Source organism: Cucumis sativus, chromosome 4 (assembly GCF_000004075.3).
Source record: "Cucumis sativus cultivar 9930 chromosome 4, Cucumber_9930_V3, whole genome shotgun sequence".
Taxonomy (NCBI): domain Eukaryota; kingdom Viridiplantae; phylum Streptophyta; class Magnoliopsida; order Cucurbitales; family Cucurbitaceae; genus Cucumis; species Cucumis sativus.
This window is the reverse complement of record NC_026658.2, coordinates 16,536,996-16,681,174: the sequence shown is the minus strand read 5'-3', so window position 1 is coordinate 16,681,174 and position 144,179 is coordinate 16,536,996. Positions and strand designations below refer to the sequence as shown.

The window sequence follows — 144,179 nt, the reverse complement described above, 5'->3', positions numbered from 1 at the left end:
CTCTCAACATTATTATTAGAGACATAAGCACATAGTACCTCTACACTATCCCCTGAGAGCAGATCAATTAATGACCCAGAGACAAACTGATCTTCCACCTCACGAGAAGTAAAAATGATGTGACTCCGCTTCCCACATAACCCATACACGTCCAATCCCACTACTACTGTAGTTACTCGTGAAACCCCATGAATCTCTGAACCTACTAGAGATAGAACCAAAACTTTCTTCTCGAACTCTAGTTTCCAAAAGACAATAGAAACCCATAGAAGACATGTCCAGAAAATCATGCGCTGCTCTACACTTTACAGGGCTATTTAGACCTTGCACATTCTAGGAACACCAACTAATCATGAGAAATAATAGGAGCCTTCGCTCTCGCAGGATTACCATCTTAGGGCGTACCTCTAAGAATCCTAACAGTATCATCCACCTGTAAGGAGGGAGGGGAATCATCCACTGTAGATAAAGCCCTCTTGTCTCCCTCACCCAACTCCATAATGCTGCCAAAACAGTTAAGCATACTCACATCCACATTTTTACTCTTATCTCGAATAAAAACCAACTCTCATTTCTTCCTAATGACAAGAGAAAAATCATCCCGATTACACACCTCCTTTACCTTAATAGGCCTAGTGGGGGAGCTATTAATCTCACCTTCCTCCACTTGTTTAAATGACTCCAACACTACATCTCCAAAAGCCACACCTGTCAGTTTCTCCTCTTTGTTAGAAACCACCTTGCTCACATCCTCCTCTCGAAGAACCTTGTTTTCCACAATCTTTGGACACTTACCACTAGAATGCCCTAAAGACTGACACAAATTGCAATTACGAGGCTTCCATTCATAATTTATAGTCACAACAAAATTCTCTCCCCTAAGGCTAACTGTAACTTCAGCAGGCATAGGAGAGTTCACATTTATTTCAACATATACTCGAGCATATGACAATCTTTGTCTTTCCTTAGTAGCACTATCAACAACAGCTAATCCAACATCTGTCCATAACTCCATTGAGATCCTACCTAGTTTGATCCATACAGGAACATAATAAAAAATAAAAGCTTCAAGGACAATACCTAGAGTCCATTTATGGAGGAGCATAGGTTTGCCACCAAGGTTCCACAATCCACGTGATAGAATCCACTCAACAGATTTTGAATGTTTGAATTGGAAACATATAATTTCGTTCTCAAGGATCGTAATCATGGGCATTTCAATTTTACCCCAGATTTTCTCTATAAGGCGATATATGACTGAAAAAATGGGGGGTTTTCAGAAAGTTACAAAAATATTACAAGATTGCCATTGAAAATATGAAGAAAAAAAAAATGAAATAGTGCAGGTGAGGTTCGTGTGGGGAGGAGGCACCCTCGACTAGGAGCTGACATGTGGCGACTGCGAATAAGACGCAGATTGAGACCTGTGTGCGGATTCAAATAATTCTAATTTAATATGCATTGGGGGAGTAACGAAGACACAATGAGGAGGATGCACTGATAGGCTTAAAACGACGGCGTTTTGCAATAGATTTTGAATGTCTGAATTGGAAACATATAATTTCGTTCTCAAGGATCATAATCATGGGCATTTCAATTTTACCCCAGATTTTCTATATAAGGCAATATATGACTGAAAAAATGGGAGGTTTTCAGAAAGTTACAAAAATATTACAAGATTGCCATTGAAAATATGAAGAAAAAAAAAAATGAAATAGGGCAGCTGAGGTTCGTGTGGGGAGGAGGCACCCTTGACCAGGAGCTGACATGTGGCGACTGCGAATAAGACGTAGATTGAGACACGTGTGCGGATTCAAATAATTCTAATTTAATCTACATTGGGGGAGTAACGAAGACACAATGAGGAGGATGCACGGATAGGCTTAAAACGACGACGTTTTGCAATGTAAAATCCAAAAATTTAATGCTACTTTTTGGGTTCGAGCTCATGACTTGAGGGTAGTTCGCGCGTGAAGGCTTATTCAAATCTTTTGAATATTTACCAACTTTCCCCTATGCTTCAAATTGATCATGCTTCTTATTTCAACTCCCGTTTTAGTTGATTTTCATTTCGTTGGGTTCACAATGGAGTTTTCTTTCATATTAGCACAAAATATCAAAATAATAAATATATGTATGTATGGATTGAGAATAAGCTAAAAACAAATGGGTCAATAATTGCTCCAATACTGTACTTGATCATCCTAAGGTGGTTTTCATCGAACTTTTCGTTCAAAGTTGTTATTACCAGACTTATTATTAGAGATGATTGTTAGAGTTAGTTGTATGATTCTGTCACCAAAGTGAGGTAGTCTCGTAGTCATCGCAAATAAAGTTATTAAAAATATTTGATGGAGAAAAAGTTAAAGAACATTTAAAATTATAGGTTAAGCTTTGGAATATTACACTAATACCTTTATTTATTTATTTTTTTTTTACTTAAATAGGTCATAGTAGATGAAACCATCGGTTTCTAGAAAAGTAGTTGATACCATCGTTAGAAAAAGTAGTTGTTTCTTCACATTAATCCATTTAGTGACTTTTTGTTGTTTCATCTATTTATTTGAGTTCGACAACTAAAAAAATAAAAATTGAACAATTAACCTTTTGGAATAAACTGGAAAAAAAGAGGGGAAAAAAAACAGTGCTAAGGAACGAATGAGATTAATTAACATCTAACCAAATTAAACTGAATCGTTCATGAATATTAAAATTATTAGTATACAAAAGTAAATGCAATTAAAATCATTTTTTTTCCAAAAGTAGGATAACATTGCCAAGCTTGCATCCAAACAAACTCTTACACAGTCGTGAGAGTGATTCTAAAATAGTTAAAATCACTTTTGATATTTAAAAAATATTTCTAGTCAATAAAATTCAATTTTATTTATACAAAAAAAGAACACCACTACAAGTAAAATGAAACGTTGAGTTGATTTTAAGAGATTAAAAATATATTTCAAAAAAGTTTTAAACATGAAAAAGATGGTTCTAATCCTTTTAAAATCATTACCAAACATGTACTAACCTCATGATAACTACATAACTCTTTTCTTTTCTTAGCACTGAAATTATACGGTTAGAATCACTAATAACACTTATATGAATTGAAGAATGAAACAAGAAATCATAATTAAAGCAAATAAAGAACTTGAGGAGATGCTTGAAAATTGAAAATTGAAAAGTTATTTGGACAATTTAAAAATCATCAAATTAAATGTTAAAGAAATTATGCATTTATTTTGTGTTTGTTTTCATTTATTAAAGTAGTTGGAAATGCATAGAGTTAAATGTTGTAACCTTTCATTTAATATACTAATTAGTATAAATACGGTTGCAATTCCCACATTTACAAAAAAGAATTTGGATGAATGAAATCTGAAAATTCTAGAATGTAGATTTTGTTCTTAGGATAGAATGCATGAAGATTTGAAGCATTTAAGTGAGGATTGATTTGTCTTGCTTGTGGAGTGCTTTGTAGATCGAGAGTTGATAAGAGTTTCTAACCATGTCTGATCCTTGGTTTGTTAGATTATCTAAACAACTTGAATCTAATCTATCTTAGAGGTTGAAATCAAAATGGTTTTGGTTCTGTTGGGGTTGTGTTCTTTGAGTGTTGTTGCATGGTTCTTAGATCCAATATCCACTGGTTTCACATAATTTGGTATCAAAGAATAGGTTGCATCTTTGTGACCTATTCTAAGATTGATTCTATCTTTCTTTCTTGCAAACTTTTAATTTTAGTTTTTATTTTCGTCTTATTATTTCTTGTCTTTAAATTAATCGTTCTTATCTTACTTAACTCTTATTACGTTTTATATATAGAAAAGATAAAGTTGCGAAGAAAAGTAAATAATAATAATAATAATAAAAAAGTGGAGAAGAAAAAGTAAAGAAAAAGGTGAGAAAAAAAATTATTGTTGCAATTGTTAAAAAAGAATTTGTGATTAATCTTTATTAATAATCAAAATTTGCATGATAATGTTACTACATTAACTCTTTTCATTTCATGTTTCTTCTTCTAATCGCTATGTTAACTATTTTTATGCTTCTTCTAATCGCCAAAGTCAATTGTATGATCATTTGAATGTCTTTTTACCATTTTATCATTAAGTGTTCAAGATTTTCAAATCTATAACTTTCAAACTTTCTACTTGTATTTTATTTTCCTTCGTCTTGCAAATGAATGAATTTCACATAGTGCCTTTTAACTAACTTTTAGATCAACAGAAGAAGGTAGTTTGTCAAATTCATTTCTTATATGGGGTTTAGGGTTTTGAAAAAAAGCAAAACAACATGGGCACGTGCCCTTCTCCCAAAAAAAATTGCATTCGGCTGGTGAAGATCGTGGGTGTGCAACGGTGCAATCGGTGGAGTCCCAAATAGTTTCCAGTCAAAATTGTAACGGTTCTGATCCCTTAAGTCTTCTCCGATCACTATTTCATTTTTAGCGTTCATGGATTTCGAAGCTTCTTGGTTTGATTTTGGATTCAAATCACCGTGAAGCTACCTCCGGTATTGGATCTCTTTGATCATCGTTTGGCAGATGAAGCTCGTTGAGGAATTATCATCGATGGGAATATCTAACCATCAATTGGGCGTGCCTTCATCACCATTCGTTCGCCGGTTCTGCCAAAACTTTTAGCTACCGTCAATCGCCGGATTTTAGTGACTTTGTGGTTGTTGGGGTTTTGTTGTACTTTTTCTTAATGATCCATTGGAGTTGAAATAATATTAATTTTTAAATCTTTTGGAAGAGACCAAAGAGGATAGAAGACGGTGAGGGAGAATACAAGATAAGTGGTTGATGTTTGATACAATACAATGTATTTGGATGTAATTACACAATGTGTCCTAAAAATCAAGAGGATGTATTGTTGTTGTAATTTAAAAGAATAATTAAATAATAAAAAAAATTATATTCACGACTGTATCTATATATAAACTATAATTAAAAACTAAAAAGATATTACACTTTACATTTTTTCTTTATGAGCTTGACAAAATTTCAGAGAGGTGAATGTGCATGAACAATTGATCAGAAGTATAATCGTGTTGAGAATAAAATTTCTTGAGAAGTATAGCTCAAACGTGCGAAGAAGAAAAACCCTTGAAGAAGCTCACTTTTGCGCCAAGCGAAAAAGAATTTGTAATCGTTTGACGAAGAAGATGTTTGTAATCGGTTTGATGAAGAAGATGGTCGGCAAGAAGAAAATTCTTTGATTTGGACCGAATGTATGAAGACTTTGAAGGTTTTGAGGATGACGAAAATTGAAGCTCCAATCTTTTCTACAACTGATCGAAGACTTTGAAGATTTGGTGGAATCTACGAAAGTGGAAGATAGTGAAGTTGGATTCTTTTCGGCTTTGAATACCTAAACATGCACAATTTCAACAAGGATGTGTTATTTTAATTACAGGGTATTTGAGTTTTAGGTGAACAATTGTATTTAGGACCGTTTTCGAATTGAGTAGGGGCATTTGAGACATTATTCAATTTATTTATTTTTCAGATTTTTCAGTTTTGTTAATCTAACAATTTAAAAATAAATTTGCTATTTTTTCCAAAGTAAACCTCTTAATTTGTCATTCTTCTCGTCAACCATCAAAGAAATCTGATTTAACAAATGTTGATGGGGAGAAAGTTTTTGGGCCTTATGGGGTGAAGTCTAAAACTGGGCTTTCTAGGCTGGCTATAGGACAAACAAGAATCTCCTTTGCTTAAGTGGAAATTGTGGAAGTTTAGAGTGAGCAAAAATCTTCATGGGACTCCCTTTTTTTGTTCTTCTAGTAGCAATTCACTCCATTATACTCCGTCTACAACTATTGGGAATAAAATTGTTGTCGTTCTTTCCGAGGAGGTTATTAATCATAGAGTTTGGATGTGGGAAAATCTTTCAGTGGGGCAACTAATTGATGCTAAATTACCCTATGCAATCGTTTATCGACTTATAGAGAAAATTTGGGGTAAAATGAAATGCCCACGATTACGATTCTTGAAAATGATCTCATTTATTTCCAATTTAGACGTCCAAAATTTGTTGAATGAATCCTATCCCAAGGACCATGGCATCTTGGTGGAAAACCTATGCTCCTCCGTCAATGGACTCCAAGTATTGTTCCTGAATCCTTTGTTTTCGATTATATTCTTGTATGGATCAAACTTGGTAGAGTTCGTATGGAGTTGTGGACAGAATCATATTTGGTTGTTATTGCTAGTGCCATAGGAAAACCTCTTTCTTTAGATCTAGCTACTAAGGAAAGACGAAGACTTTCATATGCGTGAGTATGTGTTAAATTAAATGTGGACTCACTTATGCCTGTTGAAATAATAATTAATCTTAGGGGAATGTATTACATTGTGACTATGAATTATGAGTGGAAGCCCCAAAAATGTAATTTGTGCTGAGCTTTCAGGCACTCTGGCGGTAAATGTCCTAGGATTGTGGAGAATAAGGTACATCGAGAGGATGATGTGAGTAAGGTGGTATCTAACAAAGAGGATGATATGACTAATGTGGCTTTTGGAGATGTGGTGTTGGAGTCATTTAAAAAGGTGAGATTAGCAGTTCCCCGATTAGACTTATTATTCATGAGGAAAAGAAGGTGGGTAAACGGGATGAATTTACTCTTGTCACTTGAAAGAAAAGGGAGTTGGTTTCTGTTCGAGATAGAGGTAAAAGAATGGAGGTGACTATGCCTAACTCTTTTGGCAGTCTTATGGAGTTGCGTGAGGGAGACAAGTGGGCCTTATCTATAGTGGAAGGTTTCCCCTCTACCCTTACAAGTGGACGATACTACTATGGTTCTCAAGGGTCTGCCCCCAAATGGTAATTCTGTGGGAGTGAATACTTCTGATACTTCTCATGATTAGTTGGTGTTTATGGATCGTGTGAGGTTTAAATAGCCTGACACTACAAGAAATTAAAATTTTCTCGTTGAAAAACAATGCGTCAAGAAAAGGAACGTCCACAGCAGGGGTTTCTTTCGACGTAGGAAGTATGACGTTGGAGGAGGTTCTTTCTGTCGATGCACCATAATGCACGTCGGACAAATATGGCCAATCACGATGTAGATAATGAGGACGTCGTGACTGCCTTAGAAATTGTCGACGTCTATAGTGTCGTGTCAGGCGAGGCCAAAGAATTAATTGTACCATTGGCTTTCATCCGACGTGACATAAAAAACATCGAGAAAAAGGATGACCATTTTTTACGCCATTGTAATGCGTCGAGAATGGCTCGACTGTCCCGATGTTCTTCGGGCTACATCAGGAGTTTCCCTTTTATTAAGCTCAATTCATTATGTAATTTACAAAATTGAAAGTGAAAGGAAAATGAGAGAGAAAGAGGCCGAGAAGAAGAAGAGATTTGTTGTCGTCGATCCCCGCTTCTCTTCTCCATTCTGTCGTCATCGTCTTCTATCACAGTCGTCGTATTTCGGTAAGTACTTTTGTTTTATATTAGTTTAGATGTAATTTATTTTTATTTAGATTAGAAAATATGTTTTAGGAATAAGATATTGAATTTGGTTTTTGATTACTCTGGTATTTTATTTGAATTGGAATTTTTTTTTTTTTTTGGGGGGGGCTGGAATTCACAATTAAAAAGGGGTGAATTGAAATTTTTTAAGAGGGTTGGATTGGAGTTTTTAAGGGGAGTTGAATGAATTAAAAATTAAAGAGGGGGTGATGAAATGTTTTGTATGCTTAATGATTTACAAGCTCCGATTGAACACGAACGGAAAATAGATGAAGGTTTGGAGAATGAGATGCCTTTCAATATTGGGGTAGATTAGAAGAAGAAACAACAAACATATTTCAGGACTTATTGAATGAAGTTCGTAGTGAGTTATACCCCAGTTGTTCTGAATACTATTCCATGAAGTTTTTGGTTAAGATGATGCATGTAAAGATTTTAAACGGTTGGTGTAACAAGTCCTTTGATATGATTTTAGACTTAATAAAAAGTGTGTTTTCAATGTGTGGTACCAATGTCCCTAGTTCATTCTATGAAGCCAAACGAAAATTGTGTTACTTGAGACTGGGATATGAAACTATTCATGGTTGTAAGTACGACTGTGTCCTGTACCGGAAGGAGTTTGAGGATTTGCAGTTTTGTCCAACTTGTGGTCAGTCTCAGTTCAAGGTTAGTCTTAATAACAGAGGAAGAAAACTACACATAAGGTATTGTGCCACTTTCCTTTGATACCGAGATTACAATGCTTATTTATTTCACAAGAAGGATCCTCTGACATGAGATGACACCATGACAAACGTGTTGAAACAAATGATGTGTTGAGAAATCTAGCTGATGCAGATGGATGGAAACATTTTGATTCTGAATTCCTTGATTTCGTTGCAGATGAATGAAACGTTCGTTTGGGGTTAGCTTCAGATGGTTTTAATTCGTTTGATCATATAAGTACCTCATACAGTATGTGGTCTTTCATGGGACATCGACGTTATCATCCTGAGAACCATGTTTGGCGAAGAAGTAGGTTGCACGATGGCAAGGTAGAGTGTAGGGTTGCTCTAGTGGTAATGACTGGGTACGAAGCAATAAAACAAGTAGATCAATTGGAATTTCCAGTTTTGAGTAAACATCCTGCATTAAAGGAGAAGAAAAGAAAGAGAGCTCTTAATTGGATTAAGTGAAGCATTTTCTTCGATCTTCCTTACTGGTTGAGATTATTATTACGTCACAATCTAGACATGCAGCCTCTGTCCCTGTTTATAAATTATATATATTGCTTACCTGTGGAATCCTATTTTTAAAGCATTTGAAAGTTCAACCCTTCTAAACAGTAGAGTAACAAGAATCAAAGGAATTTGAAAAAGGGAAGAGAAGTTAATGGAGATGCATATTGAAAAGAACATTTGCAACAACTTGGTTGGTACGTTGTTGAATATTGAAGGAAAAACTAAGGACACCACTAATGCACGATTGGACTTACAAGATTTGAAAATTAGAAAGGCTTTACACCTCATAGAAGTTGGTTACAGACTGGTGAAGCCACATGCGAGTTACACATTAACTAACAACGAGCAAGTTGAGTTTTGCAAGTTCCTGAAATTAGTGAAGTTTTTCGATGGATTCGTTTATAATATTTCACTGTGCATGAAAACGAAGGGAAAATTTAAGGTCTTAAAACACACGACTGTCATTTTTTGTTACATCAACATACATATTGGTGCTTGAGCTTTCTTATCGAAAAATGTGTACACCTAAGCAACTTGAATCTAACCTATCTTAGGGGTTGAAATCAAATATGTTTTGAAGCGGTTGAAATTGTGTTTTTTTAGGCTTGTTGTTTAACATGATTCTTAGATCCAATGTCCAAGGGTTTCATATCAAACACCCAAAGATAAAAATATCTATAAATATGTCGACATATTGGTAAATCGAAGGGTTCAATATCAATATTAAATAAATATCCATTGATATCTTCAACATTCTCTTAGAATTGCTCGTAAAGCATAAAAAAAAGTCATTTATTTACTCCAATACGGACATGTCAAACAATAACATTTATAACTTAGTTTGAAAGTAAAAACAACATAATTATTAGTCTAAATAAATTTTATAATTTCGTGACCATGAATATTCGTCAATATCAATATTTTATCCATATATCTATGAATATGTGCATAAAATTCATATTTCTGTATCAACGTTAATATTTTAATCCAAGGTAACACTGCCCAAACTTAGCTTGACCCAGCTCACTAAAACACAAAATTTCTCAGAAAATCTAAAGACTATTAATCAAAAGAATAAAGAATGCAACATTATTAGGCGAAAACCAACTCTATTATAAACTCTATAGCAAGGAACCAAATAGCAAAAGGTTCACCAACCAAAGGACAAGTTTTCACATTCACATTACCAGATATCCCCAGTACACATATTGAAAATAGCACCATCATATTCACCAAAGTTACAGAGTCACCATGCCTTTCTTAACTTCTCAAAGAGTAGAAATTAGATAAGAGACAGCAGATCATAAGCAGCACAAGGTCTTAAGGAAGCCTAAGAGCTTGAGAGTGGTGTCGGATGTGATCTTCCATGAAGGTAGCAATGAAAAAGTAAGAGTGATTGTAACCTGGTTGCAGCCTCAAGAGGAGAGGAGCATTCACAGCTCTGCATGCCTCTTCAAACTTGTGTGGCAGCAACTGTCCATGTAAGAATTCATCATCTTCTCCCTGTTTGTGTTTAACAGAAAAAAGAGTAAAATCAGCGTTTCATAAGTCTGTTGATGAGGAGGGTAAAGTAGGGAAAACTAGTAAAACTTCATCATGTCGTTCAATGAGCACAGAAGACTTTTTCACCAGGTTTGTTAGCTTGCTAGTGACTGTAACGTGGAGGTGGTAACTTGAAATAGTATGGGAGTGTAAGGTGTTCGAGTCTCAGTTTCCTTTTCAGGTCACAACCACCCCAATTTCCTTTTAAAGTTTAGTTGGATATCAACACCAAGGGTAATTTTGAAATGTTTATGAAAAGTATTGGGTGCTATTACAATTTTAAAGAGAATAGAGACATTTTTTAAATGAAGAACAAAGTTCAAGAGTACTTTTGTAATTTAGCGTACAATTTTTATGATGAAACTAGCAAATTGAAAGAATAAACATTTAAACAAAGCCATTAAGAGTTCAGAGACCCTAAATGAAATTCAGAAAATTAAAATAAAAAAATTGTTAAAAATGTATTAAGAATTCAAGAACAAAATAATTAAAATTTCAGAACAAGATGTTTTGATTTAAACACAGGAAGCTTCAAACGACAGGTCTTTAGTTTTCTATGCCGCCAATGGCACTGAAGTAAAGAAATAATTTGCAATGTGAAAGTTGGACGAACAAAAAAGCATTTACCTGATCGATTAGAATTGTAGCTGATAGATCGTGAAACTTTGAGATTAGATGAGTAGCATCGTATTCCTACAGTTATTCAATTTCAATAATTAAGAAATTTTGCATTCTTTTACATTAAATTGTGAAAATTTGCTATACATCTCATGAAAACTCACCTCCCAGTCAGCTTTGTTGCTACCCAGATAATTTGTGAATGCCTTCTGGCCCCAGGGACAGTTTACAGGATTTGCAATGGGTGAAAAGGCAGACACTGACTGAAAAGTTAAGCATAAAATACTTGTGGATAAAAAGTAACTAAATAAAAGATAACAGAAACAACAATTTAGTTATCAGATTGAAGCAACAAATAGTAAACTTATCCCTATTCTTTTTTTTCTCGGAGTGTTTGGGGTTAAAAAACTTTAATTGTAATTGTAATGGTAATGGTAATTTACATTATTCTGAATCTTAAACAGAAAATTGAACGAGAATCAAGATTCTCTTTATTGAAAGTAAAGACAAAGAGCAAATAAAACGGACTGATTTACGTGAAAACCTTATACAAAAAAAAAAAGGAACCACATAAGAGTGTTTTCTTATTATTGTTAGAATTAGTGGGCTTAGCCCATATGGTGTTCATGGAAAGATTTACCCTAAATCTTTTTCCCTTTTTAATCTCAAACTGTATTCTATTTATATTCTCCCTATTATATTCTCCCTATTGTATCTATTGTAAATTCATCAGAAAATAATAACAAAAATATCATGGTATTTCTTCCGATACTCGGATTTCCACGTAAGCCGGTGTTTCATGTTTTATTTCTTTCAGTATGGTATAACAGTAAGGCAACAACGAAACCCTAGAAAACAGTTTAGTCTCCTAGACCGAACAAGAAGCCATTGCCACTGCCGTGTGTGACGGTTGCAATCTTTCAAACGTGGGACGGACAATTGTGCAGCACTTGCTCAATCCAACGAGCAGGTCAGCTGTTTGAAAAACTGAAAATTCACGGGCAGAATCACTGTACGATGTAGCCTCCCTTTACGTTTCGAGAGAATGGTTTTATAAAACGTGAGAGAGAAGGAAAAGCTTGGTAAACATCATTTGAAGAAAACACTGAAGAATATCAATTGCAAAGAAATCTTAGATTGCAAAAAATACGATAAGGGTTGGTCGAGAATTCAACTATTGGGTCTCCCTCCCATATAGTATATTTTGAAAAAAATTAGATTTGACAAGCTTGCATATGAAAAGTGTGAAATGTCATTTACAAGGTCAGCGACATCAAAAGGAAAAGATAAGGTGCTCTGAGAATGTTTGGGCATACAGCCATAGGCAAATAATACCCTGAACAAGCATGATCATGACATTCTCTCCCACTTAAACAGTTCATGCCTTTGTCGACTAGCGAAGCTTGAACTCTTCGATCTTCTGCGTCCAGGCTTCTAGGTATTCGGCACCAACTGGTTTCTTCCACAAGAAGGTTCTACCAATCTACTCGTGGATTCTTCTCGTGGGTCTTCTGCCCTTTCTTTGCAAGATTGGCAGGAATTTCTTCAACATCTTTATCTTCTTTCTGACTTAGATCGATGCTTGGTCGAACGATGACATTGCATTGCATGTCGTTAGGATCTTGATGGCAGAGCTTTAGGTTGCTCACATGAATTAGTAGATGGATTTTCATCCATGTTGGCAACACCACTATGTAAGATGTATTCCCTACCCTTTTAAGGGCTTCTACTTGTCCCTCGTATTTTCAGACGAGGCACTGGTCTTCGCGCTCTCGAGTCGAATTTGTTCTGGTCGCAGCTTAATGAAGACCTGATCTCCCACTCGAAATTCTAGGGGACAGCGCTACTTATCTGCCCACTTCTTCATCCACTTTGAGGCTTTCCCTAAGTAAGCTTGAACTCTATTGTCTGTTTCCATTCTTTTGTAAAGTTGTGAGCTAGAGGATTCTTCCCTACGTAGGGATGATCAACAAGGTACGACAATAACGCGATTTTTCTTGTTTCCTCCAAATGAGGAATTTTGGTGATGTCTCACATCTTGAGAGTCGTTGGATAGATCAAACACAATCGTTCAGCCGCTACGTATGTAGACGTGTGGTCTTGAACCTTTATTCATACAACTTGGTCTTCGCCCACAGTTTCAGCTAAGTAAGGATTTCAACATTCTCGGAAAAAAATTATGAACGGAGTTCTTTCTTTAAAATTGTCCTAAGTGTCTATTGTGCAACACCCTTCCTAAATATCGACATTTGAGATCTCCACCATAAATTTGCAACCTCAGCTAGATGCATAGTCGCCAATGTCACTTTGCCTTCTTCTATGACTGTGTTCGTAGCCTTGAAGTATTGTTTGAGATTAAAGATGAAGTTCTCCGAGGCTTTTGCATCCCCTTGCCCTACAGAAAGGCTTGGATTTGAGGATCTTTACTTTGCTGACTTAATTCGCTCCTCCAGTTGGACATTGGTTTGCCATCGGAACTTCCACTAGGTAGACCCTCTGCTCTTCAAGCTCTACCAGTTGATCTACATAGGAATTGTCCATATGTTTCGCGGTGGTCATGTTCGCGTCTTAACCGTCAATAAGCCAATTAGGATCTGATACCACTTGTCACAATCGCAATATTTCAAACGCAAGATGGACGATCATGCGGCACTTGCTCAAAATTAGCAAGTTGGTCAGTCGTATGAAAATAAAAAATTCATGGGCAAAATCACTATCATCTCCCTTCATGTTTCAAGAGAAAAGGGTTTTATAAAACGTGAAAGAGAAGGAAAATCTTGATAAACATTATTTAAAGAAAACATTAAAGACGATCAATTGCAAAGAAAGCATTAAAGACGGTCAATTGCAAAGGAAGCTTAGATGGAAAAGAGTATGACAAGGCATATGCTACCATTGTCCAGTCTTCCTTTGATAAAGTGTCTATCAATCTCCACATGTTTGGTTATGTCATGTTGAACCAGGTTATTAGCGATGCTAATAGCAGCCTTGTTATAACAAAATAATTTCATAGGTACCTCATAGTCCTGACAAATATCAGATAACACCTTTTGTAGCCAAATCTCCTCACATATTCCCAAACTCATAGCCCTGTACATAGCTTCAACACTGCTTCTGGCCACAACCTCTTGCTTTTTACTCCTCCAATATACGAGATTGCCAACACGAAAGTACAGTACCCAGAGGTGGATTTTTCACTAACAATAAACCCTACTCAGTTTGAATCAATATAGATCTCAATACACCGTCTGTTAGTTTCCTGAACATCAACCCTATACCAAGAGTAGTTTTCAAATACCTCAAAATTCTGTTTTGCCTCCATGTATTCCTCGTAAGGAACCTGCATGAACTGACTAACTGTACTAACAACATAGGAGATTATTTGGTCTAGTGTGAGATAAGTAGATCAACTTCTCCACCGGGTGCTGATATTTTTTTTATCAACTAGAACTTTATCAATTGAATTTCCCAGTTTAGCATTGAACTCGATAGACGTATCAGCAAGTTGGCATCCCATCATACCTGTTTCAATCAACAAATCAAGAGAGTACTTTATTTGAGATACAAAGTTGCTTTGTAATCCAACTCGCAAGTAATCTTGCTTATATATAACAAATTATACGAAATGTTGGCACATGCAACACAATTTGTAGAGGTAGCCCTTCAAAGGGAAACATTTGCCCCTTTCCAGCAATGGGGGCAAAAGAACCATTTGCAATTCTAATTTTCTCGTTACTGACACAAGGAACATAAGAAACAAAACTCTTAAAAGAACCTATCAAATGATTTTTAGCACCAAAATCTAGAATCTCGGGATTCTTCCCATCAACACTGATAAGACTAATGGACTGAGCCATACCTGACTGGGCTAGCTCCTAGTGTGGTTGAACTAGAATCGTTCTAGGTTCCAACGAGACCAGATGGTTCAAAAGTTCCAGCAGACACATTAGTAGATGATAATTGGAACGAAGTTACTGGATTCTCATAATACATAGGCAAATTGGTCGGAATGCAAGGACTAGATGTGTTTGTAGGAGCTCCAAACATTGCCTCAAATGTTGCAAGTTGCTACCGAAACATAGCCAACTATTGTTGGGTGGTGTCTTGCACCTTCAATTTGGATTGGGTCGAAGACTCACAAACTTCAAATCCTGACTGGGTATGGAGATCGCCAACACCACAACAATTGGAAAGGGTTTCCGGTATGGGGTGGAGATGAGGAAGAAGGTGGCTTGGCTGCAAATTTATCAAGGTTCGGGGCGACTATTGGTGCTGCGGCGCACGAGCAGCAATTTGTTGCGGCTGGCTGTAAACACCACTTGTTGGCACGTGCAGCTATAGGGGAGCACTCACCGATGTAGTCTGAATACTATTTGGTGGCACGTGGATGGCATGCCGTTGCAGATTTGACGACGCATGGACCTCAGATGACTGCAGTTGGAGGAAGGTTTCAAACGACGGCATGGCTGAAAAAGGGCATTTTCCAATGTGGTTTGAAGGCAGCAAAATTGGTTCTCCATGGCGGCGACGATCCTCGCGTCCACAACGACGACGATCCTTGCGTCCACGACGACTTAGATATTGGCTACAGTTCTACGAGCAGAAGCCTCCTCTGTTCGGGTTCCAAGAACTGTAGTGTCGTCTAGCATTTCATCATTATCCTACTTTGATACCATATTGAACGTAACGACATAGAGCCAACACACTGATTTACGTGGAAACCCTAGTAGAGGGAGAAAAACCATGGGAGAGAGTTTTCTTATTATTTTCTAATGCAACAAAATAATACAAGAGGGGAAGATTAATAAGCAATAAGAGCCTTAGTTAAAAAAAAAGGAAAGAACAATTAGGGTTACATAAAATACAAAAGAACCCTTGGGCTTTCAACACAACAAGCCCACTAATTTTAACAAGATTACATCAACAAATACCTTATATTTGTCCAAGTTTTTCAGGTAGATCGTTAGAGCACCATGCCCACCCATGGAGTGACCAAATATAGATGCCCGCAGTGTATCAAGCTGTGGAAAGTTCTCACTCAGAAGTTTAGGTAGTTCCTTGACAACATAATCATACATACGCCAATGTTTCCATTTCTCTTGTGTAGCATTGAGATAAAATCCAGCACCTATTTAAGAAACAAGAAAAAGAGAAGGCAAAAATTAAACTAAATTCATAATTTTGTACGTGGGAACAAGAATGCATTTTATTTTGAGAAACTAAACTGCCATATAGAACAAGATGTAAAATACATCGAAGGTAGGATTCAGAATATGACTATACATACACAATACAATTAACTCCATAAACGAGAAAAATTTAGTAACAGTAAGGGCTTGGTCTTCAATGTACATTGGTTCAATTTGAAGAGCAACAAAATAATATCAAAGTTATGTTGTTTAACTACAATATGACAGTCAGAAGTAACATACCGACACCAAAATCCCAACTGTCTGACTCTCCTTCAACATTCAGGCCTCCTACCAAAAGAATGAGCCAAAAATATATAAATAAGATCCAGGTCACATTTCATCAATAGAAAGTACTCGCTTCCATATTGAAAACTGTTAGAAATAAGATAAGTTTCATATCAACATATCAAGCTGTAAAGATTCTACAGATGATCAAACAAACTTACACATAAAGGGAAAATACAATCAATCAAATTGCACAAAGAAGAATATAAGCAAAGAAATAAGATTGAACAATCTGGACCCTTCTGCTTCCTTCGCATGCAAGGATGAATGCAGCCTACCCTTTTCCAGAAAAATATCTTCCCCCCTCCTCTCTCTCCTTCCTCTTCTTTTATTCTAACTAACTACTGGTCCCCATTGAATGGTCTCCAGTATTTTCTCTCTCTCTCTCGAGCTTCCACGTGTGTCTCTACTTTTATCTTTATTTCTTCTGCTATATTTAAAGAGTATAGGGGGCCTAACATTACTCTCTGCCTCTAAAGCCACCTTTTCCTGAAGGTGGAAACTAGAGAATTGCTGCCTAAAATCTTGGCAATCTTCCCAGGTAGCTTCGTAAGGCGGCAACCCGTTCCAACTAATCAATACTTCCCATTCTTTTGTAGTTGGATTCTTCCAATAACCAAAGATTTCCTCCGGTTGAGTAAGCCACTCATAGTTTTCAGTGAGGTAAGGAACCAGTTGGTGCACCTGTGTTTGATTTCCTAGAGCCTTTTTTAATTGAGAAACATGAAACACAGGATGTATAGAGGCTGAGCTTGGAAGCTCCACCTTGAAAGCTACAGTTCCAATCTTCTCTAGAACTTTGTAAGCCCAAAATATTTAGGTGAGAATTTCCCATTTCTCTTCCTCCTTAATGACAGTTGCCTATAAGGTCGAATTTTTCAGGAAAACCAGATCATCTGGTTGAAATTCCACTTCCCTTCTCTTAAGATCAACATATTTCTTCATTCTCTCCTGGGCAAGGCACAGGATGTTCCTTCAATGCATTCAACGCAACATCTCTCAACTTTAACTGTTGGTCCAATGTCGAATTAGGAGTTTTCATATCATCATATTGGATCAGCAGTGGTGGCAGCCTTCCATACACTGCTTGAAATGGTGTGACGCCAATCAAGCTATGATATGTTGTGTTATACCATTATTCTGTCCAATGCAACCAATTACCCCAATCCTTCGGTTTCTCCCTGCAAAAGCATCTCAAATATGCTTCCACACTCTTATTGACCACTTCTGTTTGGTCATCAAATTGTGGGTGATAAGCAGAACTCCTGTGTAATTTAGTACCTGCCAGCTTGAACATTTCCTTCCAGAAATGGTTGATAAAAATCTTAGCTCTATCTGACACAATTGACTGTGGATATCCGTGCAATCTGACTACTTCTTTAACAAATATTTCGGCTACCAAACTGGCTGTATATGGGTGTATTATAGCTATGAAATGTGCATACTTGCTCAAACAATCTACCATCACAAAAATCACTCTTTTTCAGCTGATTTTGGTAAGCCTTCTATGAAACCATAGAAATATCCAACCAGAATGAATTAGGGATCTCTAGTGGCAGCAGCAACCCCGTAGGTGATAATGCTAAAGTCTTATTGCGCTGGCAACTAGACATTCATCACAGTACTTCTTAATGTCTCTTTTCATTCACTTCCAATAGATCTCCCCTATCATTCTTTTATACGTTCTTAGGAACCCTGAACGTCCACCAAAAACTGAATCATGATAGGTATGCATAATAGTATACAATAAAGTTGAGGCCTTTGAAATTACTAACCTCCCTTTATACTTCAATACCCCTTGCTGTATTGAAAATTTTGGAACTTCAACATTCTGCTCCTCTATCTCCTGCAAGTGCTGATCCTTTTCTATTTCCTCTTGAATCACCACCAAATCTAGTAGAGTCAGGGCTGTGACTGATTTAAGTGCACTGTAGGAGGCATTCTAGACAAAGCATCAGCTGCCTTGTTTTCCAAACTGGTCACCACCTCAAAAGAATAGCCCAAAAGTTTGGCTATCCATTCCTAATATTGGGGCTGGATTACCCTTTGACAAAAATTTGAGTGACCTTCGGTCTGAAACTTCTTTCCCAACAAATATGGTCGTCATCTTTGTGCTGCAAATACCACGGCTATCAACTCTCTCTCATAGACAGGTCGTGCCCTATCCCTCATACACAGTGTTATGCTGAAATAGGCAACCGGCCTCTTGGTTTGTGTTAACACTGCTCCTACCCCAAAACCTGAGGCATCAGTTTCTATCTCAAACGGAAGATTAAAATCAGGCATGGCTAACACTCGGTCAAGTCATCATTGCTATCTTCAATTTCACAAATGCAACACTTGCTCCCTCAAACCAACAGTAAGCTCCTGCCTTCAAAAGTTGAGTCAGGGGCCTGCAATACTACCATAGTTCTATATAAATCTCCGATAATAACTAGTGACTCCCAAGTGTCACAATCGTAGCCTCTCAAACTCAAGACGAACGATTGTGCGACACTTGTTTGAACTCGATGAACAAGTCGGCCGATCAAAATACGAAAGTCACGGACAATCTTAGCGTATGATGTAACTTTCCTTCACGTTCTTGAGAAAATTGTTTATAAAACACGAGAAAGAAAGAAATATATTGAAATTGACATTACAATATGCAATGAAGATTGTCAGTTGCAAGGAAAAAGGGTTTGCTTGCAAAGAGTGCGACGCTGTTGGGCGGGGATTCAACTACTATGTCTCCCCTATAGTACATTTTGAACATTTTCAGCTCTGGTGGGCTTGCAGATGAAAATGCCGAAACGTCAGACCCAAACTTTATGACTTAGAAAGGAAAGCAACTAGCTAAACTAAATACAAGACGTAAAGCTAAGATAATTCAGGGGTATTTGGGCATATGGCCATAGGCAAACAACGTCCTGGACAAGTATGACCATGACACCAGGAATCCCCGAACCTCACGAACATTAGGGGGGACTGCCCATTCTCTAATCGTCTTTATTTTATCAGAATCAACTTCGATTCCTTTCTCTGATATAAAATGCCCCAAGTAGCTGATTCTGGCTTTAGCAAAACTACATTTATCTAAGTTGGCATACAACAACTCATTCTCACGTAGAATTTCTAATACCACCTCCAAGTGCTGCACATGCTCTTCCAATCCTCTACTATACACCAGAATATCGTTGAAGAATTCTAACACAAAACGTCTCACATAAGGCTTAAAAATCTGGTTCATCAGTGCTTGGAACGTTGAGGGGGCATTGCTCAACCTAAACGGAGCTAAGTTGGCATACAACAACTCATTCTCATGTAGGATTTCTAATACCACCTCCAAGTGCTGCACATGCTCTTCCAATCCTCTACTATACACCAGAATGTCGTTGAAGAATTCTAACACAAAACGCCTCATGTAAGGCTTAAAAATCTGGTTCATCAGTGCTTGGAACGTTGAAGGGGCATTGCTCAGCGCAAACGGCATTACCATAAACTCATAGTGCCCCTCATGCATGCGAAATGTCGTCTTCTCTACATCTCTAAGGTGCATTTTGATCTGATGATATCCAGCCTTCAAATCAATTTTGGAGGACATGTTGGCACTGTTCAGCTCATCGAACAGTTCTTCTATGACCGGAATTAAGAACTTGTCCAGTATGGTGACATTGTTCAAGAATCTATAATCTCCACAAAACCTCCTGATACCATCTTTTTTCTTCACTAATAGCACCGAACTAGAGTATGGACTGGTACTAGGTCTAATGATACCTGATTTCAGCATTTTATCTACTAAGCTTTCCATCTCTTCTTTCTGGTGATGTGCATAACGATATGGCCTGACATTCACTTGATCTGCCCCTTTTTTCAAATAGATATGATGTTCAATTTCTCTTTGGGGAGGTAGTTCTTCCGGCCAGTCGAAAACATCGTTGAATTTATCCAACAAGGGAGGAATAGTATTATCAACGGTTGCTATCACTTCCTCATCATACATTTCTTCGACCATTAACTTCGCTTCCATAGCTCAGCATTCTACTAAATATCCCTGATCTTCAACCCCCCATGTCTTCATCATAGTCTTCCAACTAACTCTAGTTTTAGTTAAACTAGGATCTCCTTTAATCATTACCTTCCTTCCTTCATATTGGAATGTCATCGCTAAATTCCTCCAATCAACTTCAGTGACTCCTAAGGAGTGCAGCCACTGCATTCCTAAAATTACATCCACTTCTCCTAACTCCAAGGGCAAGAAACTGTCTATGCTTCTCTACTCTCCCACCAGTACCTCAACCTTACCACAAATTCCTTTGCCTTTCACTGCAGCTCCTGACCCGAAAATCACTCCACAATTGAAGGTTTCTTTCATTGGCAAGTTAAGGGATGTGACAGATTCTCGGCAATGAAGTTATGAGTAGCTCCACAATCAATGAGCACTACTACTTCCGTTCCTTTTATCTTGCCTTTCACCTTCATAGTTCCTGGGTTAGATAACCCCACCACTGAGTTAAAGGACAACTCAATGTTCAAGTTCTCAACATTCCCTATTTCAATGGCCTTATATTCTGCTACTGCATCAAAGTATTCCTCTTCGATGATCTCCAATTCTTCTCCATTCTCTCTTACTACCAGCATCTGTAATTCCTTTTGTTCTTTCACCTTGCATCTGTGTCCCGCATGATATTTCTCTTCACACCGAAAGCACAGTCCCCTTTCTCTTCGAGATTGGAATTCAGCATTTGAAAGAAATTTAGTAGGACCTTCCTTTCAAGTATCCCCCACAATTACTCTCTTCAAGGTAATCATTCTCATCGGCCAACTTCCCCCTGTTTGCACTTTGCTGGTCGTCACTATTGAAGATGGCTTCAATGTTAGAATTGAAATTTGATTTCCCTCCATAAGCACTACTCAGCCCACATTCTCTTCTAACCAACTCTCTGTTTTCAATCTTTAATGCCAGCTTCATCATTTGAGCCAAACCAACAGACTCCAGAGTCTCAACTTCTGATTTCAGCCATGGGCTTAGCCCATTCATAAACGTTTCTTCCAATACCACAGTTTGAAGGAATGCTACCGGTGCCATCTTATCGAATTGGTTTCGATACTCCTCCATTGTAGTCTCCTGCTTGATCGTTAAGAATCGGCCTACTAGTGTTCCATCTCGAATTGACCGAAATCGAATCAACAATCTTTGTTTCAAGTCCTCCCAATTCTTGAATCGTTCCAGTTTATCATTCGATTGATACCAATCCAAGGTCGGCCCATCAAAACTCACCACCACCACCGTTAATTTCTCATAATTTGTAAGCTCGTGAATCTTAAAAAAATGATCTGCCAAGAATCGAGATCAATCTTGTTGAAGACCAACATCCCCACCTTCTTAAACTTACTGCGGTCCGTCGGCTTCTCATTGTCGTTCTTTCTATCCTTCTTCGGCTTCTCAGATGTTCCCAATTCGACATTTCGATACTTTCCGTTTGACTAACAGAACCTTCTGTTTGCTTTCCTGCCAACGTATCATCGCGATGCCTTCAATATACTTCAAAATCACTTGCTATTGTTGATACTGTTTATCAATCTACATATTAATCTCCTTGATACTTTTCGATATCAACGACATGTTTTCCTCCATTATCGGCAACCTATGAAGTTCTTGTTCTACCATATCCATTTGTTCCTCTACTTTCTTCGTCATCTTCGTTCGTCTGCCCATGATTTAATTGCTCTAATACCAATTGTAAAGATACAACAGATGTGTCTTATAATAGTGAATTTCCTCAATAGATTACAATATAAAGTTCACTAATCCAACAGTACTTGGATCTCAGATGATCAGACAAACTTACACGTAAAGGGAAAATACAATCAACGTAAAACCAAATTGCACAAAGAACAATATAAGCAAAGAACTAAGATCGAACAATAAAACCTAGACCCTTCTACTTCCTTCCCACCCAAGGATGAATGCAGCCTACCCTTTTCCAGAAAAATATCCTCCCCCCAACTCTCCTTCCTCTTCTTTTATTCTAACTATCTACTGGTGCCCACTGAATGGTCCCCAGTATTCTCTCTCTCTCGAGCTTCCACATGTGTCTTTTTATCTTTGTTTCTTCTGCTATATTTAAAGAGTATAGGGGGCATAACACAAGCACAGTAAAACTTAAACACAATTGCCGAACCAATGAATTCAAGTTAAAAGGGGAACAGAAGGATTTCTGCAGGAAAGCTAACTTCACTTTGTAATGCCAAGTTTCAAATATCACTCCTCATAAAATACCTATAAAGAAGATAAATGCATTGTGATATAACATATGCTTTGAAATTGATGAAAAGGAAAAAAAATGAAGGTTCCATCTTATGAATGTAGTGAGACATCCCGTGCACTTCAAACAAAAGATTTTCCTTTATCCCATAAATTATGGCAGTTATTTACCATGGCAGATCGTTTCATGGCCTTCCAACCAGTAGTTCATTGAAGTTAAAGCTATTTTACATTCACAATAGAAGAACTCAAACCATATAACCCTCCTCGGTCAACTAGATATCATCAAAACACATATCTTAGAATGCAAAATTTGTTAATTTATAATATATTAGAACTTAAAAGAATTATTAGCAAAATCCAAGTGAGTTCAAAGTTGTTGAGTTGAGAAAACACAAGGATAAGAAATTCCCTTCTTAACATCATCAATACTTGAAATGAGTTCCAAAGTTGTTCTTACTTGGAGATGTATCAGGTGCAATTAGAGCAACACCTTCACTGGAAGCAGTGCGTTGTGCCCCCGCTTTGATTATAAAATTTTCATCCGAACACGTAAGGCCAGAGAGCCAGTAGAGTACCTGGACAATAAAAAAAATCGAACTCCAACCCTCAATCATTAGGATTCCAATATATTTCCAACTATTCGACATTCACTCCGCAAAAACTCACATTCAACGGCAGTAAAATGAAATGAAATCACACAAACACATACAAACAAGAAAACCCCAAGATGAAACAGAAAACAAATTGTTCCAGAAATCGAAGACCAGAAACATTCAAAAAATTACTTAAGGATTCAAGTTTCAAATTGTAATCGAGATGGATATCAACGAAATTGAATTGAAAGAGAAAATGAGAGAAGATACTGGAAATTTATTGGACGGGAGAGAAGATGGAGGGAAGTAAATGTAGAAGGTCATGGAGCAGCCAAGAGTTGGGCTGTAATGGCGGTATCTCCGGTTGTATCCTCCGAACATCTTGGAGCAGGTGATTTCGGTTGGCTTGATGTCCATTTTCAGAGTGTTGGAAGAAAAATCTTGGGGATGGAATCAAGAGATGGTTGATAATGGGAGATTGTCGTTAGAGCGAGGCTTGAGTTGGGAAAGGAAGAGCAATAGAGTGACGCTTGTTAGAGGATCACAGAAATATCAGAAGGATTTGGATGAGGTAATTACCAAAAATAGGATAATTTTGAAGCATCTTAAAAAGAATGGATTTTTTTTTTTTTTTTTTTTGTCTTTTCAAAAATAGAACAACATATTTATGCACAACAAAATCAGTCCACACACCCACTGTAGAAAATTCTCATAGTTAGTTTAGTTTGGAGATGGAATAATTCACCATTCATTGATCAAAATTAAACGATTTTTTAATAAAATTTTGGGTTGCAAAGTTTCACCAATTTTTTTTCAAAATCGATTATATTTTATACACGATCGTTTAAATTTGACTTCGATCGTTTAGATTTAGTACGTGATCGTTTAAATTTTGGCAGTCAAATCTAAACGATTTTTTAAAAGACTTCTTGTAGATGATTCTTTAAATTTGGTTATTTTTTACAAAACGATCATTTATATTTAATCGTTTAAATTTTTTAACAGATAAATTTAAACAATTTTTTTAAGATGGTAGACGTTCTTTTAAATTTTGTTATTTTTTAGACGATCGTTTAAATTTGACTATAAACAATTATTTAGATTCGGATATCAAATATCTCAACAATTTTTTTTTCACGATATTTTATATTTATCATACAATCTAAACGACCACATAAAAATAAAAGAAAAATTGCAAAAGAACAAAAGAAGATTGATGGAAAGAAGATAAAAAATTGTAGGGGAAGAAAAATGATGAAAAGAAAAAGTGTTGTAGATAAAGAAGAAAGAGTAGAGAATGATGTCTAAAAAATAAGGAAGAGGAGGAGGAAGAATGGGAATTGAAAAATATGGAATTCTAAAAAAAATAATCAGTTTTAATTGGGTTTTTCTTAAATTGTTGTATGGATAGTAAATATTTTATCGTTTTGTTCTCTTTATGAAAATTAACCATTTTTTTAATAATGTATTTTTAAAAATAACAACAAAAATAGGGTAATTTGGGAAAGAAATAACGTATAATTGTGGATTGGGTATACAAGTATATGGGTAGAAAGGATTGGGTTTACAAGTATATGGGTAGAAATGTGACTGGAATCGTGGACTCGATCCATGACTTGTAACTGGAGTTGTTTATCGTTGTTCACGTGAGCGTTAGATTGCCATGTTTGTGTGACATGCATGTGTACTGGACACACAACTTCTTCCTTCTCCTTCAATTTTCTGCCTTCCATTTGTGTTCTGTCTTCCTTCAATCTTCATGAAAACTTTCCATCCTTTGTACAAATTTAGCAATCCTTCCAACCTTCATGAATAATAAGCAACCAAGAGCCTCCCTCAGAGTCGGTTTTCACGAAAAAAAAGTCTCCCTCCCGTCCTGTTTTGCCTTCTGATATTATCGTCAAAAGGTATGTTTGTTGTTTTACTATTTAACTAAGTTGTAACTCCGTATACGATTTTGTTGTAAAAATAATTTAATGATTTTAGTAAAAATTAAGTTAATTTTCATAAATATAACAAAATACCAAAATATTTACAGTCCGTATAACAAAATCAAAAAGTCCATGAAGTCGACCATTGTTTTTAATATTCCAAGTTTTTCCTTCCTTTCCATCTTCTTTCTTCTCTTCTTTCTTTTATAATTTTTATTTTATATTTTTTTGAAATCATGATCTTTGTTTTCAATCAATCATAAATCTTGTGTTATTTGGTTCAAGATCGTGCATCAAATATAAAAAATCTTAGTACACGGTTTTGAACAAAAATCGACTTTTATATTTTTTTGAAATCATGATCTTTTTTTCAATCAAACATAAATCTTGTATTGTTTTTTTTTTCAAAAGGTTACTTGGTTCAAAAACGTGTATCAAATATAAACGATCGTATAGCCAAATATGTCAAATCTAAAATACCAAAATCGTGTACCAAATATATTACGTGTACGAGTGGCCAATTAATCGCGTGTTGACCGAAACATTTTTGGTATTTTTCATTGTGGGTCTATAGACTTTTTTTCGTTTTTGAATTGTTCTGTACAATGTAAATATTTTGTCGGTTTGTTATATTTTTTAAAAATCCACTAAAATTTATTTGATTTTGTAGTAAAAGTTATTTGAATTTAGGTTTGTTGTTTGATTTTAGGGTTAAAAATTATTTTATTTTGTTGTAAAAATTATTTTAATTTAGGTTTGTTATTTGATTTTAGTTATATTATTTGATTTTAGGTATGATATTTGATTTTAGGAAAATGATTTGATTTATGGAGATTTTTTATTTTAGGTATGTTATTTGAATTTTAATTTTAGGGGAATTGTTTGATTTAGGGAGTTACTTGAATTTTGATTTTAGGGAAATAAAATTTTTGGGAGTTTAAAGTGTTTTTTTTTATAAATATAACAAAGTGGCAAAATATTTACATTGTATTTTAAAAACGAAAAAAGCTCATAAACCTACAATAAAAAATACCAAAAATGTTCATGTGATTAATCAGTGAGCAAACCATTGTCTAGATTTGAGTATTCTTTCCACTACTGAAAATTAATTCAAAGAAAATCAAATTCTATACATGTGAAATAAGCATGACACTAAAGGATAAATTAACGTGCATGCGGAAGCGAATCAAATTAAAACAACTTAAATTTCATGAATTTTGAACATTGAAAAGCACGTAAGTTTTTTGGAAAAAACATAAATTCAAGAACAATTACTTTTGTAGCTCAAAATTCTTCCCATAGTTGGATGAAAATGGACACATTCAAGTTGAGACCACCACAAGGAACTTCTTTGCTATCTCGAGATCAACTTATAACTTAGATTGTGACTTCGAATTTGTAATAAATTTAGTGAGATTTTGAGTGGAAGAGCACTTATGAACAATCGATCTTTGGCAAAATTCATCAAGTTTCATCATTTTTTAACACAATCAAATTGTGGAGTTATTCAAGTCACATGCAAACCTTTCACACTTAACAATCACTAAGCAGTAGATTTGGTGGACGAATTGGTTGATGAGAAACACACCAAGCACGTATAGCCTATTCACCATACTTGGGATTATCCACTAACACAAAGTCGAAATCAACTTTTTACTTTTGGCATTAACAATCAAAGTTCTCTCTTTTCCCTTGATATATTAATTTAAATTTAATTCAAATAATCAATTTAAAATTGAATGGTTTAATTAATTAAAGTCCACTTAAGTTCAATTAATTCCATTGACCTAATTCAAATTTCAAATTTGTTGATTACTATGTTCTAAATTTAATTCTAGAACGAGCTAGTAAAGAGACGTAATAAACCTATACATCATGTACTCCAACGATCTAAGATTAACTAGTTAAACTATTTTAGCCAAGCAAATCAATATTTGTTAACATTTGGACTGTCCACTCTAGACCGTACTATCCTCATTGTAGACATAATTATGTCTAACTTAATATAATCATGATTAGTAAATCAACTATTCACAGGTTGTTCATATTCTCTGCTAGGTCGATTTACCCTTTTACTCTTGAGAATACATCTTATTCCTTAAGTCTCAATAGATTCTCTAATGAACAATTGATTTGTATACCATTAGACCAAATTTATCTCGTGTCAATGAGAGGGTCTCACCCATTGTTCAAGACCTGGAGTGAGTACTTAAGGGAACAACCCTATTTACTAACCCTAAAAACAATCATGAGTGAATTTCATATTGCATTCTATGTTCTCAGTTATGCGCCCAGTCTTACCCTTAGAATGAGAGGTCTATTGGGCCAGTGCTGATGAAGCTGCACTCACTTATGCAAATCTAAGGTTAATCCTATGTGAACATGAGTTCGTAGCTAGCTCAAGATTAAGGTTGAGTTACCTAGGTCATCAAAAGTCGAAATAGTTAGTTTGAAACAGTAAACAATGTTATAGTGTAAAAGTCACTATTTCATGGTTCGATCTTATGAGTTTGAAACAGTAAACGATGTTATAGTGTAAAAGTCACTATTTCATGGTTCGATCTTATGCAAACTCTTTAGATAAGACGCCCCTACTCACGTCACCATATGAACAATTTAAGATCATATCATTTGTACTAAATATAATGCAGGCCACATGCATAATATATCCCTAGAATAAGGCGTCTAACCTTATTTCTACACTATAGATCATTTAGACTATTACTCGAACTTGATCCACATTTATATCTCTATATAAAGTTTAAATACTCATACTATAGTCAAGGAACTTTGTTTCACTACAAGAAATTTCGGATCTCTCGACACAACAAATCGTCCGAAAATATATCAAAATACGTAGAGAAAGGATCTCCTAACGAACAAACGAGCGTCAAGAGTCAGATCAGGTGAAATGCATCGAGAAAGGATCTCCCGACGCCGTGAAATGAAGTGCCAGGAGATCATAGAACTTTCAACGTTGTCTGACGTCGGTAGTTCACCGTTTGTAGCGTCGGGCATTTATATATAACTCCCGACGCCATATGTACATCATCGAGAGTTTGATTATTTTTTTAAAAAAAAAATACCTTTATTTTATTTTAATTTTTGTAATCTAAAATTTTGAACCCATTTATATAATATGAACATTTTTCATGAATGTACATATTTCAAGTGTTTAGAAGAATAATTTTTTTACACTTCAAAATAACCCTAATCTAAGCCCTTGGAAAATGAGTGCGAATAAAATAAGTTCTAAATTACTTGATACTATTTGTAAGAATCATAATTTTTTAGCAGAATTAACCCAAACCTATAACACAAGCTTCCAAATAGATCATAAACTATAAACAAATAACATCAATGTACATAAACGGCTTCACTTCAAAGTGTGCAAGAAGTATCCACAAAGTTTCTAACTGACATTTTATGTCTTCTAGATGTAAAATATGCATACCAAGATGAAATCGCAGAAAATATATTGGGGGAGAGAGACTACTTAAGAAAATCCTGAATAATTTATTTTTTCTTCCCCTGCCAACACACCAATAAAAACTAGCCTATCAGTGTCAAAGTATTTCAGTATTTTCGTATCAAGTAGAGACAGGGGTCCAAAACATTAGGGTAAGGCAGAGAAGTTTTCCACCATGACCTTTTTGTACTATCAGCAGAAATATTTTCTTGTGCACTACCCTCTTCGTTGCCATCCCCTGCTTCCATCATGGGAAGTAATTAAAGAGCCAGTACCCATCAGAAGAGAACAGTAAGAGATACATTGCACATAAAGCATAGAAACTTATGGCATGTAAAGCCTAATTTCTAGAAGTATCAACTATCATGTATTAAAATATTCTACATGAATTATTTTTAGGAGATGCTTAAAGTATATCGACTTAGAATATATGAGAAAAAAAGGTGTAATTATAAAGAATAATCCAGAAAGACATTTGTGGTCACTAGATAATGAATGCGTTGACAAAATGAGATAGTAGTAAATATGCATAGCTTAGAAACAGTGTGAGAACTGTTATATTTAGCATCTCAACAAAAACATAAATAGTTCATGAAATGGACTTCGAAAGTGTGTATTAAAAAGTGAGAATCTTAATTGAACAGTAGATTGTACAATTAAATCCTTGAGTTCAAAAAATATGTATATAAAAGGGAGTAGACTGACTTGAGTTATCTTCAGCAAAAATAGTCCTTGGATACCGGAGCCCACTTGTAAAACACCTGACTTCTTATATCACCTTTCTTCTCTGCCTTTCAAATCCAAGTTTGAATCCTTCAATCGAAAGTTCAAATTAAAGAACAAAATAAGGATAAAAATAAGAACTCGGGAAACTAGTGGTTATTATTTAGATTCGGAAAAAAATACCCACATGCCCAATTCTATTACGTTAAAATAGATACATAGTTTACCAAAATATGTGCAATTTTTTTTTTTGTAAAAACAGACTATCTTGACTTCTTTTAACAATCAAGAATTATTATTTTTAGCTGTTTTAAAAACGTCGTTGAAGTCAAGAATAAGAATTATTATTCTTGACTGTTTTAAAAACGTCATTGAAATCAGTGTCAAGAAAGTCAAAGTTTATGACAGTTAATAAACATCAAGAATAATAAACATTGATAGTTTATAAACGTCAAGTATGTTGATGTTAACAACATTTGAAAAACGTCAAGTATGTACTTGTTTATGACATTTGAAAAATGTCAAGTATGTACTTGTTTATGACATTTGAAAAACGTCCAGAATATACTTGTTTATGACATTTGAAAAACGTCCAGAATATACTTGTTTATGACATTTGAAAAACGTCCAGAATATACTTGTTTATGACATTTGAAAAACGTCCAGAATATACTTGTTTATGACATTTGAAAAACGTCCGGAATATACTTGTTTATGACATTTAAAAATCGTTCATAATATACTTGTTTATTATACTTGTTTATGACATTTGAAAAACGTCCAGCCTGTCTCACAATTTCTTTTTAAAATTGTAATTTAGTTATATTTTGTTTATGTATTGCTCCTCTAATCTTATAATATGGTCCAATAATCTAATAAATAGATGATGACAATTTCAAATCTTTAAAATATATTAACATTTCACCATAAATATATCAACATTTTGAAAACATCCATACTTTCATATACAAAACATTACTTTCATCAACCACTTCTTGTCCTGAAATAACTATATTTATCCTTAAAAAATATCTTCTCATTAAGAAAACATCCAATCTCCAAGGAAAAATTGCCAAAATACTACAAAAAAAAAAAAAAAAAGCTAAAAAAGGCATATGGGCTGGGTTGGCGCGCACGCATGGGCGGCAGCCTTGGCGCGCACTTGCAAGGGCCTTGGGCCGCATCCTAACCACGTGTGTGCATAACTATGTGCTTTGTTGTTGCATGCTTGGTGGCCGCGAGCGCATGGCATGCCTTGTACGTTGCTCACCATGCACATCACATGCCTCTTGGCACCCCAACCTCCTTTGTGTGCAGCACCACCCTGGTGCTCGGTCCGCCTTGTTCAATGCCTAAAAATTGGATTTTTCACCAGAATCTTACTTTCAACTTTGGAGGCTAATAACTCACAATATAGAACTCAAATAATAAAACTTCATTCTACAAACTTGTTTAGAATGGTCTTAAGTATCTTACCTTCAAATTTTATTTAAGAATCCTTTACTAAGTGTCGATTTTGTAGCTAAAAAGTTGAGAGTTCGCGAAAGAAGTAATGTGATAAGACCTTGGGAAGTTGTTAAGTGGTTGAAGTTATTCGCAAAATGGTATTAGGTGAGAAGAAAGGTTTGACGAGAAGATGTCAAATCTGATTTGACAAGGGTTAACGGGTAAGATTAAGGTTTCAAGCATGACTAAAATAAATAAAAATTTTACAAGTATAAGGTTGAAGTAGGAGCTGGCAATCAGATAAAGAACTAAGGATAACTAATCTATATTAAAAGTGTAGTATAAATAGAGGATTTGGGTAACTAAGTAGGAGATGATGGAAGTTATGTTGAAATGCTGAAGTGCTGCCACTTGGTCTCCATGAGAAAACTTTGTGAGAAGAGGAGAGTTGAAGAGTGAGTGTTTTTCTTTCAAAGTTTTGTGAGTGTTTTCTCTCAAATGAATTTATGTTATAAACTTTATTATGATTTATCTTTACTGATTTGAAAGAAGAATTCAAATGAGAAATGTTTCAAAAGAGATTTCTATGAAAAGTTTATATGTTATCGAGCATAATTTATAATGTTAAAGTTTGATTTGATGATTATGATTTCATTACTTTAAATGGTTTTCAAATCATAGTTGTTTTCTTGAGATGATGCTAACTTTTATGTGCATATAAAGAGTTAAAGGCCACCGTGATTGTATGGGACTACGTGGTGATGAAGTTAGCTTATGTGTTGAAAGTGCCGTATAATGCTTAGCGATCTGAGCAACAAGGACGAATCATGATACTCTTGGATGCTGATGATTCAGTAGTCTAAACAGAAAGTTACATGCGTTGAAGAGAAATGCATAAGTTGAGATTTTATCGCGTGAAGGTAATCGACGCAATAAGAATAGCTGGAGAGAAGGAAGCATGCATTGAATGCCAAGAGCTAGGTTTTTAGCATGGTATTGTGAGAAGAAGTATCAACACCTGAGAAAGTGAGGCAAGGAAGTACATGTCTTGTCAGGATGGCTTAACAACTTGTTGTGGGAAAGTAAACGACGGTGACTTTTCAGGAAGAGAAAAGGATAGTCAAGCAATTTTAGAGTTTGGCTTCCCAAGGAAATAAGTTGTGCGTCTCAAGGGAAAGTCAAATCGCCGTTGACAATTAGTCTACATGCATAGTTTGGGTTGGATACATGGCACGACCAGTTAGTAAGGTGACACATGTAAAGCGTTGAAATGACCCTTGGAAGTGAGAGGCTAGATAAATAGGACTGAAAGCTAAAATAAAAAAAGAAGAAGTTTTGTCTGGAGGTGTTATATTTTTAGATGAAAGTGAAAAAAGAAAGTTATGAAAGTTGAACAGTCAGTTGAAGATGAGAGGAGAAATTTGAAAGTACACTACAAGAAATTTTAGTTACGATAGCATAAGAAAATGTTATCGTAGACTTTCGATAGCTTTTTTGAAATACTGTTATAGCCATTTTATTGAAAGAAGTAGTAAAATCAACCTAAAAGAAAGAGAGCCTAAAATACAGTTACTTATAAACGAGAGCTAATGAGTAATAAACTACCGTTGGATCATTGACCTAACTGCTCAAACACACAACATTCAGTCACAATAGGTGTAGATACATCCACAACACCCAACTAACAAACAGTACAAATAATTCAATGATAAAAAATCATTTTACACCATTGAAGAAATTTTGTTCTTCATAGTACTACTGATTACCATCTAGAACCACCTTAGAATCAAATCTAAGAAAACATCAAAAGAAGAAAAAACATTGTTGGGTTCACCTTCACACACATAAGGAGGTCGTTCTGGTCATTGTCATTGCTTTATGTCATTACTTACCGATGGTTGGTGTTTGCCTTAATTAGAAGAAGAAAATCAAAGGGTGGGTGTGGCTGTTTCATGCACGAGAGAGATGGAAAACAAAAAGCAAAAAGTCTGCCTTAGAAGAAGAAAATTGTGTTTCACGCAGGAGCTAGTTATTCAGACTGAAAAGAGTAGATTAAAGAACCAAAAAGACTAAAGAAACTGAAGGCGCAATTCAAAAGAACCAAAAAGAGTAGACTAAACCTACTAAAGAGTGAAATGAAGAGAAAAGGAAGAAAAAAAGGTAAAGTTAGAAGAAGATAAGCTTAAAAGAAAGTTACCTATCTGGTGCAGCGATTCAACAACTAGTTCGGCAACCAGGGAGTTGTTCGATGAAAAGCACAGTGAGTCGATGACGATGTTTGGATGGTAGCGGCGTCAGGGGAGAGGTTTGCAAGAAGAAGGAAATTGGAGGAGGGGTCTATGAGAAGAGGGAAATGAGGGGAATTTGGGCATTTGGTAAAAAGGGGCACTTTGAAAATAGAGGGAAAAACATAACACGCAAAACCTAAAAAATAAAAAAATTTCGCGTGTTTACTATTATTATCTTCCACCTTTTTTTTTTACTTCTATTTTTTATAACATAATCCTAAAGATGTTATGGTTAGATGCTATTAAAAGATACATTTGTTGTTGTGAAGGGTGACTTCATTACTTTACACGAATCTTCTTGCTAATTTGTTGCGCCATGAAACCAACTCAAACTTGACATGTAGGCTAAAATGCGAGTGACAATTGGACATTCCCTTGAGATGCCAAGGTGATATCCTTGGAAAGCCACAAACATTTATTTCTCCTAATAGGGTCATCTAGTGTTGTCACCAAGGCACCTAAAACTTCCATAGGTATAAGTGCTTCTTCTCGCATTCTTGTATCAAACGACTAACTCTTGACATCCAATATAGGCCTCATCTTGCCACTCATCCTTGTTTCGTCACTTACATCTGCACGATATAGTTTAGGCAGGTATTTCTCTTTCTGTTGCTTTTTCCCTCCTTTGTGCTCTTCCTCGTGGGATGCACTACACCGTTATCTGAATGATTTCTCTGCAATGATTTTCCTCAACCGAATTTTCTTTCTTCGGGCCAGATCATTACGCATACTCCTTTCGCAAATCATATTATATGGTCAAAATTTTCTTTGTTCAGCATCACTGTCACATGGTTTTCGTTGCATTGGTGGTACGCAATCAGAGCTTTACACTCTATCTCTCTCTCCCAAATTGCATTTTACCACTATTTATTTCTATGGTTTATTTTAACTATGATCTCTTCCTACAAACTATTATTATTTTCCTAGTTGGTGGATTACCATTTGTGAATTTATCACTATCTATTTTGTCTATCTTGGATAGACAATATAAAGTTCTATCTTCTTGCATTCAAGCTTCTTCCTCTTATTTTTCTTCTTTTATTCCAACTTCTTTCTCTTCTTCTATTTCTACTTCTTCATCTTCTTGAACTTCAACAACTTCTTCTAATTATATGCTCTATTTACAAGAATATAATGGAAAGTAATAATTTTTAAAACTTGTATACTAGTAAGGGATAAGGAAGTGATAGAGGACTATCATCTTTTATCTCGAATAGACAGTTATATGCCAATATCTCTGTCTGGTAAATAGGCAGCAGTAGTGGTCTATCTCTATATGTCTTAGATAGATAGAAATAGAGGATCGGATTATCACCATCTATCACAAATAAAAAAAAAAAAGATAAATAGACTACTATCTATAACAAATAGATAGTGATAGATAGATAGTTTAAAAGAGATTATATTCCAAACCTCAACCAACAACTGTGTTTTGGGTGTTTCTAAATTTGTGGTTTCAATTGTTTCCAAATCATCTTTAATTTCATCTATTGACTGCAAGCATATAATGGAAATTAAGACCAAATATACATAGATAGCTTAGATAGAGAAAAATATATCTTTAGTTTGGACAATTAGAATCACAAAAATTATGTGGGCTAGGATATTTTTGGTATTTCACCCTGACTTGAACTTTTTGGTGGGCTTTTTTCTTTTCAAAATTATTATATGATGTAAATGTTTTTTTTTCTATATTTAAAAAAGACCATTTTTTCTATTACTAACTTCGTTTTTTAAATTTATAATAACACAAAAACTCTTAATATTTACTTTGAAAATTAATTCTCATATAAAAATAGTTTGCAAGTTTCAAACTTTTAGAGAATATTACCAAATTATATACACACTAGGTGGGGAGGGAATAAATCATCTATAATTCTGAAATAGAACGATATTTATTAGGGGCATTTTTTAAAATAGCAAAATAAATTAAAATATTTATAAGCTACAACAAAATTTAATTTTGCATACACAAACGTGCAAATGATATATTGACACCATACGTTCACAATCTAAGGTGCAGAGTTAGGCCATTAATTAATTACTTTCCTTTTATCGTATTCCAATAACTTCAAAAATGGAAGGTTATATATTATTTATGAATACTATTTCCTTTTAAAAAAGATTAATCAAAACATAAATATGTTCATTCTTAAACAACACTTCAACAATGTCTATAAATATAAACTATAGGAGAGCGCATACCGTGTAGATCAAATAAACAAAAGAAGAAAAAGAAAACTCAAGCAAAATGGGAACAATAATATACAAAGAAAAAATGCATTTGGTAGTGGTTCTCTTACTTCTGTTGGTGGCTATGGCTGTGGTTCAGCCGTGCACGGCGGTTCCACTACCACTCCCAAAGTGGCGTATTCATGTGGTAAATGGGTTGGAGAGTGAAACCCTCTTGGTGCATTGTAAATCTAAAGATGATGATATGGGAATTCACAACTTGGTTAGCAAAGGAGAGGAATTTCAATGGAGTTTTAAGGTCAACTTTTTTGGAACAACGTTGTTTTGGTGCTATCTGCAAAAGCCAAATTTCAGCGTCTCGTTTGAATCTTTTTGGGTTGAAAAATCTCACCCTTGGCTCAATTCTAGGTGCTTTCACAATGATTGCATTTGGATTGCAAAAGATGATGCAATTTACTTAAGAAACAATCTTGATAATGTGTATGAACGAATACATGAATGGAACAAAATTTCTTGAGTGCTTTGTGAGATTACAAAACTATTAAAATTTTAATTTTTAATAAATAATACACATTAACATGCCTTTAATTTGTTGTCTTTTGTATACCTTCTAGTTATTACGGAATGGTATAAATGTGTGTATTGATTGAAAGTTTACGTTTATGTTTTGAATTTCTAACTTATCTACAACTTTACCTTATACTTTATGTTATAAAGAAAGAAAGAAACAAAGAAATGAAAGAAAGTCTCACTATATGTTTAGGCATAATTCTCATTGACGGTTTCAGTGTAAGCCATTTTCTTCAAGATGTCACGAAACATAAAACTAATATATAAGCTAAGCATGCCTAACTATGGTATTTTTGTGATTTCCAATCGAAAAGGAAGATACGGTGCATCTTGTTAGTATATATATTTTAACTTTCGTTTCTTTTATATATATGTTTTAACATACATTCGTGTCCCTAGGATCTCTCATTTGAATGTGATATTGCTTCATTCATATGTCCTTTCAAACTTGGGACATTACAAACCAAAAAGAACAAATTTTTATTCCTTTGTTTTTCACATTTTAAGTGGAGGATCATCACATGTCACACGTCACACGTCAGAAAAAACACGTTCAATTTTACATGTATTAAAGTGTACCCTTAGATTTTTAACTTTACTTAGCTTACCCAACATCAATTTTCAAACTTCAATTTCTTTTTGTGAAAGGGGGACACAACCAGAATATAGAAATAGAGAAAATATAATATTAAAATAGTATAACATATAAAATAAATAAGTAAATAAGGAAATTAAGAAAAACAAGAAAATAATTAAGTAATTAGAAATCTCAAATTTCTCCGCTTTCTCCTACTTTCTTGGAATTCTTTTGGATCTCTCTCCAAAATTATCCATACTTACAAACCCAACAAATGTCACTATTTATAGGCAATTTGGCAAGCATGAGATAGGTTACATGGCCACTAAGGGTGAGTCTCTTATAAACACATAGCATGAGTGTTGGATGGTTAATAGGAAGACGTGTGGCTATATTAATATTTTTATAATACTCCCCATTATATGCTCATTACATATATGAAATATGCCTCGTTAAAACCTTACTAGGAAATACTCAATGGAAAAAAATCCTAGTAAAAGAAAAAGAGTACATATTTCATATATACTTATAAAATTTACTCCCCTCATGGTAACATCACTTGAGATCTTTGAGTCGCTGCATTATAATGTTGTGCATCAATTTTTTCAAGGTTGCGATAGGTAGTGATCTTGTAAATAAGTCTGCCAAGTTATCCTTTGAACAAATTTGTTGTACTGTGATGTCTCTATTTTCTACAAGATCATGAGTATAGAAAAGTTTAAGTGAAATGTGTTTTGTTCTATCACTTTTAATATAACCTCTTTTTATTTGAACTATACAGACCGTGTTGTCTTATTATAATGTTGTTGGAGGGAGCTTACTAGAAGACAAAAACATCTTTTCCGAATGTGTTGACTCATCGATCTTAACCATATACATTCGGCTAGCCTAATGAATTACAAGAATTTCGACATGATTTGAGGAGGTGGTTGTTTATGGTATACTTTATTGATGCCAAGATATAGCGGTTTCTCCACATGTTAATAGATAATCTGTCTGAGATCTACTTTTGTGTGGATCAGTTAAATATCCAGAATCTGCAAAACCAACTAGGTTAAAATTTGATTTATTTGAATAAAAGAATCTCATATCAATTGTTCCTCGAAGATAACGAAGTATATGTTTAATTCCATTCCAATGCCTTTTTGTTGGAGATGAACTACATCTAGCAAATAGATTTATTGAAAAATGCAATATCGGGTCTAGTATTGTTAGCAAGATACATAAGTGCACCAATTGCTCTAAGATATGATACTTTTGGACCAACGAGTTTTTCATTATCATTTCGAGATCGAAATATATCTTTTTTCACATCTAGTGAACGGACTTGCATTGCAATGTTCAATAGATGTGCTTTGTCTATATAAAATATTTTTAAACTTTTTCTGTATAAGTTGATTGGTGAACAAATATCCCATTTGTCAGATGCTCAATTTGTAAACCAAGAAAAAACTTGTTTTTTCTGAGATCTTTCATCTCAAATTCTTTCTTAAGATATTCTATTACCTTTGAAAGCTTTTTAGGAGTTCCAATTATATTTAAATCATTAACATATACAATTATAATAGCAAATCTTGACTGTGATTTCTTTATAAAAACACACGGGTATATTAGATTATTTTGATATCATTCTCTCAGCAAATATTCACACAGGCGATTGTACCACATTCGTCTTGATTGTTTCAATCCATATAATGATCTCTGTAATTTTATTGGACATAGTTCCCGGGAACTTGATTTATATGTTTCAAGTATCTTAAATCCTTATGGGTTTTTATATAAATATCATTATCACGAGATCCATATAAATTTGATGTGACTACATCCATAAGATGCATTTACAAATTTTAAGACACAGCCAAGCTAATTAAAATCTTAATGTGATTGTATCCACCACTGAAGAATATGTCTCTTCATAATCAACTTCAGGTCTTTGTGAAAAACCTTGTGCAACTAGTCTTACTTTATATCTTGTGATCTCATTATTTTTATCTCTTTTTCTAACAAACACCCATTTATATCTCAAAGTTTTGACACCTTCTGGTGTTTGGACCACTAGTCCAAAAACCTCAATTTTGGAAAGTGAATTTAATTCTACCTCAAATGCTTCTTTTCACAATAACCAATGTTTTCTTTGTCAACATCTTCAACAGATTTTGGTTCATAATCCTCGCTTTTGGATATACTACCAAGAGCAACATTATATGCAAAAATGTTGTCAACAACTGCATTAGTTCAATTCCATCTTTTTTCTGTCATGACATAGTTTATTGAGATCTCATTATTATTCTCGGTTGTTTTTATCTTCTTCGATATATTTGTCAAAAGTTAATTTTTGTATTTCTTCTCGAACATCCAGATCTTTAATTGAGTTATTGACTCGATTCCTTTTCTGAGGATTTTTATCTTTGAAACCAACTGGTCTACCATACTTTTGACGTGTTCCACATTCATTAATGACAACATGTGTAAAGTTATCAATCTTTGATGGAACATTTGCAGCTACTATATGTGATTTAGTTACTTTCTTTGCATCTACAAATGCATCTAATAACTGATTTGCTATATTTTACAAATTAATTATTTTTTGAACTTTAAGTTCACATTGATTTGTATGAGGATCTAAATGAGACAATAATGATAAATTTCATGTAATTTCTTATTCCAACTTCTTAATTCCTCCCCCTAATGTTGGAAAATTTGTCTCATTAAAATGACAATTAACAAACCATGCAGTAATCAAATCACTCTTCAGGAGTTCAAGATATATTTATAATTGATGGGGAATCAAATCCAACATATATTCCTAGCCTCCTTTGAGGACCCATCTTAGTACGTTGTGGTGGAGCAATTGAAACATATACTGCACATCAAAAAAAAAAATTCTCAAATGAAAAATATTTGGCTCATGGCCATATACTAATAATAATGGCGAGTACTTGTGATAAGTTGTTGGTCTAATACACACAAGTGACTCAACATGCAAAATAGCATGTCCTCATACAGATGTAGGGAGTTTAGCTCTCATAAGCAAGGGTCTAACAATTAATTGCAAATGTTTTATAAATAATTATGCTAAACCATTTTGTGTATAAACATGAGTTATACAATGTTCAACACTAATCCCAATAGACATACAATAATGATCAAATGTTTGTGTAATGCCCGGGATTAGGAGGGAGACATGAATGAACCGATATCACATCTGAATGAAAGGGATCTTGAGGACATGAAAGTAATGTTAAGAAAAACTTAAAATAATTAAAAGTTAATACCTATACTAACAAGGTGCACCTTATTTTTCAATGGCTAGATCATAGTAACTTCAAAGTTAAGCGTGCTTAGCTTAGGGTAATTCTATGTTGGGTGACTTGCTAAGAATTTTCCTAGGATGCATGTGAGTGAGGACAAAGCATGCTGAAAGGACTCGTGTTGGTTTGTGAGAAAAATTTTCACTCTAATAAGCCTTTAAGGATAGTAAGGATGATGCTGTGGGGAATGTCGGAGATCCGAATTCCAAATCTTGGTCTGAATCATGGACCTGGGGCGTTACAGTTTGATTCTTAATTGCATAATAAGAAAATTGTGCTCTTAACTTAATTATTGATTCCCACTTTAGTTGGTGATGGTCTATTATTAATTTCCCTTAAGAGCAAGCATAGCATGATAATTCATTAGATTGAGGGTTCTTTAATGGATGTCCATGTGAATTTTCAATAATTATTTTCATCATTATGGATCCTGGAGGACCCAATCGATTGTGCCAAATTAAATGTCTTCATTTATAAACTTTAGGTTCATTGTTGCATATGTTTCAATTACTTTTGTATGAGTATAATATAATCTAGAAGATAAAGCAGACAACTTTTCTAATATACATCTTTCATTTTAGACAGTAGATATAATATATAAATGTTCTATCTCATTCTTTTTATGGGTCACAATGTGATAACCATTGCAACATATATCTTTAAAACTCAATAGATTTCTCTTTGATTGACTAGAGCACATTGAACTATCAATTGTGAATTTTGTTCCTCTAGGCAAAATAATATTTGCTTTTCCAAACCTTTAAATCAGGTTTGCAAAACTTGATATTGTATTGACGTTTGCTTCCAGCATTGTCGATTTGGAAAAATATTTTGTACTTGTTAGTATTGTGTGTGTCGTTGCACTATCTGTCAGACATATAACTTCATTGCTCATTTTTAAGTTATTCAACATAAGAAAATTATCCATGCTTATTCATTAAACAAAATAATTACAATCAGAAAAAAACTTAGAATATATATATAAATGAGAGATAAAAGAACAACATTAATTATTAATTCATAAATAAAGCAATTGCTATTTTATCAAATATGATAATCTTTTCAGAAGATTCAAAACTTTATTGCATCCAAATTTGTCATACTTGATGGGCCAAATATATTATAAGTTTAATATGTAAAATCTGCTTCCACATTTTGCTTTTTTTTCGTGTGGAGTTTTTCTTTTTATGATCATCATTTCATGTGGTTCTTTTGAGATTTGGATGATTATATCGACCAACCACTAAAAGTAATTACTTCTTATAACAATCGTCAAATTCACAACATTACCTTCAGAGAATGTGATTGTTCCAATTGGTCAAGATTAACTATTTTCATCCACCGCAACTTAAAATTTACAACAATCACTTCAGGAAAATGTTGTTTCTTTAGACGACTGATGTTTATTATTTTTCAATCAATAACTCGTTATATCATTCAACCACAAGAAGAAATTAAGATAATATTCTTCAAAATATTTCTCTCGATATTGCTACTGCATGAGCATATCTGAAATATAAGAGAATTGCTTTCTGATGATCATATTCTTAATGACATTTCAATGTATCAAACTTTTACTATTAGAATCAAATAATAGAAATTTAATATATATCAAATATGCAGAATAATATTTATTTTATTAATTATAACGAGTAGGGAAAAGTCGACATATCATTAGGATGATCGAAGAAAAGACCTACCTTTGGTAGAGGAGACGATCGGAGCTTGTGTTGAACGTGTTGTGAAAACAAGACAACTAAAATACAAAAATCGAGAAAATATAATATTAAAATAATAAAATAAAATAAAATAAATAATATAAATAAATAATAAAATTAAGTAAAACAAGAAAATAGTTAAGTAATTAGAAATCCCAAATTTATCCACTTTCTCCCACTCTCTTGGAAATCTTTTGGATTTCTCTCCAATATTGTTCATACTTACTTACACACCCACCAAATGTCACTATTTATACACAATTGGGTGAGTTACATGGCCACTAAGGGTGAGTCTCTTATAGACACATGACATGAGTGTTGGATGGTTAATATGAAAACATGTAGCTGTATGGTCACTAAACACACTAATAAGCATCTATATTATTATATTAATATTTATAATAAATTTTACTTTTCTATTTTGTTTGTCCACGTTTTCGGAAAGTTTCAACCATTTCAAAGGTGGTAAGTTTGTCTTTGTTTATAGGTTTGAATTACATAATATCAAATTTGATGTTTGTGTAAGAAATATCCATAAACCATTAAAAGTTTAAAAAATGTCCTTGAACATTAAAAAGTAGTTCAAAAATACTTTTATCTATAGTTATAGATGGAAACCGTTAAAACTTTGTTTCAATAATATCCATGAACTATTGAAAAGTTTCAAAAGTACCATTGAACTTAAAAAAGTTAAGAAAATACTCTCATTGATCCAAAATTTACACCAATTTTCTCACCAACTAAAATCAAAATCATATTTTTAAGTTAAGACCATCGTTTTAAATTTATTTGATTATTAACACACAATGACAGATCACCAACCCAACCAATTCCAATAGTCATTATTGTAATTAACATATAGTTAATTGTCAAATAAAAAATGTTTAGAACTATTAACAACTCACTAATAGTATGATATAATATCTATCAGTGTGAGACTTTTTTATTTGACTAGTTATGGTTACTTTTTTATTTGACTAGTTATTGTTTTAGTATATTTTCACTATAAGAAATTTGAGTTATCCCGACGTAGAGTTTGGCGTCAGGATAAAAGACGTCGTAAAAAGAAGCTTTCCTCGACACAATAAAAATGGTATCAGCAATGACCATATATGCCTATGTCGACTTGAAGACGTTGAGACAACATAAGCCTTCCTTGACACTATGCACGAAGACATTGGGAAAACGTTTTATTTAAATAATAATATAACTTGTTCGACAATTTTCCAGCTACGGCCGACATGGAAGTGTATGAAGTCAGCGAGAGGGAAAATTATTATTAAATTTTAGATCGATCGCAATGTGTAATCATATCATATACCAATAATGCTACATCTCAATCATGAAAGGGTTACCCTCAAATGGTCATACAGAATATACAGCATACACATGCAACTTTAAAATTGGTAATATAGGGGAAATCTCCGATTGAGAGTCAACTCCTTCCAATAAACTTAGTCCTAAACATGAACGAAATTAAACTTAATAATTTTTTCAACTGTTCAATTTGGCAACCAACTCATCCAAACTTACCCCACAATTTAAAGTTGATCTAAATACAACCTTTAATGAAAATTTGCACAGCTCAATTCCTCAAACCACACCTTAACCTTCAAACAACATAATTCAACTCATTCCAATTTTTAACTTATTTAAGACCCAAAACAATAATTATTTGGGCGTACCAAACCCAACAAGAACTAAGCAAAACTCACCAAAGGCTCAAATATGTTGCAGATGGCTAAAACTGAAAGTGGCTCGGCTAGCAAGGGCTTCGGCAAAGGAAACTTCTTAATAATAGTTTGTTGCCATAAGTGTGTCCTTTGTGCTTGAAGGACAATGAACAACTAATGCATCTAATCTTTATATGTCTCTTCTCATCTAAATGCTGGTTTAGCACCGTTAATATGCTCAAAACAGTTTGGATTTTTTATTGTTCTATACGTGCCATATTTCAATTATTGAGAGGACCTTATTTATAAAATAAAATAAAATAAAAAACCTTTTCTAATATGGGTTAATTTGATAAATTTTCTTTGGTGTCAAATGTTTAGAAGCATTCTTGGTAGCAGTACTTTTAATTGACATTCAAATGGAGAAGAAACAGTGCGGCTAAGAAGTCCTTGGATTAACATATCAAGGCAATAGCGCAAAATTGATTCATTGGCTCTCTTCAAATTAGGTGATGACAACATAATTCTATTTTGGAAGCACCGGTAGATGCACAATATTACTTTGGAGTGTAAATTTCCAAGACTAGTTAGGATTGCACTTAATCCAAATGGATGGGTTTCAGATCATTGAGACCTTCTACTAGCTCTTGGTTCATTTATTTCAAAAAATTGCTTAATGATGAGGAAAATAATAGACTTTCAGTCCTTGTTATTTCAGATCTCCTTCTAACAGTCACACTTCTTTTGGGATGGAAGATTTTGGTCCCTTGAAATCAAATCATTGGTTAAGCATCTTTTGACATCTTCTCCTTTAGAAAGTTCTTTGTACAAAAGGGTTTGACAATCTAATAGTCCAAGAAGGGTTCGTTTTGTTAATTTGAAATTTGAGGTACTAATACATTACCACCTGTTTACTTTCCTTTTTCAACAAAGATTAAGAACTTTTCTATTGATGTAGTGAGAAGATACAAGAAATGTTAAAGTGAAACAGTCTCTTCAAAGGGAGTGCGCGAAAGAAAAGCTTTCCTATTCATGCCAATATGCTAGGAGGGTAACAAATTAGACAAAGAGTACCATTCCGAGGCTTTGAAATAGCTAAATGAAAAAACTCTATCGAAACTCCTTTGTTTCCTCTAAAACCAGATTTTTGTTATAGGTTTGAGGCTGTTAACCTGACCCATAGCTAATGAGCACCCGCAGAGATACGGCCCGTATAGCAACTCAATAATATTTCTACTTCCACCTGGTATTAAAACATATTTTCTTTTAATATATTTTGTAGAAAATCAAGCTATTCAATTCATCTGTAAATTGGAAACTAAATCAATAATTCTGCGAAGATTGTTTCCTTCCATATTTTTTAATTTTTCCATCCCATGTAGATTTTTGGATTGATTGCTTAATTCTAGCAGAAATGGTTGAAAATCCTCTCGTATAAATTTGAGTCTTTCTCGTGGAAACGAAAAACATTTCTCATTCATATTTTAATGATAAAGTAGCCTTGAATATCTTCAAATCCAAGCCTTGCCACTAGAATCCTAGCTTCCTTTGTAGGAACTCTAGCTATGTTGCCTTGCTTTCTTTCAAAAACTAATCACTGTCACTCATCTCCACGAAAAAACCCTTGGCATCGTGCATCCTTCGTAGCCATCACTCTTTCACTGAAAATCCTTAGAAGCCATTGTACCTCATAAATCACAACACACTGCTGCTCTTGCACTCTGTTGCCACCATCAAACACAATTTTCATCGCTTGGTTTTTTGAGCTTGTTTTGCCTTTTTTGATTGGCCATTTTGTTCTCTCTTTTACACCCCAGTTTGCATCCTACAACAATTTTATTCTTGTCTCTATCAAAGAAAAGTTTGTCTCTTGTAAAAGAAACAGTAATCGGTTACAATGATGTAAAGCAGCGGGACAACAACAAAAAAAAAAAAGATGGTTGGTTTGTCAGCCATGAAGTTTCAACATTTAAAATACCCCACATCTAAATTAGGGTCCATCTGCAAAAAACGGCATTGAGGTATACCCTTATATGAGACAATACTACTTTCTTAGCAAGCTTTGAAGGAATGATGGAGAGTGCTGCAAATTCCCGACTTTTGAAAGAAATCTCAAATTGTATTCCAAGATACGAACAAACCTTTTTATTTCAACACCAACTAGAACTCAGTGTTGAGTTTGATTTGGTTACTTCTTTTGCTTTCTGTATAATTCTCTTGTACCGTAAGCATGAGTCTCTTATTATTATTAATAAATAGGTTGTTCTCTTATGATTTGGGACGGGCGTGGAGTTGGATTCTTTTGATGATTGATCTTTTGACCCTAGTTTATTTTTGGTGAATATGATGTGGGTGCTATGAGAGTGTCAACCTAGTTGAGATGTCTAAGTGTGTCTATTGATCTTTAGCTGGTTTTTGTAATTTATAACTTAAAGGCTTGAATTAGGATTATGGTCTTCATAAGTTTGTTGTCACCCCAATAAGCTTAAAGCGAGTGTTTGATACTGAAAGTTAACGGAAACGATAGTTAGTATTACAATGCTATGCGGGAGGATAAAATGACCTACCTTTGTTGTGATCAGTTTGATGCCTATTGAGCTGTACACGAATCCCTACACCAAATATGTGAAAGCTAATGTCCTTGAGTCTAAGTGAGACATGTCTCCTTTTCTTGGGTACATTGTGTTTGGTTCTCAGGTTTCTTAGTAGAAGTATTACTCCTTCAAATGCCTTGATACCACGACCACTATAAGGGGAAACATAATAGGAGGGCATCATAAGACTAGTCTAGGCCTATATAATTTTTTTTCGTATTATTATGGCCATTGGCTGACTTTTGTAAGTTATAATTTAAAGGCTTAAGTTAGGATTATGGTGTTCATAAGTTTGTTGTCACCCTGATATGCTTAAAAGGAGAGTTTGATTCTTATATTTCACGAAAATGATAGTTGGTATCACGATACTAAGCGAGAGGGTAAACAGAACTACCTCTGTTGTGATTAGTTAGGGCACTTGTTGAGTGAGTGCTCTATACATGAATCTTTACACTAGTTGTGTGAAAGTAATTGCCCTTGAGTCTAATGAGGACATTTTTCTTTTCTTCGGTACATTCTGTTTAGTTCTCATGTTTCTTAGTAGAAGTATTACTTCCTTGAATGTCTTGATACCATGACAACTATAAAGATAAGATAATAGGAATTGAGAAATGAAAGTTTGAAAAAGATTCTTACATCTTTGTCTATTAGAAAAAAAACCGATTTCTTGCAGTAGAATCATTGTTCCCTGCCATTCTCAAAACAACCTGAATAGCCATGTTAAGAACACCGAGCTCTGCACTGAAGTTGAAAGAGGAGAAAAAACAGCATGCTGAAACAAATGAAGGTTAAACCAAAAGGATTGAACTAGTTTATAAAGTTTTCATTTCTCTTATATTCACGTAATAGTAATAGTAATAGTAATAGTAATTCCTCTTTCAAACAACCACTTTTGTTTCAACAAAGAGGACAAGGCTTATGATCCCTAACTTGCTATTTGGAGAAAATGTTAAAGTTAACAGCTGACAATACCTTCCAGCCCCTACCACTACTATCTTTTGGTTAATAAAATCACTCAATGGCCGCCCTTGAGCTCTCACATTTCCCAATAGTCCAGCGAGAGCAACACCAGCAGTTCGCCTGTGTGAATACACCTAAATAGTTAGCAGTATTGCTATTTGATCTCAAGGCGGGATATCATCAAATTAGAATGTGGAAAAAGGATGTGGAGAAAACAGCTTTTAGAACTCACGATGGACATTATGAGTTTCTTGTCATGCCTTTTAGGCTCACCAATGCACCATCAACATTTCAAGCTTTGATGAATAGTATCTTTAAACCTTACCTACGCAGGTTTGTCTTAGTCTTTTTTGATGATATTTTAATTTACAGCAGAAGTTTGGATGAAAATCTTCAACATTTAGAATGGGTGTTAGAGGTGCTGCGACAGAATAAATTATATGCTAATATGCACAAGTGTGGGTTTGCCAAAATGAAAGTGGAGTATCTTGGCCATATAATTTCGGGCAAGGGTGTAGAGGTTGATCCCGAGAAAATTAGATCTATCAAAGAATGGCCGTGCCCACTAATGTCCGTGAAGTTCGTGGATTTCTTGGGTTGACAGAATATTATCGAAGATTTATAATGAATTATGGAAGTGTGGTTGCGCCTTTAACTCAATTATTGAAGAAAGGAGCTTATGAATGGACTGTTGCAGCTGCTGAAACTTTTGAGAATTTAAAGATGGCTACGATGACTCTCCCAATCTTAGCACTGCCAGATTTTTCCTTACCATTTGAAATAGAGACCGATGCTTCTGGATACGGGGTAGATGCTGTCTTAATTCAAAATCATCGGCCAATTGCTTATTTTAGCCTGACATTAGCTATGAGGGGTCGTGTTAAACCAGTTTATGAACGGGAATTTATGGCTGTAGTTTTGGCTGTGCAACGCTATAGACCTTATCTTTTGGGCAGGAGGTTTGTAGTGAAAACTGATCAACGATCATTGAAACTTTTATTGGAACAAAGGGTTATCCAACCTCAACATCAGAGGTGGATTGCTAGGCTTCTTGGCTACAATTTTGATGTCGTGTATAAACCGGGACTAGAAAACAAAGCAGCAGATGCCTTGTCTCGTGTTCCCCAACTTAATCAACTTACTGTTGAGATCAGTTAAATTGGCAGTCCCCAACACTGAAGTTGACCCTAAATTAGTCCCAAAAATTAATGGGATGGATCTGAATGTCTTGTTCAATGATGAAGATATTCTCCCTATTAAAATTCCCCTGGATTTGCCTAAAGATTTAGTGTCTATAGTCGGTGATTGTGGAATCATTATGGCTTAAATTAGATGTGCAACTGTCTTTTCCTCCTCCCAGTCATTATGAAGAACGACTCCTCTAAACGTGAAGCACTTAAAAAATTCATCAACTATTGTAGTCCTAATGTAGTCACGATTCAAGAATCTAAGAAGGATACCTTGAACTCAATGCTAAGTTTGACTGCTCCCTTCGGAGTGACAAGTCTCGTTTTTCCCCTAGTGTGGAACGGGGAGGATTCCTCCTCTTTTCAAAGCCCTCTTCAAACTCAATGCTATGTCTAAATCTCAACAATTTTTTTCAAGATTTTTTGGTACACAATCGTTTAAATTTGATTACCCAAATCTAAACGATTTTTTTAAGATTATTTGGTACACGATCGCTTAGATTTGACTATGTTTTCGACGATTGTTTAGATTTGGTAGACATCCTGAACAACCAACGGTTAGAAAAAAAAATTAAAAGAAATAAATATTTTATATCCGGTACACTATCTTGAACCAAATAACCGTTTAAAAAATAAAATGAAAATGACAAAAGAAGAAAAAAATGGCAGAAGACGAGAAGAAGACTATGAAAAGGAATGACAAATCTAAAATACTTTTAAAAAGTGGTCAGCATAATAGACTTTTTCATTTTGTTACTCGAGCTGTAAATATTTTGACTGTTTGTTATTTTATGAAAATTAACCTAAAAAAATTTATTCAACTTTATTTAATCTTGTTAATTAGGATGTTCATTTCATAAATTTAGTTTCAATCTTGCTTTTCCACTATTTTTTTGTTTGCATGCATATACACGGTACACTAAATAAAAATTGATGAAAGAGCTTCCACTTAGTGTCATCTTCTTTAATTTATGGCTAAGATGTTTTTTTCTAAAAAGTGTATAGGTCTTAGTTTTTAATTTCCATTTTAGCTTATGTTCTTAAACTCATGGACATCTATAGGCTAATGCTTATGTTTTTTTAGCTCGGGTCATGTCAGGGCAAATTTGGCCCCGGATTATTCACTATAACTTCTTCTGTTTTTCAGCTCGCTACATCTTAGGGTCACGAAGCTCAGTAACTTAAATGCTTATGTTTTAAGTCTGAGGACTCTCATGCCAAATTTGACCCAAGAAGTATTCAATAAACTTCAAATTCAGAGTACAAGTAAGAGCGGCAAGGGGGAAGTTTGAGCAACAAGGAAGAGATTCGTGCATGTTCATGGAGAACCCTTTTTGAACATGCAAGGAATGGTTCCGGAGGCAAGGGGTGGAAACCCAGTCATTCAGGGAAACCAAAGAGGGAGAAGGAGAAGGGTTTCAGAGGCAAAGCGTTGAAATGAACCTGTTAACGAAACCCACAACGAACAACGATTACGGTTTCGGAGGCAAGTTCTGAAAACTCAGCCTTCCACGAAACCATTGACAGAGGAGGAGAAGCCAATCAAAGGTTAGGACTTGAAAATGGACCATTCAATAAAACCAACGACAAAGATCTGAGACTCGGAGGGAAAAAAAGGACAGAAAGAGAGAAAGAACATGAGGAGAGAGAATTAAGAAGGATTACACAGAGGAGAAGAATTACGCCGAAAACCACAAACGATTGAAAAGGGGAGTGAGCCAGATAACGGGAAGGGTTGAGAGGAAATACGAGAAGGGTTATGAAAGGGTTGAAAGGAAATACAGAGATTGTGGAAACCCTCCAAACAAGGAGTGGGCAGCCCACTCCATTCCTAGCAAATGTGAGGACCAAAAAAACCTCCTTAGAATCCAATTTGATTTATTCCATGCACTTCAGTTCCAACTACTTGCTTTTGTAAACTCATTTTGATGTAAATTTCAACACCCGATCTTCAAGTTCATATGACGAGAATGAGAATCTTTTGTTCATATCCATAGACACCTTCAATTTTTATTTTTCAAAACTAAAAACATATTTGATAAACAATTTCAACAAATATGTTTTTGGTAGGTCATTTGAATTCTCTATTTCATAAGCAATCTAAAGTCTAATCCAACCTGTGTAAATTTTGGAAACAACATTCATAAAAAAGACTTTACGTTATAGTCTTTGGTTCTATAAACTAAATTGTTTTTTATCAAATTAAAACATGTACTATATACAGAAATTTTAACATGAAACAATTTAATCTAATCTTTTTATATTCAACTACAACTTTAACTTATAATATGATATAATATCACTTGTGACAGTGATGTATACTTCTGATGTTTAGGTAGGAATGTACTTAGGAAACAGTGAGTTAGTTTGGATGTTCGTTGGAGCTTAGAGGAAGGTTTTCTTTTTATCAATTTAAGACAGATGAGGTATTAATATAGTAATGGAAAAGGCTAAAGAAGAGCACCACCACAGTTCAAGTCTAGAAAAATGCAATGTCACCACAGGAGATTAATTCAAAACATAAGGTCCATATCTTTTCTCTTTCTATTTTTCTTCTTCTACCTTAGATTGTGACCATCTTCCCTCCCTCTTCTTCACAATGCTTCTTGTCGCTGCTCGCCATTCACCTAACCTTCAACCAACATCATTAAACAAATTAACAAAGATAGAGAAGGTTAGGGTAAAATAACTTGAGAAGACCATTCAGAAATACTTCTCATACCGAAGAAATTGAACCTTAAAAGCAAAAATAGAGACCAAAACTCAAATGATCAAATTAAGCACACTTTACAAGACTCAATCATAAATTGTTAACTAATCTCATAAAAGCGAAGGTGGATTTTTACAAATCAGTATACATAACACATTAAAATCTATTTAATATTACAATGCAACCAAAGCTTTCTCTATTCAACTAAACTGACACAACCTATTATTCTACCATCAAATTTCCTGCATTGGAGCTCATCATATGAGCTGCCTTTCATCTTCATCATCAAATCATCAGTTTGATCAATGTCAAAGCAAACTTCAGAAAAGAAAAAAAAAATAACAAAAAAACAATTTTTTTTAAAAAAATGAGGTCTTCAGTTAGACCACACATGTACTAGACCATTCTTGTTGCCAGTGTATATCTCATTACGCTCTTCATCATAGAAAAGTGCAGTAATATCTTCCAAAGCCTCCGCAACCGTGTTTCTCATCTGTGAAGAGTTGCACACCTTTCTCGAGCTGCCAGCACTGCTGCTGCTGCTGCTGCTGCTGCTGCTGCTGCTGCTGCTGTCGTTGACCTTGGGGTTTCCGTTGCTTGCATTAATCTTGGCTAGACACTTGCCAGTCAAGATATTGCTGATGTTGATCGAACCAGCTGCATTTAAATGTAAATATCAAGTCAAGAGATGATCGATCAAAGTGGTGGAATACACCCAATTTCTATTTCAATGCTTAATATATTCAGACACAAAACAGAAAAAATCCGTTCTCCATATTCCTGATCCGATAAAGGCCACCAAAAACTGAAGTTCAAAGAGAGAACATCCCTTGAAATAACAGGGACAGATGCTATAAGTGTAACCTTTGGTGAGGACTGGTAACAAACATAGGGAAAGAAACAGTAAAAGGATTTTTTTTTCCTCTTACAAGGAACGAAGCTCCCAGAAGAAAATTAACAACCCATCCCTGACAAGGAACCATACATGAGGAAAATTTCGTTCATCTCCATAGCAAAGGATTTTCACAAGATCCTAAACGGATCTCCGATACTACTATTAGAGACCCACTTGATGGATAAAGAACCAAGGATGCATGCCACAATGTGAGGCAGAGAAGCCTGGGCTTCCAAGGGAAATGTCATAGCCATGCAATTTTACAAGGCCTCATTCCTAAGAAGCACAGATACAAATATGAGACATGGATACAACACGGTACACGACAATGCACCATATTTTAAAAATCTAGGGCACGAGACGGCAAGGACACTCATCGCACAGGGGATCCTAAATAATGACAAGTAGTAGAATGTAATCTACTTAAACCTAATTGGATAAGAGAAAAAGAAACTTTCCAAAAGACACCATATCTCTTAAATTCATAACATTTCTAATCCACAATTCCATTATCACCATACCAGAAAACTGACTGCCCTAACAGAAATTCGTACAGATTTATTCTCAGCGAAGTGACTTGGGAAAAGCACTAAAGCATTCAAGAAAATAACCAGAATAATCATAAGTGTTCTTTTATGAGAGACCGCCAATTGTAAAAATATATTTTAGGAGTAAAATGAAACATTTGCACCTTACAGACGAAAAGTCATTTGAAAGAGCACTGTTACCTCGCACAAGAAAGAACGAAAGAGTATGCATATGGAATTTTCAGTGTTAGGAGTAAAATGAAACAATTGCACTTCACAGAAGATAGGTGTGAAAAACTCTCGCTCAAGTTCAGTGGACCATCAAAGTTTTAGAACAGGTGTGAAATGTAGCTTACAAACTATGAATTACCTACAAACACTTCCATACATGACGTTTTTGATGTGTCTTAGTTGAAGAAGGTTTGTGGTCCAACCAAATTTCTTAATGTCACAACCACCCCTACTTTTGAAAAGGATCCCGAGTAGCAGGCGGGGAGCCTAAAGATGTACTTGAGATGCAATGGAATTCATATACCACTTTAGAAGAGTGGTTGATTCATTGGGAGGGTAACTGCCTTTGGATGCCACTTAGGAGTCAGCTGAGTTTATTTAAAGGCAGTTCCATATTTCCACCAGAAGAGGTAAAAAGGGAAGTGGCTAGGAAAAATGGTAACGCTTAGTTGGCAACAAAGTCGTGTGAAATTGGTTTTGAGGGATGGGTAGGGGTAGAGTAATCAGTCTAAGTTTGCGAATAGGATTAGGAATCGGCTGCTAGGGAAGAAGGGGAGGTTTCAACCCTTGATGTAGCAGACTATCCACTTACTTCCACTAGGCTTTCTCAAGTAAGGAAGACGTAGCGTTAATGCGCTCGAGAATGAGATCTACAGGCGAGGCGCTTATTTCTCTTTATTTACTTAAGCATGTTCCCCAACCTTTTTGAGAAGACAGAGATTTGACTCTTTCATCATTCTACCCATAGAAGAAAAAGAAGAATATGACCGACGGAATAAGCAAGAAGAAAGTTCACCCTCGGATAATATTGGGGGGGGGGGGGGGGGGGGACGAGTGTATGAGAGGGAGAGTCATCTCCCAAGAAAATTGACTAGTTACCTACAATGAGTGAATGATCGTTATTTTCCTTTGCAGACACAACACATTGTACATCGAAGAACTCTCGATATCACAATGTTTTCTTAAATGTTTGGCTCTATTGTCTGTGTGTTTGGACTTTTGCTGGGTATAATTTAGGTAGGAACATTAGCTTGTACACCTAACATTTTCACTACTATTTTGACATCCATACATGACAAGACACAAATATCTAAAAAAACAATTTCAAGTTAGCCAATAGCAACAAGTTTACAGCTCTTCAGAAAACCACGTAAGTATTTATCGATCGATTCTGGAATCGGAGATCTATTCTTGATGTAGAGAGTAGGCTTAAGAATTACCATTTCCTACCATCCAATGATCATCAGAATCAGCCTTGCAGTAAGATATAATGAGATCCTGATCACTAGTGATGTAAATGTTGTTGGTATTGCAGTCTGGATGCCATAAAAGGTGATCCTCAAAAGAGGTTACAAGCTCCCCACGAAAGTTCCAGACAGCAACAGTTCGGTCTCTAAATGTCAAGAACAATTGGTTTTCATACAGAAAGATAAATGCTGATGGGGTCATAAATTCAGTTCTGCTAACTTCCATCAATTCAGCATTGCGAACCTATAAAAAGTGACAACATTTCTACTATTAAAATTACTTCACAAATCGGGACGAGAAGTTTTTCATAAAGTTACACTTACACATAAGAATCTTTACTTACATCAAGTATTTGAAGATTTTCATTTTCTTGCTTCACAAGAAGTTTTTCATTAAATTGTTCTATGAAGTCGACTTTCTTGTTCCGATGAAGCAGATGGTTGAAAGCTTTGAGAACTGTACCATCTTCTATAGACAGAATCTTAAGAGGAACATGGCTACTGGCTCTATTGAAGATCAACAACATGATTCCAGGGCTACAACAATAAAAGGTAGAACATCGTTTAATCAACACATAAAGACAATCTCCAACTAACAAACAGCCCAAAGATTTCCGGAAAATTTAAAATTCAACAGTCCAAGGCTTCTTCAATCAAATTAATTATGCAACAAAATCAACCAAAATTGTTTTGACAATCAGCTGCCACAACCCAATTCATATGAGGAAGGGAGAGAGGGAAAAGGAAAAACTTAATTGGTCTTTTTTTATTCCAAGAACAATTTATCGTGATTACTTTCTACCAGCTATGTATCCACTAAGTTCATATACAATTCTGCAAAGAGTTGCATACCGTAACAAACCATGCCAAAAAGTTCTATGAATCATTTTCTTCTGCAGTTAACATACACTGTGCCTCCCCCACAAGTTCTAGAAAACACAAAGTTCTTTAGCCCACAATGTGAATAGCTGGATGGTTATCCCTTTTACACAATTCACACTAAGAATACCAGAACATTTTGACTTATGTAGAAAGATGGTCTTAAGAATAAAATTATCTTGGGGGGGGGGGGGGGGGGGGGGGAAGACAGACATCAATGCTAAAAAAATGAAGGAGAACATTGCTATTTTGGCACTGAATTCATCGAAGTTTCAAAAGAAAAGGAACCTGCATAAGATCTAATAAATAGTACAATGCAAAGGTATGTGCATAGTACAACATTATAACAAGAAGCCTACAATAGCATTAATCTTAATCTTTATATTTCACATGGAACGGGAGACAAACAAGAGGAGCGATGAGTAGTGGACTTGGCATAGGTAGCACCTTAATGACACTTCAACAACATGGAGTGGCCTTTTCTTTTCTCACCATGTTGATCATAGATATAAGACATTCAGGGTTCTTTAGGAAAATTTATTTTAATAGTTCCAAGTTACACCCAAAGACTCTAAGCTCCATTCTCCCAAACTAAGCTTATGTCAGTCCCTCCAACAATGACTTTCAAAAGATCGATCTCCTCGTCCTTTTAAAGTCTTAACGGAAATGCCAAAAGAGAATACCAAAATGAAGCAAGCAAAAGAATCCACTTTCTTTCATACTTTCAGAAAACCTAGTTTGATGGTCACTGATGCTACTTTTTAAAACCCATCAATGCTGTAGTTAGCTGGCCCATTACAAAATTGATTAGGCTCACCAATTGATGGTCAACTTTCTAGTTGCTACCTTGCTTTATCTCCAACCTTCCATCTTCTTTCAAAAGTGACAACTCTATTTAATCACCTCTTCTCAAGTTCCTAACTCATCACGCTTCTACTCATCTTCTTCCAACCCACTTTTCTTATCTGCCTTATTATTTCAATCACCTATGTGAACACGACTGCTTATCATCAAACTCTGGAATCATGTACATTTTTGTTGATTTCTAATTCAAAAGAGCATTTCAAATCATACAGCTTTTGTTCCATTTAAACTCACGACACATATGGTCGATCATACAATTCTGAATCCTTACATTCTATTTTAAATTCACGATACATCGCCAATCATACTACTCTGGTAACCTTGATCCCAAAATTGTCATCAGAGCATATCGTACTACTCTGATAACCTTGGCCACATATTTTTGGTCCTCCAAGTGTGTTTAAACAAATCTATGTCCAACATGGACACTCAACCTAAATTAGAGTGTTTTCCTATTCACCACCTAAAAACAACATAGTTGGAATCCCTTCTTGTAGAGGGAAGCTCCCCCCTTTTTATGGGCTCTGTCACCACTCACCATTTGTCTTGCACCGCCATCATCCGTTCTCTGTCGCGCCACTATTCGCCTTTTGTTGCACCTCTTTTCATCTCATTGAGTGTCCAACTATGTATCATTAGTTTTACATAAACAACAATGGTGATAAAGTCCACACCACAAAGAAGAATCTCCTCTAGGTTTGGCCACACAAACTGCTTATCCAGCACGTTTCTCTCCCAATGAAAAATATTCAAAAGAAAGAGTTCTTAAGAAGCGATTTGGCATGCTACCTACACATCAGCCACCTCCCAAATACTGAAATCAACGCATTCTCAGTTCACAACTACATGTCAGTTCTCAAGTGTTGTTTGCCAAACCCCCATCAATAGTTAGATCGTGAGTTGGTTAAACTTTGATAGATAGTTTGCCTTTTCTCTCTATTGCATTGCTTGTAATTGAGCTGTAAAGTACAATTCACTGTTGAACCTTTCTTTAAGTTTTTCAATGGCTTTGTGTTTGTATTGAACTTTATTTTACTGAAAGCAAATTTTATTTTACTGAAAGCAAATTTATCTACTTTGAAGATCTGGTTTTAATGCAAAAAAAAAAAAAAAAACGTTGTTTTCACTTTTAAAAAACCCCTAAAAAGCACATACATAGAATGTACACATGAAATGACCCATTGAAACACATAATGGTGCCCTCTTAAATTCAGAAGAAGAAGAAGAAGAACTTACACAACAAAGGTAAGTTGATAATATAAGTTTTATCATATGCATCCACAAGGAGTTGCATAATATAGGTGATACATTATCTTCTGAAAAATAAGACAAATCAATCAAGAGAGTTGCCTTATTAAATCTAGATATAAATCTCCACATTCTAATATATGTTCAATTTTCTATCATTCTCACTTGTAATAAGCATGAAGAGTCATCCGAAGACAAATTTGTTCATTGAATTTTCTTTTTACATAGCACCAAAGAATAGAAAAGTAGATAGAATTACCTGATCTTGATTTCTTGAACATGCTTATCTGATATAGAGTAAAGCATGGTATAGTTTTTCAGGTCAAACACCTTGTATATACTGGTAACAAAAGAGTGGGAAAATGAAAAAAGTTACAGACAGTGATAGAATGAAACAAAAAACAATAAAAGGGAAGCAAGTTACCTATCTTGTGCAGAGTAGGTTAAAACTTTACCATTAACATCATCAAACTCAACAAATCCAGGCCACTTCAACGATTCAGACTCAAAAAGTGCAAAACCTGCATCAGGTTTGCCCCTTCGAATGTATCTAATAAATTTCGGGAGGAAATATCAGTTAGAGATAAATATAAGCATTGAATCAAAGAAATCGAACAGTCTAAACATAAGCAATGGAATTTTACGCACTCGATCCTTGTAGATCTGCATTTCAAAGAACTGAAGTTATCAGAAGCATAAACTGAAACTGTGATAAGTGAATCATTGTTCTTATTGTAAAACAAACTGCGAATGACCTCATCAGGACTGACATTCAAGAAGCATATTCTTTCATTTGTCTCTGCACAAAATAACCAACAATGTCATTTCGGAATTTTCATTTAAGAAAAATATTTTCTTCACATGCATTATAGAAAAATGATTTGGAAATAAATACTGCAATTACCCCTGCTAAAAGCTGCACAAACACCAGAATGTGCTAGAGCAAAAACAATATCACGTGCAGCAACAATTTCAATTACTTTCGTCCTCTTCATCAGAAAAGGTAAAACAGGTGAACAATGCCCCTTTGGATCATGAGTATCATATTCCTCCTGATACATTTAAATAATTAGATAGAAAGCGCAGATATTTTACAAAGAAAACAACATTCAATTGATTCCAAGCATAAAGAACTCAACGTCAATTACTTGGAAAGTGCACATCAGCCCTCAAACTAACATTCTATAAATACAATCTCAACACCGCTTGGGAAGGTATCGTATCAGTCCTATGTTATACACAAATCTCAAACAGCATAAGCTTTTTTTCCTTTGAAGAAAAATATATATTTATCATGGATCAAAAGGAAGAGGAAAATGTGAGGATAAGTATATTAGTATGGTATTGGTAAGAGGTATATGAGAAATTAAATAGATAGTTAGGAATTTTAGTTATAAATAGAAGGAGAGTCTGGCCCTCTGGTTTGGAGAAAGGTGTGAAGAATTTTGTGGGATTTCCTAATTTGGGAATTTTGGAGAATCCAGCCCTTTGGCAAGGCTGGTGATTATCTTTACTTTTCTATGATATTATAGCACATTTCAATATAATTCCATATTTGACTGTTCTTGAGTTTATTTCTGGTTCTTGAGTAACTTCTTGTTAGGAGGTTTTTTAACAGAAAACTACCCAAAAAAAAGTCTTCAACCAAGTAAAACAAGACCTAATGGGTCATTACAAAAAGGTTCTCCAATTGAAGCCCTTAAAGAGTCGTTGAACTCAATGATGACATTACTCGAAAACCTCTCAAGCCCCCTAAAAATTCCTTCATCCTCTCCCCATAGGTCCAAAAGAATAACATACCCCCTGGCGCTCCAAAATATTTCATTATCACAAGGGATATTCAAAATAAGGAGGATGAAACATCCCCACACACCAAAGCGTTACAATAAGAAGGCACAACCAAATCCCAAAATAATTGTGCACTTTTGATTATGAAAACCTACACCCCATTGGACCAAATGATCTTAGCTTGACCCTTCAAAGAAGTTCCAAAGATGGGTTGGAGTAGGGATCCAAATCTCTGCAAGGCTAAAACCTCAAAAAGCATAAGGTTAGTTATGGTTTAAGACAGATCCTTCCTGCTGTTACATATTTTCCACACAATTTTACCATCAATCAGTTGCCAAAACCCAAGGTCTTGTTAATGCTGTGAATTATAGCCAGTCACTTCCAGTGCTTGACCTGAAGCAAGTATGATATATGATAACTTACAGACTCTGTCGGCATTCCAACAATAACAAAGACAAACTCATAGAAATCCTCCCCAAATCAAGATATATAGTCCAACTTCTACATGAAGTAGGAATTCTTGGTGCGGAATAAGTAAAATTAGTAAACAAAATGGCCAACTGAAATGTATTTAGTAGTTAATAATGCAAACGCAATTCCCTTAAGGTGACTGCCTATGTTTCCCCAGCAACAAATTATATGACCAAAAATCAGATTCACATTCAGTTCTGTTGGTCATTTTGTTAACTATTTTACTCATTCACCACCAAGAATTCCTAATTCACATAGAATTTGATAACAAAAACGCAATTCCGTTAAGGTGAGGACCTATATTTCCCCAGCCACAAATAATATGGCCAGGAAAAAACTAGATTCACATTCAGTTCATCTGTAATAGAAGATTCCTTAAAAAGAAGAACAAAGAAAGCATTAGCAACATATAAACTCCAGGAAATTTCATATTTTTTCTATTTAATCTTTTAGGGTTTGTTGTTAAAACTATGAAGATCAAGAAACAAAACTAAGAATTCCTTTAATAGGTTCCATTGTTGTATGAGGAAGCGCACTAGGTAGACACCTTATGACCAGAGATGACCTAAGTAACATTGAGACATCCTAGAAGCAGTCGAATAAGTACGTAAAGTGACATTTTGCCTAATATACAGAAATGGAAATGGAGAAACAAGCCTCGGCCAAACGCTCATCAGTCGAGATGAATAAAGACAAAGAACGAGACATCCCACGATGAACACTATAAGATGAACTAGGGTTTAGAGAGGGGAAAAAACACCATCGAGTAGCCAAACGAAACGAATCAGCAATGGAAGAAACAAGTATGTAACGGAGGAAAAAACAGTCAAAAATCACAAAATACAAAATTAAAAACAACGAACCATTAAACGCATGTTGCGAAATCTCTCTTGAGCATTACTCATACTAAAAGCACGATCGCGCTTCGAACAAATCTCCCGTCTCTGCAGCTTCTTAACACTATTAACAAACCCATCAACCCGAGGTCGTTTCTTAGCCAAAATACGCCGACCAGAACAAGGCCGAGGACTAGCAGAAATCCTCCTCCCCTCCATGAGTAGTACTTTCCCCCAAACAAACAAGAAGCCCTCCTACTTCTCTTCGTTCCAAGCAGGAACGGATTTCACATAACCCTCGAAAGAAATCCCCAATTACCGAAAGAAATTGGGGAAAACAGAAGGTTTAAACCCCAGGAAGGAACTCAATTGGAAAGAAAAGTTTGAAAAGGTGAGGCGATTGAGGAGAAATAGAAGAGGGGGAAATTGTGAAATTTAGAAACCCTAGAGCAGAGAAAAACTTACCGGGAAGTAAAAGAAAAAGAGAGATGAAGCGGGGGGGAGTGGTTCCGGTGAGAGGCCCCCGGCGCCGGGAGTGGGAGAGTGTCAGTGGAGTCCAAGTGAAGTCAGATGGGATTGAACAACAAGCATTGTTCTAAGAAGAGATAAGAATGAGCAGAAAAAGATGAGAAGAAGAAGAAGAAGAAGAAGAAGGGGGAAACAAAAATTACGAAGAACACAATTTAAAATTCTAAATTAATATAAAAACATTATACATGTTTGTCCACGTGACCTCCACGTGACCTTCCATTTTCCTTCTTTGATTCGTAAATTGCCATTTGGTTTGTCCCTATAAATTCATCTTCCTATTTTCAACTTCTTCTATTCATTTCAATTTAAAAGGTTTGGTTCTTCATTTTTATTGCTAGCAAATAGATTCCGTATACTAACACTGTATACATACTCGTTTAGTCGAAAAAATGGAAAAAAACATAACTTTTTGGCACTTTGATAGTATGAAAAAGTACGACAGAGCGTGGAGATTTCAGTAAATCCACTTTGAATAAAATAATAATACAATTTTTTTGTTTTTCAAAATTTTCATTTAACAATCTCCACTCTCAAATAATTTACTAACAAGTTCAAATTCAAAATTTAAAATATTATACTTTCTTATTTGAAAATACATAGTATAACTGAGGTTCATAATTTTTAAAATCAGAATTAAAAAAATAAAGAAAACGAAAATTTTATCATTTTTAATTGAATTTTTTTTCTTCCTAATTTAGTTTTGAAAAAATTCAAACCAAACAAGACTTCTATAAGAATTTTTTCTAAAAATAATATAAAATTTGAAACATATATCAAAAATATGGTGGATGCAAAACTATTTTCAAAAATAGGTGATTTGAGGTGAAATCGTGTATGGGGTACACGACTTCCAAGCAGTGGACTCCACATATTCTATTTTTTTCTTATTTTTATATTTATATTACACTGGACCCCACATTTTTTAATTTTCTCATTATTTATATACGTGGGTCCCACACACTTCACTTTTTCTCATTATTTATATATACATACTCACATATAATTAATATATATATTATACATTCAAATTCTAAAAATATCTTTCTTTATTAAATTAATTTATTTTTTTATTTTTTTCTTTATATATATTTAAATACCACAATCTTCGATCTTCAATTCTTCTTATTAAAATTCATTTTTCTAATTTAATTTAATTCTTTCTTAATCAAAATTATACATATATTTTTTTTCCAATTTTCAATTTTTTTAAAAAAATCTCATATATTAACAAAACATGTTATTAAAAATATATTAAACAAATTAAAAGAGTAATAATAATAATTGAGATAAGTTAAAATTACTAAAAAAAATAATAATAATAACACTTGAAGCCACACACATTGATAATTGAATAAAAAGAAATTCATGTTTATGGTAAAAGGAAAAAAACAAGAATTAGTTCGATTACAAATTAAATTTAAAAATTTAACGGATAATTTTGAATTGCAAATTTATTGTTATTATTATTTTTAGAGTACGTTTCAACTTCTTTCAATTACTATTATTATTTTTATTTGTTTAATGTATTTTTTAATAACATATTTGGTTAATATACGTGTTTTTTTAAACAGAAAATTAGAAAAAGATATATATTTTTTGGTTAAGAAATAATTAAATTAAATTAGAAAAGATGAATTAATAAGAAAATTTGAAGATTGAGATATTAAATATATATATATATAAATTATTATTATTATTTCTATTTTTATTTGTTTAATATATTTTTAATAACATATTTGTTAATATATGAGTTTTTTTAAAAAATTAAAAATTGGAAAAGAAGATATGTGTAATTTTGATTAAGAAAAATTTAAATTCAAGTAGAAAATGAATTTAATAAAAAAAATTGAAGATTGAAGATTGTGATATTTATAAAGAAAAAATAAAAAATTAATTAATTTAATAAAGAAATATATTTTTAGAATTCGAATGTATAATATATATATTATATTATATGTGAGTATGTATATATAAATAATGAGAAAAAGTGAATTGTGTGGGATCCACGTATATAAATAATTAAAAAATTAAAAAATGTGGGGCCCAGTGTAGTATAAATATAAAAATAAGGAAAAAATAGAATATGTAGGGTCTACTGCATGGAAGTCGTGTACCCGTACACGACTTCACCTCAAATCACCTATTTTTTAAAATAGTTTTACATCCACCCTATTTTTTATATATGTTTCAAATTTTACATTATTTAAAAAAAAATCATTGGAGATAGCATGTTTTCAAAAACTTTATTTTGTTTTTAAATTTAAAACTTTATATGAAAATAAACGTGTTTTTGAATTTTTTTTTTCTTCTTCTTTTGTTTTGGAAAACAACTCTTGCATTCTACAGTTTATTTGGTGTATTTTCTTTTCTTTCTATTTAGATTTGGAATTCTTATATCTATTTTCTTATTTTAATGTGTTTTTTTGTTGATCATAGATGTGATCAATTTTTTAACGATTTTTTCTTTCACATTGTATAGTTGCAAACAAAATTAAACACTTTGATTTTGGATGTGTTTGAAACTTTTCACATTTACCCTTTTACTTTTTAAAAATATTAAAATTAAATTGATTTTTTCATGTAATGACAACTACATCAACACCATAATTTGTATATAAGTTATTCTTTACAAAGAATGACCCAAAAATATGCAAAATATGTAATTTTGTAGTTCATATATACTCCATATACTAAGGTAAACTAGGACATTTTATGCATGTTTGAGCTAACAATAATATACCAATTAATTGTTAAACTCTATTCGGTAAATGCTTAATGTTTTATTCACAATCAGAGTGGCGCAGCGGAAGCGTGGTGGGCCCATAACCCACAGGTCCCAGGATCGAAACCTGGCTCTGATAGTCTAATGGATTTAAATTATTCAATTTTTTTCATAATTGTTGTCGTTTGATGTTCACCGTCACCCACTGTCGTTTCCTTATACCCAAGTTGAACGACGTAGCATCTTATTGTTATGCGTCGACATCGTCCTCCTCTTCCTCTTGTAGCTTCTCTTCGTCACAAGCTTCTTCATCCAAGCTAGATCTGAGCCACGTGCACGCTAAGTTATCCTTTTCCAATCGAGCCATACATAGTTCTTCTTTGCACGACATCTTTTGGCTCGATTTTTGCATTGTTGCTCCCTTGTCGTGATTCGTTGAGGTTTGTGGTGAGGGTTTGAAAGATGTGAAGAGATTGTTAATGTTTGAATGGCTACACTATTTGAAGAAATATGAAACGATTGCATAGATTATATGGAGATAGGTGTTAATTTTTAGGTTTTAGGAGAAAGTTATGATTTTGATAAATGTTGATTGTGTGTTGGGAGTTTGATTTAATTATAGGTTATTTGTGAATTATTGAATAACCGTTGAATAATTGTATTTAGGATTCACGTGTTTAGGAACATTTAAGACATTGCTCCATCAATTTTCTAGTATTTTCTCATATTTTTCGATTTTGCTATTTTATTAGTTTAAATAAAAATTTGTCATTTATCCAAAGTAAACATTCTATTTTGTTATTCTTCTTGTCAACTAAAAAAAAATAAATCAATATTTTCAAAACAACTTTCGAATCACGAACCAAACTGTTGAAGTTTTTACTTGTTTTTTACAACAATATTATTCAGTTTTTTTATTGGAAAATTGCATGACAAAAACATTTAGAAAAAAATAGTCTACGACACATCTTTTTTGCATATTGCAAATATGGTAAATATAACAACTAATTAGTGATATCAGACAACTATCAGAACGCTGTTGAAGGGTAGGGTTATAAGCTTCTAAATTTGATACTTTTACAATTTAGAAAATGTACCGACATGAACTCTATTATCATAATTCTTTTTTGCTATTTTTGCCTGTGTGAAAAATTTTAACCATTTTTTAAAGTTTTTTTCTTCCAAACAAAACTACAACACTTTGGTTTTCAATGTGTGAAAATTTTCATCACGATTGCATTTACTCCTTTGTTTCTTAAAAGATTGTTAAAAAAATTTAAACATCACTTTATTTGGTTTTAGATGAAACATTCGTACACGCAGAGACAATTACATCCAACAATAAAATTTGTATTTTCTTTTAGAAAGAATGATAAAAAAAAATTGCAAAATAAACAATTTTGTAGTCAAACCATATACTCTATGTACTGAATTAAACATCATAGTGTGTTAGCTATATAATAAACCAACTAATTGGTAACATCTTGTTCGATAACCACTCAAATTCTTTTTATTTACAACCAAAGTGGCGCTGCATAAACATGGTGGACCGTAATCCAAAGTTTCGCATATCAAAACCTATCTATGATACAAAGATGGATTTTCCTACCCATTACATATATTTTGTATTTTCTAAGAAAAACAACTCAATTTTTTTTTTTTTTTTGCTTTTCTAGTATATTTTTTAAAATAAATTTTAGCATAACTCAAAATATATGTTTTTGAGTTTTTGTAATAGTGGGTGTGGGTGTGGGTGGACGGACTCTTTATTAAGTTCCCTCATGGTCAATCAATTGAACCAAGAGCTTGATGGTTTTCGAATAAAAAAGGCCCATTTTCTTAGCTCAATTGATAAATGAGCCCAGATATCACCCTTAGCTATTGCCACAAAGACATAGGCATTGTAAGGATTACTCAATTGTGTCCTTAATTTAAATTTAATATTTTGATTTTATTTTAATTTAAATAGTAAATCGCAGGTTTAATATTTTGTTATTTATTTAAAAAATAAGTTACTTGTAATATGTTAAAATTTCTTATTCCATGTGTTTTTTATTTGATTTTTTTCACACCCATGTATTCTTCCTTATTAGCAATCAAATTTTGAACTTTTTACGTCAGATTTTGACCAATTACAAATATTGTGATAAAGACTCATAACTACAATACCATCACAAACTTCAAAACTTCCAGATTGCTTTATCTAAATCATTAAATTTCTTTTAAGGATATTTGAAGTTAGAATTTTATAGAGAATTCAACAATTAAAATATTTTTAGATTGTAATAGTCGATACAACTAAACCTTAGAGTTAGATTTTTTTTTAATTACTTAACGTTAATATAAATTAAAAAAAAAAAAAGAAACGTGCTAACATATATATTTATTGAAAAAAGAAAAAGAAAAAACGTTGGATGTCAAATTATGAGAAACTAACCACTACTTTATATTTATATGTAAGCTAATCAAGTGGTAATCGTGATTGTTTATGGCTAATTTTATACTTCTTTTCATGCTTATTACAATAACACAATATTCTAATGTTTTTAATTTATTAAAAATCAATTTAAACTCATGAATTTTATAAGATTATAGTAAAATAATTTAACTTTAATGACATAGTGTATATATAATTAATTTTGAGGTAGATTAGTTTAATATTTTTCTTACCTCCAAATGTTTAGGCAATAAATGGTGTCTTTAATGACCAAAGTTGTAAAAACTTTCAGTCTTAATAAAATATCAAAATACGACAATTTAAAAAAAAAGTAAGAAAAATTGAAACTTGAGTTTCTCGTAATACAAAAAATTGAGTAAACTAAAAAAAAGAAAAGTAAAAGGACTAAATAGAAATTTCATAAATTACAAGGACGAAAGTGAAAACCAAGCCATAGGGCGTAATAAATATTAATGGTTGCTAAAAGATGAAAGAAGAAGAAGAAGAAGGAAATGGATAAACACTTTTCTCCATCTACCTGTTTCCTACTCCAAAATTAATTTCAATTAGTTGAGAGTTAGAATAATCCCCCAATTTTTCAAATGTCTCCATAAATTCCCAATTTCTCACTATTCTTCTCCCAAAATCTGCCATGGAAATCGCTTCTTCCTCCTCCTCTTTAATCAAAGACCCCAAATCCACTCAATCCACCGCCGCCGCCGCCACCCGTTCCCGGAAACGCCGCAACACCTGCATCGGAATCTCCATCGCCATCCTCCTCCTTCTCATCATCATAATCATCATTCTCGCCTTCACAGTCTTCAAAGCCAAACGCCCAATCACCACCGTCAATTCCGTTGCCCTAGCCGATCTCGACGTGTCGCTAAACCTAGCCGGAGTCTCCGTCGACATCAACGTCACTCTAATCGCCGACATCGCAATCACGAACCCTAACAAGGTCGGATTCAGCTACAAGAACAGCACCGCGTTTTTGAATTACAGAGGGGAATTGGTCGGAGAAGCGCCGATTATGGCTGGAAAGATCGACGCGGGGGAGAGGAAGGAGATGAATATCACGCTGACGATTATGGCAGATCGATTACTGAAGACGACGACGGTTTTTACGGATGCGGTGGCGGGATCTATGCCGTTGAATACGTACACGAGGATTTCAGGTAAGGTGAAGATTTTGGGGATTTTTAATATTCATGTGGTTTCAAGTACGTCTTGTGATTTCAATGTGGATATATCGGAGAGGAAAATTGGAGATCAACAGTGTAATTATCATACTAAGATCTGATTGATTGATTGATACAGCTTCTTCTTGTTTTGTTCTTAGTAAATTATGAAAGAGATTTGTAGGTTGAATTAGGGATGTTTTATAGAGTGTTGTAATTGATTGATTTGGTACTTAGTTACTATTCTTGTACTAAACTTCCCTCTCTCAATGGTTGTTATTTTCTTAATGTTAAATTACAAGTTTAATCCTAAATGGTGAGCATCAATACCATCGGTAATCCATTTTTTGACCAAACCCTTCTAGTCCATTTATGAAAAACAATGGGTCGATTTAGATAGTTTAACCCTAAAGGTTGTTTGCTTGTGACATTGATTCACCCTACCTTATATTGTGACGTTTGTGTGTACTAACATCTTTGTTTGAATTGAACCCTTAAAATGACTCAAGGGTAATGGAATTGCAATTAAAGAGTTAAAAATATGAAATTGGTTTTTAGGTGATTGGAGAGTGTTTTTAAAGTTATATTGAATATGAAAAAAGTAATTTTAATTGTTCTCTTAAATATGACTATTAAGATGTGTGCCCTTGAAATAAGTACTTTTTTCAAAAATAGAAAGGAAAAAAAAAGAAATTATTTACCTCTCAATAAAAACAAAATTAATAGCATTACACTTTTTTTTCTATTTTTTCTTTAAATAATCATGCCATATATTTTTAATCTTTCAAATTAATTTGTGATATGAAAATGCATTTAAACACGTTTTGAAAATTTTAAAATAAAGATGAAGCATGTTTTTAATATTTTTATATTTAAAATATGTGTTTGAAAGGGATCTCGAAAAAAAGAAGATGTTTTTTATCAATAAATTTTCGTTTGGTGATGTGAAAATCATTTCAAAATCAAACTCAAAACCGAAAACAAAAAAAAAAAAAGGCTAAAAAGGTAAAGGTTATATACAAAAAGTATGAGTAAGAGAGGACACAAATAAGCAAAGTGACAAAGCCAACTCATTTTCAAATAAAGTTTATAGGGTTCCTTAAAATAAAAAAGGTCAAATGTATAATCGCATAGGTTAATTAATTTTTTAAAATTTTGAATTTGTGAGGATTTTTTATTAGATGAAAAATTAAAAGTTTTAGAACTCACTCAACACTTTTAAAAATTTAGATGTGAAATCGTTAATCCCAATTTAATTTTCTATTGTCATTACATAAAATTAGAATTATGTTAAAATTAATTTTGATCCAATTTTAAATAATTTAAAAGATATTTGAGATAGAATCTTAAATATATGATTTCATTATAATCATTTTGAAATTAATATTTGAAAAGACTTTGAAGATATGATTTATGAAGATATCTCTCTATTTAATGATAATTTTTTAAAATAAAAATTGTATCGACTTCTCCAGAATTTTTATTAAGAAAATATACGAATAATTTTCAAACGAAGTATTATTTTTTATTTATAAAGATTAAGTTTATAAATCCTACTCAACCTCATAGGTTGAGGTTCTTTTCGTGTGATTATTTTGTTACCTACCTTTTAGATATGAATTCAAAATTTAAGTAAAATTATTAACATTATTTTTTAATTTAGATATAGATTCAAACATTTTGTAACAAAATATGGAAAACCGTTATGATAAAAGTATGAAAAAATCAATATTTTTAAGAAACCAAATCATTCAAAGAACTAACCGCAACTACAAGTCTTCTCAATAAAGACTGTGGAGAATAAATTCAAAAAGCACAAAGAAATCATAGCCATTTCTTTAAAGGTAGAAGAAGAAATAGCAACAAAAAAGTCTATCCAATCGTCAAACAATATCATAGTACTGATTAAACTATGCACCGTTCCAAGTGCATTACTTAACACACCAAGCAAATAAGAGAACCAAACTAGACTTAAAAAACAAATAAATAAATGATTATTTGATGACTAGTTTGTCTTTGTAGCGAAGTTTTGCTAAAAATTCAAGTTACAAGTAAAAACAAAAATTAAAAGAAACTTGTCTAATTTTTTAAACATATCTTGGTAGCTATTTGTCTCAACATTTCCCCATGACTTAATAAGGTCATGTTGCTTACTGTATGAAAGTTGTTATAATTGAGCTATCGAAAAAAAAATGTGCACCACCAATTATATAAGATAACATTCAATTTAAATCTTTCTTAACAAAACTTTTATATGTATTAACGTCGAGACGATTTTCATTAAGTTAGAGCATTGTAAATAATTTGATATTAAAATTGAATGGGGTGATATGGAGTCTTCCCAACTTTAATGAGGAATTGAATGGGGTGATATGGAGTCTTCCCAACTTTAATGAGGAATTGAATGGGTTGATGTGGGAGTAAATGTTGAGATTCATGACTTCAATGAAAAAGTTGGAAGTTTCTTAATTTTCAAGAAATGTTGATGTGAACTCTAAATTTTAGTCTAATACTTAAAAGTTTTCAAATTTATTCTATTTTGGATAAAGAAAATTAAGTAAGAATTATTTTTAAATATATTTACAAATACAACAAAATCTTCCTATCTATCTTTATAAATGATATATTAATGAAATAATTTAATAACGATCATGGTAGACCTAATAAATTTTATTATTGACAAACCGTGACACTTTGTAGTATTTTTAAATATTTGTGTAGTTTTATTCTTTAAAACGAGGAAATAATTTTTTTTGTCCATAACTATAAGTGTTTGGTTTAGTTTCTATTTTATCCCTAGGTTACAAATGTTACACATTTAGTCCTTAAATTTTGAATTTGATTTCGATTTAATCCCTAGTTTCAAAATGTTACAATTTTACTGTTGACATTTGAATTTTGTTTCGATTTTAGTTTCTAAATTTCAATATTTACATTTTTAACCTCAAATTCATACAAATTGTTGGTGTATATGTTAATAAATTTAAAATATTTAAATGAATTATAATTAATTAAATTTCACAAATTTTCATCAATTCTGAAATTAAATTTAAAATTTTACTTCTTAGATCAATATTTGTAAGTGAGTTTTTAATAAAAAAAATTGATGTTAAAGTCGATAAAATATTAAATTTATGAGACCAAATTAAAATATAATCAAGGACCAAATTTATAATTTAACACAACCACATCTTTATTAACGAAATAATTTCACTTCAGGAAGCAATAAAACGAATTAAAACGAATGAAAACTAAAACACTACATAATTGATACAGTTTAATTATATTACTTACTAAATAGTACTTGACAACAAGCTATTATTAATTTAGTACGAACAATATTTTATGTGAAAAAAATCATATAATTATTCTTTTACCACAACTGAGGTCCGCACAATCACTGTAATTAAAGAGCTTATCTCGAACCTTTGCCAACCACACTTATACTGACTCTAAGTAGCCATATTTCAAACTATAAATCTCAAAATGGAGAACAATTTGGTGAGGTCTGGAGGTCTGTTAATCATCTTAACGATGCCTTCATGGAGTTTATTGAAGTCCTACTTTTTATTGATGAAGTTAAGAATAATAGTTAGACTATGTTTCCTCCTAGATGAGGCAATATCACAACTTCCTCTTATTTACTTAGTTTTTCTTTTATCATGATCAGGTTAGAGTGTATGATCTAATTCTTTAATTTCCTAATAACGTTTGAGTTATAACTCTCAAACTCTCAAAGACTCGAATTCAAATATTTACAGAGCAATATGTTAATAGGAACATCATAGGCTTTAGTGCAATTGCTATAACAACACAACAACTTATAGTTGGTGCCACGTTCAAGAATGCTTCCTTAGAATCAAAGTGAAGAATAATCCTTAAAAAAAAAGGACAGAAGCCCATTTCTATGATAGTTTCAAATCAAAGTTGATAAAAGAATTAATCCTTCAAACGACCACTTCTATAACAGTTTCAAATCAAAGTTGTTGAATGATTTTTTCTTAGAAGAAAGTCATAATTAAGGATCAATTCTTCACCACTTAACAACTGTTTCATTATTAGTTTGGTGTTGGTATTTCCAGTTCCAAGAAACCATGTCGATACACCAACAATGGCCTTAATCCACTTTGTAAAATTCCTCTCCACCAAAATCAAGCATCAGGGTTGAAATCACCTAACTGTAATTATATATATATATAGTTGAAATTCCTTTCTGATGAATCTTAAAGGATGCAGAAGAAAACAGAATGTCAACAAAATCAACAATTGGGTTCTGATTGAATCAACAAGACACTTGATGATCCAAATGTTACTTACAAAAGCATTCTAAATGAACCATAAAGTCAAATGATTAAAAAAGACATCGGATACCTTGATCCAACTAAGAAGCATTCGATAATTCACCATAAAGAAAAGGTGCTTGTCAAGCCACAAAGTCCCACACAATCAGGCAACAAATCTTCTATACATTTTCAGACATTACTCTTGTGGGTCCTTTTAAGGTGTTCAAGTCAATTTCAGCACTCAATGTAACTGTCACATGATATCCATTACATTTTGATCATAGAACTTGTAATTAAAATTCATTCCCACCACACCTTACGTCTTTACATGGTCTAAAAGACCACTACGGCAACCTCAATTAGTTTATTTGAAGTCAGTATTTAATTTAATGGAAATTAGAAGTGAAACTGAGCTTATCCAATTAACAACTAGATCAAAAAGTAGGACATAATAAAAAGTAAGTTAGGATTTCATCAAATAAATCCTAAATCTCAAAAGTCTATGTACTTTTAAGACTTGTACTACACCCATTGTTGAAAATTGCCACTTTCTGCCTGCCAAAAAGAAGAAAGCAAGAGCAACACCCATGCCTAAGCCACCAAGAGAATCTGAACTGACTGCCACCAATTTCTTCTTTCTTAGTTCTTTCGTCTTACTTCTTTGCTGTTCAAAAGAGGCAGCTATCACCATCAGGTTTAATAATGATAAGTAAGAAAATGATAAGGAATGGGCCTTCACATACCTAACATTTCTCATTTCATGGAAGCATCAGTTTCGACCATACATCAATCCATTTTCTGAAAGATCTGCATGAACATTAAATTCTAGTATTCTATTCCACAATCACCTGGGAGTTCCATCATCACTCATTTTCGAACCCGGGTCAATTAGACATCTCAAATCAACATGTGCTTTGTTACGAGGAATCGGAAAAACATTTACTTGGTTCACTAATATTGTGTTTGTTATGTCAGGGCAAAGGAATAGCAATTTATTATTAGAGAAAAAAATAATAAATTGTAGATTAAGAGACATTAATGGAATTTGAGAGTTTATATAACACTCTAAATAATGTAAATAACAAGACCTTGTGCTTATTCATTCGAAACACTAAATAAGATACTCAAGACATTCCAACAAGTTTAATGAATAAAATCACAAATTAGTAATCCGACTCACTTCATATATCTTGTATCTTCAATAGTTCAAAGTTAGTTCGATTGCCATAAGCATATTCCAGTCTTAAATAATCCGTAAAATAGCTAACTAGATTCAAACTAATATGAAAAACTGGAGCGTTGGAACTTGTAAGGTCCTTGGTTGTGAAATCACCAGAAGATACAAAAAGATTAGTTATTAGTGAAATGAGAATTTAACATTCATAATAGAAGGTGAGCTAGAAATGGTACAATCCTGACAGAAAAAAAGTAAGAGTACAAGTTCTTTTGGCAAATGATACCAGTAACAAATAATTCTTCATTCAGCATTTCTACAGGTGGATCTCTGCCTAGGAAATAAAGTAATATTAGCTAAATGAATAAAAATGACATCATATTAACAACTTGCTGATCAGAGTAACAAAGAGGATTGGTTTATTGGTCAATATCATCTCAATCCTACTCTTAACCAAACTGAGGAGATGAGATCACAAGACAAACATCCTTGATCCAACCCAACAAGCTTGTTCATCAAAAGAAGACTTCCAAAATTTACAATAATCAGCCTGCTTCAGCAGAGATTTTGCTAGTCATATAATCAGTACAGAAACGTCAGATGTTCAAATTAGCAAGTAAGTAATTCATTCTCCAGAGTCAACTTTACCTACATTCTTCTATGCAATGATCTGAAGCTAATTAGAAATGCACCAACATTCAGAACTCAAGCTTTCTACACAAACCCATGTCGAGATTGCGCAACTTTCTTGAGGGCTTAACGGGCGCAGCAGGACAAGTTTGAGCAACCCCACTCATAAAAGACGTAGGAGGTGTATTACAATCAGGAGAATCACTTTGAGAGCTTGAGAGCTGAGCAAGAGAAGATTCAGCTTGATGGGAAACAATAACTTCCAAGAGATTCTCATAAACTGCCTCCAACAGCTCACTATCAGAAATGGATTGTTCTTCTTCAGCTTCCACTAATTGCAATGAAGAAGAAGAAGAACCAAATTGAAGACGGCGAGGAACAAAGCCCACAGAGCCACTAAAATATTTTCTAGAGATAGGAGCTAAAGCCAAATGAGCAGGGGCAGGGGAAAAGGGATCAAAAACACCATCCTTAGGAGTACGAGGGCTACACAAAGGATCAAAAGAGTCAGAACTCTCTAAAGGGGCTTCAGTTCTTTCACCTAAAGAATCTAAACAAGTTAATAAAAGAGGTTTGCTAGTCACAACCTGAGTGATTGGGGATTTAGAATCAGAAGGAAAATCACCACTTTCTCTATCAGCATCAGGCGTTGAAGGCTCAATAGGAACTCTTAGTTCAACAATCTCCACCTGAGTTTCCACTTTACTACAACATTTAGTAGACGAATTTTCTGATTCTTTAGATTCATCAGTACATCGAGCAAAATCCATCTTCGTTAACTCAAATGGGCGCAAACCAAAACCCTGAATGACGAAGAAATCATATCAAAAACCACAAAACCCTAACGGGAGGGGGGGAACGAGGAATCTGATCAAAGTACACAATGAAAGGGAAAACAAACATATGGGTAACTGAAGATTTCGCGTCGTAACAATATCAAGGGGAAAAACAACAGAAACCCAGATGCAGGGAAGGGGAAAAGAGAGCAAAAAAGCATTTGGAAAGTGAAGAGAAGAGGGAGAAAGTTACCTGGCGGCTGAGTAATGGGATTGAACGGAGATTGAAGAGGAAGATGGCGACGGAAAGGGGAAGAGAAAAACTTAAGTTAAGAGAATAAGGCTCGAAAATCAAGAATAAAATCAGTGGAGAGAGAGATGGAGATTGGAAGTGAGATCAAAAATGGAGTTTTTGTGAGTGAAACTGTAGATCAGAGCTCATCGAACGGTCATTTTTAACCTTCTTCTTCTACTTCATCTACTTCTTCTACTTCTTCTACTTCTTCTACTTCTTCTACTTCTTCTTCTCAATTTGCAAATTCCAAAACGCTTCAATCAGATTTTTCTTTTCTTTTCTTTTCTCCTTTTATTGTTTTTTTAGGTTAAAAAGGTTTCTAAAAACAAATTTGGCAACAATTTAGTTTCATTGTTTTCTAAATTTTGGAGTGTTTTCAATTTTTAAAAATAATTTTGGAAATATTTATTTTAAATAGTTTGATTCTTATATATATAAAAAAAAATCCATAATCATTTACCCTTCAATAATTAAACCAACTTTTTAAAAAACATATTTTCATGCATTCAATCCACACACATTTTATGATCATTAATTACTCTCTTATATTTTTAAATTAGTGATAATTTATTTCCTGATTTTTCTTAAATAAAAGTAAGGTAGTCAGCCAAATTATTAAATTTGTAATAATTTAGTTTTTCTTATAAAAAAAGTTAACCCATTTTGTTATACAATAACTTATTGTTCTCCGTTTGTAAAAAAAATTGAGAAAAATTATGATAAAAGTTAAATTGTTACACATGAAAGTTAGAAAAGTATTTATTAATGAAGGCTTTAATTTTGGAAGTTTGTGCTAATGTCCATAAAAAAATGTTCAATAAATTCATAACATTTAAATTTTTGTGTTAAATAAATTGTTCACTTTCAAACTCATGTATTCCCAATAAGTTTTGTAAATTTTAGATTTAATTTATCTATCACTTTACTTTAAATTTTGAGTTTTATGTCGAGATAAATTAACTTTAAATCCGAATATAGAATAATAGATAAAGATATACTTTCAATCTCAAACGTCACAATCATTTTTAACCATATAATTGTTGAACTAGGAAAATATCGATAATTAGGTAGTTAAATTCAAATTTACTTTATAAATTTATAAATAAAACTTGCATGATTTTGTTAAATATGTTTATAAGTTCTATAAATTGTTCTAAAATCACCACAACTCAATCTTGAATTTTATTATTTTAAATACCGTACAATGTTTTACTTAGTCTTAGAATTTAGACTAAGAAACTAAGAGTGAATACTACAATTCGAGGTCCAAGTACGATTATTCTCACAAACCAACACGAATCTTTTTAGTATGATTTATCCTCACTCACGTGCATTTTGGAAAAATTAAATTATCTAATCAAATCTAACTTTTGAAGTTATGGTAGGTAAAAAAAAATGGAAAAGTAGAAATGAAATTGATTTGAACTATTTTAAGAGTGGTTCATTATTGCTACAAATTCAGATTTGGTATATATAAGTCTACAACAAACTTCCTAAAATTGCTTTGCATTTAATAATACTTTAGGGGCTAACATTTTATTAAATTGCTTACTTGTTTTGGTATATACTTTATTTATGTACATAAAATTTAGGATAATCTACACAATAAAACCCAAAAATATTTACGGTCTTTGTAACAAAACCCGGTAAAATATTTTCATAATTTTCAGACTTGTCAGCAAACAATTCGTCACTTCTCTTGATTTTTCTTGTTTGCGATTTATTCATCTTCTCTTACAGATTTCTTGATCATCCCCTATTCCGGATATTTTCTTTTTATATTTTTAAACGATTTATTATTATGTTTAAATCTTCTATTTCATTTTCACCATTTTCAACAAGATTCTATGAAGCTACTTCATCTTCCTATTGGACATGATTAAGATCGTTTAAATATTGTTTTGATATAATTTAAACGGCCATTTACCGTTGGCAACACGATCATTTTAATTTGAAGTATTTTTCTCATAGTTTAAAATGAACTACACGATTGTATTGACATGATCTAAACGACCGCTTTCCATAGTGAACACAATCATTTGATATGAAGATTTTAACTATCATTTACATTGGACTACACGCCCGCTTACCATAATTACATGATCAACACGATCGTTTAACATGATCAACAATATCGTTTAAATTTGAAGCCTTTTTTCCTATCGTTAAAAGGAACATACAATCGTGTATCATGACCTAAACGATAGTAAATCGTTTGTTTAGACAGCAGTACACGATCACTTAAAATAAAATTTTACTCGCGTGCACATGTGGCCTATTAATCGCCGGTTGACTTAGTTTGGACATTTTTTGTATTTTTCATTGTGGGCCTGCAAATTATTTCTGTTTTCATAACTATTTTATAGTGTGTAAATATTTTGTCGCTTTGTTATATTTTTTTAAAAAAACCCTAACATTTATGCAATTTATATTTTGATTTTTTTTGCTTTCTTTTCCAAAGTTAATTTACAAAATTATTTATTATTCTGTGATATTTTATTCAAAGTCTTAACAAGTCCACATTTATTGATAGTATTTCATTCAATAATGTTAAATTATTGATATTATTAATCAATCTTTGGCTACATTTTCAAAATTCAAACATATAAAATTTTTTATTTACTTTTATTTATATTTTAAACATTTAGTGTAGTAAAATTGGTATATGGTAGGGAAAGAAAACAATGAAATTCATTATGGAAAAGTTGAATCTTTTGTTGATAGTTCAAATTATTTTTTTTAAAAAAGAATTATTTCATTAAATTCTTCAACCAATATTTATTGCACGAAAAAGAATAAAAGTATTTGATGGTTCCCAACAACATTTTTTACTGCTCTTTCAATTTTTAACTAAACACCCAACCCTATTTAGTATTTACATAAAAACCCTTTCTTTCTTATTTTTATAATCATTTTTAAATGCTTTTAATTATTTTAAATCAATTTTAATAATAAGAAAGTGCAAAAAAATGTATTTCATAACGATTTCAAGGATAAAACAAAAGGACCTCACCATTCATATCCATAGTACAAAGCAATATGCACAACATAACAATAAACGTCCAAAGGTAACACCCCAAAATCAAAACAATATAAAGAACAAGCAAAGATAAAGAAAAAATAAAACCCCACTAAAGAAGGTCATCAATATTCTTAGGCCATGAAGTAGCATGGGCATGAAGAATAGCAACAAGAAGCGGCACAATTACATAAGCATTATGAGATAATCTCTTATGCAACCGAACCGATGATTACGCTCCTGCTAGATAAAATAAATAGCAAAAACTCACAAAGTAGCCTACGATAATAAATTTAAGATTAAGTGTTTTAAAATAGTTAGAATAAAAAATTGAGATTGAATGAAAGATTGTAGAATAATTATGTTTAGGAAGAGAGTAAATGTAGTTTTTCAGCATCCTACCAAACTCACTCAAAGTCGTCAGGTCAAGAAGTAATTAACCGAAATAATGAAGTGATACTGAAATCTTTGGGTATTCACATGGAAATGCCTTTAATGAAACAGATATTCAATGTAAATTCATTGTTTTGATTTGAGTTTGAAAAGTTCAATATTTAATGAAACCAAAAGTTTATACTTTGTATTACTGGGCCAAGAAGATGGGCTTCTTCACAAAATGTAATTTGGCCCCACCTGAGCAGTGCACAATACTTCAGCCCAAGCCCAAAACGTAATTTCAATTCATCATACCCTTCTCTACTCTTATTTTATTTTACATTTTCAAAAGATTTCAAATTGCAAACAAAATATGCATTTTAGTTTTAGTACCAAATTTTAATGAATGAGTAAAATATGAATTTTATAAATTATTCTTTTAATTTAAAATATTAAATTAATTATTTAAAATAAAAGTATAAAATTATTTATGAAACTTTTAAAAGTCGTTTTTAAAATTTCAGTCACTAAACAGATACATTTTAACTATTATTGTGTAAGGACTAAATACACATATTCTTTAAAATCCGAGCAATCACTTATTTGGTAGGTGAGTTTAAACCTTTCTTTTCATTTTCAATTTTTTTTTTTTTTTTTTTTTACTTTTTTAGTTTCATTCAAAGTGTTTCCTATCAAAAGAGATGTCAAATTCAATGGGCCATAACTTTTTGTTTGTTCTGTGACATATTTTGAATGCAATGTAAGAAATCTATTTGTATAATAAATAATAATGTACTCATCAAAAGTGGAATTTCTTTTATTCCTCTTTTGATTTATTTGTATTATATACATAAATGAATTACCTTCTATTAAAGAGAAAAATTAGCTAACATACATTACATAAGTAACGCATTCTTATCCTTCTTTTCCTTTTATTTGTTTTCATTCTATTTAAAGAAATATGATTCCACCAGTCATGTGAGAGAAAAAAAATATTATCATATATATATATAAATATATTGTCGAGAAAGCTAGGAGGTATCTTTATAGTATAAGTAAAGTATAGAGACTTCAGTCTTAACCTAAAAAAATAATATTTGTCAATAGTCATTGAGTTAAACTAAATTACAAAAGAAAAAGAAAAATAATATTTCAATGACTTTGATGATGATAGATAATGATAGATGTTTATTAATGTTTATCAGTATTCTTTTGCTATATTTAATTAAAATGTGGATTTTTGATTGGTTATCAAAATTGTAAGATAACAAAATGAAAGAGTTAGTGGACAAAACTATTAAGCATAGAGTTGAAATTTACCTATAATAGATTTGTTGATTTAAAAAAAAAAAATGTCAAATCATGAAAAAGTTGATAAATAAAAAATGGAAAGTTGAAGGAGAAAGTTGTAATTTTAGAAAAAGGTTATTATTCTATTGGTTTGAAAATGTTCCAAACACATCACCATCATCAGCTTTGTAAAATTGTGTCATTATCATAATGTGCTTAAAACCAATTTAAATACGCTATTAAACTCCAATTATTCAATGCTACAATGAAATCACATATTCTATACTTAACAATTTAGAGAATTAAATTCTACCTATATTATATTTTAATTTAGGTTCCATTTCATAATTATTTAGAACACTTATGATCATAAGGTATTCTCTTTTTTTAATTTATGTTTATTTCTCATAAATTTCATGTCATGGTTCTCACTTTTTTTTTTTTGTTGGTACAACTGATTTTTTTTCTTCAAATTTTGTATTGAATTTCGAGAAACAGATGGAAACCATATATATATATGATCAAATCATGCATTCAAGATTGTTTAATTTAATATTTATGATAAATATGAAGAGCAATTATTTTGATGGGTTTGAGAGAGGCATCTTACCTTAACAATAATGTGTATCACTATCAAATCCTATAATTACATTATTATTTCCACACCAAATAGTTGATTTAATATTGATGTAGTTTTGTCACATTTTTAGGATATAACAACAATTACTTCATCCGTTAATTATTGTTGTTATTTTTGATTGGTTGTTCCATTCACTCTTTCCATTCTACATGTAATCCCATGGGGTATTTATATTGTCCATTCTCATCGATAAAGAGATTGAGCAGATTATTTACATCTTAGTGTTAGTTTGATATGATATCAGATGACATTCATTCAAAACCATTGAGAGTTAATTACTTTTGCTCAAATGACTTGGGATGATCAACAACCGCTCCCCTTCAATTCTCAACCAACAAGAACTTCTTACTCAACGTCAGCTCCCAACTATGAACCATAGTTCTACCACCAAGCTGTCCCTTTCAAGGAATGGCGACATGCCATGATTGATGAACTAAAAGCTATGGAGACGAATAAGAATTGGTTAGTTGTTGCCCTACTCAACACTCCATAGACTGCAAATGGGTGTACAAAGATAAACATAAAGCTGATGATTCAGTTGAGAGATGCAAAGCAAGACTAGAAGTGAAGGGATACAGTCAACAAGAAGGGCTTGATTACATTATGAAAAAGTAGAATAGATTATATTTTCCAAAAAGTTGTTACCAAGGCTAAAAGCAAGGTTGATAACTAAAGGAATAGTAAGAGGAGATAAATTTAATAGAACAACTTTGATAACCCAAGTTTGGTGAAAATCACCTACATTTGAAGAACTTTTATGCTCAGATGAAGAGATTATTTTATTAAGATTCAAATGAGTACAGTTTGTAAGAATGCTAAAATCAATCTAGGTTTTCACACAATGCTCCCCTAGATTGGTACTTCTAGTAACATTGATATTACTAGATTTCACACCGCTCATGACATTAATAATTGAATCTTCAGATCGACTAAGTTTTCCTTAATATCTTTTCTTCATATCGACTAAGTTTTCCTTAATATCTTGTCTTTCTTTATATTAATGGATTAGTTTTTTTTAACGGAAGTGTTCAACACTACATATGAAACATTCTTCAATTGAAGGTAAAGTCTTACCTTGCAATTGAATATTTTGAATAAGGTACAACTACATAATTTTTCTTCTTGACTTTTCTCGATAATCTTCTCAAGGTAGTCGAGCAATTATTTATAGGAAGAGTTTGCAGTAATCCAGATGTGATGCAATGATTTGTTGGGATTTATGTCTTAAAACTTGTAGATTGTAAATATAATCCATTAACCGTTATTAATAAAGTAGTGTTATTATTATAATAAATGTTATTGATTATATTATTAGTTTTGTCTTAATAACCTAAATCCAATAAACTATCATCTTAAGCTGTTTGATGAGTCTTGAACAGTATGTAGAGACATACAAGGATCAATGTTCGAGATTAGCTTAAAGGGTTTATATTAATTTAATATTTTTTAAATTAATAGAATTCCATGAATCTCTTATACTCACTTTCCTACTCTATTACGAAAAGAGAGTTATAAATACGCAAAAAAAAAAAAAAGTTTTTCTTCATTATTTTGCTTTCGTGCAAAATAGTTTTTTAAAAAAACTTTTTTCCAAGCCCAGAAACATAACAACATTGTGGCGCTCAACACACACGCGCCTTGTTTCCTCTTTGAAAGTTCGTAGCGTTGTTGCACCTACTCAAGTTCTTGCACGAAAATGATGCTTTCTGCCTTTTGGCCTTGCAACCAATGTCGTGTAGTGGTGAGGCATCGAGCCTCAATCTTGTCAAGCTCAATTTTCTTGCTCCATTAATACTTTAAACCTTCAATTAAGCTCGATTAGTCTCAAAATGAACGTTAAGGCAAAAAATGATCTAAATTAAGCTTAAAACCTAAAAAACCACGAACTAGATACGTAAAATAATAAAATGACTTCGATTTAAACATATTTCTTGAACTTTCTCTATTTTTTCTCAAATTCAATGTTAGTCTTAAAAACTTGCTTGCAAATTTTAACTTGAGTTTGCTTGAATGACGTAAGCTATCTTCAAAGTGTATACTTCTACATGACGTGTGTGATTGTCGTCCGAGTAAGTCTACTACAATATGGGACTTAACATTTATTTTATGTGATTTTGCAGATTTTCGAAGAATTCATGGAGCATAGAAACATGTTGCAATAGATATGTTACTTTTAACGATATTTTGTTTAGGATATTTCATTGTATAGCTTTACGTAACAGATTCTTGTAAAACGTACACCAAATATTGCTTTTACAACGTAATTCAAATTTTCATGGTCAATACATAGGTCATATTACAAATATATGGTATTTTGCTCTTTAAATTTTATGTGAAATGACAGGGTAAATGTGATTCACGAAAATTCCAATTTTGATTTTTTTAACCAGAAAAAAAAATGTAAAATTAAGTAATTACATGACTGTAAAAACCATATTATGATATGAAAAATAATGACACTAAAGTATTGTTACTAAATGCTTATCCACAACACACAATAAAAATGTCGTTAATATATAACATAAACGTTGCAAAATTAAAACTATTTGGAACTCCACAATGAAAATTTCATTGTGTCAAAGTACAATTAACAATGACATGTGATAAATGTCACGAGAAGTTGATTATTGACGTTAAATCAATGTTGTTTAAGCAATATTAACAACACTTTTTTGGATGTGTCATTAAATGTCCTGACTTTACAAATGCTTCAAGGATGCAAAATATATGTCACAAAAGCTGTGCATGACACGTATTTTGAGTCGCTATATTATAGTTTTTTAGTTGTGAATTATGTGTCTGGAAGTTTGGACACCTAGATCAGATGGCGATTGATACTTGATTTGCCTAGTGTGGATGCCTAGACTAAACGCCTAGACCGATCATTTAGACAAAACGCTTGGATGCTAAACGCTTGGACTAAATGTCTAACTATAAAACGAAAACTTATTTGATGAAGTATGAATCGTGGATCATGCTCTCTTTAAGATGTTTCAAGACTATGCTCGAAGTGTAAACGGTTCGGTAGTCATGTTGTCCCTAGGATAAAACAACCATAAAACTCAATTGAAGGTGCACAGGAATCGATCGAAAAACCAACACACACTTTGAATGACTTTGCTTGGAAAACATAAATAAAGAGAAAAGTTTCGAGAGAGATTTTTGTAAGAGAAGTATTTTTGAATGATCTGAAATGAGAAGAGTGGAGGGACTATACATAGAGGTGAGTTTTGTAATGCCTCAATGGTCAAAATAGCATTAACGCCCGAGGCCTGTAACACCTCAACATTCGAGTCAAAATGTAGCGCTTTAACAATAATGTCAAGACGTAACACCTCAAAATCTCAAAGTCTGAATGCCTCTCACCGCCTCAAAGCGTTTGCACTGCATTTTGTCTCAATGCATTGTGTTACAAAGTCTCAATATCTCACTATGTCGACATTCCTTAACACGTTCCAAATTTCTGATCACCGTGCTTTCATTGCCTCTTAAAGATTAAAAAATAATTTTAATAAAATAATTATTTAATAAAAATACTCTTCAACTCATCACACCCGTTCGACTAGACGGAAAACGACGATGCACATGTGTGAAGATATCAACAATCTACATTTTTCTATCTCCTCACCCCCTCTAAAACATGGATACCTCTCTAGCTTTTAACTTTTAGACATATGTTACAGAGATAAATTATAATATTTTACTTTAATAAAGAAAAAGACAACAACCCTAAACTTGATCCAACTAAACTCAAATTTTAAGAGTTGAATTGAAGACCTTTTTCAAGTCATTTCAGTTACCAACTCAATCAACCAAAGTTTTTCGAATGAAAAAAAGAAAACAAAATTTTACAACTTAAAGGAACTCGTGCCATGCCCCCCAACACTTTAGTTGAAAAGTTATAAATAATATATCTATACATACTAAATATTTTTAATTCAAATTAAAAAGAATATATTTTAAATTAAAATCAGAATTAAAAAAGAAAAAGAAAAGAGGCTTTTGAGTACAATAATAGAGAGTCCAACTATTGAAACCTTACCTCTTAGGTACTCACCTAGATTGGGTAAGATTCGGAGTATCATAAAATGCAAAGGACTTAGCCAAGTGAGCACCACAAACACAAATAATGGTTATCTAACACCAACTTTCAAATAGTTTCTTTTCCAACTATTGGCCCTCATTTCAATTTTTTTTTTTTTTAAAATGGTCAAGTTATTGATAAACATTTCGTTTTTGAAAATTAAACTTAATTTTTCCTATTTTTTACGATATTTTTTTGTTTAATTTTTTTTAACCAATAATAAAAAAAACTTAGAGATAAAAGTGAAAAACAACAACAAAAAAAAAGACTAAATAATTATTCTAACAACATGTTTATTATTATTATTTGCTCCACGTTTCATTTTGGTGTATTTCATAAACTTTTCTCGTGGCAATTAATTTTCAACTGTTTTCATCACTATGTCTCGAGAATCTAAATTCAATTATTTGGTTTAGATTGATATGTTTCTTTAGTTTCGTTATTGTAAATTGTCACGTCACAATTTTGTTTCTATAATTTAAACTAATTTTCACTTTAGTCCCTCCAAATTAGTTTAATTTTACAAATCTCAACTACTTTTACCTCCTTTTAATTTCTCTTTTTTTCTTTTTCACTCAACCCTAATCTCTAATCGATTAACATCAAACCAAATATCAATTTATACTCTTAAACCTTGGGTATTGATATAATTATGAAAGCTTAAAGTTTAATATATTTACATGCTATAACAAAATTTTGGATTCTATTAATAATATAAATTGATAAAATTTTATCAATATCTATCAATAATATTGTTCTATGTCTATTATCGATAGAATTTTAAAATTTTACTATATGTTATAAATATTTTGTCAAATTTGCTATTTTTGACAAATTTTCAAGTTTATAAACATAATAATGATACACTCATAAAAATTTAGATTTAAAATAATTGATATGGTTATTCATTTGAGTTAGGTTTACATTGATTCAACCACAAACTTGAATGTTTACATAATCTCTAAAATTCAAAATATAAATTGATATTTGTTCTATAGTTTATAACTTTTTTTTTTTTTTAAATCAGTAGATTCCAACTTGAACCTAAGTTAACTAGTTTTGACATATATCTTCAACCAAAAGGTTTAGATTTAAATTTCTAGGCTCGTACTAGCTCAAGAAAAAAAATGCTTCTCTAGAATGCTCCTAAGAATGCTTCTATATATGTGTGTATATATAGTTTTGATTTGATTTGTATGATTAGAAGGCATTGGGTTTTATGGGGTCTGAGAGAGCTAGGCTTTAGCTTAATGGACAATTATAATGTGTCTATCACTATCACATGCTTCTCCATCATTATTTATACTTTTTTTAGTTTCACATGGTCCAAAATTCAACATAAATAATTAACTAAAATTAATTACTTTTATATATAACAAAATAAAATTGGTTTAATGTAGACATTTTTAGTATCATTTAATGTATAAAAATCTATCATAATATTTCATTATATTTATAAATATTTTAATTTATTTGGTTGGTTATTTTTTTTTGGAAATGAATTAAATGAAAGAGATAATATATATATGTTAGAGATGATTTGTACAAAGATTAGAATTTGAAATTTTATTTTTAGAAATAATAAAAATAATTCCCAACAAACATTGATAAACAATTAAGAAAAAGAAAACTAAGCCACTGATTGAAATAAGTTTGAAATACTTAACCATCTCTTTCATTCTACATGAAGTCATGAATAATTGAATGGAAAATTATTTGTTAGTTTAATAGAGGATGACACTTTTATTTATTTACAAAAATCAAACATGTCTTCATTCACACACCTTCCATAACGATAATTTTTTTTTTTAAAAAAATTGAATAAAAGAATCATCTCAATCATAAATATTTTGTCTATTTTATATCACAATTTTGTTTATGAATTTTGTTTTAATTATATTAAATAAAGATAAAAACATTTAGAAATAAACTCAATTCAACTTTTTTTTTTAATAATTTAAAACATGTATTATATAATTGTACAATTGTAAACACAATACCATCGTCTTAATCAATACTCTAAATTAGACTTTTTTTTTTTCTTTATAGACAGATTTGAATGGGACATTTGTGTATACCTCTCAAGTGTTTTAATCAATATATGGGTTAGTTAATTATTTTGCTTTTGCTTTATTTGGTTTCTATCAATTTAATATGGATTTCATTTGCTTTGTTTTTAGTTTTAATTTGGAACTTGCATTCTTCTGGTTGGGACATATATAATTTCTATATTCATTTTGTTGTATTACCAATTTCAAATTTCACTACTTTTAATTTACTTAGTTTAATTCATATCATTTACTAATGTTTTATTCTTATTTTCTATCCATTACTTTTCGGTTTTTCAATTTTTTTTAAAAAAGTAATCGAGTTAAATTCTTTAAGTAAGTTTTGAAACATTAATAGAATCTTAAAAACTACCCTATAATATAATACTTCTATACATGTATATATACGTATAAAAAGTAAGGTTGGAAATCCAAGCTTTCAAAAAAAAAAAAAAAAAGGTGGTTTTCTTTATAAATTTAGAAAGTACATAGAAAGTAAAAAGGAAGAAAAGAGCATTAAAAAAGTAAAAAGAGTTGAATGGTTATGGAAGAATTAATCTTATTTGCAATAATGAAATAGTTTGATGATTTGAATTTCAGAAAAAGAAAAAGAAAAAGAAGAAGAAGGAAACAATAATGTGAAAATCACTTATCACTTATCACTTACATGTGGTTCTCTCTCTCTTTTGTACCTATCAACTATTTTCATTTCCTTTTCTCTACCATACACTTCCCTCCCTTCTCTCTCATTTTCTTTCCCTAAACAAACTCTCCCTTATTCTAAAATTGTATTAACTCAACCAATATATATATATATAAAAAGAGTCAATTTATTTTAAAAATAGAAAAATATCAATATGATATATAATGATTGACATTTAATTTTCTCTTCTTGAGTATAAAATTATATTAGATTAGAGTTTCAATTAATACACTCAAGTTTAAGGAGTTTTTTTTTTTTTTTCCTAGAAATGATTATGCCCTAACACTAATTTTTAAAAATAGACTTCAAACAATTATTGAACACAATAAGAATATATTCGTATATTATTTTGTTCCCTTTTTGTCACCATGTCTTTTCATTGAATTATTATTTTCATTTTCATTCTAAGAAAATATAAATTTCAAAGTTTTCAAAATTTTACGTGTCTACGTTTAATTCGGCCTAAGAAAGCATCTTTTCTGTTTTATTTTTAATTACTAAAATAAAATCTAATAATTTTTCTAAATTATAAGACAATAAAATATAATTTCAAAAGATGCAATTATTGAATTTCATTCCACTATTCATTTCAATTGTATTGTAATATCTAATTTTTCATCTAAGCTTTAAATATGATGTATACTACTCATAGGTTGGGTAAACAATTTTGTTTTAAAATTCAATTATTACATTTGCCAACATTCCTCAACCTAAATTAATGTTCATGCATCCAACTCCTAAAATAAAACAAAAATTTGTTCACATCACCAAAAAAAATAACAAAAATTAATAGCAAAATGTTGAAAATATTCATAAAATATAACAAAATTTTAGATTCTATTAGATTTTAAATTTTATCACTAACCTTCGTTATAAAATTTTGTAAATATTTTAATTTATTATTTTATATTTAAAAGGATTGTATTAATTAATATATGTATTTAAGTTAGGAGTCCTAATTGTTTGGTTCTTTATTTCCACTAAGAAGGTGTCATTTTCTGAAGTTAATTAGATTACATTAGTTGTTATTTTAAATTTTGTCAAAAGAAAATGGAAATGATGATGCTTTAAAATATTTGTTTACAAGTTTTAAATATCTAACAATTAATCATATTTTTTAAAAATTAAATTTATAAACGTTATTTTATCTCTAATTTTTCTTTGTTTTTATATCTTCTTCTAACGTTTAAAAAACTAAGTTAAAATTTGAAAACTAAGAAGTAGTTTGAAAAAAAAAATTGTTTTAAATTTTAGAATTTAACTAAAAGTTTGAAAAGATTCAAAAAATTAGGGCAAGACATTAAAAGAAAATAAGTTTAATTAAAAAAGAAAAGAAAAGAAAGGCAAAATTTTTAAATTTTAGTAAAACATTAAAAGCTTCTTTCTTTCTTCTGGTCCATTTTTATTTTCATCTTTTCAAGAACAAGGGATACAATAAAAGTATTGAATATTTGTTTGGTGGCTAACAATGGAAATTGTTTTTGAAAACAAAACTTAAATTTTATGTTAAATTGGAAAACAATAAAACAACGTTTTCTATGTTTTCTTAACTAATGTTAAAAATTATCGAAAACATGTGATCATCAATTTAGGAAAAATTATTCATTCAAATCTGTCGTGGCTATACAGGAAGTTGAAATATAATCATGATTATGGTGAATTTGACAGATATTGGAAATGTGTGAGAATGACGAATAGAAAAAAGATTGTGAAATGTGAAAATGGTAAAAAAGTGAGTTGAGTTGAAAACTACAGAAATATAATGAATTTAATATTACAAAACAAACTCAAATATTGCTTAATCTAAACATGAATGTTAGATTTCATTATGTCAGACTCTAATCTTGTTATGCCTAACACAATAAGATTCATATGGCAAGATGATCTATGCAATAAGACTGCTACGTGACGAGAAGTGGCTAGACGAAGAACTATTATACTTTTTGAGCTTACCTCACTGGAAAAGAGTGTTACCATCCTTGTGTAAGAAAGCCGACGATTGATTAGACCTTGCCTCCTAATCCAAATTTAGGATAAGGAAGTGGCAAGGACAGAAGTCATTATTTTTACACATAAAAGCTTATAAATAGATGAAGTCAAATCATTGTGAAGTTGGTTTTACCTTATACTAATCTAAGAAAGAATTGAGAGATTTTCAAAAGCTTGAATTCGACAAGTGTTGCAAGGAAGTGCAAGGTGGTTTACGGCTAAGGAGTAGGAAAATAAACTAACTTATTTGTGAACGGTTCTTCTTACATTTTCAAAAACAAAAAAGATTTCTAATGTGTTTAAATCCTTCAATATGTTTCCATTGAAACCTTGAAATATATGATTTCTATTATGCTTTCCAAAAGAATGTGATTTATAAATGCGTAAGTTTTGATATGAATTAAAATGATGAAATGAGATGATCTTTGTACCCTATGCGATGTGATGCCTCACACTTGCTGTGTTTTTTGGTGAAATAATTATAACGCGTTACGACAAAGTTTGATTTATAAAGGTATTGATAAAAGACTCCACTCACTAGACGTTTTCGTCTAACCTTTCAAACGTTTTGTTTTATTTCTCCTCCCTCCAGGTAGCGAAGGACATCCAATGTTGAACTTGTAACCTTGATCGGCTACTGTGTTATTCATGAAACACATCATTTGGTGGTGGCCACTATTATATCGCATAGCATATAGAGGGTGGGCGAGAGGATTCAAGTTGTAGTTTTGAGTTTGTATTTAGTTCCTTTTGAAGGATTTTGTATTAAAGGTCAAATGTACTATGTTATTTTAATATCGATGAAGTTTTCTCATTTCATTTCAGTTCACATTTCACATTTTAAGCTTGTTGGTTGTATTTAATTTCGTTTACTAGGCATTCTGTGTGTTATCTCGTGGAGAGACTCACGTAGAATGTCTAGGCGGTCACGTTTCCACTTGGTCACATAGAGTGACTTTTGGGATGGGGCATGACATATCACATTTCAAACTCGTTCCATTCTCAAACGATCCCTAAGTCTCTGTTTGGTTCGTGATTTGAAATTTCATTTTTGAAAACAAAGAATTTATAGAAAATGAAAACAAATTCTTTACTTTTACTATATTTGAAAACATGTTTGTTTCAAATTTCAAAACTTCAAATTCCAAAAATTTGAAAATCGTATTTGGTTGTGAATTTGAAAATGCAAAAAAAAAAAAAAAAAAGTTATATTTGCATTTTGTAAACTTTGCAACAAATGATGGTGTAGCCCATACTCAAACCGAAAACCTTCAATGTGTTATACTGACGTGATAACCAACTACACCACGACACCATGTTTTGTCTATAACCTTTTCAATAAGTCAAAGAGTCTAAAGTGAGGATTATTTCTAGTTCACTTTAGTCCTATCGTAAAATCTCATTAACTTTTTAATGTAAGAATGATGTGACTTCTATATTTAAATAATTAGGCTCTAGATTCATCATATTAATTAAATTGATAAATAACTAAGAAATCTTATTAATTTGTTCTATAAATATTTCATGTAACACCACATTTGAATCAAATAAACCCAAATTAAAAACTAATTTTGTTTTTAAACTTAAAACTTAAATCTCTCACGTCATCTTCCTTCTCCCCAGTTCCCACACTTTATTTATTTATTTTTAAATTGAAATCTCGAAGTAAATTATAAGAATGATCGTGAGTAGAATGAAAAAAAAAAAACTAATATATTGATGACAAAGTAAAATAAATTAGAAAAATAAAACAAAAATATATATAAATTATATAATTTTTTAAAAAATTTTAGACTAATAGTTATATAATTTTTTAGTACAATAAAAATATAAATTAATAATTTAGATTTATTAAAATTTGATTTTGAAATTAAAATGGTTAATGAAATGTAAATTCTACACTTGCACAAGACTTTCTCACAAGACTTTCTCACGATACAAAATATTACTATATTTGTATATAACAAGAGGGAGATATGCAAATTTTCGATTCAGTAGAGTGACAAAATATGTCATTTTGTAATAGAATAACAAAATAGGTCGACTTATTTAAAATTATAGTAAAATGAGTGAACTTGTTTAGAAATGTAGTAGAATCACTCTACCGATAGACATTAGTATCAATCTATTTGAATCTATTAGTATAAACAATTTTATTATTTAAAACAATTTTTTTTAAAAATCATTACATGAACTACATGATAGAAGTGAAATATATATTGAAAGGATGAGATTTTGATTGCACTTCAAAATTATTTAAAATTAAACTAAAAGAAAAAATTCTCTAAAAAGATGTGTATTTTAAAATTGACAAAATATTAACAATGATGTGTGTTTTTTAGGTTAGAATTTAAATAAGTTTTTTTTTTAAAAAAAAACCCATTAAATAATGTATTTTAACATCTAGCATACATACATGGGGTGTGCACCGAAGAGTCTAATGAAACCCTAATTAACTAAATCGATTATGCTTGATTTAGTAAATGTTTAAATTGATTTTGGACGTAAAGGAATATAATTTGATCGATTGGTCAATTTTGTCGATCTAATGCTTTAGATTATTTTTAAATTTTTTATTTAGATTCTTTTCAACTTAACTTCGACCGATCTCCTTCGCTTCTCCGATTGACCACCTTCGATTCAATCAACTTGAAATTTCAATTTATCATATTTAACTCTCATATAAAACTTATTTAAATATAATTCCAAATAGTTAAAATTTCTTATAATATACATTCAACCCATTTACCATTTTCCCACACACATGTACATTTTTTTCTTTATACCTAATACATTAATATTATTAAGAATATTGTTAAATAGATGTTCATTATGTTTAGTGATAAAATGTCATGTGTCACTTCCTTCACATCCATCTATATTGTCATGTATCATTAAGATACAAACCTTAGGGGCATTAACTATGGGGAGTATTAACTCACTTTCTTACGTATGTCAAATTATTTATAAACAGTGGTATTGGATTTTTATAAGACACATATGGGTTGAAATTTCAAAGTAATAGAAGATAAGGGTGATTTTTCTAAAAATTTTATTATCTTCTTTTCTTAAATTCTTTTATATGCATTTTAATTATTTTCTCAATATTGGTGTTTTTTTATATCCCATTTTTACAATAAATATATTTTCTCTTAACATTTATTATATCATTCAAAATCAATATATTAAATTTCATCTTTCATTTACTAAAATTAAATATGCAATCATATCTTTTAGTCTTTTTTGTCCATATATATTTAATTTATTCTTTCTTTCCAAATAAAGTAATGTAATATCAATATCTTCAACTCTCAACCAATGGAGTTCTTACCACTTCATCTTACCCATTCATACAATTTTTCCAATTATACATATATATGTATATCTCTTGAAGATTTGCTGACCCAATACTTCTTTTTTAATATTAATTTTCAAACAAATGATGAACAAATTGGAATATATAATCTTTATATAAATCTATAATTTATGGACTCTTTTGGAGGGCTCCACACAACATTTTTCTTTTCTTTGAAACTTAGAAAAGTGAGATTTATAAGATTCATAAACTTAGAAAACTAAATCATTGTGCAGTTTTCACGTACTTTTGCCTTTAATTATTAGTGACTTTTAGTTCAGTTAGAAAGCATTTTAACTTATTACATTAACCCTTCATTTTAAATTTTATTATTCATCTTTGTATTTTTTTTACTTTTATGAAAAGACCGAAAATTGTCATTTATATTTTTACAAACTTGTAAAAAATATACGATTGGATATTTATAAAATGATGTTTTCACGATTTCAACGGCGGTTAAGTATAGATAAAAAAAAAAAAAAAACTAATGCTTAGAAGATAATATAAAAAAAAAATCTTTAATATAAGACTTCGACACAATTGGATGGGATAAGAACATGAATGAATCGATATCACATTTGAGTGAGAGATCTTAAAAACATAAAAATAAAGTTAAGAAAGAATCAAAAGAATTGAAAGTTACTATTTATGTCAACAAAGTACATCTTCATTTTCGATGGTTTAATCATAGGAACTACGAAGCTAAGTTAGCTTAGGTTAAACAATTCTATATTGGGTGATCTTCTAGGAATTTTCTTAAGATTGGAGTGAGTGAGGACAAACCATGCTAAAGAACCCATGTTGGTTGATGGAAACAATTAACTTCACTTTAATAAGCATTTAAGAGAGGCAAAGACGTGGTAAGATCACAAGGGAATGCTAAGACTATCAGTTGTTGAATCCAAATTTTGAATTATTGTCTAAATCTTTGGCCTAAGGCGTTACGTTAAGTCTTCCTTTTGAAATTCAAATATATTGCAATACACAGAGGTGAAGAAAAGGTCAATCATGTGAAATAAACCAACCCTTTAGAATCAAAGATTGTGTTTTCATTTGGCACAGACATATAGGTTAAGCAACTTAGACTTCTAAAATTAATTAATGAAATGTTATTAAAACCAATTCATCTTGGTGTAAGTTTGAGTCAAAGTTACGTTATAATTGTGTGATAGACTATATCTTCTTCCTAATAGATATACGAATGTTTTGAGTCATTAATTTTTCATCATTATTATTTTTTTAATTAAAACAACGTTTTCTAAAAGTATTTTCAAAATTGATTAAAAGAAAAATCTACGTAGATTTTGTTACATTTCTCTCTTTCAATCATAATATTTAAAAAATTCACTTGCACTAGGCTAAAAACATTTTATTTTAAAGGTTTCTATACTTAGACAATATTTTTTTAATGGTTGAATAAGTTGCAAACAATTTTTTTGACATAAATTATAAAAGCAATTAGAGAAAATATGCATATAACACATTTAAAACAAAAATAATAGAATTATAGCAAATTATAGCTTAAATTCCAACAAATTAATAATTAATTAAATGAGGAATTTGTTTGAAGTTTATATTGAAAAAATATATTTCAAAATTAGCAAAATATCATTAAGGTCATATATGAAAGAGGTAGAATGTACATCTATTAATTTAAATAATTTTACAAATTTTATCAAATTTTATATATATATTTTTTATGGTTTAAATAATTAAGTTTGTTTGAAATGACTTGAACAAAGTGTCTTTTCAAAAGTGTCTTTTCTTTTGAAGTAAAAGACAAAGTAGCATATCAACTAAAATAGAAAATAAGGAGGGGTTAAAAGGATAATATTGCAAATAATTATTTGTAAATGAGAAAAAGGAATCAGATAAAGAAAAGGGATTTAAATTTAAGAGCACATTTAAAAATAGACCTTAAAATGAAATGGGGGATAGAATTAAAAAATGGTGTTAAAGAAATTAAGCAAAACTACGTAATGTCATGTCTAAGAAGAAAAAACGTCTAACACATTAGATGACTACGATAAACAACTACATACATACACACACCCATATAAACAGATATACATGTAAGTACGTATACCAGATCTTTATGTAATTGGATCAAGCCTATATGCCAATTATCCACATCAGGATTTCTATTTTCTGAAGCAGGAGACAAAAGATTCAATCCGCAAATCCCATTTGAGGTGGACGGCAAGAAGGATATCAAAATTTGAAGGAAATCCAGTTTCCTGAAACAAGTTAAACGTCGCTCTTTCCACTATCGCCGCCTTAGTTTAATGTTTGATTTCACGGATGATGAGCTTTGATAAAGTGTGATTTTTGACGTTTGGAAGAAGAACCTTCACTTGAAGGCGACAACAAGGTCTCGTATGTAAATCCTTAGTTAGGCTTCCAAATCACCCCTAAAAATTTCTTAATGCTTTCTTTCATACCATATTAGGCTTAATAAGAAGACTAATTGTCTTTAGGCGTAGTAAAAGACTAAAAGTAATATTATCAAACAAAATTGCTCTTTTTTTATTTGTGATTGTCTGAGTCAGCTTACACACACCTCGACTAATTTCACAGGACAACCTGTCTAATTTTACAATATTTGAGTATCAATTAAACTCATAGAAAATTAATTCTTAGGTAGGTGGCCACCACGTTGAAACAAATTTCTCATTAAAGAACGAAAAAAAGACGAAAATATTACTAAAAATACTTTTCATATTCTAAAACCTTGAACTTTCAAGGAACGAGTATTAAATAAATATACACATCTCAAAACCAACTGACAATAAAAAAATTGTATATTTAAAGATTGCAAAATCTTATCATCTTTCCTACACAGAAACCATACACCTATTTGCATTTTATGAACTCTAATACGAAGTTTCATTTCAAACCCTCGATTATCTTGAAATAGTTCATATATCAATTAAAGATTCGTGAAAGTTTTAAATACGTTGGATCTTTAACTACGTAGGGTATTAGATTCGATATATATATATATTTTTTTTGGATTTGTTCATGTATGACACATTAACTCATTTGGTTTGGCTTCATTATTGGACTTGGTTGGACAAGAAAAAAAGATAAAAGGAAAAGAAATTCCCTCAACTAGTGAACCCAAAGAAAGCATAAAACTACAAATTTAGGGAAACTCTTTTATTTGAAAAGTATCATTTCATCATTCTTAATCATAAATTTTCACTATTTATATTCTTTGTCTTGATTTGACATTAAAAAAATAATAAAACCAAACATAATTAAGATAAGTTTTCTAATCAATCATTAAATTTAACTCAATTTTTGATAAGATGGATCATTTTTCAATCTAAACTACTTTTAATTTCACTAAATTTCACTTAGGACAAGTTTTTTAATTCCCTTAATTATTTAAAAACTAATACGCACTTTGGATGCACTATACTCTTATAATATAAACATATATGATATAACAATGTTATATTTTTTAATTTTCTCTAACTCTTAATTTTTTATATAGTTTGCATATATATATTTTTTAAAATACTTGAATTTATAATCCTTATCAAAAATCAAAATAAAAAACTAAATGATTCTACATTTTATTTAAAACACTTTCTTTAAAATAAAATATTGGATTTAGTTGTGATTCCTAAATTTTTTTATTTTATTTTATTTTTTTTACTTTGTTAAATAAAACATTTGATTTGGAAATGGCAAAAATAAATTGGTGTTACCTCCAATGCTTAAACATATTGATTTTTTTTTAAAAAAATCTTAAACATAGAATCCATTTGAATTTAAATTTAAAAACACATTCTATATATCACTCAAATTTTTTTTTTTGTTAAAAAGAAAAAGAAACATATTTAGAGGTTCTAAAAATAGGAAGAAAAAAATACAAGTAAAAGAAATAGGCGTTTGTGGGCTTAGACAATTAGGAGTAGAAGGGATGATTTATTTACATTCACTAGCCTTTCATTTTCTTATTTGTATTTGTGATTATTTCTTCCTCTATTTGTGATATGAGAGGAATCATTTTTATTTATTTCTTTTCTTTATATATTACAAATTTTAAAACCTAATCTTAATCAGACAAATATTCTTTTACAAAAAAAAATCATACAAGCTAAGTAGTAAAGAAAAATAGAGGTAAAATTAAACATCAAAATTTCACTTATAAACTGAAGAGAGTGAATTGGACTCTGACTTAAAGTTTATAAGTTTAAAGATTCGTTTTGGTTGATTATAAAATGTAATACCTACCTCTACTATTCTAATCTTTGAAAATGTGTTATGTCTTATTAATTAAAAAACTATATCTTAGTAGAGTCAAATTGATTTGATTTAAATTGATAGAAAAACTTTTTGACACTATTTCTAATTGATCGTGATGATATAAATAAATAAATTTTATGAGGAAAATCTTTTTAAAACTTTGCACAAAATGATTTTCTATTTTTTAAGAAAATTGTAAATTTAACAAATTTTTTTTTTAATTCTATAGAAAAATCTGGTAAATGTCAATTTTTGCAATTTTTATTCCTAAATAAGAGAAATATTCTCTCTTTTTTTCTTTTTGGAAAAAAAGGTATATTTGAACACTTTTAAACTCTTGAAATATACCTTAATAGTATCTTATGCAATTTTAATCTTATCATTCTAACTTGTAACACGCTTCAAAATTAACCTAAATGAATAGACGCCACATCAAAGATTCTAAAATCATGAAAAATATGGTTGATAATAATTTTTAAAATTTTAAACAAATTCTTTTTATATTAAGAAGATGCATATTTCTTTTAGATGACTCAATCAACTCATAGATGGAAGGTTTGAACGTTCTTAATCAATAACACACTAAATATCTGCCCTTTCAAATGTGCACACAATCCTAATTTATTTTATTTTGATTTATGTTTGTAAAAAGTTGTTATAAATAAAGGTGAGAAATAATTAATATGGAGAGTCTTCAATGAATACATGCATCTTTCGATTATTATTATAACAATAATTATAATTATATGTATATATAAAAAAGGAAAAGAAAAATTGGGTGATGAACTTAGCTAATAAGAAAGTACTTAAAAAAAATTCTATGAGAAAGCAAATGAGGAGAGTACTTTCAAACTAAATTTTTTGTCTCATTAAAAAGAAAAAGATTATTATTATTATTATTATTATTATTATAAATCTAAATCTCTGATCTCAAAAATAGTTTCTTGTTTCTTGAGCTAATTTTTGTCATTTGGATACAATTCACAACCGAGAGAATTCAAGAACATAATCGAAATTTTCTTCAACTTTCATAGCTAAATTCGTAATTCAACCATTAAATTCGTTGTATAAAGCTTAATACGATCGTTACTTTGTGGCATATGAATGTTAAATCATCCTGTCGTTGTCAATCTACGGATTTGTGCGGTGAAATATTCCACTTCATCGACGAACAGTAGGAATTGAGCAGCGCAATATTTGGCGCGCGGTTGCTTTACTAGAAGCAGGCTGACACAAATCGCCATTGCCTACCCTCAGAGCTGTTCTTCAACTTTTTATCTTCATCCTCTTCATCCATTTTCACTTTTTTTTTTCTTTTTTTGAAAATTTCAGATTAGGATCTGTTCTTGTTTCTCTGTAAGTGTTTTCTCGTTAATTCTCTCTTTCTATCGCTGTAATTTGTTGTTATGGCTTCTGGGGTTTGTTTTGTTTTAGTAATTATGGGGTTTTTTTTATGAAGCTTTATTGTTAGTATTCAGTGCATGAACGTTTTTCAAGAAATTTGTGTCGCTATCAGCATTTCTTTTTCGACATTCTATTTCTGGATTTAGTTCTTACTTTTTGTTGCTTTGATTGTGATGATACTTCCGGTTCGATTTCATTGTTCTACTCCCTTGTTTTTGCTTTTGATTCTTAATTATTTAGTTTTTTTTTTTTTTTTGGGTTGTTCTTGTTTTGACAAGTTTAAATTACGTCTTGTGATCAGGAAAACTGAGAAGCAAAATTTCCTGGACTTCAGGTTTTGATTATTAAATTCGAGTTCTGAGATTTGGTCCCGTTTGGAATTTGGTGGGTTTGCGAAGGAACCCCTATTTCATATAGAACGAGTTTCAGATTTTGAGTTTTGTTTGGTGGAGGTCAGAAGATTGAGTGACAAAGAGGAGATAGGCATGGAAAACTTTCTCTCAGCCATCGTCTCGGAAGTTCAAGCGGGAGGGAACTCTCTGCTTGTCACCATTAAGATTGCTGTGTTACCCATAGCCAAAGTTTTCACTATGTGTTTTCTGGGTTTTCTTATGGCATCTAAATATGTCAACATCTTGCCTGCAAGTGGAAGGAAGCTTTTGAATGGGGTATGTTTGCATAAATTTCATCTAATCTGTACACTGAACAAACTCTGTATTGTTTTCTGATTTGATGTTTTGATGGACCGGGTTCAGAATGATTTTTTTTGCTTCTTGTGCTGCAGTTGGTCTTTTCGCTTTTGCTTCCATGTTTAATATTCTCTCAGCTCGGGCAAGCTATTACTCTCGAGAAAATGCTTAAATGGTGGGAGCTAAATATACTTCTACATATGTTCCTGTTTTGATTTGAACCTTGTATACGGAGAACATGTGATCTAATTTCATTTGTGGCCTTATTATGTAGGTGGTTTATTCCGGCAAATGTTGTTCTGGCTTCGATATCAGGTTCCCTAATTGGATTAATTGTTGCATCAATTGTTCGTCCTCCATACCCATTCTTCAAGTTCACGATTGTACAAATTGGAATTGGTAAACCCCTTGATCTTGGAACAGTACTTGAACATAGTTTGTCTGTATGATGTATGTGTTGTTACCTGTTTTTCACTTGGTTGGCTGGTCATTTCAGATATCCGTTAATGGCCATCAGTTTATAAGTAACTCCTTATGGCCTGTCATTTTGTAGTTCAAAAACTAGAATAGTATCTTTTTTCCGGATTGTGCATCAATTCTTTGCACTAATTGAATGGCACTACGTCACAAATCAATCACGTTGGCTGGACATTGATCCACAATTGCAAACAAATAAATTAGGAGAGCTGTTCAAATGAATATACGTAGTCAAGACCTTAATGGATCAAGGAATGAATCAGAGGGTTCCAAACTTTCTAATTCAACAACGCAGACCTAGTTTTAATATTGAATTTACAATGAATTGGCCTTATGTGATGGATGCTAGCATACATCTGATACATTTTCCTTACCTACCTAAAACACAAGATGAGTTTATTCATTTCTTGTTTTTGTAGTCTTTTTCTTTTGAATAATCCTGTATTGAGAGCCCATTCCCAACTAATTTAGGTACCCATGCCTATGCCAGGCCCTGAACTCAGTCTTGTTTTTGTAAGTCTTTTAGCTGACTGTTAGTTAGATTAGAAGTAATATCTAGTTGTAATTAAGCCTGCCAAAGGCAGTGTGCTACTGGTATAAATCATATCATTAATATTATGAAAATAACGATGATCGAATAATAAAGATGAATTTCCTTTCCCACTTCCCTCTGTTGAAAGCTACATTGTACTTACATTTTAGAGTAAGTTTCAAGTAAACACTTCCTGTAGTGTCAAACGAATTGCAATATCCTTGACCTTGTGTCTTAATTCACCAGTTTTCTTTCCATTTCTGTGTGAAAGATGAAGAATTGATCTAATAAATCGTAGGGTTTCTGTACTTGAAGATGCAGTAGCTGTATATATGCTGTGAAAATATTTACTTGAACTTCATGATTTGGTTTTCTCATATGAACGTATTATTTATGCATCCTTGTTACAATTCTATGTTTTGATGTTGGCATTCAGGGAACATTGGAAATGTGCCTCTCGTTCTCATTGCAGCTCTATGTAGAGATGATATGAATCCTTTTGGTGATGAAGAGAAGTGTAGCACTGATGGGATTGCTTATATTTCATATGGCCAGTGGGTGGGTTTTTCTGCATTTTTGGCTCAACTCATTTGGACTTGTGCATTTTTCTAAAGTTGGATTTTATTTTCTTTTGAATTTTTAATTACTTTCCATCATTTATCATTCTAAATAACAATTATCCTATCCATGACTTGGCTTATATTCATTCCTAAGTAACGTGTTTTTTTATAATTTAGGCCCCATGGCTTGAAGCGAACAATATACACTTTAATGAAAAAGAGAGTGGAAGAAGTATTTGATAAATATGTACCTTTATTCTAATTGGTATTCACTATTCACAATCAAATTTCATTTTTAAGTATTTTCCCTTGCAATTAACTCAAGATGGGGTGCCTCTTTGTGACTCCTTCAGGAAATTTTTACCCTATCAATGGCTTTGTTTTTAAGAAAATAAATAATAATAATAAAAAGTAAACGTTTGTTACTAGCAAACAACCTATTCTAAATTTACTTATCAATTGAATTACTAATACCTACACAATTATTTTTTAATGTCAAGGTTGGTGCAATTATCCTCTACACCTATGTTTATGCGATGTTGGCACCTCCACCTGAGGGTACATTTGACATCAAAGATCAAAATATTTCAGTTAAGAACCTTCTAAAGGATAATACACCTGCGCATGTTCCCTTGCTCATTCAGGAGGTACCTTCAACATATCCGGATGCTCCTAAGAAGGAAGAGGTGAGAGACTTTATTTTTCTTTATTGTAAGCATTGCCATATTTAGTTCAATGGATTCATGGCGGGGTTCATTTCTATTAATCAACTTATAGTAGCATATTTTATATTTTTGTAGAAGACTAATATGACATTCTTTTATAGAAGTATGATATGGAATATGAAAAATGTAATAACGACAACAAAACCTCCACCTATTTCCACAACGGTATAATACTTTCCACTTTGGGCATATTTCCTCATAGCCTTACTTTTGGAATCACCCAAAAGGTTTGATACAAATGGAGATAATTGTACTTCGCTTAGCGTAGATCTCTCCCTTTCCTAACCAACGTGAGACTTTATTTACACCTAACATAATGGATGTAAATGTTATCATCTTCAATTTTTAGCAGCTTCTCTGTTTAGTTAAGAAACCAGTACGTTAAATTGTTAGAAGAGTTTTAGATCAGTTGTGTCAATTCTTGGCTTCATGTTTCTTTTTTGCTTTCAAGCTAAGCAGTATAAAATCAGTTTTTCTAAAATTATGAAGATTTGGATGACTTCTTGGCTTTATTAGGCTATCTAACTTATCTGAAGTGGCAGTTTGTTCATTCATCGTTATTTCTCAAAGAAAATACAAAATTGGGGCTGTCTATCACTCACAATTCTTTTTTGGATGCAGACTAAGGGCTTTCTTATTTATTGGTTTGACAAATTGAAGCTCAAGCAAATGTTTCAGCCTCCTATTGTTGCTTCGGTTAGTATATATTTGTGTTTTAATGTGCTGTAGTCTTATCATTTGTTTTATGGATCATACTATAATTAGTGAAAGCTAGATAAGTTTCATGGGAACATTTGTTTCGTCCTCTTTTGAAATTGTAAACTGAAATATTGTTTTCGGAAAAGAATGAGTTGTTTTTGTTCTCTTGTGAAGGGAAAAAGAAAAGAAAACAATGGGTTGGGTTTAGGGTTTGTTCTCTTCACAAACATCTGATATCTATCTCCAAAGTTAAAGTGATGTTTTTTATTCATCTACTTATGTTTTTGGGGTTCATGTTAATTGATGAGGTTTCTGAACTTCCAGATTCAGATATCTTTCCACATTCTTTTGTCACCATTCGTAATTGATTATGCAACCTGTTGCAGGTCCTAGCTATGTTATTGGGTGCAACTCCATTCTTAAGGCGGTTGATTTTTACTCCTGATGCTCCATTGTTTTTCTTCACTGATAGCTGCATAATGCTCGGGTAAATCCTGGAAATTTTGGAAGAGCAATGTTGCTTTTTATTTAGTATTATAATTCTTTCGCTTTGCTCATTGATGGGCTTGCACTGAGGTTGTTTTCTTGGAAGGTTTCTTTTAGTCTATTGTTAAGAATGGCTGCTAGATGCCTACACTTGAATTTCAATACACCTAAATATTTGATCTTGAGGTTTATCTTTGGGTTTCTGTTTCAAGTCAAGAGCTCAAATTCCTAGAGTTTGTGATGATCATGTCATGAAGATTCAAATTAGCCGTTAACAGAGGGTTCCATGTATCTCTTTGGCTTTTGTTTCCTTGCCTTTGTTGAGGATGCCAGCATAGTTCCAAATCACAATCAGGTTGACATGGAGAGGGCTTTTGGTAAAGGCAACATTTTTGTTCGTATAAGGATTCTTGTGGAAAATCCAAAAGCATAACCATGTGGGTTCATGAAGTGTGCTATATAATACCTTTTTTAAAATTTCGAGAGACCTACTATCCTAACACCTTCTTCTAGCTTCATTGTACTTCGTTTTTAGGTTGTGATGGTTCTGTTTAAGTTATAAGTCCTCCCTTGGTGCTCTGAAATTATAATTCTTGCAGCCATCAGGTTAAAAACAAAGTCTTCAAGGTGGCATTTGAAGAATAATATAGAGCAGCTGGTATTTAGATTTCAAATTCTTAAAACAAGAGATCCTTCTTTCCTTTTATGGAACTTGGGATCTGCGTTTTCGTTTTGTGGCAATTTCTGGGATTTCATTTCCTACTCTCCAACGTTTTCTTTTTTGGAAATTAAGGTGTGCTATCCGTGTCTTCCAGGTTGAAGAGATTGGGAAAAAAAATGTCCTAAGATAGTGTGTTTTTTAACCTTCAAGAACCAGATAAGAACCTAACAAGAACGCTTGAATAGTACAAGATTCTTCAAGAAATGAGCAAGATTCTTAAAAGATATTACATCACTCATTAGATAGTGTGTTTTTTAACCTTGAGTTTGATTTCAAGGCGGATATGGACCTGTAATCTTTAAAAATAGGTTATGGATTAGTTGATTTTAAAAAACTAGAATGTGGGAAATTTAAAGGGATATATACCTATAATATTTCCATTACCAATACAATCTCACCTTTTGTGTTTCAGGGAGGCTATGATTCCATGCATCCTGTTGGCATTGGGAGGAAACCTCGTTGAAGGTTAGTGCTGTTCCAATGACAATAATTTTCTGTCATAGTTGTAGAGATACATAGCTTTACTGCAAATCAAGAACAGAATCTTCATGAACAACTTGACACATTTCTGCTAAAATTTTGATATATTTAACTTTCCATCACCCATCAGCATAAATTTTTGTATTGGTGATTTAACATGATAGCAAATTGTCATGTCATTCCTCCCCAATTCATATTGTTTTCTAAGTTGGGCCTTTCACAAAATTTTCAAAGCACAAGTGGAAGAAGCAGAATGTTTAAGTTTGGGTATAATTCTATTTCTTGTTTGCTGTCCCATCAGCTCAAGTTTGTGGGTTATTTAGTGATTTTACCCATCAACTTAAGTTTTTGAGTTAATCGGTGATTTAACTATTTCTTTCGTTTAGTAGAATCATGTAAACCGCCCAAAAGCCTTTTGATTTCAACACAGCTTAACAAATAACAATGTCTCCTTTTGCTTGCAGGTCCTGGAAGTTCAAAACTTGGGCTACGGACTACCGCTGCTATTATTTTTGCACGGTTGGTTTTGGTGCCTCCTGCAGGACTTGGCATAGTCATGTTAGCTGACAAGCTTGGCTTCCTTCCTCCAGATGATAAAATGTTCCGATTCGTTCTTCTTCTTCAGCATTCGATGCCAACGTCTGTCCTCTCAAGTAAGTTCCAATCTTGAGAACAACTAAGAACAAACAAACGAATACTCAAATTGATCAGCAATCTTCGCCTCATTATTCGTTTCCTGAAATGAAAGAAGCGAAGCATGTTTAAGTCAAAATACATGTCCTTTAAGGCTTTAACTCATGAAGCAAATTATTGTCTGTAGGTGCTGTGGCTACTTTGAGGGGTTGTGGTAAAGATTCTGCTGCTATTCTTTTCTGGGTTCATATATTTTCTGTCATCTCAATGGCAGGGTGGTTCATCCTCTATTTCAGGATACTCTTCTAAAGAAATTGCAACCTTGTGAATAAGTTTCATATTCCAATACTTCTGCTTATTCTTTGTTAAATATGTGTGTCATTCGTTACTTGTAGAGAAGACAAGTATCGTCTAGAAATAGTATTTTTTTTGTTTGAGATGATTGTCTATAATAAAGCTAAGCAAATTAGTTGCTTCAATACCGTGTGAACAAGAAGAGATATTCTATTAATGAATAATTCATGCTTTGTAGATCACATGGAAAAAGACATTATGAAGCGATGAATAAAGAGATTATGTTAATTGTACTTGGTATAGATTTTGCACCTATATTTCCTCAAGATATGTTTTTGGAGGTAGCTGTCCATATTTTTCTGGATTTTCTTTTAGGCAAGGAATGGGGAGGGAAGTTGGGAATTTTTCTTTTTACGTTTACGAAGATGGAGAATGCATTTCTTGCCCAATTGCCTCTTTTTAATTTATTGTAATAAATTTTGTATACTTAAAATTCAAGTTTTATTCTTTCAAATAATTTTCATAAAAAATACATTCTTGAAATGAAAAATGATGGCGATCATATAAAACAAATCCTTTTTATTATTATTATTATTATTATTAAAATATATAATTCTATTTACAAAAATTGTAAGAAGTATATACATGCACAACAGAACCAATTGGCCTATTTATTACTGCCCCCATTGGGCTCACAAGCGAGGCACAGGTTGCTGCTTTGTGCGTTTAAATCAACTCTTCTACTTCAACACATTGGGAAAACTGAAATAATACCGAACTACATCCTAAATTCCTTTAGATTTCAATCCTGGGAAATCAACAAAAACAAGAAAGCTCGTGTTAGATCAATTTTTCTGTACTAAACCTTGTGGTTGCTAGACGATTTGCCACCATCTCCTGCTTCTGTTCTCTCTTTGGTTTGACGATTCTGCACTGTGAGCATCGAGCTGCCTCCCATCTGTTAATTGACCTCCCGAAACTCTTTGATCACATAAAGGATTGCCAAACCATAACATCAGGGCTATACCTACAAGACCAACTATTGGAGCAGCAACGAATAGCCAACGTCGTCTAGCTCCTCTACCCGAATTGTTACTACTGATAACTGCTGAGTCTATGTTCCTCTGATCCTCTTCTTGACTAGTTTCAAACTCAGGATTTGCTCCAACTCCATTCAAGCCACTGGGATTTTCGAGTCCAACTACCCGAGGTTGAAGACCATGGACCGCTGCAGCATTGATACTACTTTGCTTTACCTCTTCATAATCTCGATCATCGGTTGGAAGTTCATAACGACACAGAGGACATGAATTCCGAGCACTCAACCATGGCAAGATGCAGGAAGGGTGGTAGAGATGAAGGCAAGGGAGTTGATTCACTTCAACGCCTAAATGTAGGAAGTCTTTGCATATTGCACAGGAAATACTGTCATGCTTCAAATGTTCTTTAGAAATCACCAAACGTGGGAGGTTTTTCACAAAAGAAACGGCTGCAGGAGGTGCTCCACGTCTTGAGCTGGTGGTTGTCTCAGCAATTTGTTCAAGCAGTTCTTCAAACCCTTGTCTGTCAAGATAGTCACCAGAATCCCCAACATAAGATAGTAACTCTGATTGTGCATAGTTGGTGATAGAATAAAATCGCCTATTCCTCCTGATATGCCCAGGAGTTGAACCCTCATATTCCGGTGAAGAAAGCTGTTCATTCCAATTGCTCGAGTTACCTCTCCGAGAAGCACTAGAAACATGAAAATTTTGAAGTTGAGGTCTAGCTTCAGAAGATCCTACTTCTTGCTCTGTCTCGGCTTCCGTAAATTCACCATGATCATCCTCCTCATCGCTTGAGTCCCAATGTCCAACACCAGCACGCATGGGATCAATGTCTGTATCGGTGTCAGATCCCTCACCTGGCAGAATAAAAACGTCTGTATCCAAGAAACTATGTCCATCATCCAAGGAAACATCAGACTCACCCCCATAAGTTCTATTGGAAACAACATCACTATCACCGTAAGAATGTCTATAAGGCCCAAAACTGAAATTTGATTCACTCTCCTCAAACATAGAGTCAAAACTATCTAAACCATCATTTTCAGAATCAGAGTATACTTGTCGCCATCTTCTAGACTGATTAGGAGTTGTATGGGAACTTGAGTGCTGCATGAAATCCATTGCATTCGAACCGTCTGCATATCGATCCCCATGGCTGGAGATGCTGGATTGCCTTTGTCTCACCATGTTAATCATATGGGTGAACTCTTGTGAAAAAAGATTTTCAGGAGACTCTGAACTACTACGCATGGCTCTTCTTCCTCTAGGCGTCATCCGGTGATAAGAATCCCGTACAGGGGTTTCAATATCTTCAAGTAATAAAAATTTACAATCGCCACATATATCAATGGGTTCAGGTTCACTAGGGGCATCACTGTCAGGTACAAGGACTCGTTGGCAAAATGCACAAGTTGGCAGCTGTATTGGACTATGTTCATCGACACGTTGGTTGTTGTTCATGATGACATGAACATTGGATTGAGGAAACTCTTCCAAGATTCTTTGCAAGTCAATGTCCATCTGAAATGAAACAAGAAAGCACAAATAATTAACAGCGAAAATCAACATGAAGTTTAAAAGTATAGGAGACCAAATCAGATTTAACTAAGTTGAAGTAAGTAGAAGATGGAATACTTGTCGCCTCAAAACTCAAGGACGCAATTATACAATATATAGATCAGATCTTGTTCAAGTAAGGTTATCAGTCAACAATGAAACACAAAATGCAAGTTATATAGCCCTTTTAAACAAGAGACAATCAAACCTCTCGAGGGACTGACCACACGGGTTCAACATTATACCATAAATTTGTTACAAAGAAACCACAAGCTGCCTTGTCACAGTTTTCTGCACTTGTGGATATGTACTCAGTTCTTGACGATGTTGTCTCATATTATCATTTTCATTTGGTCAGTTTCATTTATCTATTACTTCAGTAAGAAACCCGTCACAAGTCACTCCTCGTCGCTGTTTCCTCAAGTAGACTGACATCTACTCCCCACTCTCTACAACCCCGTGATGAAAAAATATTCAACAGAGTCCAGAGATAACATTAGATAAGCAGCACTAGATAGCACCTTTACCCCTTCATTCCTAACCTCACTTCACCCTTTGCTTAAAACTAAAGCATATTCATATCTCAAACTAAATTGAACTGTCCTTTCATCAAAAGCATGATATAAATCCAATATCCCTCTGTTGTCTTCCCAGCGATGAAAAGATTTGATCAATACTTGTGCTGTGAAAACTTCTAAGTAACTCAACTCCACCAATTTTACTAGTGTTCAATTTTGCACATTATCAAGGAAATCCATCTTTTCCTTTACTCTCTTTTGCATATTTATTTATTGAGAAACTCCATCTTTACAAATCTACGTTCCAAATACAAATTTCGTAACTCCAACATATTATCTCCGGACTTCATAACCCAACTTAACGTCCCAAACACCCCAGACACTATAAATTGTGGGAAGAATTTTCTCACACCATGATGAGAGTTAATAAATAACCAATGTCAGCCACAAGTTCCATCCCCAACTTCGATACTAAAACCCTCCAACAACAATCTCAATAACCAGTGTTCAGCAGTTGCTAACATGGATTTCAAGAGTTCAAGAGAAGTTACAGAAGATCAATTAGTAAAAAAAAAAAAAAGCAAATGTAAACTAATGGTTTCTTCAAGGAGAAGACGATGCAACCACTTAATACGATGATTCTCACTACAATCGTAGTCCCCGGAGTATCAAAAGCAAGTCAGAGACCAGAAATCCCAAATCAAAACCAAATGATTGACCCAAGAAACACAAAAAAACGGCACTAGAAACAATTGTGGAAAACAAAAAAAATGCATCAAAGAGATCAGAGAACACGAAGATGGGTTGCGATCATTACCAGTCAGTTTGCTTCCAGTTCTTCAAAACTCCCACATCCGGCTGAATCTCATCGAATCGAACAAAACGAACCGCAAACTTGAGTAAAACGAAGAAAACAAGCAAATAAACGAAAAGGGCCAAGCGATTAAGGGGAAAAAAGGAAAAGTGAAACAAATAATTGAAGAACGCTGTTGAGAAACATCTACGGTGGGTGGGTGGGTGGGTGAAAATGGGTAGTAAGATGACGAGAAATGAAGAGGGTAAACGAAAAAGAGTAGGATTGTGAAGCGGAGAAGGTCAATGGAGTTCTTCGTGGAAAGTGGTTTGTATTGTAGGAGGATAGGCCGCCATTGGAGGATGAAAGACGAGAAGTTCCCTAATCAAAGCGCGCTTGAGCGAGATATTTGAGAATGGCCCACCAACATTCTCGTTCAAAAGAAGGCAGATTGAACGAAAAACTTGAAGAGTGGGATTGAATGATTCAATTGTGTGTGTGTGTGGGTGTTGATGGTTTCATCTAATTGGTTTGTTTGTATGGAGAAAAAGATGGATTTATGGATCTGATGATTACACAGAATAAAGTGTTGAAAATGGGTCCGTTTGATTGTGTTGGCTCTTCTGTTATGGGCCACACTCAAACCTCTTACCACGCTTCAACCACTCTTCTTCCCCTCTTTCTCTTCAACCCATTTCTATTGTTTCATCTCTAACTTTACATTACCTTTTCCTATCTCAATATTTGATTTCACATCATTTATAACTATAAACTAACCATTACAAATATAGTAACCATTACAAATATAGTAAATTTTGCTATCTTAACAATGTTAATTTATAGTCAATTATTATCCTAAAACTCGTGTTTAATGCAATTATCCTTTTTCCACATGATTGAACTCAAACCTTGGTTCAACAACATAAATTTGTAATATCTTTCACACCTAACTTTTCTTTTTTTTACTTACGTTATCATCACCCAAAATTTCACAAAAAGTATCGTTAATTTCTTTTTCACTCTTCCGGATTTTTGTTCTTTTCATCTTCCTTCCTCTTCCTTGTGTTAACTTTCTGTATTTCAATTTTCTTCCTTCCTCATCTGCTTTATTTTCCTGTTCGTGGATTTATGTTAATAGATGTTATAAAGAGCTTGAGAGCTTGAGAGTCAGAGTGATAGTGAAAGAGGAGACTTGTTTGCGTGAGAGTGAGACAATGAGAAAAAGATTCAATCTGTCATCGATTTGTCTGTCCACATAAACTTCTGTTTTTGTAATTTTACAAAACAATTAGTACAAACATAAATAAATTGAAAAAGAAAACCTTTCGTCATAAGCATTAGAATAAGTCCAAACTACAACAAAAACTAACAAAACAATCTTAAACCTTAATTCAAACATTTTTGAATAGAAGAGAATCACTTCACAATTCCAGTTGGGGTGAAAGTAAGTAAACTTCAAGTTTATATAGCTATAAAGTGAGAGTTGAAAGTGCTTTTTGTTTTTCACTTTTGAAAAAGCCAAAAAGTTAACAATAGTATACTTTAGTTTTCATAATTGAATCCTACCAAGTTCTTGTCTTACTCTTTCAACTTCCATCACCAATTTTCCATACATAAGTCGTAAGTCAGTTGCGATTCATTTTGATCATTACTTTTAAATGTTTATTTTGATTTTTATATTTGACTCGTTTTGGTCCCTATATATTTTATATGACATTTTAAGTTTATTACCTATTATTCTCCTAATAATTATTTAACATGTCACCAGATGATTTATATTCATTTATTTGGAGATCTCATATCATTCTTAAATGTTGCTTTTGTGGCACTCAGTTGAACGGAGTTGGTTTAGAGAAAAGGTTTCAAATATTGTATTCCATGTTAATTAGAATTTTTTAATAAAAGAAAACATTGTAGCTAAAGAATACCAACACATGTATGTCGTTCGTGCAAAATCACTCAGAAAATGTATCATTCTTGAAATAAATTTTGGTTCAATCACGTATAAAAGGAGATTCAAACTTCAAATCATTTGATCTTAAACACGCATGTATTTGTAAAAGTATAAGAAAAGAAAAAAGAGTTTAATTAAAGACAAAATAATGAATAAATATCCTCCAAAATATGTGTTGTGATTGTGAATGATTGAGTTTGATATATTTGTAAAGTGGTAATGAGGGCGTAAGGGTCAACATTAAGCTAACTTTGCAATTCAATGCAACCCTTTGTGAGTTGTCATATATATCAAAACCTTACCAAATCATCTTTTCATTTTGTTAATAATATATTCAATTCCTCTTTTCAAGTATGGAATATATATGGTTGAATACAAATTTCAATTGGGTTCAACTTTTATATTTTTCTATTATCGGTCGAATTTAAATATATATTCTATCTTTATATATATGAGGAAGACAGTTTGATAGGCCTTTCATAAACTGACTTAGTCATCTTCGATCTTTCCTTCATCTTATGTGCTGGGTGGACCTTAGTGTACGAGCAGCCTCTTCTTGCGATCCTAAGAGTGAGTCCGTCTTCTTGACTTTCCAATGTGAGATGGAGAATAGGCATTCTCAAAAAATTTCTGGAAAATCCTACAAGATTCACCGAGCAGATGTGTGTGACCGATTAAGCGAGATAATTATATAATTTCAGGTGGTGGGTTATAAAATTGTGTTGGTTTAGTTGTATTTTTTTATAGATATATTGTTGTAATAATTTTAGAAGTTGGTTTAAAAGAATGAGTGTAATAATAAAAGAAATAATAATTTAAATTTAAAAAAAGAAAAGAGATGTGAAGTTGTGAAGTGTCAAAGAATGAGAAGAGCGCGGGGCTGTATTTCTTTCCCTTTTTTTTTAATGAATAATAATTGAAAGGAATATTTATTTTTAAATTAAACAATTCTTTTAAAAAAAGGAAATGGAAAACGAAAGAAAGGGAAGTTAGTTAGAAACGAAGCGAAACAAAGAAGAAAAGAAAGAAACAACAAAACTCCAAGTTCTCTCCTAATTATTCCATTCTTTTTCGCCGCGGAATTTGTTGCATTTCCGGTGGTGCTTCTGGCGGCGGCGGTGGTGGTGGTGGCGGTATCGGTAGCAGTAGCGGCAGCGGCAGCGGGGACTTTCGTGGTGGCTTTGAGAGTCGTTTTGTGATTGTTCTGCAACTACGTCGACGATCACAATTCGAAACAACAACAAGAAGAAAGAAGACACACAGCTTTCAACAATAACAATAACAACAACAACACACACACACAGTTTCAATTTCAATCATGGCGTATAGGAGGAGACAAGCAATCACCAGAGCTTCTACTTTCAAAGAAGAGATCCATTATCCTTCTGACGAACTTGATCACAATTCCATCTCTTCTTCCTCCTCTTCCTCTTCTTCTCTTGCTGCTCAAGCGATCCGAGCTTCTGCTACTCAACGTGATTCTTCTCATTCCTCTGCCTTTGCCGGTGCTTCCTCCAATTTTTCCCCTGGCCATCTGCGATCCAAGGTAGTTTTATTTCTTTTCTTTTTCCTTTTTTTCACTCTTCAATCTTGAATGGATCATCCCTGTTTGATTCACTTGGATCGTGATAAGAAATAAGGAATATCCGTCAAATCTCAGATTTGATTCTGTTTATTGCTATGTCTTCATCGTTCACGATCAATATGATTTGAATTTTCCCGATGAACTGATCGAGTTACATTTTGATCTTAGAGTTTAATTTTGCCATGATCTCCTCGGTTTTGGCAATTGTTATGAATTCTATACGTCAATTTTGATTTTGTTGAGGATTTCGGACGCCTTTTTCTTTTTTATTTATTCATCTTAATCTATCGGAAGAATGATTGCATCTGTTGATGATTCATTTTCGTCTTTGAATTCTTCAGCAAGCTCTGTTGTTTTTGTTGGTCATTCAAATATGCCTTTTAGTATAGCTCCCAAGGAATATGTATCTGATCCTATACCTCTATTTTCTAGAGTTTTGCTGGTGAGAATATATTCAAAAGTGATTCAAAATCCGGGTTTTGGGGTGTACTGGCTCGGAAAGCTAAGGCCATTCTTGAAGAGGATGACATAGCCATAGAAGATGAACCAAGTAGGTTCCAGCCCATTAATAACTCAAACCGTAGCCAGGTGAGAGCATTTTGCCTATCTGGTGGTGTTACTTTTTTCGAGTTATATTGCAGGGGTGGAGAATTGAGTCATTGTCAACCTTATCGATGACAATCTGACATCCTATCCACCTTGCTATGCCTGGAACTGGGTATCGGGAGTCAATATATTATATAGATATAGGCACAATTTATTGTGATTATGATTATCTATGTTAATATAGGCACAATATATTCTACTGATTTTCTTATGAAATGGTTGTAGGAGCCATGTCAGTCAACAAATTGCGACTCAAAGAAAACGGACAATCCGGCAATACGGAAGGGTTTGGATGCAATCTCAACTTCGCTTAATCAACTTGGGGACACATTTGAAAAGGCATATGAGGTAAGAAAAGATCAGTGGCTTCACTTCTCATAGCTTAATACGAAAAGCTTACTAAATCTAAAAGCTTTAACAGCATCATTTAGAGCAGATAGTTTTGGTCTTACCATTTTCCAACAGTTTTTCATGAGCCTGATTTAGAAATCAAAAACTCCATTGAAGGAAATCTTTAACTTGGCTTCTTAGTGAACAGATGGTTTTGATCTTACCATTTTCAACACCTCGTTTTGTTTTCAGGAAGGTCGCACAATTGTGGAAAATAAGACTGCAGACATAATTCAAGAAACTCGCAAACTGCAGATTAGGAAAAAGGGCAATAATACTGAAGGGTTATACCCTGCTGTGAATAATCAATGGCAGCAACCGAATATACAGTCTCCAGAACCAAATATGCAAACACATCATGAAACTCAACTGAAGGCATCTCGAGACGTAAGGTGCCAACTTTGTAATCATGTATCGTAATGCTACTATTGAATTTTTCGCCTCCCTTCTCTCACGAATTAAAGTCTATGATTATTGCATTTGGCAGCACATTTTAGAGTAATAATTAAATGTGTAGCAACATTTTTTAAGAATTGCAATTTGCAAAATCAATCATTGATAGATTGGTTGATAGACACTCCTACCATAAAGAGGCTTCAAAAGCAGAATCTAAAATTTCCTAATTCTCTTGGCATAATTGTTATTTTTGCAACTGCCTCTAAAGTCCTTGGTTAGAATTGAATCATTATCTTAGCTAAGATCACATTGACAAAGTGGTCTGGCTTACATGTCTATTCTTCACAGCTTAATACGAAGTTTTCTAACCATGCAAAAAGGAATTCAAAAGGTCAATGCATCAATGTCTGTCCAGTTGAAACTGTTTCCTAAGCTTGAGTCTTTCAATGTGTAATGTCGTCAATTGAATTTTGGTGGTTAATTTTTTACTCATACATGCTCGAATTTTTGTTAGAAGAAAACAGAGCTTACTTTTGGTGGTAACAAAGAGTAAGAATTACCTGTGTGTGTACTGCAGGTGGCGATGGCAACAGCTGCCAAAGCCAAACTGTTACTTCGGGAGCTGAAAACCATTAAAGCAGATCTGGCTTTCGCTAAAGAAAGATGTGCACAACTAGAGGAAGAAAACAAAATTCTCAGGGAAAACCGGGAGAAGGGAGATAATCGTGCAGATGATGATTTGGTATATACATTTTTACTTTCCTCTTTCAGTTCCTCCCAGGATCGTTAACTCTAAAACATCAATTTAGAAACATGGATGGTAACCGTGCTAACGTTCCTTTAAAGATTTTCCCAATGTTATAGAGAAAGTCCAAATCTGTAATTGAACCGAGATTTTAACTGTTTCGAAACATTGTCTTGTTTTGTAAATTCAGATTCGGCTTCAACTAGAGACTCTTTTGGCTGAGAAAGCACGTTTGGCGCATGAGAATTCAATATATGCCAGGGAGAACCGTTTCTTGAGGGAAATTGTGGAGTACCATCAACTGACAATGCAAGATGTGGTTTATTTAGATGAAGGAATGGAAGAAGTTACAGAAGTTTATCCCATATCCACCTCTCCAGAGATCACCAAAATGCTTTCTAATTCTGTTTCCCCACGCTCCCCAACCTCACCTTCTTCACCCATGGAAGTTCTTCCTGTTGTTCCTCCTCCTCCTCCTATTCAATCTAAACAAGATAAGGATCATCATGACAAAGACAGTGATGAACACCCAACTTCCAGTACTACATTTTCTGAGGAAGAAGAAGAAGAAGAAGAAGAAGGTACTAAAAAAAACCCATTGCCTTCTAGTACTTCTTCTTCCTAAGGAATTTGATTTTTCTGTTCAAGCTGAAAAAGAAAACTGTGGAAAAGGGGGGGAAAATTTGTTATTTTTTATTGCATTATTTATATTCTTTGTTCTTTGATGTGTGAGGGAGTGAAATTACAGAAGAATTGCGTGGGAGGGGAGGGCAAAGAAGGCAGAGTTTGGTGGTTTGATTTGATTCTTTTTTTCATTTATTGACCATATTTTTTTGGGTACTAAATTAACAAAGTGAGAATTGTAGATTATGGCAATGCCCAGGTGAAAAATGTTCCAAAATAATAAAATATTCATTCATTTTGCTTTTTTTTGGTTGTATCCCACAACCCATTCATTGATATGCTTTGAGTGTGTAGGGCTCTTTTTAAGAAAAATTTACATCTAAATTTGATTCATAAATCAAGTTAATGATGTATTGAGTCAAAATTAAGGAAAACAAATTAGCATCCTTAAACTAAATTTTAAATTAATAATGAAAGTGACTGATAGTTGATCGTACTACTATTTATATTTCTTCCATTTTTGTGATTTCTTCAAATGATTTATTATACATCATTTTCGACAATATTTTTTAAAGCTATTTTATGGTTGTTTCAATATTCTTCTTCATTTTTCTCATATTTGAGAACACAACACGATCGTCATTTATCATTATTAACACGATCGTTTAGCATGATCAACGCGATCGATTAAATTTAAAGTTTTTTTCTCCATTATTAGAAAGAACTACATGAAGAATATGCACGATAGATTAATCGCGTGTTGATTGAGATAGTTTTTGTATTTTCTATTATGGCTTGTGGGCTTTTTTTATTTTCGAAATTATTATTTACTGTGTAAAGATTTTACCAATTTATTATATTTTTAAACTTTTTTTTTTAAAATAAGTAATTTTTTTAAAGAGACAGAGAACCTAAAGTTAGGGGCTTCCTTGATATAACAAAATAAAATTTAGAAATATTATTGGTAATAATAGTAAAGTTGTGAAGGTCGTGTATGATATTCCCATTTTGCCACGGTTGCTACTCGTGTATAGTATACCGATTGAATAAAGTGTAAATATTCATGTATGATGCAATTTAATTTGGTGTAATTCAAAATACTAGTAGTATCATTCGAAGCTAATGGAATCCATCCATAAAGAGTCCAATTATTGAAATACATTGTATTTTGAATGAGATTTTAACTTAAAGAAGAGTTAAACCAATCCAATTTTTGTATATTTTTTAGTTTCAAATATTAGGATTAATATTAGATTACTTCAATATTACTAATTTCTGAAAACATCTAGGATTATTCAATCTTAGATTCAAACCTAACATATTCAAGAGACGACGTAGTTGAATGATTGAAATACGATACAATTTGAGACATTGGTAACGAGATTTTAGCCTAACAAAATAAAAGGGATAAAACAGTCAAATTTTTCTACATTTCTTAACATTGAATAGTCTGTTTTAGATCATATTTGTCTTTTATTTAGATAATCTTTGAAAATATTAAAATTATCTGATCTTTACACTACACAAATTTCAGTCTTCATCAACGCAAAGAAAAATGGACAAATCTTAAAGAAAACGTGTCCAGAGCTTCTGCCAATATTATTTTTGCATGGACACACTTCATGGCAGACATTTGCCCACATTGCTAACGTTATGTCGACATAAATGTCCACTCTAATTAAACTCGTGGCTAGAAAAGACATTTTCGTCCACAAAAGGAAGGTTGATAGAAAGTTCCCTACGATAATGGTACTTCAGGGTAATATAGAATTTCTATCCAAATTTTATAGTTAACCATACGGGCTAAACACATCTTTTTCTCTTCCCACTCAGACACACCATGTTGTCCATTTTAGTTGTAGGTTTTACCATCAAGCACAAGAGTTTCTTCCTAATCAACACCATATCAATGTTAGTCTCTCACTCAATCTAAATTCATTAATCAATTTGCATCTCATTCGAGTTAGCTTTCATAGAAAAAAAACGTTAAAAAGATATCCAATTCTAAAAATTCATCATATTCACTTCCTTTCTTAATTTTCAAATCAAACAAAAGCACAGACTGAAGAGCCAAAAGACATGTCTGACACTGTGTATGTGTATATAACAATTACTAGAGTCCAAAACATTCTCATTATATGCATTTGGACTAAATTATAAAATCGACAACACAGCAAACTGGCTTTGCTAATAAATTTACACCCCAGAATCACAATTCATAAAATTTTCATAGAAGGGTTAAACTCCTCTCGAACATCCACCGTTCTTTGCTGTAGCACAAAAAGGACTATAATATGTATAAATGTCGATTTTGAATTTGCCTTTCCAACTTCACAAGCCCCAGTCTTTTGCTTCCTCAATTGGCAGCAGCTACACAGTATTTAGTTAGATGTACAATTTTGTGTAGGGGTAAACAAATGCAATTGGCTGGCTTCCCTTCACCTCTTCAAACTACAAAGCCTTCTGAGGGGCTTTGAAGTAAATGGCTTAGAAAACCTGGAAAAACAAACTTGTTGATCCATCACCAAATGACCTCAGATCTGCGGGTTTAACCAACGCCCTACACAATGGACATGTCCGTTCCCGCTCAAACCTGCACATAGCACCAACCAGTCCAAAATTGGTATCAAAGTGAACAATATATTAAGAACACTAAAGGTAGGTAAGTTGGCATTTATTTGCCCCCATTCTCCTTCCTTTGGACGTTTTAGTTCCGAAGTCCTGGTTAATAGAAGTAGGACAAAAAATGCTAGTTTTGTTTGAAATCTAGTTTGGAACAAGATAACAAGACTCGAAAATCAAAATACCAAGTAATTCGAAGTACATCATCTAAGTTTGCTCAAGATTAAACCACCCCGATGATGGATTGCCTTCTCCCATCTCTATCCATCTACTTACAACAATTATTCCCTTACAAAAACTACCCCCACTAATTACCATATTACCCTTGTTATCAAGTCCCAACTCCGCAGAATTTCTCATCCACTAAGCTATGTCTATAACATTCGACAATTGAACACTATTAGTAAGTAAGTTGTGTTTCACACATTGAAAAAACCAGAAATGCGATAGTTTAACCATTGGAAATCACAAATGGTCGAACTTTAAGGCTCCACACCATAAGATGAGGAAACCTTTAGTGCTGGATTACTGAAATTGAAATCAACCTCTTAGCAAATGATCAGTACAACATATAGATTGTGAGAGTATGAAGCATGGGAGAATTTCATGCAATAAACATACCATTCTGATACACAATCTTCACAAAATATGTGTTTACATCGGAGAAGGATAGGAGCATGCATCTTCTCTTGGCAAATAGCACACAAATCACCTGCTGCGCTGACCTGAATTAGGCAAATAACAAGTTAGATGTCAAGGATATTTTGTTCTGTTCCTTTTTGTTGTTGTTGTTGTTGTTGTTATTCTTATTCTTATTATTATTCTTGTTGTTGTTATTCTTGTTGTTATTTTTATTATTGATATTATTATTCTATTATTGTTATTATTGTTGTTGTTATTATCATTTTTAAAAAAATTACAAATTCGCCAGCAACCAATCTGCCTATAGGAAAAGTTTGAAGGAACCACTACAGAGTACAGACTACTGAAGGAGAGAAAACGACCAAAATTATGATGAAAGTCGCCCCCAACTAGAAGGGATGACACCAACATGAGCATAGAACTCAAGTGGTCAAAGAACATATTACCATTCAAAAATTGATGGTTCAATCCCTCATCCAAAGAGAACACACAAAGAAAAACAAATAAACAAACCAACAAAGTCTAGAAGAGAATACATTATAAGACTAAATACAAAGAGAACCTAGGATTGCAGTCCACAAACCTGCAAGACTTTTCATTCCACCCCCAAGGGTCTTTCCTAAAAAGTTTTTTGCTTTCCTTCCAAACAAATATCCCACAAAACAGCTTTTATGGCTTAAAACTGAATCCATGGTTGCGTTATCGAAACTCAATTGATTTTTTTTTTTTTTTTTTCATGAAAATAAACCTACAAATTTAAGATGCTTGCAATATTTCGTTAAATGCAAACGTCCTGAGATGAGTTAAGATGCAGCAAAGACACTCAAGGATTCCCAGAAAAGTAAAATAAAATGCATTAAAAGGAAAATATAAATGGCATCCTGCAGTAAAAAAGTTTAGTCGACTGGAGAAAGGCATAAATGAGATTCAATTTACCTGCTCTGATGTTGCATATGCCCCATAATGCACCTCTTTACGTGACAGTGCTTTCAAAGCAGCAAAGAAGGATTGCACCTGAATTCCACATCAAAAAGAAAAGTGAGACAGGGAAGGGAGATAACAGAGAGACCATCTGGTGACAGAATATAATAGTAAAAATGAGTTCAAAAAGTAATAGAAAACTTACCTTTTCAACAACAGATGTGAGTTTGAAAGTTAAGTATAGTCCCGTCAATAGTGACGAAAATAGACTCCCATACTCTTTGTTCAAGAAGAAACGATACCAAACAGGAGTAGGCAATAAGGCACGGTACAGTAGTAGCAAATATTCGACCAAAGTTAGCATTTGACCCTGGAGAAACTGTGGATTTTAGGTGCATACTCACAGACTGACAAAACATTTGCAAATTCTAAATTTGCCACTTTTTTTAAAGAGAAATAAACAATGAGCTCAATAAAAGGATATTTGTTACTGAATCCAAAAGAAGTCTTTCATGAAGTATACAAAAGAGCCAACTTCTATGTTATCCCACCTGTTTACGATAATTGCGACCTCTACTGTTCTTGTAATACATCAATAGAACACACTTGACCACCATCACTGCCTGACGGACCAAAGTGTCTGAGAAACCAACACAAAATCATATATTTAACCTAATTAGTTACCAAAAAAATCGTTTGTGATTTACTTTCATAAATTAGAAAGCAAAACTAAAAGGCATAACTAAAAACAATTTAATCAGTAGTAACTAGTAAGATACTGACATAAATGCAGTATTCATTTTTAAGCAAGTAGATCTAGAAAATTAAAAAAAAATACTAAGTCAATTCTTTTTATACTTTTCTGATCTTGTAAAGTTTAAGGCTTTCAACTGGTGTAGTGTAGTCAACAGAAGTCTTTTTATAATTGTTACACTTTAATTTGATAGGAAAGTGTTTCTTTAACCCTTGGCCTTTGCCAGTTAGGTTATCCTCTTTTGTTTTTTGTTTATTGAATGAAGTGTTTTAAGTCTCCAATTAAAATAAATAAATAACTATCAGTCAGAGAAAATTTGAGAAAATAAATAATTTGAAGAAAATTATGTGACTAGGCAGTCTAGCATAGTTAGTAAAAGCACTTCTTTGTCAATATAACATGTATAGATTATGATCGGTGAACATACACTAATAATCAGTAAAAACTTTAACAGAAGGTTACCATTCACCATAATGATGAAAATAGCATGCCAGAAAGGAGGAATCGCTCTGGGAGGACACATGATCAACGGATATAAAAGGTCATCATTCTGATACCACCAGTACACACCAATAACATGAATAGTGAACGCAAGAGAAATGCAAACCAAAACAGAAATTTTTCTCTCTCCCTGCAGGAACACCAATAAAGCCCATGTTTAGAAAAATGGAATAAAGAAAAAACAACAGGAACAGTACAGCAAGATTGGTCATTGCCATATATAAAGTGATCAGGTATTAGCCAAACTAACAAGTAGAGTGATTCAGGATACTATTTCTGATAATCAAAACGAATTTGTTTCAGGACAAAAGTTTTAAACCCATCCCTAACTGGGAGGGCAGAACGAGTAAGTATAAGAAAGTCTACCCTGTGAATGGCCTGGTCTATACTCAATCTTAAGAAGGCAAATGATTCTGTTGATGGTATGAAATTACAAAAGGGGAGCCCAATAGAGAGATTACAAAAGACCTTACAAATTGAAAGGAGATTGAAATAGCTATAGTGATGGAATAAGGGTTGACTGGGGATTTCGGGGAGCAAAACTATTAAGAAATGGGCTGAATAACTTCAGATAGAGGAAAATAAAATCCAACCACCATGAAAGAGTTAAGGAAAGGGGGATCACACCATTTCAATTGACGAGGCAGCTGATGCTAAAACATGGACGTAGATATTATAGTTTTGTAGCTCTATCGCATCAAAAGAAAAATAGTTTTGTAGCTCTAGATGCCCACATTTCTCTAATATAAAGTAGCCCCAGACACATGTCCAAACCTCTGATATAAAAGGAAGCTTAGGCTCATCAAAGTTTTCCTGTTTAAGGTAGCTTAAGCTGGAAAGGGTGAAATTTGAGGATGTCTTGGGCTTTAACTTTCATGACTCTTCAAGATACCAAATAATAAAGTGTGACTTATCATCGATGTTAACTTATCCACATAGACCTTCTTGTAGTCTCCTAATGGCACTTACCTTCTTCACTTCTTTAAACAAATAATAATAATAATAGTTTTTATATAAAAATATAAAATCTATACATATATTAAATGAAAGTTTTGTTTATATTTTCAAGTGCCCCAACGCCAGCTTGCACCTTGACTATTCTCATGGGAAAACTGCCTAAGTCTATCAAGTTTGATTGTCAAGTAATTTGTAGAAATTTGGTCAGCTTATGTGCAGCTCGACTAATCTCACGAGACAACTGTCTGACCCTACAACATTTGGGTGTCAAGGAAACTCGTAGGTACAACATTTGGGAAATTTCCTTTGGGTGTGGTGTCGATCATGAGTTCAACATTTGTGCACCTTAACTAATCTCACGAGACAACCGTCTGACCCTACAACATTTGGGTGTTAAGGAAACTCGTAGGTAGGTAGCGTAGGATATTTTTAATTAGTTATTGAGACTATATTTCCATTTTTACCTCTAGACCAACCCATTTTTAACTCTACAATATATTTATTTCCATCAATGAAACATTGGTTATTCATTAAAATAATACATGTGTTCGTGTAATAAGTAACTTGTAGGATACTGAGTAATAAATTCTAAGTAGGTGGTCATCATTGCTTGAACGCATTCTCATCAAGCCATTTATGGTTCACATAGGAACCTATTAACCAATGCCAGCGTAGGATATTTTTACGTCCTACTTTCCTTCTGTTTCATACTCCAACATACAGACACACACACACAAAAAAAAGCCTGCAAGGAACCCAAACATTAAAATATGCTTTAACACACCTTCAAAGCTGTTTGTTTTCGCAAAATATCATTTGACTTGTACATGAAAGCAGCGATCCATATTGTCACAAAGAAGCCTGCACGTTTAGGGCACAAGTATCAACACCAGAAGAAGAAATCATAGAGAAATATATGTGGAGACATGTAATATTAAAACAATTTAATCTTTTATAAATGTAAAAACAAAATAACGAAAGCATTCTTAAATATTTCTATATCTGACTTTACGTTATAATCAGTTCTGTGTCAAATCAAATATTGATTAAAGGTGATAGACTTTTGATTCTACTTCTTTTCCTTTCTTTCATTCTAAATTTTAATTTTAACTAAAAATTTATTGGCTTTTACGTTCTTGTTGTTCAACATCTAAATCACCTTGACACAATTAACTCTTCAAGAGAGAAGAAAAAAAAACTCTGAGGTATCTTATCAAAGGGAAAGATATTTACATGCTTCAATTTCTGAGAATTGGATTAGTTTGATACAGATGATGTTAAGTTCATCTGAGCTACAATATAATAAACACATAAATACAACTAAATATCTCTCAAGGAAACACATGTAAATTTTGCATATAAGCCAGAAAAAGCTTAAACATTAATAGTTAGCATCAAAACCACAAAGGATTAAACCCCCCAAAAAATGACCAATAATTAGCATCAAGATCATGATTTGATAAATTGATATTAAATTAGTTAAAAAGACAATATAATTATTAAAAGTAAATAAGTAAACTAATACAAGAATATAACAAAATGACTAACAATGCACAAGTTTATATCTAAATTTGAGAATCTAACAAAAAAAGAACTAATATCCTTGTTCATGGATTTTTGTACAAGGGAAGTTTACATCTCAATTCATCAGTTAAATTTTATTTTAACCCTTGAAAACATGATGAAGTAGATGATATGAGCTTCACATTAATCTTTATGGATAAAAAAGTTTGATCTTAATTATTAAGTAATTTGTCAGTTTGTCTATTCCTATCTTCATGCACTATACTTCAAAATTTTAGAGTTTATAGAAATTTAAATGAGGTATAATTCTTGGTTTACTTTGATAGGTTGAGTTTTCACTACTGTTAATACAACATTGATTGTACATTGGAAGATTATTTTTTCCCAAGTTGACAGTTTGTAAATTCTGCTCGTTCGTTTGTTCGCTTTTCTATTTTCAATTGCATTTGGTAATAGGAAAGTCACCAAGTGATCATAAAAGTTAAATTCCATTGATTTTCAAAATTTCCGTGATATTTCAAGAATTTCATTCAACTTTATTCAGCTTTTTTTCTCATAGAAAACGATCAAAGACAATAAAGCTAAAGAGCACATATGCTTGCTCCATAAAGACAATGCAGTAGTTCATGATTGCCCATAATCCAGCCACATTAATGACAACTTAAAATTGGAAGTAAATAAATGTTTGGTAACCCATAGTAATTTAAGATCATGAATAAAGTCAAGGCAGGTACCTTGCAAATGCTGTCGAATGAAGACCACCAGTAGAAGAAAACTAAATGGGAGTATCTGCTCAATCCCCCGAGCAGCCTGTTGAATGTCATATCTCTGATAAGAAGAATCCCTGCTATTTCCTCCAGCTGCCTCCGAGGCATCTCCATCAGCACCTGCATTTATCGATTCAGGAATACCCTCTCTTGCACCGCGTTCATTGGCAGACTCACCCTGGCTAAGCTCCGACCCCAAGGTCACAGAAGCCAACCCTGAAACAGATTGCAAAGACACCGCATTCTGACCACTAACATCCCTCGCTTGCCCAACTACTAGTCCAGCACCATCCCTACCATGTTCTGGTTCCCCTGCCCCAATTATCCTAATCGAAACCTCTCCATCATTGGTGGCACCCGAAGATTCTTCAATATGGCTGCGAAGATGGTCTCGAAACCCCGAAGGCAGTCGAGCACTTATCAATGCCTCTGATTCTTGATGACTTTGACGGCCACGAAGAAGACCCGAATACTCTAATAGTGCAGAAAGCGGAGCCTGAATAATATTTGAGGCAGCTAACATTCCAAACCTTCTTGAACTACCACTGGTGGAAGCAGCTCTATGAGAGTCGGGGTCGCTACCAGACCCTTCCATTCGGGTGAATGGCCTAACCCTAATCATCATAACATTCTTGACAATCAATTCAACAACATACGAAAAATTTGACCCTAACATGAAGAGGGAAGACAAATTTCCTTGTAAAAGAAGCAATCTAAAGATAATGAAGTTGAAAGCTACAAGAAATGGGCAACAAAAACTATCAAGAACCAGTAAAAGAAACAGAACTTGAAATTACCTTCTCCGCAAACGAGACTCCGTGGAGAACCTCAGATAAAGAAAAAGAAAATCATCACATGGCAACAACCCAGATAACAATATCAAATCAAAAGTACTTCTAGCAACAACAAGAACACAATAACAATACTGAATCAGAAATCAAGCAAGTGGGGCACGATCATCGGATTAAAAAAGGTCAAAGAAACCGGCGAATCATGAAAAGGGGTGAAAGAGGGAGGGGTTTGATTGGATAAATGGATGAAAATGGTGGCAGTAAAAGAAGGGTGATGGGAAAGAAGATGAAAGAATAAGGAAAAAAAAAAAAAAAGAAAGCCTTGATGGGGTTTCGATGGTGATGATGAACAGAAATGGCAGAAATTTGAGCCCTATAAAGCTTGAGGGAAGAAGGGCAAGAGAGCGAACAAGAGAAAAAGGGGAAAAAATCAAGGGGTAAAGGAAGAAAGAAGGTCAGCTCTCCATTATCAAAATCCGATCGCAATTTCAAACAGGCTTGAAATTTGATACCTTTATTACTATTACAATCTATTTGTTGCTGCCAATCATACGTGGAATACAAGCCAGAAAAATCAAAAGAATGCAAATTTTCCTCTGTTGAAATTGGAAGAACTCACTTGGTTCGGTCCATATGATCGATACATCATAGGTTGGTCCAATTTAATCTACTTTGCTTATCAATCTCATCATCTTTTGAAGCTTGGTCCTTCTATTTCTCATCCATACCGCTTCTCTAACTTTCCTCCGTACCCAACTTTATGTTTTTTTATTTATAGTAGCAAATTTAGCAATTAGATCTAAAGTATTATTACATATACAATTTACATCGTATCAAAAAAAAGTTAAAGTCTAGAAATGATAGATTATAGTAATAAAAAAATTAGTGGTAAAGCTTGTATAGACTCTGTTATATTCATACTTATTTAAAACTATTATTACGTTATTACAAGTTAATATGAATTATGCATATCTAGTTCTGTAGATTTTGAAAGTTTTACTTTTGTGTATGCTTTTAAATTGAAGATTTGTTCAAAATATATTGTGGTGTATATTTGATAAGTCAAAGTATATATGTATTTGGAATAAAATGAGCAGATCTTAAACCAAGATAAACACTGACACTAGAATTTAGTTGAAATTTATGGATTTGATTGGCCAACTTGTCTATAAGTCAGATTACTTTTTGTTCAAATACTTTTTTTTAAATTGGATTAGTTTTTCTATTTTATGTTTTGTTTAATTGAATAAGTGAATTTAACAAGAAGTAATACATTATGATAAAGTTGCAATAGTAGTTGAAATCCTACATTAAAAAGGTTGGTGATTGAGGTATTGACTTGGATTGAGTTGATCTTAACAATGTACACAATGTTTGGTACGCAGTTGGTTATTATAGTTCTCGAGTATTATAACTTAATTATAATAGTTTGTGTTTGAGGTCTAAATTATTTTAGTTTGAATTATAATACGATGTATTTAAGATTTAAACTATTTTAATTTGAGAATAAAATAGTAAACATTTTAAGAGAGAATAAATAAAATAGTGAAGGTTAAATAGTAAGTATTATAATAAATGAGACTTTTGAAATAGTGTTAATTATAACTAGTTGAGGAACACAAAATAGTATTTACTATAGTAAGTGGTGATTTTTATATTTCTGAAAAATCCTTACTCCAAACACCCCTAGTCCTTAGTGTTTGGCTCACCAACTTCACAAGTCGATGTTAAATAACTTAACTTCACAAACTCTAATATTATTAGATATTGAAGTTTGCACATTATCAATGAACTCCATTTTTTCCTTTTTTTTTCCTTGCTTCAATATTCCCAATCACGACCAACCTCTATTGTTGCCTCACTATGGCAAAATGCTCCGAAGACCACCACTTGCTACCGAACTCCCACAACTAATTTGACAATCATTTCTTACGTTACAATCATCTTCAACGTTTAACTTCGTGCGACTATCACTTTTGGTTCTCAACTTCAACAATCATCTCTCATGACCAACTTCATCCTAGTTCCTAACCTAAAAAATGAGGTAGCGGAATCTCCAATTATGATTAACTCTAACAACCAATCGAGTTGATTATATACTTGAAAGAAAAACAAAAAAACCTAGCCAATGAAAGTCTTTTTAAACTAAAGAAATCAACTAATTAGTTCATAGCGTTTAATCGTCATCTTATACATAGTTGTGTAAAAACCTTTGAGAAAATGTAATAAAAAAACATTTAGAAACTCTCAAGGCCTATCGCCACTTTGATATCACTTGTTAGAATAATAGACTTCAAAGTATCTCTACAGTTGTATGATATTGTGCACACTTCAAAAACCCCCCTCCATTATTTGTCTAACACACAAAAAAAATCATATATTATTTAGTTTACTGTGGAGTTTTTGAGATATAAGTATTATTATTATTATTTATTAAAGAATAAATATAATTTTATTATTAGAGTTATTAAATATGGGCCAGGACGTGTAAAAATTTAAAAAAAAAAAAAAAGAAGTTAAACCCTTCTTCTTCCCCTTTTACATCATCTTCATCTTCCAGTCTCTTCTTTAGGCACAGTATTGTGTTGTGAGGTCGTTTGTGGTTTTTTTGGGTGAGTTTTTGTGGACTTTGTGGATCGATCTCTACAATCCATCCACGTCAGTTCCAAATTTATTTGTTAATATCACTATGTAGTTATATTTTGGTGTAGAATCGAGGGTTTGGTGTTTCGTGTGTTGTACAATAACATATTGGAAAGCACTCAGATACATTTAGGTAATTTGGTTTAAAAGTATAATACCCATGATGTTAAGAGATGTGAATTGAAGTTGGAGTAATTAGTGTTCTTTGGGTTACTTGGGTAACCCATTAATTGCCGTTTGTGGCCGAAACTATGAAGGTGGCTATGGCAGGTGTTCTTTGGAATTAAGTTGGGTTAATTAGAAAATATGTTGCAACCAATGCCATAAATTTAAATTTTTTATTTTTTTATTTTTTTTATTTTTCTTTTGTAGGTGGTAATTAGGATTTTTGCATCTGAGTCATATTTAGGATATAATAAAATTGACTTAAGATGATACCATAATCAAATTTAGCATGTGACTGAATAAGAGTTTTTTGAGTTAGAGCTTTTAAGTAGAATTGTGATAATGTATTAATTATGTGAATACAATTCATGTGGTATGACTGTTATATGATCTGACTTGCAAACCCTGATCTATAGCATTTTCTAATTCTTCCAATGAAACAAGTGGATGAGTTTGATTTGAGATTAGTTAAATATTAGGATTTTGTTGAAATAGTGGTTCAAAGGAGGGTTAAAAAGGAGTTTACCAAGTGGCCTAAGTGCCTTTGTTGGTTTGTCATTATTGGTGTGTCATTATAACAGGTCATGGTTGTTAGAAGAATGGAAAGTTTGAAAATATTGGCTAAGTATCAAGAAGGCAGTAAAAGGGACTTGAACACCTAAGTATAGTGTCTAGGCGTTTTGAGGTTAGACTAGGCAGGCAAAGGTTGTTTAAATAACCTTTAAGGACAAAGCTATGCGATCAAGCAAGACATGTTAGGTGTTGTGATGTGTTGACTAGACATTTAGATGTGCTTTGCAGACAAGACAAGGGCTAGGTGAGCTGAGCCATGCGGTTTGACACATGAGGCTTTGCGGCAAAGTTTGGTTGTGTGCATGCGAGCAAGATAAGGGTCTAGACATTTTGAGCAAGAGGTAAGTGGAATCAAGGTGTCATGGCATGCAAAACACTTATATTTTAGCAAGCAGAAGGCGTGGAGAGGCAACCTTGCACGTCGGAGGTGACATCTCAAAGTCATGCAAAGGTTCCTATAAATAGGGCATTTCAAACGAACAAAGCTTCCATTTTACTCGTGTGTTTTCTCTCAAATTTATCCAACCAAAAGCTTCCACTTTAAGTCTACTTTTTTAGGTAAGACTTCCAGTTTAAGAAGGTGCAAGAAAGATATCCAACCAATTGAGGAAAGAGCAAAAGGTCATTTTATAAGTTCATATACATGCTTATCAAATAGTTTTAAATATCTCACAATTCTTTATAAATGACTCTTAAATCATATTAAACTCAGACATGCTAAAACTTATGGCTAGCAAATACATATAAAAATCTCTATTTGAAATTCATTTTGCCACTCACGTATATGAGCTAAGTCTTCAGCCTATAAAATTGTCCAATTTCCTCTTGACCTAAAATAACGATAGCTAAACCCAAATTAATCTCTTGGGTTTAGAAAACATCCAAACTAAAAAATATAAAAATATAAAAACAAAATGACATTTTGACGTGGTAGGCACACAGACATGGGCGGCAGGCTTGGCACACGTGCACAAGTCCTTAGAGCTTGGTTGCGTGCTATTTGAAGGGATAAGAGCCCTTTAGAGTGGAAGTAATTAACATAACCATTAAACTTAAATTTAATTGGAATTTAGAAAAACATGTATATTAGAAAAAATTACATAAATAAAAGTTAATGTGACCTAAATAAATCTAATGATTAAGCATGTTTAGAAATACAAAGAATTTGAAACTTACTCTCATTCATTGTCGACTTTGTATCAACTATTCACCAAAGAATTCAAAAGAATTGTTAATTTAATTTAATTTAATATTAAAATAAATAATTAAATTATATTTAATTAATATTGATTAATTATTTAATTTAAATGAATATCTCTGGTAAAACATATGAATAGTTATTTAATTTACTGTCATGAATAACATACAAAAAAAAAATGAAATCATTGTAAAATTTTCAAATGAACGATAGAGAGTTTGATGAATGTTGCTATATTTTGTAGATAGCTTAAATATTTTGCTAGTTTTGAAAATGTTTCTCGATTGATTATTTAATCAATTAAAACAAAAATAAATGAAACTTTTATATTAAACATAGTTAAATTATTTGGAACAAAATTACAAAATTATAATATTTATAAAATATAGCAAAAATGTACGTAATAGAGTTGAATGAATATATCACAATTAATGATAAATTAAAATTGTTCCATATTTGGAAGTATGTGTAGATAGGGGTTAGTTTGAATTAAATGTTTGGCAATTGATTTATGTGTTTTTACCCACTCTACTACCCATAGAAGTAGAGATTTATCACAATGTTCATTCCAATATAATTGACAATCAAATTTATTGTGGCTAATGACATTTGGGTTTGCACTAATTGCCTATTGATAATAGATTAAGTGTATTAACAAGCATCCTAAAATAGTAGGTGATTAAATGCTTTGATGTGAGCTCATTAAATACATAATCAACACATACATAAATTCACCTTTTATGCAACCAAAAATAATATGGAAATACTTTTTAGATTTTTTTAAGGAAAATCCTAATTAATAACACAATAGTTTAAAAAGTCAATAGCAAATATTTACTAGACTTAACCTAATAAAATGATGTTAATTAACAACACATTTACGTGAGTCTGTCTTTGCAATCTAAGCTTAGAGCTCTCCATTAGTTTATGTAGTTAATGACTGACTCTCATTTCTGTTAAATTAGAAAAATGAAACTAAATCTAAATTAGAAGCACGAATTTTATAGTTTTTGTCATCTACCAAAGTGAGCTTAGTTAAGCAATAACTAACATGACTTTCTCATCTTAGTAGTAGAAGGTTTGATAAAATTCACAGCTTCAACACTTTCCTTCCTTGGAACCAAATTTATAATTTAACTGTTTAAAAAAAGTTGAACGAAGTACAACATTACGTAAACAAAATTGATTAAAATTAGTCTTGATTTTTTTGTCATCGACATCAACAATTACAATAATAAGCTTTCTCATGATCTTCATCATAGTGGAATGAAACAAATTAAGTTGAACAAAAAAAACTTACATGTTTAAAAGTGATTCCAAAATAAATACGTTTCTCACTCATCAAAATCAAATTTACTAGGGTGAAAACTACATTTAAAAGTATAAAGTTAAAAAGGAAAATGTGATCTCAAATCTTGATAAACATGTGAGTTTGGTACCTGAACTTAAAATGTATCGTTTGAGTTTAGATTTATGAAAATAATCTCAATTGATTGCTGAGTTTTCGAAATATATCTCTTTTAGTCTTGAGTTCATAAATATTGGTTTATGAAATAGTCTCATTTGGTTGCCGATTTTTCAAAAGGTATCTTTTTAGTCATTGAATTAAAATATGTTTAAAAGATCCTAAAGTATTTTTTGTTTAATTTTTAAAATAATTATATGATATTTAAAATTACTTTTTTTTTATAAAAAAATGTTTTCGAGAGAATATGTTCTAATTTAAAACATCATATAATTATTTAAAATAAAAGTAAAAAGTTATTTGAATGATATTTTAAATCTAATACATTTTGAAAATTTGAGAACTAAATAGGCTTATTCTTATTAACTTGGAGCTAAAAGACACATTTTTTAAAACTCATGGATCAAACACGCATATTCTTGAAAACGTAGGATATACCATTGATAAAAATTTCAAAACTAAATATAAAATTTATTTTAAATTATTGACCATGTATTTTTTTTAGTAAGTTTAAATATGTCTTAAATGAAACCCTTAAAAGAATTAGATATTAAGTTGTTTTAGAAGATTGAATAAATAAAAAGATTGATATAAAGTTGGAACTTAGGAGATTTGGAGATGAAATCAATGATAACTGCCTTTATGAATTGTCCATTTAAATGGGCTGAAATTGTAGCCCATTACCTTGTTAATGGGCTTAGATGATCCAATTAACCAACCCTAAACCCAACAAGTCAGAACCAAACTAAATTTCACATCATTTGAAATATTACTCACATTTTTTTTTTAATATTTTGGTCACTAATAATTCAGTTCATGTGCTTCATGCTATGTAAGGATGGAATCTCTTAGTATTAACAATTTAGTCTCTAACGTAAAAGTTATAAAAAATTAAGTCATTGCAGATAAGAGTTTATATACGAAAATTTAAGTTATTAGATAACTGGCGTGATTAGATTTACACATACGTAATAATACGATTAAGTTGAATTATAAACTCAAAATTGGAAAATCAAATGGATGGGGAGGAGGGGTGTGGGAGGTCCAGAAATGATAGGAAAAGGTTCATGTGTATGGTTGGAAATTTGTGATTACTTGATAAATTTTGTAAATTCAATGGGAACAAAACGACGGCGCAATGTCACGGGAAGTCACTTTTTCACATGTAGAGAAAAGCTCTTAAACCCAAATTTCCCAAATCCCTTTTCCTTTCATCTTTCCATTTCCTTCTTCCCCACAACTTTGGTACATTGGTCGGCCCCAAACCAAGCAATCATATGCTAATGTTATGGCTCAACGGAAGCACGTCGGTTTGGGTCAGTTTTGATTCATAAAATCAACCGTTATCATAAAATGTTTGATTATAAATTTATTGACTTGATAAAAATGTCACGTAATTCACGTACTTTATAGAATTTGATTGAATGAACATTTGTCTTAAACCAATCGAAATGAGTATTTTTAATTAGTTGTCGAAAAAATGGAATGAATCTGATTGAGGTACAAAATGTCTTTACTTATACTTGCTACGAGAAATTAACCAATAAAAAAACTAGAACATCTAGATTTATATCTTATTATAATTGTATAAATAGAGATTTCAAGGTTTGGCAGCACTTTTAGAGATAATAATGAAATGTATAACAATATTTTCAAAGAATTTGATAAATATATCAAAATCTATGGATGATAGATAGATTTCTATTAGCTATATGTCTATCACGGATAGACTCAAAAAGTTAAATCTAAATTTTACTATATTTTTAAATTTTTTTATAATGTGTTATATATAGTGATATTTTTAGCCTAATTACTATATTGACAATTGTCTTCATTTTAAATAATTGCAACATATAGCAAAATTTGTTAGTGACAGATGATAAACTTCTACCGATGATATAGACTTAGAAACTGGACTTAATTTTACTATATATATATTTATATTGCAAAGTCTTTTGTAGTGCGCTATATCTATTAATGCCTTGAACTTGAATGTTATACTTGCAATTATCCCTTGAGTGAACAAGTCATTGAACTTGTTTAAACTTCAACTCTTAAATATTAAAATCATTTCAAAAGTGACCATTCTTAAATACCATATATGCTTTTGGATGAAAAATGATTAATTTTAAGAAATGGCTAAATTTGGACATTTAAAAATGCATTGATTAAAATGTGACAAGACTCAAAATATAAACTCCAAGATGATATTAAAAACGTTTTAAATACCATTGAAAAAAGAGTTGAGCTCAACTAGTGGTAGCTTATGTTAAGGACCACAAGTCGGTCGTATCATTTCCCTGCCCCTACTTTGTGTTTATAGTTCTTATAACTATATTTTAAGGAATTAGTGAAATGAGTGTGAGTTAATACTCTTGTTTAGAGGAATAAAATGAGATCAAAATAAAATATGAATGGACCAATCGATTTTCTTCGAAAACTTCATACACTAAAATGAACTCTTTAAAAATAGGTGTTCAAAATGACAAAAGTTATAAATAAAAACATGGGTTTGTAACGTGCATAAACTAAAACTAGTGCACGAACTAAATTGGTATTTGAACCTAACACTATAATGAACTTAACTTGTAATCAACATGACATTCTTTTTTGAGAGGTCGAAAATTTTTAATCCCCTCCATATGAAAATTAGTAAAGCATGCAACAAAGGTAAAAGATCGAGATATCATCCTAAATACATTAAAAATAAAAGATTAAACATGTTTAACGTAACTTGAAAAACAAAGTTTATAAGAAGTTGTACCTTTAAAGCTCAATTAGTTTACTGATTTGAGGTTGCTAAAGATCTAAACAACCACGAGATCTTTCCTACTATTTTCTTGCACTTTAGAATTAGCTTAATGTGATTTTAGAACAAGAAATTGAGAAAGTTTGTTTTGAGATTTATTTAATTTACACTAAATTTGAGCATATGATGTTAAGAATTAATCAAAATTAATCATCAATCATTTATAAGCATTAACATACAAGTAACGCCTGAAGTGGATAAATCTACTAAGTGATGTTGGATTTTTTCCACTTAATATTATATAATTATATGAAATTTGTAATTTAATTAATCCAATTAATTAATTTTCAATATAATTATATGATATCAAATTTTTAAATAATAAATAATTAATAAAATTTAGAAAGAAAAGATGTTATTCTCACAAATATGATAAGTAATTTGATATTGCAAATATGACAAATAATTAGATATATTAGATGGTTATGATATAGCTATCCGCTTCTAAATTTGCTACTTTTGTAATTTAAAAAATGTAATGACATAAGTCCTATTATCATAAATTTTTTACTATTTTTAGAAAATGATTCTTAATATTTTATTATTTATTATGATCAATTCATTTGAACTAGTTCGAATCCCTATTTGAAAATTTAATATTTAAATTCTATTTAAATATTATATATAATATTTTTAGCAATTCAATCTCTAATTCAATTCGAATCGTTTAAATTTCTCGATTCACATTGTTATGAGTTTAATTCTATAATGAACTACTAGAGGGATCTAATGAGACTTACATATCATGAGCTCCAACAATTCAAGATTTACCAACTAAACTCTTTTAACCTAATTAACCAACATTCATTAACTAACAATATGACTATTTACTATATAGCTCTTGGTTGCACTCTCCCCACCATATAATATATTTGTGTCCACTTGATATAATCATGATTAATAAGTTGATTCTTCACAAGTTGTTAGTACCTTTTGACTATATCAAAATACCATTTTACCTCCGAAATTGCATCTTATTCCTTAAGCCCCAATTGATTTTCTAATGAACAATTGGTTTATGCATGATCCAACTAATAAATTGAGTCCCTCTCAGTCCAATGGTTGACCTAACGGGAATGTGAGACCCCTTATTCTAAATCTGAAGTTAACACTTAAGGGAACAACCCCTTTATTATCCCTTAACGTTGGTAGAAGTGAATTTTCTCTTGTCGCACCCTATGTCATCGACTATCTACTCGGTCTTACCCCTAACATGGGAGGTCTAATAGACTAGTGCTGTTGAACTACTCTCACCTATGTATATCTAAGGATAATCCCAAGTAAATAGAATGTCATAGTTAATTAGCACATGACTAAAGGTTAAGTTACCTAGGTTTTCAATGTCGAAATTGTTAGTTTTAAATAGCAAATGATGTTACAATGTAAAAGTGACTATTTCATAATTCAGTCTTATGCAAACTCTTTTATATAAAACATCCCCATTCACATGTCTTTACATGAGCAATTTGAGATCACACCATTTGTACTAAATACAAATTGGGTCAATTTGGAAGTGTCTCCAAAATAAGTCACCCAACCCAACCCTATTTCTATTCTATAGTCCGTTTAAACTATTTACTCAAAATTGATCCACACTTAATAATGTCCCTACGTAAAGTTCAAATACTCATATTATAGCTATACATTTATCTCTTATTCAAAAACTAATTTATTGAACAATATGTGTGTAACTTGAAGAAATGTAGAAGCTAGAAGTGAAATTGGTGATCTCATGGATATTGAAGTTTGAATTATAGATAAAGAGTAGTTTTGAAAAATAAATAATAATAATAAGTTGTGATGGTTGATAATGGAGCCATTACGTGCTGACCACCAACTTCAATTTTAGAGGACAATACAATTATACAATATTGAATACTTACATTACTTTCTCAAAACACATATTCATTTCTATGACCAAACCCTAAGATTTGAGTATTAATTATGGAGGGGGAGGGTAGGATGGTCATTTTTGGAATTACACCTCAACCCTTCTTCTATAATTTATGGTCTGTATTTATACAATTCCAGCATATTAATTCATGTGTATAATTTCTGCTCTACTCTGTTTCTATATCCAATAATATATACATAGCAACAATAATTTAACATGCATGATCATTGCCCTCAAATAATATGTATTTCTTTTCAATTCAATTATACCATTTTCTTTTTATTGCTTATCTACATTATTAAAGTTCCAAAATCAAACCAATTAAACTAAAATATCTTTTTCAATTTTTTTTTCTTCAAAATTTATTTTTGAATGACTTGCCTTTTCTTTTCTTTTCCAAAATGTCTTAAATTTTTTTAAAATTAATTAAACATTTATTCCAAATATACAACAAAACGACGTGGCTTAATTTAGCTAAATCTTAAAAGTTGTGTCAATTTAATGTCTTTGGAGTTGAGACTACAAAGTCATTTATCCCTTTTAACCAACCTAGTGAATGGACAATCTCTTCATTTTTAGTGGAGAATTCGAACCAAGAGTTCGTAATTGTCTCATACGTAATACTAGTTGAATCAAAGTTTTTGTTTGTCTATACAAGTTTTTTTTATTTAGTTTATGGAAGATTTGAAAGTTTTATATATTTAAATGCAAAAACTATGGTGATTAAATTTTATATTTAAAATTGGTTAAAAGGTGTATATTTTTTATAAAGAAATTATTAATGGGTTAAAATATTGGTGCTGATATGGTCGAGGAATCGTTTCGATATTTCCATTATTCTGTTATGATATGGTTATATTTTCTCTAATTATGTGTTGAGTTAATTACGTTTGATTCCGTTGGTTTCCAATTTAAATTACTTTTACAAAATGTATACATTAATTTTTTTTCAAAACACACAAATATTATTTATGTAACGAAATCGAAAAGTCCAAAAGTGATATGAGTCAAATATTTGACTTTATATTTCGAATAATTCATCGCTTCTCTTTTTCTTTTGCAAATTATTCATCTTCTTTTTGACATTTTTTTCTTCTATTTTTATTCATCAATGGGTTTGGACCTCTAAGGCACCCAAGTTTTGGAAGAAGTGAGGAGATAAGTAACTCTGAATATGCATATATCTCCGCTCGCCGCCGTCCGACGAGGAGATGAGAGATAAAATAATATATAAATTCTTTTCACTACAATTTTCTTTGAATTTCATAAACGTTAACTTGATTAACTAAAATCATGAAACGTTTTTGGTATTAATATTATTACCGTTTTGGGTAATTTATTGACCCACAATTTTCTCCTCATTATTACCCCAAACGTTTTGTGACCGTTGGTCATCCCCACACAAACTACTATATATACATCCCAGCTTTCGCTCTTCGTATATAGAACAAAAAAAATATCAATCTTTCTCTCTTTCAGATACTCTCTGTAATAGTTTCCGAGCAAAATCGTGTTTGTCATTGAGTGTTGTGTTGATTGCCAATTGATTTTCATGCAAAATCAATTGAGGGTTAGAGGTTGTTTTATCCTGGGGATGACGAGACAATTATCTATTTGCACATTCTCGAGCAAAGCCACGAAACGTTTTAAAGAGAGTGTGTTCCATGATCGTGTGGATACAATCTAAATCTAAATGATCGCTTACCATAGTCAACACAGTCATTTATGTTTGAAGCATCTTTCTCACAATCGTGTATCATTTACTACATGATCAGATATCATGATCGTTTAGAAGAAAATTACACGCGCACGTGTGGTTAATTAATCGCATGTTGATGAAATCATCTTTGTATTTCTCGTTGTCAACTCTGTCTGTAGCCTTTTTTTTTTATTTTCAAAATTGTATTTTGCTAGTTTGTTATATTTTTTAAAAATCCCTTATAATATATATATATATATATATATATATATATATATATATATATATATATATATATTTTGTATCATTTCAAATGTAATATTATTTACTTGCTTATTTTAGGAATAGCTATAGTTAGTTAGGGATTAGTTAGGGATATTTGATAAAATTTTATATTCCATATAAGTCTCAAACTATCAATGTCACTAATAGAAAACTCGAGATAAAATTTGAACATTTGTTATTTTTTAAAATATTCTTTTCTATAAAATTTTGCCATATACAAATTTTTTAATTTTATTTCAACAATAACATTATTTCGACCAATCATCAACATCTATATGTGTTATATTTTAAATGATATCTATATCAATGGATATTTTTGTAAGTAAACAAAATTTTCCTTCATCTTGCGAAAAACTAAGTTACATTTACAAATAAAAGTCATACAATAAAAAAGTAACGTGTGACAACAACACTATATGGTATTAAAGTTGCATTTATTTTTAGTTGATGGGTTGAGACATACTCATATACATGTATACTTGTTATGAAGACTCTATTGTTTTTAATGTTGATTATATCATTTGGTTCAAAATCCCTTTCCCTATAACACATGATTGTTATTAATAAATTTTTTACTCTTTTACAATCCAATCCATATTTATATTCATCAAACTGTCATCGAATTTAACATTGGTTTATCGTAAAGTGTTAACTTTATGAAAATGAATAGTTGAATAGACATTAAAAATAAAACATAGTTGAAATGTTATAAAGAGAGAGTATGAGTGAATTAACTCCAAATGTGTAGTATAGAAGAAAAACGACAAGGAAATAAATACTTGTAAAAGTACAAATTTGAATAAACTAAAATAAAGAATATGAAATCATAACTACAAAAACAAAGGTTAACGTAAGATTTTACCAACCAACTAAAAAAAAAAAAATACAATTCTTAGGTCAATTTCCAAGTGATAAGACTCCAAAAAAGACAAACCCTTTAATTAAGTAATTAATTTTAAAATGAAACCCACCAACATTATAATTCTTTTAATTATAAAAATCCATGTAATCTCTAATAATAACATGGGATCCATGAACCATAAATCATTATACAAATTTTTTATAAGAAAAAAGGAAGAAAATTGACAAAAAGAAAAAGAAAAGAAAAAGAATACATATAATACAATTGTAGAATACAATAACAATATCACATTCTTTAAAAAGAAATAAAAAGAAAGAAAGAAAGAAAGAAAGAAAGATATAATTATAATATTATTGAAGAAATGGTTTGACCATGTAGCGCCACGTGGAACTGACAGCCAGTGAAGTTCGAAAATGACGTTTTTTTCTTTTTCTTTCCTCAGTTTTCGCCGGTGAATTTCATAATGCGATTCTGAATTAAAACCAAAACTACGGATATGCGATTCTCAATTAAGTCCTTGTAAATTTTATAATTAGGTTTTAGTTGTTTTGATAAAATTTGATTAATGGTTTCTATTAGGTAAGAGAAGTAGAAAAGTGTATTTGAATTTGAATTTAATTACTACTTATTTGTATACTTGAATTCATTTGTATTAAAGCTAAAATTTGTTTGGTACTAAAAACGTAAAAGCTCTAAAATACAAGGACCTGATAAAAAAAGAAAAATCTCTCGCCGTTCCTAAAAAATTTCTTCCATCTTTCATTCTTCATCCCACTACTCGCTACTCCCAACTCTGCCGAGTCACTCGATCCGAGTTCACAAAATCATCAAACACATTCATCTCTCTCTCTCTCTCTCTCTCTCTCTCTTACCCTCCTTTCTCTTTCTTTCTTTCTGTCTTTTTGGCCAATTCCTTTGTGGGTTCGTTGTCTCAAGCTCTTCTTCCACCTCCATTTGCCGTTTTAACGCCGCCATTATTACCCCTTCTTATATCTTCTTCTTCTCTGTCTTCCATTTTGCTTCTGTTGCTCTGTTTTTTCTTGGAACTGAGAAGAAAGGAGAAAGAACGGTGGTGGAGTTTCCTTTTTCTTTTGCTTTCTTCTTCTTCTTCAAATCGTCTTCTGTAGTTAGTTTTCTCTTCTTGTTTCGGATTTTGGTTGCAATTTCTGACAAATGAATCTGTATGTCTCTTTCGTCGTGAGACGGGTGTTTTGATTCTTTTGGTGCTCTTAACGATTCCTCTACTCGTTTTCTTGAACACCCACATCTCGATTTTTGGTTTTTTGGACTGGGTATTGTTTTCTTTCGTTAATCTCTTCGATTTCGGCTGTTGGGTATTGAGATTTGGTTGGGAAATGCAGGATGTGTTTTGAGGTTTTTTGGGGTTTTTGATTAAGATTTCTCTATTGCCTGCCGTTATGTGGGGCGTGGTTCATGCGATGCCTTTGCTTTGAAGCTGTTGAATGATGATTTTCCTCAAGATTCTAGGGTTTATGCGTTCGCTTACGGCTGATTTCTACTGGGTTCGGTTCAATGCTTCTCGGGATTTTCAAGAATTTGTGTTGTGATATGGTTTCTTTGCTCCTCTAGCTCTGAAATTACCACACATTATCGCCATTGGAACCAATTTAATCAGGTACTTGCTCGTCTATTTAACAAAAATTACCTCGGTTGCTGAAAATTCAAGTAGCATTGCATTCTGGGTCAGATTTCGAATCCGCCATTGTTGTTGCCTTGCAAAGCTTTAGGGTTACTCTTGATATTGTAACGGTGAAGAATCTGATTTCTCTGTTTCTGTGAGATTCCATTGATTCTCCTCATAACTGTTCTTTTTGTTTACCAGTCTTCGGGAGCTTCTTTTTCAAGGATTCCAAAAGGGAAAAAAAGTAATCTCTGGAAGAGAATAAGGGTTTTTGCAACGGTTTAAATTTATCATCCCTTCCTTCAAAGCTGCTTTTAGGTTTTTGGCATTTCGTCCTTCAACCGAGAGCATATATTTTGAGGGATTTCCGTTTACAAGTTATTAATTTCTCTTGCCTGAGGAGGGGCATATGATTTATTGCCTATTTGAAGATCTTTATTGCGTATCCGTTCTCTTTGCCGTTATCACTTTGTGGTATTTTTTAACTCTAATTTGGGTATTGTTCTCTTCTCTGGTTGAGCTGAAATCTACTTGCATTGGTGTGAGTTGTGAGATTTCAAAGCATCCATGGGGCTTCCTAGAAGTCTCGTGATGCTTATTCTTCCAATGTGCTGCTTGTTTTTGGCTGATTCGGTTATGGTTCGATCAGCTGATACTGGTTCTTCGATGCGTTCTTTGGATGCATTTCTCCAGGAATATGCTTATCAGGCACTGGTTAATCCGAAAACTGGTGTTCCTTATGATGCAGCCGCCCCCTCGAATTTGACAGGGATTAGCATTAGAGCAATGAGGCTGAGAAGTGGGAGTTTTAGGCGTTATGGTGTTGATTCGTTCAAGGAGTTCGAGATCCCAACTGGTGTTATAGTGCGGCCATATGTTGAGAGGCTTGTTTTAGTTTATCAGAATTTGGGAAACTGGTCTGAAGAGTATTATGCATTGCCTGGTTATACTTACTTAGCACCAGTTTTGGGTCTTCTTGCTTACAATGCCTCCAATCTCTCTGCTACAAATCTCCCTGAACTCGAAATGAGAGCTTCTGGGGACCCGATACATGTTAAGTTCGACAATGTCAAGTCTCTCCCAGATGGGACAGTTGCAAAGTGTGTTTGGTTTAATCTTGAGGGAAAAGCCAATTTTAGCAGTGTGGAGTCTGGAAACACATGTTCAACCATCCAACATGGCCATTTCTCTATCGTTGTCGAGTCAATCGCTCCTTCCCCGACACCACTATCACCCCCGGGGACTGTAATCCCCAATGCACCTCCACCACCTTCAAAGAAGGAAAACAACACTAGAGTGTGGATCATAGTAGGATCTGTTTTGGGTGGAGCATTGCTATTGGTATTGGTCTCACTCCTCATTCTGTGGCTTCGCAAGCTAAAGCAAAGAAACAAAATGGATCAGATGGAGAGGGCAGCAGAATCTGGAGAACCTCTACAAATGGCAATAGTCGGTGACACAAAAGCACCCACAGCGACCGTGACAAGAACGCAGCCGACTCTTGAGACAGAATACGTGCCTTGAATTCTCTACCGACCGATGTTTCATCGGGTACTAAGATATTCCTCCTGCATTCAAACATATTCATCCCTTTTAGTAGATCTCTCTCACATCTCATTTGATATGGGTTTTTTTTTTCTTTTCTTTTTCCTCTCATTTTTCTTTTTCATTCCCTGATCCATTCCCTCTCTGCTTTTGATGGTATTCTTGTGAGTAGTAGAAGTTTTTAATGATGATTTTTGTGTAAATCCCGTTTATTTCCTGATACATGTAATGATGAATGATTCATTGTTTGGCACAAAAAACGTTACTGAGAAGAGATTTTCTTCTTCTTGTGTATCTGATGAATTTGGTTTTATGCAATTTCGAAGGTAATAAAGAGATTCTCATGAAATGTTTTGTTTGTTTGTTGGTTTTGTTTTGTTTTGTTTTTCTTTCTTCCCTGCGTGTGAAGTTATTATTTCGTCGGTGGCTTTTGTGTTTGACTAAGCTGACTTTAGAGATAAAGTGATCTCATCAAACAAACCGCAATATCTGTTCTCTCTGCTTAAATTTCAATTTTTAAAAGTAAGTTTCGATTACAAATTTAGTCCCACGGCAAGCCTTCGAGATAAAAACAATGTGAGACTCGTAAGTAGATACGGTATATACTCTCTACTAAAAGGTCGAATCTATTACTTTTTACCTCTCTATATGTTAGAACTTAAAAAGAAGTTATTATGAATCATTTCTATAATTACTATAAGTTTGAGTTTAACAACAAATTGTGTGAATAAAAATTTGAAAGCTCAATTTGAATATGATATTTGTATGAGTTTAAAGGTATAATTGAAACGACTGTTGAGGTTAAAGATGTTTTTGCAATTTTAATTTGGTCAAAAGAGTAGAGTGATTAAAACAGGAAGAGTAGGTACAAAACTCAAAGTACTAAATTTATAACTTTGGCTTTTTTTTTGTTTGGGTTATTATTTTTGTCTACTACATATTAATGATACATTCAATCTAAATTCCTCCTAACTTCAGGCTTTATTTTAGTTTATTTGTTGACATTGACATGTTGGATTTTTGTCATTCCTTTCCACTAATATTTAAAATGAAGATTTCTTTTTTAAAATTATATGAAACCCCAAAGGGTTTGATTGAGAAGATGATTGGGGATGAAATGGTGGGCCCATGCAGGAGAGAAAATGGAATTTGGGGAAAGCAAAATATAATTAATTATTTGTATTCAAAATAATTATATATTTAAAATAGGCAAAACATTGCATTTATTAAATTGGCCTACTTCTTGCCAAAACGCTGCCGTTTTTGTGGTTTGAAATAGCAAAAAAAGAGAGAGAACATTTAAACTTTGGAGAATTTAGTGAAAACAGAAAGCATTGAATTTCTTAGATAAAGGGATGAGACTTGAGAGGGATAAAACGGTAATTTCATTCCCATTGTTTTTTTTTTTTCTATTTATTTTTTAAAAACACATTAAATTTAATTTTTAAAAACTTTAGTTTAGGGTTTAGGGTTAGCCGTTTATTATTACTGGTAACACGACAATTATGATGATGAATTTTTTGTTCTCGTCAATTCTTGTACATGTTTTTGACAAAAAAAAAAAAGGATGGAAGATATTGATTGATTTATTAGAAGAGTAGACATGTAACTTAAATACATATTTGAAGTTGTACATTGAAAGTAAAACGTGTACGTTGAAGAAAACTCAACTGGTTTAAACATTATATCATTGATCGAGAAGTTGGTGTTTTGTCCTCTCTCTCTCCTCATGTTGAACTAAAGAAAAATACAATTTGTAAACACTTTTTTTTAATAAAAATTAAGGCTAAGTTAAGATTTTAATAAACTTTGATATTTGTGTTCAATAATTTAATCTTGAACTTTTTATTTTGTATCCATTAAATCTCTCAAATCCTGTAAAGAATAGGTTTATACAAATAGATTCTTACATTTTTATTTATCTCTAATAGATATTCCACTTATTTAATATTTTTTCTATGGAAAAGAAAAAATTAAATTATTGTAGTTCAAGTTTTTATTAAACATAAAATTTAAATTTTTTAGTACCTACAAACTTTCTTTTTTTTTTTTTTCCTTTTTTGGTTTTACCACATCAACTTCGAAATTGTGTGATTAAACTTATAAGTTTAACAAGAAATTGACTAACATTTAAAAGTTACGAAAAATGAAATAAATAGTAAAATTAAAAACAAAAATAAATTTAAAAAAATTGTCAAAAATAGAATATTTAACAAAATATTTATCTTTTAATTGTCAAAATTTTCTATTTTTGCAAAAACCCTATAAATTTAGTAGCATTGTTATCAAAACTTCACTTATTAACCATAATTAGTTGACCTAATAACATCAAAACACAAACAATAAATGAACATCTAACTACATACAAACATCCTTCATTTGTCCAACAATATAGTTAGTTCCAAAACTTATAAGAGAAAAACAAAGATATCAATTACATGTATAGTCAAATTACGTTGAACTACAAATTTTGATCATGTAGTTTATAATTAGAATCTCGTCACATAAATAGTTCCTAACAATAGAGACTAAATCCTAATTTTACAATTAGAAAATACGATAAATTTAAATTTAACCTACATTACTCGAAAATACTAAAAAGAAACAAGAATCAAAACCTTACAAGTAAAGTAAGTTTAACAATAGAAAAGAAAACTTATTAATCACCATTAGTTGACGTAACCGACATCAAAACATGTAAAAACTAAGTCTGAATGCATGTAATCATTAAATATACAAGGACATCCACCATTATTCGAACATAAGTTAGTTTAAACACTTAAAAATGTTCAAAACAGGGAAGAAAAATACAAGAAATAAGGAAATAGTACATTAGAAATGTTAAAAAGAATAAAAGAATAAAAACATTCATATTTTAAGAATACTTTAACATCATAAAAGAATAGACAAAAAGAAGAATGAACAAAGAAGAGAGCAAACAATGAAGTGTTATATGGGCATAATACAGGCTGTATGTATAACAAAGCTAAAAAGGGGAAAACAAAAACTCCAATTCTACTTTTCTTCTCTTTTTTTTGTTATTGTGTTTTTTGTTTTTGTCTCTACCATTGTCTTCTAATTATTTTAATACTATTTTTCTTGGGGGAGGGAATAAATAAATAAATTTCTACTTTTTGGAAAGTGGTGTATAATAAAAGCTAAATTGGAAATTGAAGAGAAATAGAGGGAATAAAGGAGGATTTAGGATATTTTACTTTAGTTTAGTAATGTTGTGGGGAACTAAGAAGCTAAAGGGAAAGTGTAGTCTATGAAAAAGAGAAACTAATTCATTAAAAATGGCTCTTACTACTTCTTGTCTATACAGTAGACATTGTCAAAGCTTAATGTAAACATCATTAAAACATAGCACATTTTTGTTCTATACACTATATGTATGTCGATGTCAATCTTTTAGCTCAAAATCTAAATTGAGCATATTACCACCTAATCTTCTCATTCACCAACTAACATCGTGTGTGAAACTCATCACTACTTCATAAAGCATAACTCAACTAACATTAAACTTGAAATTGGAAATTTGTTTTCAATACACAATTATATAGTCAAATATATATAGTGTGCATGTATCCGATCACTACAATTTATCTTATTGTTATTAAAATAAAAGAAGAGACCCAAATGATTTCATAATAAAGACTAAGGAGAGTTTAGGGTAAAAAATTGGTTATTGCAGTTATGGCCGAGTATAATAGTTTATGTCTAGAGTATACATTATTTTAGTATGAGTTATGATAGCATATATTTGAATTGTAAACTATTTTAGTTTGAAAAAAATAGTAAATAGAAAAAATGATAAAAGTTAAATAGCAAAAGTTATAGCACAGTTTCGTAGTGGTATTAAATGAAGCAAATTGAGAACTTTTAAATAGTATTTACTATAACAAAATGTGATTATTGAAGTTTGAAGATAATCCTTACCCCAAACAACTCGTAAAAGGGTTGTTTGAATTCCAAACTTGAAGTTGGAGAGGTGGGCTACTATAAGACCATTCCACTTTTGAAGCTCTAAACAACCTAAGTCTTATCTCTTCATTAGATGATTTTGTTTAAGCTTTTCTAGCTAGATTGGTGATACATGATTCTGTCTCTTGACTGGAAGGTCAATTTGAGCATTAACTCCAATGGGAAAACACTAAATATCAACTCAAAAGGCAAATGATTATATTAGAACCATAATGGCTGAACTTCCAAAAAGAAAAAAAGAAATTCTTTGACTTTGAGACCACTCAACTTCACTCCCCTGCGTTTGGAAGCCCTAGTGTGGACGAGGTGCCAAGATTTGTTAGCTAAGGTTTTTCCTGTGGTTTATAGCCACATAGAGCAAAGGAAAAAGGGCCTAAAAATCCATTGACAGCCGCAACCCCTCCTTTCTCACATTCCCATTATGATTGGAAATCCACCAGCTACAACCTGTACAGTTGCCACCATGTCCCCACTTCTTTGAGCTTTCTTTCTTTCAGGGAAATTATCACAAGACCTGAGATATCAACTTTTTCAGCTAAAGAAAGTGGTCAGAAAGGTGTTCCCTATGGAGTAGTGCCTAGTGGCTGAAGAGGATCAAGGTATGGCCAGGGTCTTACTACACCTACACCTACCACTACCACCACATGCTCTACTATAATTTCTAAACTAAATGTGGTGGGTGCTGCCAATTCTTCTAATGCCCTCTCACCAACATTTCC

General features: G+C 32.3%; 9 protein-coding genes, 1 long non-coding RNA gene and 1 other non-coding gene across 15 annotated transcripts; 5 read left to right on the top strand and 6 right to left on the bottom strand.

Annotated features, from left to right (window-relative positions):
* Positions 1–9,793: 9,793 nt before the first annotated feature.
* Positions 9,794–23,758, bottom strand: LOC101207741 (S-formylglutathione hydrolase). The gene is made up of 7 exons (XM_004142615.3): positions 23,452–23,758; positions 23,046–23,163; positions 16,294–16,341; positions 15,793–15,989; positions 11,026–11,124; positions 10,871–10,936; positions 9,794–10,204 (listed from the first exon to the last, which is right to left on the bottom strand). Exons 1-7 carry the CDS (start codon positions 23,596–23,598, stop codon positions 10,022–10,024), a joined length of 858 nt encoding a protein of 285 aa, XP_004142663.1. The 5' UTR covers positions 23,599–23,758; the 3' UTR covers positions 9,794–10,021.
* A 6,446-nt stretch (positions 23,759–30,204) lies between these two features.
* On the bottom strand, positions 30,205–33,159 carry LOC116403287. The gene is made up of 2 exons (XR_004215968.1): positions 32,948–33,159; positions 30,205–30,656 (listed from the first exon to the last, which is right to left on the bottom strand). It is a non-coding gene; the product is annotated as an uncharacterized LOC116403287 (long non-coding RNA).
* Positions 33,160–50,589: 17,430 nt separating this feature from the next.
* Positions 50,590–60,193, bottom strand: LOC101207987. Its single transcript, XM_004142616.3, has 8 exons — positions 59,545–60,193; positions 57,327–57,474; positions 57,071–57,221; positions 56,847–56,972; positions 56,682–56,762; positions 53,776–53,968; positions 53,405–53,675; positions 50,590–51,188 (listed from the first exon to the last, which is right to left on the bottom strand). The coding sequence occupies exons 1-8, from the start codon at positions 59,734–59,736 to the stop codon at positions 50,908–50,910; spliced, it is 1,443 nt and encodes a 480-aa protein (XP_004142664.3). The 5' UTR covers positions 59,737–60,193; the 3' UTR covers positions 50,590–50,907.
* A 2,644-nt stretch (positions 60,194–62,837) lies between these two features.
* On the top strand, positions 62,838–62,909 carry TRNAM-CAU. The gene has a single exon. It is a non-coding gene; the product is annotated as a tRNA-Met (tRNA).
* Positions 62,910–65,687: 2,778 nt separating this feature from the next.
* Positions 65,688–66,708, top strand: LOC101208230. The gene has a single exon (XM_004142617.3). The coding sequence runs from the start codon at positions 65,860–65,862 to the stop codon at positions 66,505–66,507; it is 648 nt and encodes a 215-aa protein (XP_004142665.1). The 5' UTR covers positions 65,688–65,859; the 3' UTR covers positions 66,508–66,708.
* A 4,227-nt stretch (positions 66,709–70,935) lies between these two features.
* On the bottom strand, positions 70,936–73,828 carry LOC101204540 (unknown protein 1). Of its 2 annotated transcripts, none has more exons than XM_004142675.3 (3): positions 73,502–73,828; positions 71,412–73,275; positions 70,936–71,332 (listed from the first exon to the last, which is right to left on the bottom strand). In XM_004142675.3, exon 2 carries the CDS (start codon positions 73,240–73,242, stop codon positions 72,541–72,543), a length of 702 nt encoding a protein of 233 aa, XP_004142723.1. In that variant the 5' UTR covers positions 73,243–73,275; positions 73,502–73,828; the 3' UTR covers positions 70,936–71,332; positions 71,412–72,540. The 2 variants fall into 2 exon arrangements, with proteins under 2 accessions (XP_004142723.1, XP_011653738.1); XM_011655436.2 differs by lacking the exon at positions 73,502–73,828 and having other exon boundaries at positions 71,412–72,958; positions 73,060–73,258.
* Positions 73,829–96,239: 22,411 nt separating this feature from the next.
* Positions 96,240–103,303, top strand: LOC101208471 (protein PIN-LIKES 6). 2 transcript variants are annotated; one of them, XM_004142618.3, is made up of 11 exons: positions 96,240–96,659; positions 97,009–97,375; positions 97,492–97,571; positions 97,671–97,795; positions 98,842–98,963; positions 99,466–99,651; positions 100,312–100,386; positions 100,776–100,876; positions 102,009–102,061; positions 102,541–102,729; positions 102,897–103,303. In XM_004142618.3, the coding sequence occupies exons 2-11, from the start codon at positions 97,193–97,195 to the stop codon at positions 103,016–103,018; spliced, it is 1,236 nt and encodes a 411-aa protein (XP_004142666.3). In that variant the 5' UTR covers positions 96,240–96,659; positions 97,009–97,192; the 3' UTR covers positions 103,019–103,303. The 2 variants fall into 2 exon arrangements, with proteins under 2 accessions (XP_004142666.3, XP_031739686.1); XM_031883826.1 differs by having other exon boundaries at positions 96,240–97,375.
* Positions 103,304–103,567: 264 nt separating this feature from the next.
* LOC101204782 (E3 ubiquitin-protein ligase Praja-2) lies at positions 103,568–107,454 on the bottom strand. The gene is made up of 2 exons (XM_004142676.3): positions 106,942–107,454; positions 103,568–105,570 (listed from the first exon to the last, which is right to left on the bottom strand). Exon 2 carries the CDS (start codon positions 105,568–105,570, stop codon positions 103,879–103,881), a length of 1,692 nt encoding a protein of 563 aa, XP_004142724.1. The 5' UTR covers positions 106,942–107,454; the 3' UTR covers positions 103,568–103,878.
* Positions 107,455–109,851: 2,397 nt separating this feature from the next.
* Positions 109,852–113,522, top strand: LOC101205031. 2 transcript variants are annotated; one of them, XM_011655433.2, is made up of 6 exons: positions 109,852–110,417; positions 110,889–111,044; positions 111,288–111,410; positions 111,645–111,839; positions 112,426–112,590; positions 112,784–113,522. In XM_011655433.2, exons 1-6 carry the CDS (start codon positions 110,190–110,192, stop codon positions 113,216–113,218), a joined length of 1,302 nt encoding a protein of 433 aa, XP_011653735.2. In that variant the 5' UTR covers positions 109,852–110,189; the 3' UTR covers positions 113,219–113,522. The 2 variants fall into 2 exon arrangements, with proteins under 2 accessions (XP_011653735.2, XP_011653736.2); XM_011655434.2 differs by lacking the exon at positions 110,889–111,044.
* Positions 113,523–115,212: 1,690 nt separating this feature from the next.
* LOC101205267 (RING finger and transmembrane domain-containing protein 2) lies at positions 115,213–123,410 on the bottom strand. Of its 2 annotated transcripts, none has more exons than XM_031884336.1 (9): positions 122,703–123,410; positions 121,873–122,574; positions 120,399–120,475; positions 118,619–118,787; positions 117,954–118,042; positions 117,608–117,772; positions 117,418–117,495; positions 116,461–116,564; positions 115,213–115,810 (listed from the first exon to the last, which is right to left on the bottom strand). In XM_031884336.1, the coding sequence occupies exons 2-9, from the start codon at positions 122,528–122,530 to the stop codon at positions 115,705–115,707; spliced, it is 1,446 nt and encodes a 481-aa protein (XP_031740196.1). In that variant the 5' UTR covers positions 122,531–122,574; positions 122,703–123,410; the 3' UTR covers positions 115,213–115,704. The 2 variants fall into 2 exon arrangements, with proteins under 2 accessions (XP_031740196.1, XP_004142726.1); XM_004142678.3 differs by having other exon boundaries at positions 121,873–122,519; positions 122,703–123,408.
* A 13,624-nt stretch (positions 123,411–137,034) lies between these two features.
* LOC101208713 lies at positions 137,035–139,838 on the top strand. The gene is made up of 2 exons (XM_004142619.3): positions 137,035–137,925; positions 138,133–139,838. Exon 2 carries the CDS (start codon positions 138,499–138,501, stop codon positions 139,453–139,455), a length of 957 nt encoding a protein of 318 aa, XP_004142667.1. The 5' UTR covers positions 137,035–137,925; positions 138,133–138,498; the 3' UTR covers positions 139,456–139,838.
* Positions 139,839–144,179: the final 4,341 nt, after the last annotated feature.

Bases quoted from the DNA above. Each gene is read 5' to 3' on its own strand.
- LOC101204782 (XM_004142676.3), bottom strand. From the start codon at position 105,570: ATGGACATTGACTTGCAAAGAATCTTGGAAGAGTTTCCTCAATCCAAT.
- LOC101208230 (XM_004142617.3), top strand. From the start codon at position 65,860: ATGGAAATCGCTTCTTCCTCCTCCTCTTTAATCAAAGACCCCAAATCC.
- LOC101207741 (XM_004142615.3), bottom strand. From the start codon at position 23,598: ATGGACATCAAGCCAACCGAAATCACCTGCTCCAAGATGTTCGGAGGA. The intron at 23,164-23,451 runs GTATCTTCTCTC...TTTATTGTCCAG, and splicing joins TCCCGTCCAATAAATTTCCA to GTACTCTACTGGCTCTCTGG. The intron at 10,937-11,025 runs GTGAGTTTTCAT...GAATAACTGTAG, and splicing joins GCAACAAAGCTGACTGGGAG to GAATACGATGCTACTCATCT.
- LOC101208471 (XM_004142618.3), top strand. From the start codon at position 97,193: ATGGAAAACTTTCTCTCAGCCATCGTCTCGGAAGTTCAAGCGGGAGGG. The intron at 98,964-99,465 runs GTGGGTTTTTCT...TTTAATGTCAAG, and splicing joins ATATTTCATATGGCCAGTGG to GTTGGTGCAATTATCCTCTA. The intron at 102,062-102,540 runs GTTAGTGCTGTT...TTTTGCTTGCAG, and splicing joins GGGAGGAAACCTCGTTGAAG to GTCCTGGAAGTTCAAAACTT.
- LOC101204540 (XM_004142675.3), bottom strand. From the start codon at position 73,242: ATGGATTTTGCTCGATGTACTGATGAATCTAAAGAATCAGAAAATTCG.
- LOC101205031 (XM_011655433.2), top strand. From the start codon at position 110,190: ATGGCGTATAGGAGGAGACAAGCAATCACCAGAGCTTCTACTTTCAAA. The intron at 111,045-111,287 runs GTGAGAGCATTT...AAATGGTTGTAG, and splicing joins ATAACTCAAACCGTAGCCAG to GAGCCATGTCAGTCAACAAA. The intron at 111,411-111,644 runs GTAAGAAAAGAT...TTTTGTTTTCAG, and splicing joins CATTTGAAAAGGCATATGAG to GAAGGTCGCACAATTGTGGA.
- LOC101208713 (XM_004142619.3), top strand. From the start codon at position 138,499: ATGGGGCTTCCTAGAAGTCTCGTGATGCTTATTCTTCCAATGTGCTGC.
- LOC101205267 (XM_031884336.1), bottom strand. From the start codon at position 122,530: ATGATGATTAGGGTTAGGCCATTCACCCGAATGGAAGGGTCTGGTAGC. The intron at 118,788-120,398 runs GTGTGTTAAAGC...GTGTTCCTGCAG, and splicing joins GAAAACAAACAGCTTTGAAG to GGAGAGAGAAAAATTTCTGT. The intron at 117,773-117,953 runs GTGGGATAACAT...CAGTTTCTCCAG, and splicing joins GTCGCAATTATCGTAAACAG to GGTCAAATGCTAACTTTGGT.
- LOC101207987 (XM_004142616.3), bottom strand. From the start codon at position 59,736: ATGGAGGGGAGGAGGATTTCTGCTAGTCCTCGGCCTTGTTCTGGTCGG. The intron at 56,763-56,846 runs GTAACTTGCTTC...TTTTGTTACCAG, and splicing joins ACCTACTCTGCACAAGATAG to TATATACAAGGTGTTTGACC. The intron at 53,969-56,681 runs GTAATTCTATCT...TTATTGTTGTAG, and splicing joins GTTCAAGAAATCAAGATCAG to CCCTGGAATCATGTTGTTGA.